Source organism: Copadichromis virginalis, linkage group LG2, assembly GCF_057382275.1.
Source record: "Copadichromis virginalis isolate Kocher_CV1m ecotype Utaka linkage group LG2, C_Virginalis_male_GT1.1, whole genome shotgun sequence".
Classification (NCBI taxonomy): Eukaryota; Metazoa; Chordata; class Actinopteri; order Cichliformes; family Cichlidae; genus Copadichromis; species Copadichromis virginalis.
Genome location: NC_140619.1, coordinates 38,140,378 through 38,262,273, shown reverse-complemented (window position 1 = coordinate 38,262,273; position 121,896 = coordinate 38,140,378). Strand labels below are relative to the sequence as shown.

The 121,896-nt window shown below is 39.0% G+C and overlaps 3 protein-coding genes across 4 annotated transcripts; 2 read left to right on the top strand and 1 right to left on the bottom strand.

Moving 5' to 3' along the window:
- The first annotated feature begins 2,297 nt into the window (after positions 1–2,297).
- Positions 2,298–61,362, top strand: gfra4b (GDNF family receptor alpha 4b). 2 transcript variants are annotated; one of them, XM_085433850.1, is made up of 9 exons: positions 2,298–2,555; positions 2,636–2,722; positions 43,571–43,846; positions 46,092–46,172; positions 49,203–49,548; positions 50,763–50,872; positions 51,672–51,806; positions 57,597–57,757; positions 59,866–61,362. In XM_085433850.1, the coding sequence occupies exons 2-9, from the start codon at positions 2,680–2,682 to the stop codon at positions 60,007–60,009; spliced, it is 1,296 nt and encodes a 431-aa protein (XP_085289976.1). In that variant the 5' UTR covers positions 2,298–2,555; positions 2,636–2,679; the 3' UTR covers positions 60,010–61,362. The 2 variants fall into 2 exon arrangements, with proteins under 2 accessions (XP_085289976.1, XP_085289967.1); XM_085433841.1 differs by having other exon boundaries at positions 2,298–2,722.
- A 12,398-nt stretch (positions 61,363–73,760) lies between these two features.
- LOC146717980 (uncharacterized) lies at positions 73,761–76,414 on the bottom strand. Its single transcript, XM_085466680.1, has 3 exons — positions 75,599–76,414; positions 75,036–75,318; positions 73,761–74,870 (listed from the first exon to the last, which is right to left on the bottom strand). Exons 1-3 carry the CDS (start codon positions 75,826–75,828, stop codon positions 74,202–74,204), a joined length of 1,182 nt encoding a protein of 393 aa, XP_085322806.1. The 5' UTR covers positions 75,829–76,414; the 3' UTR covers positions 73,761–74,201.
- Positions 76,415–89,615: 13,201 nt separating this feature from the next.
- Positions 89,616–104,750, top strand: LOC146717979 (solute carrier family 4 member 11-like). Its single transcript, XM_085466668.1, has 18 exons — positions 89,616–89,803; positions 90,162–90,205; positions 90,408–90,627; positions 90,737–90,818; positions 90,910–91,033; positions 95,649–95,858; positions 97,295–97,379; positions 97,459–97,584; positions 97,673–97,786; positions 98,415–98,547; positions 98,822–98,895; positions 99,726–99,996; positions 101,339–101,445; positions 101,750–101,915; positions 102,072–102,245; positions 102,582–102,777; positions 103,417–103,586; positions 104,068–104,750. Exons 1-18 carry the CDS (start codon positions 89,677–89,679, stop codon positions 104,132–104,134), a joined length of 2,490 nt encoding a protein of 829 aa, XP_085322794.1. The 5' UTR covers positions 89,616–89,676; the 3' UTR covers positions 104,135–104,750.
- The last annotated feature ends 17,146 nt before the right edge of the window (positions 104,751–121,896 follow it).

Here is a 121,896-nt window from a genome sequence, read left to right as displayed (position 1 = left end):
CACTGTTGTACTGTCATCAGCAATAAAACTAAACTACAAAGTATGGCACAGAAAAACAATTAACTAAACAAATAAAAGTATCCATCAAATAGGACACTCTAGACTAAAGTAAAAGACAATGAGGATAAAATGCTTTGATTTTTCAAGCAGAAATCAGCCTGCAGTGAATATGGCTGCTAAATGGTTTCAAGAAATATTTACAAAGCTTCTTTTCATCACCCAGTTTGGTGATTTTGACATTAGTGATTATGGGTACAATAACTAATCCCTCATTAATGTTGTCCTCACTGCTCTGTGTCACAAGGATAGGAAATCAATGAACCTTCGCCTGAAGCAAAAACTGAGAGCTGTCCATCTCCCACCTTTAAATGGCACCTCCTCTCCAAACTGAAAGATCGTTATAGAAGTAAGAAATTCTGGATCTACTGGCAGTAACTTAGTCTCTAAAGGGCAACATAATCATGTTTACCAGGCAGGTCCATCTACAAGAGAACTCCTAGCGGAGGGGATTAGGATGACATTTGGCCCTAATTTGAGCATAAAATAGACCTTTCTGAATCCACGATAGACTTGGAAGGAGCCGGAGAATAATGGGTTATGAGAAAACAGACATTTTCTCTCTAATTCTTCCATTTACTTGGCTTTTTCATTCTTCCAAATTTAATGTTAATTTGAATTACAAATGCAGATGCACATTGCAAATATGTATGAAGAAATCCCCATGGCACTGAGCTGCTCTTTAAAGATTCAGAAATTAGTTTCAGAGCCCATCTTCCCATGTTTAAGGACTCCCAATGGAAATGTTAATGTATCGTTCCAGAGATTCTCACTGCAAACTTGTTAGGGAACTAAAATTACAATCGTTGAGCCATAAAGACATTTTACAGTTACACTTTTTCCAATGTGAGACTTCAGCAAAAAATAATAAGTTGAAACAACTAAGGCTCTGAAAATGTTTAAATGAATGTTGCTGGCTCATGTAAGTCCATTGAAGCACAGCAGCCACAGGCAGTAAAGATAATACTAACAGGCGGAAATGGCCCTTCCGAGGTCTTCATTCTGTCTTCCATACACAGCTGGATCATCCTTTTGGACCCTTGGTTGCTTTATAGACACAAACACGTGCACAAGTATACAGTAAAGCATACACACTGAGGCTGATCCAATACTGTGACTCTTTTGTTATCTGCTCCTCACCAGCTTTGTTTGCATGGATCATCTGGAAACTCTATTTGTTGCTGCCGTTTTGGAGATGCACTAAAGTGGTCAGTCAACAAACTCTAAATGCACATCCTGGTCCACTGATGTTCTCTTCCCTCTGAACCATAAAACGAACAGATGGTGCGAAAGTTGAATTCTTAACACTAAAGAATCAATAACTGTCTGTTTCAAAACAGTGAACAGCTCTGAAAATTGAGCACTGTGGGTCAGGCTGTCAGTACTGATCGGGAACTGCATCCACCTCTCTGTAGGGGGCAAGCACTAAAGGTTTTCCGTGAAACAAAAGAGAAAACTTTATAGTTTGATATGACTGCAGTGTATTAATATTGTTTGAAACATGTGACTTTCACACTGGTATCCAGGTGTTGTCCTGTGATTAGAAAAACGATTTTTCTGTCTTCAGCCATCAGATGGTGTCTCTCGTATTTATCTTATGTGTGTGTCTATATTAGCTATCTCATCAGTATCTTCTAATAATGATGTTAGGTTAGCATATGTCAACTGTTAGAGCTCGTACAAAGACGCCTAATCAAACAGACTTCTGGTTGAGAATGCCCCGAATGTGCCTTTTTTGAGAGTCGGTATTGTTATTAACCTTTTGTTCGGCTTCTTTAATAACATTTGGGGAGCTCAAACACTTTCTTTATTAACTGGCTGCAAAATCTCATACTTTTTATTATATAAGCAATTTGAATGGCAGGTGTTAGACCTTGAAGTGATGAGACAGGACAGGGAAGTGAACAGTAGGAATTATAAAAAAGGGAGCTCTTTATCTCTTAATGTTTCATGGAATTCAGGTAGCGTTAAAAGTATAGAGTCAACTGCTTGAAATATTCTGCATTTTTTGGGTTAGAAAATCAGAAACTGTAAGGAAAACACGAGATGCTCAATAGTATCACAGAGTAAGTGAAGACACAGTTAACTACTTTCGCCACACTGTAGGTCCTCTGAGTCATAACATTATAGTGTTTCTGTGAATTAACGTCTCATTTTCACCGCTAAGCACTGACCACGTAAGCATGCGGTTTAAAATGGCCCTTCCTACACAAACAGTCCCCCTCCTCCCCGTCGTTGGCAGTGGTTCTCCCCAGCACTCTGCATCTCCCCAGCAGCGGACTCAAGGACCTGTGTGACCACCTCGACGTGCAACAGAAGGCTCTCTGACAATACCGGACCGTACAACGCACAGGACAACTTCCCCTCACAATATTACGCATGGCTCTGCCTTTGCGCAAAAGCGCGACTCTAACAGCGACTTGGAAGTAACTGATGGGATTGTAAGACAAAAAAGACAGGGGCAACTAGAAAAAGACGATTTGAGGATTTTTCAAGAGGTTATTCTCTTTGCGCAAATAATGATCTCCAAATGCATAAAGGGGCACTTCATTCTTACCGTGTAATTATCCTGCTGTAGGTGTAGCTCCGACGCATAACCAGAAATTCAAATTTGAAACGGAGATGGATCTGTGGGGAGTTTATCTCTTTCATCTTATAACTTTGGGTGAGTAAAAACTTGTCTTTTCTATTAGAGCACCAATTAACCAATGTCACCTGTCCTCGCCCGGGAAACAAAGTAAAACAATCACGGTTCGGGTTTTGATTGCAAAAAGCTGATGAAATGAAGTTGGAAGGAGTTCATCGGTCGCCCCCTCCTTGAGCCTTTAGCACGGCTGTATGATCACAACTGTATTTCAAATCTTCCCGTAAAATGGCATTTAATTAATCAATAACTCAAGAACGAGAATGATAAATTAGCGCTCTTCCTCAGTCTGTGTGGTCGGCTATGCAAAACGGATATGCCTACGTGCACGTGCTTATTTGTGAGCGTCCGTGCGTGGATGCTTTTGGTGTAGGTGCATTTTCCCACTACAGGTATCGATGTGTATAGTATCTTTGCCTTAACTTTTGCATTTATACGAAATACACCATGATACATATCCACGTGACATGTGTTCATATACTGAAAAACGTTAAATGGCTCTATCAGTCAAAATATCCTTAAATATACATTTTCAAACTTTAAATAGCAGAATTTCTTCTTTTTCTTTTCAAGTAAAGCCTCTAAAAGTGACCATCAGCAGCAGTACATCAGTCATTGCTGTGAGTGTCACTGAGGTACCTGCTCTCTGTGTAATTGAATGGAGCTGGAATATTGATTTTTTTTTTTTTTTTTTTGTGGTAACCGTCCACTGTCTTCAAAGAGAAGAGCAGCTTGTTGTTGGGTCTCAGTGTCTCTTTGTCATTATACACAAATGTGTCAATCTCAGTCCTGCTGCCACAGTGTTAACTATTATGATTATACCCACTGATGGCTGCAACACAAGGCAGCATCATGCCCATTTTAATTGGCACCAGGTTTCCTGCTTAACAAAGACAGTAAAAAGCACTGTATCCAACTCCTTTATTCATTATTAATATCCACATTGGAGGTCTTCATTAGAGAAATGAAAGAAGATGCCAGTAAGAAATGCTGAATGGGAAAACAGTTTGCTCAGCTTTTCTCTCCATATTGACCTGTGATGAAAGCACTTTATTTTGGCATGATCTGGCCGGTAATGGATAACTGGAAAAAGACAGATATGACCATATGCCTTGTAGCAACTCCCAATTTATATTTCACTTCACAAACCTGCATATTCATGTTAAGATTTGAATATTTTTCATAAAAAAGCATGTCTTTATTCAAAAGAAAGTCTGTCTAAGTCTGCTTAGCCATCTGCTTAAATTAATCAGCCAAGATCCAACTGTAAAAGGTCAGAAAATACAGCCTGGTTGGATGACTCAACTCATTTAGTCAGCCTTGTGGGCAGAAAAATAAAATCACACATTACCAAGCTCTCCTAACTATTCCAGATACCTGCAAGTCAACACAGAGTGATCTCAAAATGACCACAATTTTGCAAGAAAGTGCTCTTAAACCGAACACCAGGAGACGTAGTTCTCAGCTGGGAATTGGGCCATTAGAGGTTGGCGCTGTCAGATTATTCCTCTGGGTTTGTTGCCTCACTTTCAAATCAAGTTAGAACGGTGAAAGATTTTCGTTCCAGCAAAGAACCACACAGATTTACACCATATTAGGATGTAGTAGGGCACTTTGAGGCATATGTACTGGAGTGCGCCCTGTGTGAGTGTGTGTGTGTGTGTGTGTGTGTGTGTCATTTCACTTTTATTGTTCCCTTGATAAGAACCAGACGTGTTTCCTTAGGGGCTGAACTAATGAGTCAATTAATTGGATAGAGTTAGTTGACAGCTTTAAACTCTTAAGTCTATTTTCCCAGGAACATGCATGCTTTCAGGTTATCACAATCTAAGCGTTTTTCTCCTTTGTTTTTTCCCCCTTTTCCTTTCAAACACTTGGCAAAACAAATCTGACAAGCTGTTTGATTTTTAGTACAAATAAGTGACATATTTTTCAACGATAATAATAATAACAAATTAGTTGCAGCTTTATGCTTGTTGGCTTGGTTAAAAGAGCTCTGCAAATGACTTACAAATGGTTCCATTGGTGCTTTTTCATTAATTAGCTGCACCTGGCGAAATCTGGTTGGTTGGTCTGTGACGAGACACAAACAGTGATGATGTTCGGTCCAGACCTGCAGGTACTGAGGAAGACATTAATCTTGGAGAGGGTCAGTTCATGCATTCGGAGGACTTATGGAGTTCAGAGTGAATCAGTCTTGCCTGCGCTGTTATGGAAAGCTAAAATGAATCTGAGGCTAGTAGTTGACTGTCCGAGCTTTGATTTTATCGTGCGTGATAAATGTGCGCTGGTGTTCACTGACGGGTCCACACCGAAGCTCAAAATTATATAGAATTAAGCACAATTGTGCTGTGCAAGTCTTTTTAAAGGTTAGATAAGCTTTTCTTTTAGTATAAACTTGAAATGGAAAATTGTATGCCACAGTTACATCACAGTGATTTCATATCAAGGTGCAACTCCCAATTGCAGGACAAGGTGATTGCATTTAATATTAATAATAATAATAATAATAATTAGTAGGTCTAACTGAGTGAAAGCATCAGAAGTGATCTCTAGTGGCACTCAGACTAGTAATAGTTGCAGTGAAAACTCAATATCAGGTGACAAGAATGCAAATGTATTTCTCTTCTAACATTTTTCCTGATTAAAGCCTGTTACAGCGTTTTAGTTCATCTTAAGAAGAAAGTGCACAGAATCGATCATTTAAAAGCACCTTCTTCAATCACAGCTGCTTCAGCACCCGGTTTAAGCCTACCATCATGCTATATTCTCTGATTTAATGGTTTTGACATTGTGGGATATGACCTGTGTCTTTAATGGAGATAGATAAGTACTGCCACGCATGCTATTACCTAGCATACTGGCCGGCCTCTCGTAGGGGGATTTGTCATGAATCTCATTCGAAGCAGGTAGTCCCCATGGCGAAGAGACAGCCCATCACAAGCTTTCTTCTATCCTAGGTGATGAAAGCCCATGCTTCTTCTTAATGCCACTTTAACAAAGAAATCCCATGTAGGACACAAGATGCATGTGAACCCTAACATCAATGTCACGTAAGGGCTAAAAACCCTGTCTCCATTCCCATTCTGGCTAAAACACAGATTATATAACACCTTATGCAATTTAAAGGGATGTTGTTTCACTGCAGCTAGAAATTCAACAAATTTTATGTTATGTTTAGCAATTGTTTTATCACTCTATAAAGAATTAGCTCATTAACAGCTTAGCTTCCACAGACATTTATATGGACGTCTTTGATTGAGACAAGAATAGTTTATGTCAGAGAGCCTGAAATTTTCATAGCACTTCTCTTAGTGGCCCCTTGGTATCCAAATAACATCCAAGAGAGGAACATTTTCACTTTCTGTATTTCTTGGAACACAGAGTCTGTTTCACTGTGTAATTTAGTACTGATTGTAGGGAAAATGTAGCCTGGTTCCAGAGCTCATCACCACCCACACCTCTGATTTGTTCAGTGATTCAAATGAAGTGAAATAAAATGGGCAGGCAAGGGAAGATCAACTATTCAGATGGTAGTAAGCTAAACACACACACATTATAAAGCCAAGTATCCATTCTAAACTCTATTTAAAGGGAATCAACAAAAACGAGTATACAGACTTTTCCACATTTCCAGCTCATAACAATAAAAATAAAAATAATAATAATGGATTGGATTTATAAAGCGCTTTTCCTAACATCAATGACACGTAAAAATAGTAGTTTACATAAAAATAAACTAATACGAAAAAATGACTTGCCAGCATAATGTAATACAGCAACACTGTAAACTGCACTACGAATTTCAAGCTGACCATACATCTATAATGGTTTAGTTTTAGTTGGCGGTATTGTACTTCATGTTATGTTTTGTGTATTGTGTCTATGCCATAAAAATAATATTCAGTTTTTCCCTGTGAGTTTTGATCGTCCATCCATCCATCCATCCATACATATTCTTCCACTTTTCTTTCATGTCAGTGTCACAGTGGGGCTGGATCCCAGCTGTTATAGGGTGAAAGCCAGGTCGCAGGTACCAGTTTGTCACACAAGAGAGCCATTCACACTCAGTCAGTTTACTATTCCCAATTAACCTAGTGTGCATGTCTTTGGGCTATGGGAGGAAGCCAGAGTACCCTGGGAGAACCCACGCAAGCTTCTCCCTCCCAGCTGGCAGATTCAAGTCCAGGACACTCTTGCAGTGAGGCAACAGTGCTGACTGTACTGCCTGCAGTTTTAAAGACCATTTAGGAAACTTAGTGGCAGCTGTTAGCTTTAAAATTATGTCCTCTTTTATTTCATTTTCTTCACTGCCTGACTGTTTAACCAAAGCCACAAGACAGTTATAATTAGGGGTGGGTTTTTATAATCGATTCATCGATTAAAATCGATTCTGGCTTGGATAACGTAAAATCGATTCATTAAAATCCTGAATCGATTTTTTTAATATAAATTTATTTTGCCCGAAATGCCAGAATCTCAGGTGAAATCTCACAAAATTTCAAGAACCACCAAACAGTTAAGACAGTAAATGAGAGCAGGTACAGGGATTCTGCACATAGACTTAAACACACAGCGCGACCCGCGGATCAGAATCAGTGAGATGTCGCCTTTCTCACGGTCGGGGCTGAAAGCCAACAGCTCGCTGATTCTGATGTTTCGGCGGGTCGGCGCTTTGTGTTCACGTCCTTTATGAGCCGATTCTAAAGCTGTTAGTTTGATCTCTCTCCAAACAATATTGACCGAACCAGCAGCAAAAGAAGATCCAAACGCTTCACATAAACATCGTCATGAATTCACTCTGACTTTTGCTGTTTTGCTTCCACTGCCATGCACAGCTCTCTCTCTCTCTCTGTACTTCAAGAACAGTTTCCCTTTCTTCATTATTCGCTTGCTTGTTACACAAGTCTACTGTTGTTTACAGGCTGTCGGCCGCTGTTTTTTTCCCTTTTACATTCTTCCGAAAAGAAAACCTCATTTCTGCTGTTCAATACTGAACAAATTTAAACTTTTTAAAATTATTCAAAATGCAAAACGCTCAGCTGTGTCTCTAATAAAACCGCTGTAACTTCAGAGGTAATGTTCATGTGTTGATTAATGGTTTTCTTTCGTTTTTGATGTACTGCAGAATATTTTTATAAAATCCAGGCCAGGAAAATCTCCTTCATGTTTTTCTGTTTTATCCTCAGCTACTTTGACACAAAGGCCTCTGCTGTGATGCTCACACCTGTGATAGAGTCTTACGAGTGTCAGCTTCCTTTTTATTGATACAAAAATATGTAAATGTACTGATCTGAATTATAATATTTCTGACTGTCAAAATTTCCCAGATTTAAATCAAATTGAATCGAATCGTGGATCGAATCGATTCGGGACCTTGTGAATCGGAATTGAATCGATTCTAGAAGTCAGTGACGATACCCAGCCCTAGTTATAATTTCACTGTTACCGTTTAATTTTAAATGTTAATATTAAGCACTTACCGAAGCGATAATCATTTGGTTATCCAGTAGAAAAAGGACGTAAAGTACCATTTTGTACACAAAGCACTTTTTAATATAGAGCAGCAGGTGAGGACATAAAGGAGAATAAAATTATGGAATTCGGCACAAGTGAAAGTTGCATTAATAACTTAATGCATCTGTCCTAAATACACCTTTGCTGAGCTCTATATTATTAGACATCAAGAGTTAGTGTTGCATCTAGTGAACATCAGTCTACAGAATATAAAATTATAAAAGATGCGAGTTTTCATCTATCAATACAGTACATTTGAGCAGCGGTCACTTGCTGGCAGAGCAGGAAGCTAGACGCTTCAGAGACAGAAAGGCTGTTACACTTTTCCTGTGGGCTGCTTCTCTTCTCCTGCTATTCTAGGAGCCCTTTGAATGCCTTTGTATTTAATTATTGAGGTTTCAGAATCTGCTGTTAAGCTGGCACATTGCCATTCATCTGATGTCAGTCAGTCTGATGGCTCCGACCTTTAACGGGGACATTATTTAATTTCTCATCATCTTCCTATAATATTTAACTATGATAACTTTAAACAGTACATAAAGTTTGAGAGTAAAAGAGCCACTCACCGTTGGACTGTCTAAAAGTCTGAGACAAGCTGGGGGAGGGTTATTGCGAAAGACATGCCATTGATTAGGAGTGATGGATGTGGGTGAAAAATAAATAAGTCTGAGTTTAAAGCCCTAATCCATTATTATAGTCGGGTGCCCCGAGTTATATCACTGGTACCTCATTACCGAATGTGTTTACACTTTAAGATTTATGTGATTGAAGACATTCTATTAGAGGAAAATGACCAACAACAGGTAATTTGGAGACACAGTATACAATGCCTGTCTAACATTAGCGGTCTCATTTTCCTGTTTTCACAAATCAGTCATGTCTCATTTGGTTATGTTGTTCCCTAGTGTACTGAGATCTTATTAGGTGTTTCAAGCTGCTGCAAGCAGAATTTTTATATTAACACCAGGTCAGAAACAAATCACTTTTGTATATGAAAAGTTTTTCTTACTTTGTTTGTGATGAACACACAGATAACTCAGACAGCTCTACAGACTCTTCCTGCAGTTCTGCAGAGCATTTCAGCAAGGCATCATTAAATAGTCTAACAGTGCATTTAAATTACACATAAACAACACTCTAACCCAGCTTTAACTCTTCATGTGTTATGTAAACTTATAAAAAGCTAAAAATGTAAGAACATGAGATGCCAAATATGCCTGTAGTAGCATCATTTTACACGTAACACAATGATATTGCATTTGGGTTTCCAGCCAGCAACTAAACAACAGACAAACAACATTAAGCTACTTGCATGGTGATCACAAAGGATTGCTAGTATTACATATTTATCCTTTTATGATGCTGGAAACCAGTGCACAGGAGAAAGGAGAACGAGCATTGGAATTAATTATGTTGGGATTTGCAAATACATAAATTAATCTGAATTTTGTAGGTGTAGTAAATTTAGTGAATGAGTAAATATCCTGAAATGTAAAAAGCTTTTAACGATGCTGTAAAAATCTTTAAGAGTTCTCTCCATAATGTGATGAAAGCCTTTTATATACCTCTTGGTAAATTCAGTGGTGCCACGTTCGTTTTTCCGCATTCTATGAAATAAATCTCAGACAAAATGTATTTTTCCAAAAGAGAATAAAAGAATATTCATCCAGGTGAACTGGTTTATAAATTAGCTGTAGAGGTGAATGTGAGCATGAATAACTCTCTCTTGTTTTTGTGAGCCCTGCGACAGACTGACAGCCTGTCATGGTTGTATCCTTCACCTCACCCAGTGCTAGAATCGGCTCAAACCCTGTCCCCACGGCCCTCGGTTCAACAGAGCTATGAAAACAGCCATAATTAAAGCGTACTTGAATACAAGTCAAAGGTAAAAGAAAACTTGTCATTCATGATTTTCCTTCTTTACAGTTGTGATATGAAATGGACTTTTTCTAAATGATAAAACCTGATGAAACAGACCCCACACAGTGGTGGGTTCAGCTGACAAGTGAAAAGTCCAGTGTTCACACAGCCAGTTCTTTGTCACTCTTCTTATGTAAGATTTAACACTTATTGGGAGACTTTTATTGCACTTACAGTTGATCTAATTCATCTTCACTTTAACTGTCACTTATATGCTCCATTATATGTGTATGAAGAGAGACAACGAGAGAGGGAGAAATACATACAAGTGTGTGTTTTTCTCTTTGTGTTACTTACAAATGAATCCCAATGCTGTAAATTGTAAGTACATATACTAATTGCAGAGTGTCATGTTACCCAGTGAATGGTAAAAGTAAGAATGTAAGGATAAGAATAGAATAATCCTTTAATTGTCCCACAAGGGGAAATTTGGTTGTGACAGCAGCCAAAAAGACACATATACAAACAAACAGTACACAGAGCAGAAACATACACAATTTTTCTTACATATTTACTTTAAGGACAATGGTTACTATATACAGAGAGTACTGTACCGTTATTAAATTAAATAAAAATAACTAATAAGAAGAAGAAATAAGAAGCTTTAGGATTATAATGATATTAAAACTGTAGACATTTGCCCCAAAAGTTGATTTTGTTCATCTGGATGTAAAGTTTTCAGTTCAGTTTGCTTATTAAAAAAATAAGGCAGCATTAGCTTGTTTAGGCGAACTAGCCAGGGAGCTACTAGTCAAAACTAACCAGTGCTCTCTTCATGGCTTTGCTGTCTTACTGACTCAAGTTTAAAAAACAAACCTAAAATCTAAACGTAAAATAGATGTTAATATTTTTATAGCCTAGCCTATACCCAGTATAGGTAACTAACAATCAAGCGACACAGCACAAATGCTAACTATTTGTTTTTCTTTTTTCTGTCAGCATTGGCACCGCAGCTTTCTGTGATTACAAACTGATTGGTTGAGGTAACTGTTGCCCCTGGGTTTGATGCAAATGTTGATCACATAACAGCATCAAGTTGGGAAAATCAGGATGTGCATCTGCATCAGTATCAGGTCTGAACAGTTAGGATAGATGGATGCCTGGACACTACATATACAGAGTTTATTTTCATTTTTAAACTGTTAATCTACCACCTGAGTCAGTCTGAGCTCTGCGTGGAAACCTCATGGAACAGTTTTCACACACATTACGCAAGACTTACAATTCTTTATATATTTAAAGAAATCTGGTTGCAAAATGTTTTTAAAGTACAAATAAAATGTACAAAAACAGAGAGCTATGCTCCTAGGTGCCAGAATAAGACTGGCTTTCCCTCCATACATAATTACAAACTGAGATGCAGCGGCTGCTTTATAACTGACTTTGTTATATCAGTCCAGGATCATGCAACGGCAGCCACTAACAAAGGTCTGGGCAGGAAAATCACTGCGGTTTAAGTTGGAAGAACATTCTAGCTCATGGATAAATGCTTTTGAAGATCAGTCTTACATTTTGTTTTGTTTTACCGATATGTATTGTTGAGCAAGCAGTTTCTTTTAGTATGAAGTAAATTTGTGAAGAACCGGTGAGGATTTAGTAAAATAACACACTGTTTAAAACAGCTATAGAAGACTATCCATCCATCCACGCATCCATCTTTGGTTGTTTATCCGAGTCTGTGGATAGACCTCGCTCTCTCCAGCTCTGAAACCAGGATTTATGTCGATGGAGGCAATTTGTTCCTGGTAGGATCTCTTAAGAAAAACTGGCGCTGGGTGAAGAACTGACGTGCTTCACAAGAGCTCTGTGGCAAAAAACAACAGGCCATGTTACCTCACTCAGATTGGGATTACTAAACCAATATCCCAGTTGGTTTAGTAACTGGGATATTGGTTTGGTATAGGTGAGCATCTGTGGTCAGATCTTAGCCCACGGGGTGCGGTCGCGCACAGCCCAAATGAGCCACATGAGCCAACACTCCTGCCGAACCAACACCTGCAACGGCTGTAGGGGCCCACTCCAGTGTGGATCAGGTGGCAGCCAAAGGTGGAAGCCTCGGTGGTCTGGTTGCTGTAACCATGTGGAATTATATTTGTGGAAAAACTGGTGTGTGTTAAAACGTAATCACAAGCAAATAATTCCATTTTAGGGGTGTAAGGATTTATTGCCACTTGTTCAGTTAAATTCCTCATGTGTAACTTAAAAAACCCACAAACTCGGAGCCAAGCCCACAAACTAGCCATCATGCATGTAAGAGTATCTGCTTGGCAAGAAAACTCTTGATAGTTTGAAGGGTGGAGCAAAGAAAGAAGGGCTCTAATGTGATTGGTCAGTTTCAAAGAAGTGGCACCACAAACTCTAGGACTGGGAATGATTGACAGTGTGAGTTACGCCGTGGCAGCAGTATAAGTGCTGTTTTACACAATGTTTGTTAACAGTTTGAAAATAAAGTTCGACAAATTAACTATCAAAAGTTAGTTTTTGCTGTGTAAAAGCAGATATACTGTTAACTGTCAATGGATTACGTTATTGCTGAAGAAACTGGAGGGTTATGAAACCGCTGCACTCCTGAGATAAAGACACAATAAATTCAACCGTAGTTTGAAGGCTTTATTTTCTTTACTTTGTTCTCCTTTTAAAGCTTTAATTGCCGACTGTCATATTTAGCAGAATTAAATCAGCTTGTAAATCATGGTATGATTTTGCTTCAGTGAATCAGCAACTACTGAAGGGCAGGATTTAGGATCCTTCTTTCACAACTGTTAAAAGTTGACAATCAGTGGTCACTGGTAAATCAATGAGGTCTGATCCTTAGAGAAGAAACTCTATTACACCTCTTTTCAAAAGAGAGGCTAAGAAGCACTAAAAACACTCAGGCGAAATATTACTTTTTAAATTGAGTAACAGTGATACAGCTGCAAAATGGATTTCTTCAATCTGCTTAATATGAACGCTGAAAACTGCTGAGGATTACAAAGTTTAGAGGCACAAAGTGAAAACGATACGTAGACCTGATCTGACTAAAAGGTGCATTAGACCCGTTAGCAAATTCAGAAGATGGCTCTGAGGTTATAGACATACAGTGGCCTCTAAGGGCCAAACAGAGGCTCATTAACTCAGAGTCTGTCAGCGGTTATCGAGAGAAAAAGGACTGTTCCAGACAAGTAGGCATGGCCCCATTATGACACAGTTTCAAATGGAGGGCTTAAGCTCCATTTTTTGCTTTCCTCTTGCATTTCTGGGCCACTGCTAGATCTATTTGGGGTGAGTGAAGTTTCACGAAGATATATGGAGGTGAATACTCAGGACAAAGACCCAAGACATACTTTTTGGTCTTCGGTAGTTGTTTTGTTTTATTTAAATGTCTTTAAGCTAGCCTTAAATACCTCTGAGTCATCAAAAATACATTTTTATGAGATTCAGAGTGGTGTAATCCTCTTACAAATTATAAGATTAGCTTATGTGGCTTTCTTAATAACATTGATCTCTCTTATTTTGATTAAATAACCTTGAGTCTGCTTTGGAATTTATTTCTGAATAATATAGTGAGTTTTCTGTTTCTTCTTTGACTTCCTGGCATTAATAACGACAGAGTGTAGGCAGTAGTAATCTATCCAGTGTTTTTCCTCTCAACAGAAATGACAGCTGCTGAAATTCATTCCCTTATCCCCTTTCCAATTTTACTGTGGTAAAAGCTACTCTGTCATACACTGGTCATGTTTTTTGAAAAGACTGTATCCAGCAGTAATAGTAATTACTGCTTAAATCCGCATACTATGAAAAGGCCAAGAGAAAGTGTCTTAGGTTTGATATGTATGTTCCCCTTTCTCTAAATTAACTTCTTTTCACAACTGCTGGCCTATTATATTGGCCCAGAAGATTTAAAATATGTGGCAAAAAGTTTAGAAACCAAACTCTAATCCAGAAAAGGAGCTCAGACGACATTGCTTGCACATGATGGATGCAGCTTCCTTGTATCATTGTTGCCTAAAAACAGGTTTTGTGACAGGCAGGATGAACGAGCTCAGCAACGGGACTATTTGATATCTGTAGCCGCGCATATGTGTTGTAGGCTTATATGACTGCTATTATTCAATTAAAATAAGTGCTGCATCAGACTTTATAGTATTTAATTACCGTTTCGTTGTTTGTTTACAGGCGCAGGCAAGTGAATTACACTACAGTTCAGCCAGCAAATGGAATTGTTTCTTATCAGCGTTCCCAGACTAGACCATACAGCAGCCGAGTTACGACACCAAACAGTTTTTCACTGAAATTAATTCAGCATCTTTTATGCCTTAGGAGGATCTCTTCAGTTAATCAAATCAGCAAAATCAGTTTGTGCCCTTATTGTAACCACAATAAAAAGAAATGACTGGAAATTCTCGTTTGCACAGTATGAATTGAATTATTGTCTTGACCGAGAAACATGAAATAGAGAAAATGGCACTAAAGTGATTAAAATCAGAACCTACCAGCAATCTGCGGAGCCGGTCCTGTCCTCAGTCTGATCCATATGACTCAAGTTACAGTTGTAAAAGTACTGATCCTACCTTGGAGCTTTCCAGGAGATGAACATCTATGCAATACTAACAAAGACAATATTAAAGGTCACACAAAAAAATACTAAATTACCTAGCGATATAAATATGTATATGTGTTAGCTATTAACATTTACCTGAATTTCCAGGAGGAGGTGCACTCATACGATACGGGCAGTAAGTCTTAATTTATTAAAACAGACATGGATCAGTTTTCCAATAATTTTCATATATCTGACAAATAAAGACGTCTGTTCTTGTGTGCATGAAACACCACTGGATGAAAAATACAGTAGTATACATTTACCTTTGACACTTGGTGAGATGCTAAAAACATCTGCATGCAGGAGAAACCCCATCTATCTATTGAGGCTCCCCTGAAAGGTGCTGGTAATGATCGCACATTCATCCTTCAAAAATACACATTCACACTGACATTATAGTTCTCAACACCACCAGCTCAGGAGGACAAATAGTGGACAAAGTGTTTCTTGTTCTCATTTTGGTGTGAGCTTTTTCTATTTCCTTCCACAACCCCAAAACACCCAGGACAAGTGAACTGGAAACTACATTTCCCGTGGCTATAAATGCAAATACGCTTGCTCCAGCCCACTGTGACCCAGCACACAAGTAAGTGAACAGATGCTTTGAATGTTCCACCCATAGCGTCACATTTCTAAATAAGATTAGACAAAGACTGACATAAGAGCTAAACATCTTGAAAATATCTCAGATATAGAATCCTTGAAGCTGAAGTTTCAAAAAACATCCAAAATTTGATGCATTTACTTTAAAAGGTTTTTCAGTGTGTGTGTGCGTCCTTGTAATACTCAGGCGGCAGAACACAGTTACTATCCTCTGAGAACCCCACTGGATTAACTGGAATTTATCTGACAAAATAGGGACTCTTGAGCAAACTCAATGTATATCTCAGACGCAATGCATTTTATCCCACAGAGCATACTCTTGAGGTGATTAGTCATCTCATGCTTTATTGTACAACCTTATAATAAGTAGATGATAGAGGTTAGATTGAGTGTTGTTCAATTCCTCCAGTGTTCCCGGAAAGGAAACAAACCATTACCAAAGCAGCAGACAGGAACCGGCTGGAGGGCACCTGTCCTCGTGAGCTGCATTGGATTTACAACATCTGCTCCATGCAGCCGAGGATGCCGCCTCCGTTTACCACTACTTGATTAATTATTTCAGGCACTGGGTATGACACAGCCAACAAATTGTAAATTGCATGCATAGAAAATCACCATGTTAGCATAAGCTCAATACTTCTCAGGAAAATAAGTTATTAAATATTCTGTTAGGACTGTTTGGTTTCCTCCACATTAGTTTTAGCACAAACGTCTGATCTGAACATGAAATTATTCTACATTAATAGTGAGACTGGTTTGCTTTTCTACATGTTTATATGTAGACGGCTTCATGTCTCATTAACAGCCACGGTGAGATGGATGGTGGCCTCATTTGAAGGCCTTTGATTCTGTCACCACCCTGTAGATCCAAATCCCTTTCCACTCTATGGCTTATTAGGTCCTAATTAATTGGATCAAGTGAATGCCACTAAGCATTTGACAGCTCTCTGTGAGTGATAACTGTGAAACCAGAGCCACATTCCCACGTGAATGCCCCCGGAGAAGAATCCCTCCACATTAGGTCCACTGACTCTCTGCCACGCTCTTCCTGAGGGATCCAACCCTGCTGCTGTGATGATAACACATAAGAACCACGCTTTGAAAGCTGCAGTGTGTTTTGAAGTTATGTAGTAGTGTCATGATAAATATAGCTTCATAATAGTTGGTGAAGTCGATCAGCTTATAAACAAAAATAGTTTGATCAAACATAATGTTACATAATCATTGATTGATAGACATGTATGAAGTTAATATAAACTTACTTAAACAATCAAATTGTCATTTAAAATTGAGCCATAAATTCCATGTATTCATTATATTTTTATTTAATCAAAAAAAAAAAAAAAAAAATCGAAACGCACTTTGCACTGTCTGTCAATGTGAGCGCTATAAATGAATCATTAATCCTCTTTTTGGCACAGCACAGCACACTGAAAATTCAAATACCAATCTTAGTTTAATTTCCCATACTGGTAGCCTCATTAAAAATACGCCTCTGCCTCAGACACCTTACATAAAATAATAATAAAATAAAAATATATTTTATGTATGTGGATTTTATGCATGCTGCTCGTCTTCCTCGTGTGGTCAGCAGAAGCAGAGTGCTGTGGCATCCTCTCTCCATTAGGTGTTCGTGGTAGCCTTGGGGTGACTTGTTTAAAGCGCTCAGATCTTTAGTCCGATCTTTACCGTTATAATTTTAATCCGAGTGGAAGGTATCCAATCCTCCGGTGCGTGCAGCTCAGTTAGCAAGATGGCAAAGAATTACCAAGGAATTCATATTATTAAAAAGCCCATGGCTGAAAGGGATAAGCACAACATTACATTAAAATGCAGAATTTTGCAGGTGGAGAGGCCCAGTGAGCAGGAGGTGCTACGGCTTTGAAACACTAACATGTGTTAGTGCCATCCAAAGCTGTCAAAGGGGAAATTAATGTATGTCTTTGCTGTTTACACTGTGAATAAGCAGGAGATGCTACTATCAACTTGATATGTAATGTAATGACGTACAGTGTTCTCACACTATTTTATCTGCACTACAGATAAACCCCAGAAGCTGATTTCATTTGACAGGAGTGATTGCTGTGTGTTGTGGCCCGGGACACTTGAAGAGACGAGGCTAAGCGTCATTCAAGTGGATTCGGGCACAGTAATCATGTTGCATGATCTCCAAGCGTGGAATTCCAGTGTTTCATCAGCTGTTAGGTAATTACCAGATTTAAAAGGCGTGCAAGAGGGGAGGATTTCACTCTTTCCAGAAACTGCCCCAAATAAGTCATGAACCTCATGGTTCTCTCCAAGAGAGCTTCTCAAAAACAAGGAGAATAGTCGAGATGCTGGAGCAAACTGAAGCATACTTGGGCTCGGATCATTAAGTGCAGTGGGATTGCAGGCCAATTTTGGCGTGAGGAGGGTGGGCAAATGCACACTCTTAGAGTCAGATTGTTCAGAGGCAGATGCACGCTCTCTGGGCAGTGTAAGCTCTGTGCACAAGGAATTGCAACGGAAAAGAAGACATTTTTAATGTTGGTAATATTTTTGATGAGACAGTAAAAAAGTAAGTTACAGGATACATACAGAGTGAGTTACAAAGTGCATACAGGCATCTGTACTGTAATTAATTCAAGGTGTCGACCCCACTCATAGCCACAGCTGTGTATCGTGGTCACGAGTAAAAACCGCTGCTCTGCTGCAGCAGGAGAGCCGTGAGATGTGACACAATCAGTCATCTTTCTTCCTTGTTGTTTTTGTAGTGAGCGGTTGGGCAGGTATTACTGCAGTTATTTAAAGTTACATTTAAGGGTATTTTATAGTAATTTATGGCTAACTTTGAGAATAGCAATAAGACCATATATTTAAGCCCCTTTACACAGTAACTGACATTTGGAGCATTTTCATTTGCAGGTTTCTTTATAAAGTGCAGCTTTAAATATATCAGCTTTATATTCTTTAACCTCCTAAGACCCAAACTCTTCCATGACATGCATTTTTAATTTATCTTTGCTATTTGGGCTGATTGGGACCTGAAGAATGTAAAAACCGATTTATTTATTTATTTTACCTGATTTTTGTTTCTGAGAAAAATTAGATCCACATATGAGAACATTCGTTTTAAATTTCAATAGAAATTTAAAGTGGGTATATAATGATATATATAATGTCCTCGTAAGTAGATATCAGGTTCTTGTAGAAAAAAAAAATGTAGTATTTTGGTCTAGACAAGCGTCTACAGTCTACAGTGCAATGTCACTTCAGCACAATCTCTTCTAACTATTTGGGCTTAAAAACACATAATATAATGTAAAAGGTTATGTTGCTCTCTTAAAATCCTGAAGACACAAAGCTGCCTTGTGAAAAAATAGGTAGTTTCAGGATTAATATCGAATCTAAATATTGTTAAGCCCAAGAATCATAGACACTAAACTTCTTTGACTAATTACAATCATAAGTAAGTACACGTGGAAGTCTCTTGTTAAAACTAATTTGGGCATGTTACTTTATGGCATTTCATATATTGAAATTATAACAGAGCAACCTTTTGGAAAATGACACTAAAGTCAGCTTGACATTTACAAGGAACATTTTGAACAAAGTTAAAAAAGGAAAAGAAAGGGAAAAATAAGTAATTCCAAAACTTATGGCGTGATGCGCTTTATCTCTTCTGTGAATATTTTCAGGTCACGTTGTTTCCATTTTCATTTCAGTCTTTACAAATATTTATCTATCAGTGGGGATATTTTTTTTATTAAGGTGGAAAATCTCTTTAATGTGACTATACATACATTTTTGAACAAATTAACACTAGGAGACCTTGAACAAGCTGCTGGGAAGTGGCACACACTGCATTCACTATGAGCTAGCCTTGACAGTCTTGGTATTCAGGGACAAAGGAAAGGCAGAGAAGCAATCTATGTGATTATCATACAAATGGTAATGGAGCACACACACTATAACTGAACCATATAACCTAATGTTGGTGAATAGTTTTATATTCACAGAGAAGTCTTCATTTCTCTTTGTTCCCAACTGCTAATTCAGTTTCTTTTGTCTTCTCTTCCATCAGTGTTCCACTGAAACTCCTTTCATATTGGAAATGCATGTATGATGTGGGTCCTTTCAACGTGCACTCGACCTATTCAGAAAAGACAGCTGTCATAACTTAATCTCTGGTTGTCACTGTTGGCTGAGACGTCTGTTACATAGTTCCATAGACTTCACGACTAAACTATAAATTAGACTGAAATACGCTGAAACCACAAAGCAGCGTCTCAGTTCTATTTAATCTTGGACAGGTGGGAGGTTGATTCTGGAAAGATTTTTCCCACATTTTCTAATTTTTTTTGTCTTCATAGAAACATGGGAGTCTAATGAATAATGCAACCTTCATGTATGATTACTGCCACCAGCTGATTTAGTGCTTTGATTCAGTTTGGCATAAAAAATAACTCCAATACTCATGAGCTGCGACTGTGATTAAGTGAAAGCAGACTCACATAGAGTCATGTGGTACAGGGCAGATTTTGCAAAAGAAAGTAAAGCAGCTCGATGCTGAATTAATACAATCTGAGAGATTTTATTTATGTTGTCAGTTTTCTAGCAATGAATCCTGCATAAAGCAGAATATGTTGACATATTCTGCTTTTTGTGTTACATTGTGTGTAAGAAGGCTTTGTTAGGAGAACCAGATATTTCCTACGATGACTACTCAATCTATGTTATTTAATGTTGTATCTTATTTTCAGGACCAGGGACATCTGAAAGGCTTTAAAAACAAGTATCTAAATAAACTGATGAGCCAGGTGCCAGTCTAAATGGGGCATGACACAGAAGGAGTGCAAGTCAAATGAACACGGCTCCAAAATGTGTCATTCAAGGATGATGTGGTATAGCACTTATATGGAGATTTTTTTCTAAATGAAAGCTTACACTCTATCCACTTCTTAGAGAAGACACTATTCAGCGTAAGCCTGATTTTCAATGTGATTGCCATGAAACTTTTGACAGCTGCACTTGGTGTTAGATGCAGTTTGCTGGTTAATCTTACCACCAAATGCACTTTTCAACACCTTTGTAAATAGGTAGTATTCAATGTTGTCTTTTTAAAACAGTTTTTGCTGAGATGCTGGAGCTTTTTCGTGAAGTCAGAGTAGAATTTTGATTATAGTGTATTTCACCGAAATATGCCATATTTTTGGTCTGTATACGCCTTGCTATATTCCACAGCCTGTTAGTCTGTTTCTTAACATTTCTTAGATTCTTTTTTGTTGCCTTTGCAGAAATACAGCAAACACAGTTAATGAAGCCACTTTTTCAATTATACTTCAGCCTCAGTCATGTTTGGCCCTGCAAGCTATAATCCCGACAGTCTGTTTGACTAACTATGAATTTCAGAGCTGAAATTAATTAGGACATTGTTATGGTTTATTGCCACTGGAAGTTAAATTGAAGTGACTGGAAAAGAAAATTGTAATCATCTCATACAAAGTGCTTTTGTTCTATAAACTGTGACAGAAATGCCTAATGGGTTTTTTGTTAGAATAAGAGATAGCTGCTTCAGTCACTCAGTGTTCCTGTTTGCAGGAAAAATACGAGGATAAATCTGTAGAAAAAACACAAAACAGTGTTGAGGATCTGAAGAAAAATTTACTTAAATATAATTTCATATTACATATTACACACTCCTCCTTGAATCGCTACCTTATCGTGGTGGAGGGGTTTGTGTGTCCCAGGGATCCCAGGGGCTATGTTGTCTGGGGGCTTTTGCCCCCTGGTAGGGTCTCCCATGGCAAACTGGTCCTGGGTGAGGGACCAGACAAAGAGCGATTCAGAAGACCCCCATGAAAAGAATATCGAGGGAACAGTTTACCCTGCCCGGGATAGGGTTACCGGGGCCCCGCCCTGGAGCCAGGCCCGGGGAGGGTGCCCGAGGGCGAGCGTCTGGTGGCCGGGCCTTAGTCCATGGGGCCCGGCCGGGCACAGCCCGAAGAGGAGACATGGGCCCATCCTCCCGCAGGCCCACCACCCGCAGGAGGCGCCATAGGGGTCGGGTGCATTGTGAGCCGGGTGGCGGCCAGGAGCGGAGGCCCTGGCGGACCGACCCCCGGCTGCCAAGACTGGCAATAGGGACATGGAATGTCACCTCTCTGGTGGGGAAGGAGCCTGAGTTGGTGCGTGAGGTTGAGAGGTACCGGCTAGATATAGTTGGGCTCACCTCTACGCATTGTCTGGGCTCTGGAACCAGTCTCCTGGAGAGGGGCTGGACTCTGTCTCAGTCTGGAGTTGCCCCTGGTGAGAGGCGGCGGGCTGGGGTGGGTATTCTTATATCCCCTCGGCTTGCTGCCGGTACGTTGGGGTTTTTCCCGGTGGACGAGAGGGTTTGTTCCCTGCGCCTTAGGGTCGGGGAACGGGTCCTGACTGTCATCTGCGCTTATGCGCCGAGTGGCAGTTCGGAGTACCCAGCCTTCTTAGAGTCCCTGGGGGGGGTGCTGGAAGGTGCTCCACCTGGAGACTCTGTTGTCCTGCTGGGAGACTTCAATGCTCACGTGGGTAACGACAGCGAGACCTGGAGGGGCGTGATTGGGAGGAACGGCCTCCCTGATCTGAACCCGAGCGGTGCTTTGTTATTGGACTTCTGTGCTAATCACAGTTTGGCCATAACGAACACCCTGTTCGAACATAAGAGTGTCCATAAGTGCACGTGGCACCAGGATGCTCTAGGCCGTAGGTCGATGATCGATTTTGTAATCGTATCACCAGACCTGCGACCATATGTTCTGGACACTCGGGTAAAGAGAGGGGCTGAGCTGTCAACTGATCACCACCTGGTGGTGAGTTGGATCAGGTGGCGGGGGAGGACGCTGGACAGACCTGGTGCACCTAAACGCGTAGTGAGGGTGTGCTGGGAACGTCTAGCAGAGGCCCCAGTCCGCGAGATCTTCAACGCACACCTCCGGCAGAGCTTCAACAGCATTCCGAGGGAGACTGGGGACATTGAGTCCGAATGGACCATGTTCAGCGTCTCCATTGCCGAAGCTGCTGCATTGAGCTGCGGCCGCAAGGTGGTTGGTGCCTGCCGTGGTGGTAATCCCCGAACCAAATGGTGGACACCAGAGGTGAAGGGAGCCACCAGGCTGAAGAAGGAGGCCTATCGGGCTTGGTTAGCCTGTGGGACTCCGGAGGCAGCCGACAGGTATCGACAGGCCAAGCGGAATGCGGCTCGGGCAGTGGCTGAAGCAAAAACTCGGGTGTGGGAGGAGTTCGGAGAGGCCATGGAAAAAGACTTTCGGACTGCCTCGAAGAGATTCTGGCAAACCGTCAGGCGTCTCAGGAGGGGAAAGCGGTGCTCTACCTGCACTGTGTATAGTGCTGGCGGAGCGCTGTTGACGTCGACTGAGAAAATTGTCGGGCGGTGGAAGGAATACTTCGAGGACCTCCTTAATCCCACTGACACGTCTTCCGGGGAGGAAGCAGAGTCTGGGGATGAGGGGTGTGACCCACCGATTTCCGGGGGCGAGGTCACTGAGGCAGTTAAACAACTCCTTGGTGGCAGAGCCCCTGGTGTCGATGAGGTCCGCCCCGAGTTCCTGAAGGCTCTGGACGTTGTAGGGCTGTCTTGGTTGACACGTCTCTGCAATGTTGCGTGGAGATCAGGGGCAGTACCTGTGGACTGGCAGACCGGGGTGGTGGTCCCCATCTTCAAGAAGGGGGACCGGAGGGTGTGTTCCAACTACAGGGGGATCACACTCCTCAGCCTCCCCGGGAAAGTCTATGCCAGGGTGCTGGAGAGGAGGGTTCGTCCGCTAGTCGAACCTCGGATACAGGAGGAACAATGCGGTTTTCGTCCTGGTCGCGGAACACTGGACCAGCTCTTTGTCCTCTCGAGGATACTTGAGGGTGCATGGGAGTTTGCCCAACCAGTCTACATGTGTTTTGTGGACCTGGAGAAGGCATTCGACCGTGTCCCTCGGGGCGTCCTGTGGGAGGTGTTGCGCGAGTATGGGGTGTCTGGCCCATTGCTACGGGCCATTCAATCCCTATACAACCGTTGCAAGAGCTTGGTTCGCATTGCCGGCAATAAGTCGGACTCGTTCCCGGTGGGTGATGGGCTCCGCCAGGGCTGCCCTTTGTCTCCGGTTCTGTTCATAATTTTTATGGACAGGATTTCTAGGCGCAGCCAAGTGGCGGAGGGCTTTCGCTTTGGTGGCCTCAGAATCTCATCTCTGATTTTTGCGGATGATGTGGTTCTGTTGGCTTCATCGGGTGAGGGCCTCCAGCTCACACTGGAACGGTTCGCAGCCGAGTGTGAAGCAGCGGGAATGAGGATCAGCACCTCCAAATCTGAGGCCATGGTTCTCAGCCGGAAAAGGGTGGAGTGCCCACTCCGGGTCGGGGATGAGTTCCTGCCCCAAGTGGAGGAGTTCAAGTATCTCGGGGTCTTGTTCGCGAGTGATGGGAGAAGGGAGCTGGAGATCGACAGACGGATTGGGGCTGCGGCTGCAGTAATGCGGACGCTGCACCGGTCAGTCGTGGTGAAGAGGGAGCTGAGTGTAAAAGCGAAGCTCTCAATTTACCGGTCGATCTACGTCCCTACCCTCACCTATGGCCACGAGCTGTGGGTAGTGACCGAAAGAACGAGATCGCGGATACAAGCGGCGGAAATGAGCTTCCTCCGAAGGGTGGCTGGCCTCTCCCTTAGAGATAGGGTGAGAAGTTCGGCCATCCGGGAGGGGCTTAGAGTAGAGCAGCTGCTGCTCCACATCGAAAGGAGCCAGCTGAGGTGGTTCGGGCATCTGGCAAGGATGCCCCCTGGGCGCCTCCTGGGCGAGGTGTTCCAGGCATGTCCCACCGGGAGGAGGCCCCGGGGCAGACCCAGGACACGCTGGAGAGATTATATCTCTCGGCTGGCCTGGGAACGCCTTGGTATTCCCCCGGACAAGCTGGAGGAGGTGGCTGGGGAGAGGGAGGTCTGGACCTCTTTGCTTAGGCTGCTACCCCCGCGACCCGACCTCGGATAAGCGGATGAAGATGGATGGATGGATGGATGGATGGATGGATACACACAGTCAGAGTCGATCAAATCAAAAGCATGAAATGATACTGAAATCCCAAAGCACGCCCAATTAAAATGCACAGTAATGTTTAAATAACTACCTGGTTGATTAGCAGTCAAAGCTTTTAGAACCATGCAAGGCTGCATGGTATGTTATGAATCACTCCTGTGACATGCTAATGAGGAGAGGAAAATGCTGAGGCTTTGCTGTCATCCTATCTTGACTGTACTCCTAGTATTTTGAAAGACTTCAGCATCTGACTGTAAATCACAAGTATCACTAACAGTGTTGTTAAGCATGATTGACAGCTCTGAAGATGACAAATAGCTGCCAGGTTTTAGATACTTGAGGAATGACTTTCACACGTCCTTTACAATTCAACTCTGTCCATAGTCTAGCTGTGTAAACAGCTCTAAAGAAGAAGTTTGTTGTTTAGCAGTGGACATTTCCAGCCTTGTTGCATCTTTATGCTTAAGTCTGTGCTGACTAAAGGCCTTTTGGTTTGTCTGATCCCTTTGTGACCTGTCATTTGAAGCTTTAAACAGTGAATCACAAAGGAACTCAAAAACTCATGTAACTGAGATACTGCAGATGAATGGTTTCCACCTATGGGTCCTGCATGATTGACAGAGTCCTTTGCTCCAGACTCTACTCTAATAGCTTAACATCTGGTCACACTGACCCACATTTCACTTTTTGTCATCATAATGTTGTCTCTAGGTGAATGATAATTTCCCAGTGCAGACTTCTCAAAGAGGTTGGAGCATCTGTGAAGATACCGATTACTCAGTTACTGAGGAGATGCAAATCAAATGGGGATAAAATGGCATTTTGTAACGATACACATTTAAATGATGCACAGCTGAAAGAGACTAGATTATTGTTTTATATCACCAGTAGAGTGTGTCAAGACCCATGTAATTAAAAAGTAGAATAAACCTGCAGGATTTCTATACATCTTGAATCACATCATGCCACTGAAAATGTTCCACCCGTTTATGACAAGGCAGGTGAAGGCGATCGGCTGAACAGCCCTATCTTAAGATTCATGTATGACGTCCTGTCAGTGTGGCTGCTTCTGCTGCACTACACAGTGCCAGACAGGTCTCAAGGACTGGAGGCATGCTGAGAGTCTGAGGAACACAGACGACACAGAGCTATTAAGGAGAGGAACTACCAGACCCCCGTCATCAACGAGTGCCCAGTGGAGAGAGTGGACAGCTTCAAATACCTCGGAGTTCACATCACGCAGGACCTGTCATGGTCCTGTCACATCAACACCGTGGTGAAAAAGGCCCGACAGCGTCTCTACCACCTCAGACGCTTGAGAGACTTCCAACTGCCCTCCAAGGTGCTCAGGAACTTTTACTCGTGCACCATAGAGAGCATCCTGGCGGGAAACATCTTAACCTGGTTCGGGAACAGCACCATGCAGGACAGACGAGCTCTACAGAGGGTTGTGCGGTCAGCTGAGTGCACCATCCGCTCCGAGCTCCCTGACCTGCACTCAATCTACAGCAGGCGGTGCTGGACCAAGGCCAGGAAGATGGTGAAGGACCTCAGCCATCCCAACAACAGACTGTTCTCTCTGCTGAGGTCAGGAAAGCGATTCCGCTCCCTGAAGACCAACACAGAGAGACTGAGGAGGAGCTTCTTCCCGCAGGCGATACGGTCTCTCAATCACACCACCACACAGTACTGACCCACACATATGGTTCTTACACACACACTGGACTTTCTGGACATTGTTTTCACTTCATTACTTAAATCACGCTGCTGTTATTGTGCATATATTTATTTATATTTCTTCATACATTCTTATATAGTTCTATATTGTGTATTTTGTTGTACAGTTATTTTATTTTCAACTTTAATTTATATATTTTATCTTATTCTTCCCAGTTAAATTTACCCTTCATTCTAATTTGTGTTGTACAGTTATTTCATTTTTAACCTTAATTTATATTTTATTCCTTCCTAGTTAAATTTACCCTTTTTAATTTTTCATATTTATTTCCTATCTTATTCATAGCCTTTTCCTTTTTTGTTTTCTTTAGGTCACGAGCAGTTGTCCAAGCATTTCACTACATATCGTACTGTGTATGACTGTGTACGTGACAAATAAAATTTGAATAAAATTTGAATTTGAATTTGCGTCTCATCAGTAAAAGTGCCCATCAATCATTGTACTGGAATTCATGGCCCCTCGCATATCCTGTTATGACTCTTGAGTGACAACCACAGCTGCCAGGTGTTATGGTCTTGCCACAACATCAGACCTGACAGTGTTAACACTTAATAACAGCATGAAGTCATCCAGCTAGTATTCTATAAATATTTTCTTATGACTTCCAGAGAAGATGCTCTTACTCGGCCCTGTCCTCTCATTTCAGGATATCGCACAGCCCATTTCTCAAACAGTGGTGGTCCACTCATCAGCAGTAGCTTGGCATTCTGTGATTGCCTTAGGCTTATGTTAGTACTGGTTGTTGGGCCTGCTTTTTTGGGTCCTCCTTTTTAGGTCCTAATAAAGGAAATTACTTCACCTTCCTGGAAGCCTTCAGAAGGCTGTCATTCAGACAACCAACAGATTACATTTGCTTTGGTTGCATTATATTGTAGTTATCTCTAGTATATCCAGATGTAGCTCATAGGTTAGCACCATTTTTTTTTGTTCAGCTTTCTTTGAATTATTGACTTTGTGAAAATTATTACTGTGTGGCTCTAACTTCTTAGTTACATCCTGAATTAGCTAACCATAGGAGGTAAGGGCACCTCCACTGATAAAATCTAGAAAAGCCTTAAACGTTTATACCTGCAAAATAAGGTTTGGGAGACCCAGAGTGAAGATTTTTCTTTCTTTCTTTCTTTTTTGGGGGGAGTGAGATGTGTTTGGGTGGTTGTAACTGGGTATCTTTATTTACTTATTGCTGTCTGACTAGAGCATTTTTGTATCCCCCAACAGTTATTTTGTTGTTTTCAGGCCTCTTTGTTATTTTTTGAGTTGTCCATGGGGTTGAAGAATTGGGAGCAGCTTGGAGTATTGGCTGAAACATTCTGTCTTCCCTAATACAGGAAATTTAGACATGCATCAATACCAGCTGCCAGTGTGCACATGACGACAAGGGGGGGTTTAAACCAAAACGCTTCAGGTTATGGAGAATAATTGTGTGTTTGGTTCCTCACATTGCCTTGTGTTCTTCTCCTGGATTGATCCTCCTTCATTCTTTCTAGCCACATAGTCTACGGTAACTGCCAAATATGGATACTAACCATAGTAATGCTTTGATCTTTGTGTATCTGAAAAGATTGTCTCTCAAAACGTTGGCTTAGGTTACAAATGCTGGTTTGGTTAATTCAGCAGTAGACTTGAACTGGTTAAAAAACTGAAAAAATTTCCCCAAAAAGGCCGACTTAAGGAGTATTTTTGAGGTGTGTAAGTATCAACATAACTAAACAAAAAGCTAGCAATCCTGGCTCCAGTGACATTGTTTTAAAAATTATTTAATGGGTCTTTGTTATTTGAGAAGGAGAAAGGGAAGGATAAAATAAGAGTTAAGAAGTGTTACAGTTTGAATAAGACCACGAATGGCTGATGGATGAGGCAGCATTGGGAAAGTTGAGTGCAATAGTGGAACAGTTAAAACTGGAATTGAGAAATGAGGGAAAAACAGATGAGCCCCCGACTGTTGGGAGAAGAACACAATCTAGTTGTTTCTGTGGTTTAATGTCAGGGGAGGCTTGAGCCATGAAATTTGATAAAAAAAGACCCACATTCATTTGTCACTCTTTCAGTATGACGCTGGTTTATTCATGAAACCTTGATTTTCCAATGTGTGCAGTTTTCTGGTCCTAGCATTTAGCTCTGTCCTTAGTGTTGATCCAGTTTTTTCTTTTTTGCATGTATGCATCAATTTATACAGTGGTGCACGTCTTCTGAAACAGAAATATGATGGTTTATGTGACCTTACTGCCTTTGAAGAGTTTACTAGCACTCTGCCTTCTCACCTTGCTACTTAGATTAATGAGCAGAAGGTTAAGACGCCTTATTCTTATTAATATCAGTAGCATTATAAGCCTGTTGCTCTTATGGTCGATGAGTATGTTTTGAAAATTCTAGATTTAGGCCAGGTGTGTCTCATGAGGCTTCTCATAGTGCTGTGAGAGATGTTCCAGGTCCAAACAAAGTCTGCTACTCTTGTCAAAACGAGGGACACTAGAAAGAACTGTCCAATAAGCAGGCCTCCCTCCAAATGTACAGACTCCCCCTGTGTGTGGTCAGCTGGGCTTATGCCAACAGTAAAAAGCTGAGACTTATCTGATAAAACTAACCTTCTTTCTTTAAAGAGCACACTATTCAATTCTGTTCATGTAACTCATGCGCTTTTTAGATGGTTTTGTATCTTTAGATGGAAGGGAAAAAGTACCACTTAGTGCTTTATTGTGGAGTGTTTTACCTTTCTCAGCCTGCACTTCAACTTAAATCTTCTGTGCTTGGCATAGGTTTGGTTCCTCTGTGGATGTCCTTTGATACTTTCAATCTCTATTCCAATCTGATTTGAAGAGAGGCGGTACCTGTCCCCAACACCTGTCCTTCTGGGTAATGATTTAGCTTTGGAAGGTTTGGAAACAGAGTTCATAAATCTTTTATTTTGGTCAACCCTCACAAGAACCTTAGGAATCAAATGAATGTCTTGGCCAGCATCCTCAACTGCTATGACACATGCAAAGTGTAGGACTGAGAAATTTCAATCCATCATGCTTTCACTCCATTTGAATGTCTAATCTTGTATTGTGTGGGTCCATTACCAAACATCAATGCTAGGAATTACTATATGATGACTGTAATATGTAAAAGTTCTCATTATTCTGGAGCATTTCACTTGCACTCCTTCATGTCAACTTTTTGTGGTCCAAACTGACCAAGAGGGCAATTTCACAGCTCTCAATTTCACACGAATGATAAAACAGCTTGAGGCTTAAACACCAGGTGTCAAGTAGCCTCAAGGAGCCCTACAACATTTGGACGAGACTTTAAAGTCTATGTTATACTTGCAATGAGGGAACAAGAAAGCACAAACATCAGTGCTAATGAAGCAGTATTTGGGCACACAGTATGGGGATAGCTAACTGAGTTAGGTGATGAATTAAAGAATGTTGTGCCATCTTATATTGCCTGTTGCCTGCTCCACTGCTAAGATGCAAACTGTCAGTTTACCAAGAAACACACAGCCTGTTGATAGGAAAGCTGAAGCACACATTTTGAATCAGAAGATCAAGTTTTGTTGCTTTTGACAAACTCACTTTTTCAGACTGGGTTTAGCAGACTTTAAAAGCCGTATCTCATTTGATACTCTAGAAAGGAGGAAGAAAGTTCAGTCGTATGAAGTAAACTATTAAAGTCCTATCATGCTGCCACCTCACTCTGAAGTAAACAGTGATTGGTGGGCTAGGAAACTCCTAAGTTGGAAACTTTAGGAACATTTGTCACAGTGGGAGCTTTGTCTGCTGATTACTTAAAATTTCCATCTGGACCCATTCTAACAGGCAAATTAAAAAAATTCTGAGTATCTAACACATTTAAACAACCAGTTGGGTTTTCTGTCAGATGTTCAGCAGTCAGACCTTGTGAAGCTGTTTCAATAACACTCATCTCTCTTAACACACTACACACACCACACTAATTGAGCATGACATAAATGTGGGGGCTGCTCAAGCCATTAAGCCAGCATTTTTATGGGATGCCTATGGAAAAGTGCAAAGGGATGGGAAAAGAAGCTAAATACATTTGGAAAATGGGAAAGCTGAACAAGCAAGCTCTATTTGTGCTTCTCCGTGTCTGCTGGCAGATAAGGCTGATGGTTCTGACAGATTCTGTACTGACTTTAGAAAGGTTAATGCTGTCACTGAACCTGATTGTGCAGTGCTACACATGAAATACTTCATTGATTGGGTTGGAAGTGAAAAATTTGTCATGAGACTAGACCTTTAAAGGGATATTGGCAGATGTCAGTAACGGCCAGGACTGAAGAAATCTCAGCTTTTATTACTGATTTCCTGCAACATTTCAAAGCCTTATGAAGCCTTCGGCTAGTTTGACAGGCTGTGTATCCCATTTAGACGATGCTTTGGTTTATGGTGACATGTGGGAAAATCATACTTAGTGTGAAAATTTATGTGGCACAGCTACATGAAAATTTAACAAGGAACTGAACAGATGTGAGTTTGTTAAAGCAATAGTGACCTGTCTTGTCAGAGTTATTTAACAGCGTGATGTCACGCTCCAGGATACACTGGAGACTACTTTAAAGAAACAGGTTGATGTGCAGGTTGATTTCCAGAAAGGGAGGAGGATTTGAAGTTGTTCATTACATTCTTTTTAAAAACAAAAAAATAAAATAAAATTTGAAAACACAAAAGAGCATGCAAGTTATGTAAGATAAATTAAAAGAAGGGAATTGTTAAGAGGATTATTTTTACTTTTTTCTTAAAACCACTACAAAAAAGACGGCCAAGTTGAAATCACTAATTAATCTAATATTCATATCTTTGGACTCTGGAAACACGACCAGGAGAAAATACACACATGCACCTCCACACAGAAAAACCTCTTATAAAAAAGAAAATGAATGAAATGCGCCGGCTCCAAAGGACAACTTTTTTGCATCGTGTAACTTGCTCAGGCTGCTCTGTATCTTGTTAGGATTGTGAGGCGCTGAGGACGAGGACCAGACTAGAAATCTTGATAGACGAATGGCAACCCATCCAAGAAGTTCTGGTTAGCCTTGTGCAATGTGTAGCTGTTATTTTTCTGTTCAATTGTAGGAGAGAAAACAGTGAAGTGAGCAGTGAAGTTAACGGGGGTTCAGATTCAAAATTCTCCAGCCCTGATCTCATAGTTTCTGATTCTACTGTGTGACAAGGACTCCTTTTAAACCTTCATCAACAGTTACTTTGTGCCTTGTCGATTTGATACCCACCTCTCCATGCTTTTGGTGTCTCACATGTCCTCCTCATAAAAAGAAAGCAATCAGCAAATGCTGATCAAAACTAACCAAACTTCTCATTTGGTTTGATGCCATCAAAATAAAGCTTTAGAACATTTTTATTTGTTTTTACATAATAAAATAATGCAACATGAAACAGGGAGTTAATTGCTGTTTAAAATTTAGAGTGAGTTGTACCGCTCTTTTCTCCACCACATGCATTAAACATATTGTAAATGTTGCTCTATGAACACTTCTAGACCAGGTGTTTAATCTGCAAAAAAATAATCAAGTTGCCCTGACAGTGAGAAGATGATTCATAATGAAGCTTTCAAGGCTGGTGTTTGTTTATGTAACAGAGAAAAAAACTGCCAGCCATCTTGTAGTATGCCCTCTGTATTTGAGAAGCCTCATCATTTGTATGCCTTGGTTTCTTCTTCAGTGCTGCAGACAGCCAACACTTTCACACTGGGAGAAAAACCTGATGCGTCACGCTCTCGTCCTCTGCAAGCAAAGGACGATGTTCTGATAAGTTAATTGCAGCCATTACATACCAATAGTCGACACACTCATAATGTCACCATTTCCAAGTGGAGATAAAGCAGTCTTTGTTGTGTGACATTGAGACTGAACCCTGACAAGGCTTCACAGTGACACACAAATTGGCACACACCCACCTTCGCTCCTCAAGTCTTGCCACTAAATAATCGCAGATGAGAGAAAAATAAACTATTATTTTTCTCACATCTGGGAAAATGTATTAAATGTAAATGTTTCCAACTCAGTCTGATGGAAACTGCTCTGCATATCAAAAGAAAGCATTTCATAATTTCCTCTCTCATTAAAAGTAACAAGTTGCATCTCCTCCTTCCATGTAAATGCTCGAAGCTGCCTCTTGGGTTATGACTGGAATATATAGGCTCTGCAGCAAAGGAAGTATGAATAAGTACTCTAAGCATTTATTGTAAAAACCCCAATAATATCTTTCACTATCACACAATTTAAAACAATTCAATATCTGCTTGCATGTTTACTTTTTCTCCAACAAACAGAAAAAATGCTATATTGACAAAGTACACGATGGCTCCTCAGACCATCTCGGCATTAAAGCAGATACAAGGTGTTAATGGATTTCTACTTCGGCCTTCACAAAAACTTTTTCACACACCCAAGTGAAAGTTTTAGAGCAGTTGTGACTTCAGAGAGACTTTTTAAAATCAAATAATCACGTCACATGGTAAAACTATTGTCTCTATTACAGTATGTGTATAACTTTAAAAAACTGAGAACAATGAAAGTAAAGAAGGAGAACATTTGTCTGCATTATTCATTTGTCATGGAGTGACCTCAGTCATCCAGGAGCTGTGTTGTTTCCTTCATTAAGACCTGATCCTTGTTGGGCTCACCAAAATGACTGGCATTATTTCCAGGTAACTTAATTAGGTACCAGGACAACGAGCCAATCCCAGCCAAGTGTTTTGTAGTCCTTCTTATGGTTTAATAAGAACATACCATGCTGTGGATTAGTAGTTGTGGTTGTGTGTATGTTTCAGCAGATGGGAGGTGTTGCACTGGTTTGCATGTTGGCACCTGGCCCAGGGCTTCTAGACCACTTCAGTCTGCTGTTGATACAAGCCTGATGATTCAGATACACTGTAGAAACTAAATGAGGAATAGCAGGTGAGGATTTTTGTGGACTAGGTTCCTTCTGTGTCACTTCAGTAACAATAACAACTGTTTGTATTGCGTGTGGGTTTTTTTTTTTTTGTGTGTCCCGTTTGGATCTTTAGCATCAGAATTGTTGTCTTAAGGCCAAGAAAGATGCCAAGCGGATTTATTTTACCAAGTGGATCATCATGGCCTTGCCATATTGGTCCATTTGATTGACCTTTATTATAATTATGAATTTATTTTATTTTCGGTTGCTACAAACGGGACAGACATGACTGGGGGATAGGACAGGGAGAAAGAATGAAAGAAAGAGAGGGAGAGAAAGAAAACCAAAGGGGAGAAGAGACGGTGAGAAGAGGGGGAAGAGAGGAAAAAACAAAAAAAACAAAAACAAACAAAACACCTGGATCACCTGTATGGAGAAAAAAAACAGAAGAGAAAGCAAACAGCAAAGAGCAACATAATAAAAAAAACAGCACCATCACAATAAACTAGCTAGCAGTAGATATCAGTAGATACTAAATATTAAACGATATTGTGCACGCAAGATAGACAGCGCACATTGTGCTTTGAGGCAGCAGCCAAGAAAGCTGTAGTCCGCCTCTGTGAACACCCGTGTGTACACCTGTGTGCATACCTGTGTGGATCAGCATGCTTGCATTCCAAAGGTTTCTCCATGTAACGATCTGCTAGGGAGTGTGGGGGGCCACAGCCCCGTCCTCCAGGGTATGAAGCAGGTATGGAGGAGATCCAGGCCCCAGATATCCAGAGGCCTCAGAGTACAAGGACCCGAGGAGGACCACCAAAGGGGGGGGGAACCGTGCCACCCTCCTGGGAAGAGCTGAGTAGAGCCCCAAAGGAGAGGTCACCCCGCAGCTACGGAGCAGAGGCCAGAGGGGGTTGCAGTGGCGTGCCCGTGGGCTCTGCCGGCAGCCAGCTGTGCCAGAGAGGACCGAGCTTCAGGCTCAGAGGCCAGAGGCCTGAGGGCATCCCACCCCCCGGAAGGAGCCCAGCCGGGCCACAGGCTTTTGTTTTTTAAGATCAAATTTGAAGACAACTCTATTTGCTGGAAGACTGGATTTGGCAAAAATCTTTCTTGTGTCAGTAGTAGCCAAGCAGACTGCGTGTATGCTGGTCTCCTCCTGCCATCTTTAAACCATTAAATAAGAAGACTGCTAAAGTAGGACTACAGTATCACACTGATGAAATCCTCCATAAAAGACCAGAGCAAACTCTAGATTCTCGATTGTGGCTGTAGAGTTACAGCACCTGTTAACCATCGAGCAGTGATCATCAAGATTTAGAAAGGTAATGATGATGATTCGATGATGATGATCGTGTAGTTTACAACTCTTGTCTCAAAAGAAGGATAGAAAGTACTTCACAGCAAACAAGGGAGGAAAAAAATGGAAGAATATAACCAAGCACAGTTAGAAATCTGCATTCCTGGAGGAACAGCATTTTAAAGATGAGACAATCTAAATGAGTAATGGATTTAGATTCCACCTCTCATTTCATTTTTCACTTCTACTTCTTAGTCATGTGGTATTCACATTTATTCATTACATATAAAATCTGTTTAAATGTATCTACTGGATCTACTAACAGCAATGCTTATTGTTCAGTTGATCAACTACTTTATCAAGTCGCTCTGTTTTTCATGGGGGGACAATAACTGGCCTGTTCATGCAGTCGGTCTCGACAAGGGATAGCCCGTCTTTAACAGTAAAGGTGAAATGTGAACATACAGGCTGGAGAGCAGGAATTGCTTCTCAGCCTCAACACCCCAATGCATCTTTGTCTTTTTTTTAAAACCTTTATGTAACTGCAAAGTAAAACTCTTGATATTTAAAATCTTCCTTTATTTGTACTTGGCTGACATAATGACTCTATGAGGTTGACATTTGTAGCTTTTTGCAAAACTTCAAAAGACTCGCAAGTAATATTTTCATGTGTTTAGTGTTAAATATTCAGTAAATACATTCACAGAATTTTAGCGTGCTGACAGATACATTTAAAATCTCTGATCTTGGTATTTAAGCAACAGACAGTGTGCAATGTGAGCGAGATAACTCTTAGAACTGACTCTTTGGACATAAAATACTTCCAAAATGTCTCCACACTTAGCCTATGGCGATTGGCACACTTTATCCAGACAGCTCTCATGTGACTTGGGCTATATAATTCTTTTAGTGTCATAAGTTACTTAAGGTATCTTTAAACCCCAAACGCCTTAATCTCACATTTCACTTGATAACACATTTTCATCCAAGACCAAAGTTACGGCTTCTCAAAAGGATAGCAGTTCACATTGACACAGAGCTAAACAAACATCAGTGCTAGGATACTTTTGTAGCTGTGCCAGTCATTTTTGTTGCATCTAGCCCTTAGATCAAACTGACACGGATGCTCAACTGAATCAGGAATTCAAGCCATGAATAACAAAAAGCCTCTTTCATGCATTCAAATATAATCTTTTGTTTAGGATTTGTTCCCTTCACACAGCAGCCCTTGCATTATAGGATCAATTTGTTTGTTTGTTTTTTTCTCTAACTGCATAGCAGGGACGAAGAATTCTAAAGTATTCAACTGGCAAAATGGAAAAAAAGACTTAAGTACACACAGTTGAAAAGAAAACTTGTCTGGCAAGCATATGAATGCTACTGCTTCCAGTAACAGTAATTTATAATAAGAATATTGAAAATAAGAGCTTTGGCAAAGATGTGAGTACATGCAGCATCACAAAGAAGGATTAGGGTTTATTGATAATTATAGTTGATCCAGAGTAGCAGACACGTGTAATTTTGATATTTTTAAGGATGAGTGTGGTATATATTTGTTATTCACACAAGTGTTTCAGTGCAGTGTTTTTGTGAATCTTTGGATAAGTGAAAGGAAGAAGAGTCACTCCTTTTGGGCTGAAGCTCCTCTGAGGGAAAGCATTGATTAAAGACGGGGTCGTTCATGTTGCTGGAGGAGAGAGATTGTTATCAGGGAACTAAATGGTTTCTATCCAAGACCTGATGCAATCTCAGGGACCTGAGACGTCATTTAGAGGAATACAGGTTTTTAGTGCTTGCTGTAACAGACTTCTGTCACTCTGTCTCAAATAAGATACTGCAATTGCAGCTGCAATCTGATTTCGCTCTGCACACTGCGTGAAAAGTTTAGCACATGGCCGTGAGGCACACTAAGGAGTTTGTTACCATGGTGAGGATTTGGAAGTGTGCAGCTCCTTCATGTTTCTCTAAAATGATCCATATGGAAAATTTAAAGAGAACAATTTTGTTTGATAATAACACATGGTGGATCTTAATATTCCATTTATATCACAGTGTGATTTCTGTCACTATCAAAATAAGAGCCAACTCAGTCTTCCTGTTGACTGCTTTTAATGTGATGCAGCTGCAGCAGGAAATATTTTGTTAGAATTACTGTTATCTTAGTAGAGCTCTGACACAGCTGGGAAAGTGAACAGTAAACAGTGAGGCTGATAGCCACAAGTTAAATTACAAACTAAAATGCTGATTACATGCATGCGTTGTTTCAAATGAATCCCCTGTGAGTGTGAAGGTGATTTGAACCCAGTGGGGGAATAGCAAGCTATTCAGCTACCAAGGAAAATAAACATACAGAATGTAAATACTTTAAATGGCTGTTACAGAGAAAATCCACCCATCCATTAATTTTCTTAACTGCTTATCCAGTTTAAGGTTGTTGAGGGGTGGGGGCCATTTAAAGCCTATAGCTCATAGGGCTAGAGGCAGGGTGCACCCTGGGCAGGTCATAAGTCTATCACAGAGCTAACCAAGAGAGAAATCGACAGCTATTTAAGTTCACATTCACACCTGTGGCCAGTTTAGAATCACCGGTTCTCATTACTATCTGCAGTAATTTCTATTTGGCAGTACTGGTTTATTCTAGGACCACTGTGGCCTTAAATCAATGGTGTGTGATACTGCATATTTTTGTATTGATCCTATACCAAGTAAATACAGGCCAGTATCGCCTATAACGATATCAATATTTTCAATAAATAAGGTGGATGCGTCATTTAATGACCTTGAGTTTTTTTTTGTTTTTGTGATGTTTCCTTTTTTATTATTAAATAGTTCAAACCCAGGAGATAATTAGGACAAAATTTATAATTAAATCGAAAACGCTTTATTATTGTGGCGGGCCATGGTCTGCGATGCCGTGCAGGTGAGATGGACTCACCTGCACAGCATCTACAATCATGCCTGGCCGGCTTAAAACCTGTGCTCTGCTTGTGCTGTTGTAGTTTTTGGTGGTGATGTGTACAGCTGGCAGTGGGAGAGCTGCAGCCGTTGATGTAGTTTTACAGCAACCGAGTGATTATTGTAAGAGTAAATGATGCTGGGAAGCATGAAAATTATCAAGTGTTTTTTTTGTTTTGTTTTAAAGTGCACGCAAACCAGTAAACAAATTCAAACAAACAGGTACTGTTGAGAAACTATAATACAAAAATTACAATTAAAATTCTCAACAAAAACAACTGGTGAAAATATGATTAATATGTAAACAACTTAACAACCCCCAAAGCGTGTAAGTCACGTGACAGCACAACACCTAAACACAAGGGGGGCAAAATGTGCCTGGTCTTCGCTGACACAGGAGCGGCGAGTCTGGCGACCTGGCTGTTTCGTCTTTGCTGAAAGTACACCATTGCAAACAAGAGCAGAACTTAAAGTAAAGAATCGATCTCACCAGGCTAGTATTGATCAGATACCGATGCCGACTTGGTATCGATACAATCGATATTTGGATCGATCCGCCCACCACTACCTTACATGTACATGCGTGGAAATTTGTAGACAGACCACAAGCAAGATCTCACCACAGACGAGAAGTGGGTTTCAAAGTAGCTTGCAGAAGTGAAGCAACTGGGGACAGTAAAGCAGCTTAAACAAAACATCTGCAACATTTGCTCTGATTCTGTGGTCTGCCTGAACTCCTGCTACACTAAAAAAATCTAATCTCCTAATATTTATATATTTATATCCTAATAATATAATATAAAAGAATGAGAGTAGGTTATTGGCTGACTGATTTAAACTAGTGAGACAGTCTTTGTATTATAATGAACTCTTTCACTGTAGCCCTTCATGCTACTCCTGCTGTCAGGCATTTATTTCATCTTTCATTGGTTGTCCTTTCATCACTAGAGCGTCCTATAATCCTGGTTCTTAAGGCCCAGTTTTGGTGGTGCTTTTTAACTGTGCTTTAAGTGCTATGAATCTTATGTTTGGGCAAATGAGCTCACCTCAAAAATAGCTCCTTCATGTGTGTCTTGGACTTGCTATTGTACCTGTTCCTGGTAATGTGGTCGCATATTTGCACCGAAGCTCTCAGTAAACAATTTATATGATGCTAAACATTTTCCTTAGTAAAAGTGGGAAATATCTCTTGTTGGAATGGGATCAACTGAATGGATAATATTTCTAAACTGAAAAGAAATGTGTGTGTAGCTCATAACGTGATGTATTCTGCTGAAAGTCAGACTGCTTTCAAAACTTTGAAGCTAAATTACAGGCCTATTTAGGTCTTCATGTGCTATTTGTTTGATGTCTAACATGAAGTATAAGTGCGGCTGACTTTGCTTTATTCTAGTTACTAATTTTGTGCTATGAGTGGAAATAATGTTGCCTTATGCAGAGCATCAGACGGCAATAAGTTATAATAGAAAGGCACAGGCTACATCTCTGCTAAGAAGATTGATACACTGGAAGAACAATTTACGCTCACTAACAATTCATTTAAATCATAACCTCGTAGATGTCATCACTGAAAAGGCGGCCAAATTTCACAGAACATTAAGACTTAGATCACATTCACAGGAAGTTGAGGTTCACTTTTCTCTCAGAGGTAAAATGCCAAACTTAAGAAGTTCATTGTGACCATTTGTAGATCAAGAAGGAGTAAGAGCAAATTTCATTTGAATGTTATTAAATTATGTCATGTGGAACACTTTATATGTTAAGGACTTCTGATGTGTGAATTAAAGTGTTAAACGCATTTGTAATAGTGTCTTTCTGGTTTCTCTCTGAATTGTCTCAGTGGTTGTCTGTACTCGTCGTCTAGATAAAATGATTGTAGCCCTGGCCCCTGTATTGTTTCCTTCCCCATGTTCTTCTCTGTGTTTTGTCCTTTTATCTCTCCGGTCCCAGTGTCATGTGTCTTAATCAGGGTCTTTTTGTGTGTTTCTTCTTGTTTTTGGTTTTTTTTGGTCTAATGTGCTAGAAGCTACTTTCAGTTCCTTCCTTATTCACACGATGCTATCACAGCAGGAAGCTCCACATCATGTTTGGAGGTGGATTTCTTTTTTTCTTTCTTCTTTTTGTGTTTTTATGCCAGATGGCCTCCTTGATGCAATCCCAGACACTGTTTAACTATTATCAATTACCCAGATGTAGACCTCTGTGTTGAATCTTTGTAGAGTTTACTATGTAACCTACGTAAGTGGCCGATGCCGTTGCCAACATTCATGCTTGTGTGGTGCATTATATGTTAATTACTTTGCTGTTGGGTTTTATATGTGGTGATAATTGAGATCCTAGGACTTTTTTCCTTTCTGTGCCCCCACTGTTTGCACATTACCTGATACCCATCCCAATAGTTTCACATATTCTCTGATATCTCTGATTTCTTATATTTAGGCCATTAGGTTATTCTTCCTTTTATGGACTTGATGGATCCGAATGATTGAAAAACTTTGGTTAAAAAGTAGCCAGACATGCTTTGGAAGATTTGTCAATACTAAACTGAGCAGTCTCAATAGTTTTGCGCTGTGGCAACATAAAATATATCTATATTACCAGGGAGGCACTAGTGAGGTATGATAAGCTTTAAATTATGTCATAGGTTACTAGGGATGGGAATTGATAAGAATTTAGAGATTCTGGTTCTGTTATCATTGATTCAATTCCTTATCAATTCTCATTCGGTTCTCACTGGCTCTGCTTTGAGAGTCACCACCATCTCTAAGCAACGTATTAAAGACAAAACCTTGAAATATTTCTGCTTTTTGCTATTTAAAAATATCTTGAAATTTTTAGTTAATACTTAAAATTTAATATGTTATAAATACATGATAATCATGTTGACTTTATTTTGACACTATGTGAAAGAGCTTAAAATAGCACTGTCATTGTACACTGTACATATACTTATAAGTACATAAACTACAATACATTATAGATTATCTTATTAATTTATTGTCATTTTTCCTTCCATGGTATTGAAAATGGCAATGGTTATTGGTTTTTTCTTAGTTATCATATCAAGATTAAATTCTAGTTAGAATCTTAATTTATAGGATGGATCATTTTGTGGTGCTACAGGTACACCAGATTATTTATCATTATTTATCTTTAAATCCTGAACAATGGTAACACAGAGCCTTGTGATTCAATGAAATTGCTGCGTTGCCACCCATGTGAATTAGTAGAGCCCCTCTCGCAAATCATATAATCTCTGCTGGTCTGTAATGACTACAGGTGTTTAATTAACTGCATAGACAGACTGCTCACTTATCAAACACAACGTCAGTATTGACATTTCTTTGTAACTGGATCACACTTTAGTGGATTGGATTATAGGCAAGAATCTTCATCAGTTGCAGAAATAAACTGTATTTCAGTGCACACGCCACTCTGCAGTAGATGGAAAAAAAATGGTAAAATAAATTATTAATTACAAATTACAATATTTGCCCGTGTATTGCGGGAGCTCTGCAAGTGCCTTGGCTTAACCACAATTGTTTGGTGGCAGAAAATGACTCAAGAGCTCCCAAACTCCCTTTGTCTCAGTACAGGTTTAGCGCTGCAAAATAGAGCAAAAATAGAGCCACAATTGTGTTAAATGAGCAGTTACACTACAATGGCTTGTATCACGTTGGCTAACACCCTTGGCTAAGCAGTCATATAATCACTTTAATGTGAGGCTGCTAGTTTTAATCCAGCTATCCAAGATAATTTACAAATTCTAAAAGCACTGGAAAAAAGACACTCATTACATGCACCAGTGTGTTGCCATTTTAGCCCACAGCTTCACAGCTTTATAGAGACATAGGAGTGACGGTAACATTCCAGCTGACTTCATTAAGTTTCATCTTCCATTTTATCTCTCTTGAAGTGGACGATTAAGCTGGCGCACGAGGGTAACTGATCAGCTAATCTGCCTGTGATTTATGTGGCAGGGAAACTGAGGACTTAACTGAGCCTTGGAACGCATTGATTACTGACATGGTTAATTGGCTAACCCTACTGGTACATTGAGACAGGCTTATTGGAAATGTCAAATCAAGTGGCTAATTTGCATTCATGATGTATGGTGTCTATTCCAGCTTCTGCCCAGGCAGCACAAACTGACAGACATAGCTGTAAAGAAAGGCTTGGGATAAATTTGCAACTGACCATCTGGCCTTCCAGGACACTGGCATTGGCTGCAACTTTTCCCCAACCCAGCATCCACATGTCTGCGCTTAGCTGGTATGTGATGAATAGAATATGAGCGTATGCATAACTCCTGATGTGAGTGAGACGCAGGACACCTGTGGGGTTTGAGTAAAGCTCCAGCTTTGGAAGGAGATGTAATTGATAGCATAGTGCTGACTGAATGGAAAATTTGTTTTTTAATACATTGTTCCTGAGTATGCATATATGTTTTAGAGATCAAAACGGTAGCTGAGACAATGTTGCCCCAGAAATACCCGCTGTGTAAGCAGATGAAAACAGCATGAAATGGAAAAATGTGGTTTTAGCTGATGGGGTAAAAGATTTCATGTGAAATGAAGGTGGTATGATTTTTCACTGTTTGAATAAAAAGATACAATTGGTTTCCTGCAGGCCATGCTAAGGAATATGTTTACAGAATTTCCCTAAGATACAAATGTACACAAGGAGCATCCTTAGAAATGGCAGCACTTAAATAGACAAAAACATATTCTGAGAAATCTGACAAAAGTGGACAGAATGTTAACACAAACAACAGAGCCCAGTTGGCTGTAGAAGAAAGAAAAAAGCCTTTTGCTTGGAGGTTATTTCACTTTATTCTAAACCTTAATTAAAAGCCTTTCTTCACCAAAGCAACAGATGAATGTGTGTGTGTTCCTCTTAATCAATAATGTTCTTAACATGTTCTGTAAATGACACTCATTGGAGGTTCAAGAACCTCAGCATATTGAATAGAATGAGCTTGAGTCATGCAGTACAACTGTAGGAGTCCAAGCTACTCGGGACAAGGTCTGGCAATGAATTGTTAAGGACATGAATTAGCATCTGTATAGGTCTGCCATTCAAGAGGTTTCCCACAGTAACTGAATAAAATACATGCACATTTAATATGCAGAGACATTATTTTCATATCTTCATCCTTGAAGCTGTTCTCTTCTCAATAAAGCAGCAAATGCTGTAGCCTGCAGGGCCATTTGCAAGGTACTGAATAGTCCAAATACATGTCATCCAGTTATCCACTGAATTTGAACAAACCTATAAAGTAATAGGTTTGTTTTCAGAGTAGGTGTGCTCAGTTCTTCAGTTCGTACTTTTCTGACGTAAAGAGAAACTCTGTGTGAAAGAAATACTGAACCTCAACAAAAAGATCTGATATACTTTATGCAAAACTCTATTTTCCATTTCTGGACACAAAGACGTATTAATTCATGCTTTTAACTATCAAGACTCCTTTTCTCCTCTTTGATGTGTCGACATATCATGTCCATTTCTAGGTTTATATTAAATTATTATAACTCAAAGCTTAAAGTCTTCATCTGTTATATTTAGTCAGGTCTGAAACATGCTGATTCATTAGGTGATTTTAAGTTCAATATCAACCGACTGCTGTCTGGAAATAATCTCTCATCAAACTTCAGCTGGTTTTTTACTATTGTGTCTTCTCTTTTATCATGTGGCCAACTGCATATTGTCCAAAAATGTTCCGCTGCCCTATTTGGCTCATAGACCCAACCATGAGAAGCAAAGCTCATTTTTCTAGGTTTTGGGGAAGTTTTACAAACAAGAAACCACAATGGAATAAAAATTCATAATGGCAAGAGCAAAGAGTGACCTTGTTTGCAGGTGGGGGTTTTCCATCAACAGTTGCAGGGGATTTGTTCACTGTAATTTTGCAGTGGTCATTTTAGGCATTTCTGTTAAAATATTAATGGAAACAAACAGAGTAATAGTTATATTTCACTTGGTTTTAGAATGAAATGGTCAATATGTTACCACACAAGCATGAAATATACAAAAGAGAGTAAACTCGTTCATTGTCCTGCTCACCTCAACCATTACATTGGCAGGATTTCACAATAAAATCTCCGGCTGTTTTAAAATTCTGTACTTTTCAGAACACTTTACAATTTATTCAAAGTGTCAATTCTTTCCTTCCCCTTTCTTCTTATGCACTATTGGTCTGCATTAGCATGGGTCTTTTTTTCATCTCATGATGTTACACATTAACTGCTTTTTCCAATCCCCTCATGTTTCTACATTTCTCTCATTTTTTCCTGAAACAGCTCTGTTAGAGGTTGTACATGCCAGTAGAGACTGCTTGGTGGCCGGAGACTCGTGCTCGAGTGATGAGACTTGTAGTCCACGTCTTCGTACTTTGCGCCAGTGTGTGGCAGGCAATGGCAGCATGAAACTGGGCCCGGGCGCCAGGAGCCAGTGTGCCAGTGCAGTGTCTGCTCTGCTGTCCAGTCCTTTACATGGCTGCCAATGTAAACGAGGAATGAAGAAGGAGAAGAACTGTCTAAGCATCTACTGGAGTCTGCACCAGTCTATCATACATGGTATCTAACACTAACACACACACACACACACACACACACACACACACACACACACACACACTCTCAATCTATCTGAACCAAAATGTGTTTCTCGTTATATGTATACATTTTACAGCGTGTAAACTGGTGGCTTTGCCATTTTGATGGAATAAAATGAAGGTTGGGCGTAACAACCATTTGCCCGTTTGTCAGGTAACATGTTTTTAGCATACATTACCTATGTGGAGCAATGAAATACATTTATGTTTGGAAGCCACCCAGGCTGTGTACATGCCCTTGTTTATAGACCTACGTATGGCCAGAATTTAGTTTCTGTGGCATGAAAGCATATTCTTACCACCTGCAGAAACAATTGGTTCTTGGCTTTTTAAAAACACAACATTATGATGAAGCAAAGAAATAATTAAGAAAATTGTCAAGCATTCAAAGTCATACGTAATTTATAGATAAATTAGCATCCAGACCGGTTAGCTTAGCTTATAGAATATCACTTAAGCACTTCAGCCATTTCATTTTTTTTCTATATTTTTTAAATGTTCTTTTTTTGCTGTTGTTTTTTCGGTTGTCTACCATTCTCAGGCAGAGACAGTGTCTCCCAGGAGGTGGTGATCAGAAGTCACGACTAATGATAATAAACACTGTCAGCATTGATGTATATATGTACATGAGAGTCCATTGATAAATACAAAAGAATGATCAGAATAAAAGAACAGGCTTTGAACAGATTATCTTTGGCTAAAATGGATAGCAGGAATGTATATGTGGCCAGTATGGACTATGTCAGATTAGAGCCTGACCAATACTGTTTGTATGGGTGCATATGCAGATCCAGAGCGTTAAAAAAATAAAATAAAATTAGTAATCATACACCAGCCAATACTCTGCTACCCTCTTGACACCCTATGCCCTCATATGGACCTTACATTTGGTTTTTCTGCACCTTATAATTCATTCTACTCAGTGTTTTATCATTTGTTACATTGTTACTTAAAAAACAACAACAACAATTTACGTTAATGCTTAGTTTCAATACTTAACATATTTGGAATAGCTAGGTGAAATTTAAAATGTGTTGTGAAGCAGAGCTCGGGTCACAGGCTGTTATACCGGATAAACACAGATCATGTTAAAGTTACATTGAAGTAAAGGGAAAATAATGAGATATTTATTAACTTTAAAGCAATGTTTTTGCAACCTAATTGGCAACTTACTACAAAGACACTGCATGACTTTTCACCACCGTCCGCTTTGCTGTGATAGTATCGTATGTGGTGTGGGCAGTGCTGAAAGGTACAGCCAGCAATAAAGTCGAAGGCACTCTGCTGGGTAACCTATGAGAGAGAAATTTTAAATGAAATGCAATTTATCAACATTAGATTCAGTAAAAAGAAAAAACAGACATATTGGATAACATACACACCGATGCTTATTTATCTGTGAAAGGCCAATAGAGGCTCATATATCAGTTGCGCTGTTCATCAAACAACATGGCACAGCAGAAAATCAAAGCAAGAAGCAACAGGCTGAGGAGGATAACAGACAGAGGAGCACTCTCCTACTGAAAGGCTGGTTCCAGTCTTCTCATGGCTCCCCAAGGAATACTTTGTCACTGATAATAGATAGATTCCAGACATTTGTAAATAAAGTGAACTGTTCTCAGTGTCAACCTAAACAATTAATCAAGAATCAGTTATTTTGAGGCACCGTTAAGAATGCAACTAGTGTTCATATTTCATGAAAAGGTCTACAGGAAGTGTGTGGCGGAAAATTAAATTGTGGCCAGAGGCTGTAAGCAAGCCTGTATAAGAGGACTGGATTACTGGGGGATTCCACATGTGGTGTACAATAAAGTATATCATTTGTTATTTATGTTCATAGATGTTATTATACTTACCCCCATTCTATTTTCTGAAAACAAAGAGCACCATGAGTGTTTAAAAATACCGCAATGTCGATATAAATATAGATATGAAACCCTTTTTAGGTTGAGAAATGTTTGGATTATACATGTGGCTACAGAAACGTAAATGCCAGCATTGGCGAGTGGGTTGAAAATAACACAATAACCCTGACAAATGAATAATAAGCTGAGGGAATGTGTGTGTAATTTATGACTGAGTGAACTGGAGTCTCAGTGACTAAATAAAAATGACTACATGCCATTATTTGTGTTTCTTGAGATTTAGATAAACTGTAGTGCCTACTGAAGCCTTTATTCCTAACTGTGTGTTGTTTTTTTCCCCAGGACTCAAGCTGGTGGAGAGTTACCCTTATGAGACAGTGGAGAGGGATTACAACTATGTCCGCTTGGCCTCTATTTCTGCTGGCAAGTTCACCAACCTTCATTAACTTTCACCATATTGTAAACCCCTTTACCCTTTGAAGATGTTTGTGTTCTATTAAGTATACAACATTACGCCAAAGCCTTTTCACTGTAAACATGCCCAATATAAACATTCACATCTCAGACTCAGCTGAAATAACATAATCCATGAACGTCAAAGCATACTAATGGAGGCATTTTTTGATACTACTGTCTTAAAATAAGTGACTATTCCAAATCTGGCCTATGAAAAGAACATACTAGCTTAATATAACACCGAATGACAACAGACTGAACTAAATATCCCTTATCAAATGAGGCAAAGTTTTATTTAAGAACAGCTGAAATCAGGTTTTGATACTGATGTGGTCATTGTTATCAAGAGCCAAAGCCATGTTTTGGCTCTACATTATATGAATCTGCTGGGAATGGGACTGGAACCAACACAACAAAACCAAATTCATAAATAATGAACACAAGTAGCAAATGTTTATGTTAAAAACTGGGACCAAATATTTGGCATTTAGCCCAAAAAAAGAACTAAAAATAAATCAGTTATTAAAATATTGCTGACTTTTCTCCGTTGACATTTCATAAACTGCACCGCTGTCTTCATCTAGTTTGACCAGAGGACCTGCCAGCTTTAAAAATATATATATGTAAACAAGCTTATCACTCATCTCTGAAGTACACAACTCACAGAGGTCAGCTCACTTCCACATTTCCCAACATAAATCCCAAAGGCTCATTCACAAATTGTCACAAAGTAGCAAAAGCTGCAATCACTGTGCTGCTCATTTCAGTGGCAGATCTACACAGAAATATTTGATATTTGATATATATTTATTAGTTCAGTCGTCATATATTACGAGCAAAAAATAATAATAACACTCTTCAATAATAATAATAATAATAATAATAATAATAATAATACTAATAAATCACTGAACAGGCTCAGTAGTCCCTATATTTATGCCCCGCCTATATTCTTATCATTAACAAACATCAACAAACAGAATGAATTGCACATTTTTATGCACATATTAACATCATTCCACAATTTAATCCCAACAACAGAAATAAATCTTTGTTGAATCTCTTTCTTTGCTTTATTATAATAAAATAGAAAAAAAATCTCTCAAGTCAAACTTAATCTCCCACACTGAGAAAAACCTTCACACGCAGTTTGAGAGTACCTTAGATTTAGCTTGAACTTAATTAGCATTGTTTAAAAAAAACAAAACAAAAAAACCACCACCACCACCACCACAACAACAACACATTTCATTTGTTTGCATTTAATTTAAACCAGTTTCATCATATCGAACCTGAGAAACAATGGCTCAGTGTGATCATAATATCCAGACTTGTTAATGACCCCTATTACTCTTTTTTTGTAACATAACTATTGGATTTATTGTTTTGAGGGTCATGCCCCACAGTTCCACACAGTAAGAAAAAACAGGAAGTATAAGTGAACAGTAACTTATATGCAGGGCATTATAATCCAACACATCCTTAGTTAAAAAAACAAACAAACAAAAAACTCCTAATGATTTTGATATATTTTACCTATAATATAATGAAACATGTTATGTTTCATGTTAATTTATAATTAGTCATGACATCTAAAATTTTACCTCAGACTCTTAATTTTAGATGTCAAAACCTTTAATTCAATATTACATTAGTATAACAATAGTGTTCTGATGCAAAAGATAACTTGTTACAATAAGTTTGTGTACCTGTGCTATTGGATGTTACATACGACTGAAGATTTACAGTCACCATGAAATAAGAAATGGAAGATGAGATCTTGTAAAGTAAAAGATAAAAAGTAAGTAGTTAAAAGTCTGATAGTGAAGTATTTTAGCTGTTGACAAGCATTTCAGTCTTGTCTAAAGCAAAGGACATGGCAACTCAGAAATCACTTTGCATTTAATTCAGGTTTTTTTTAAGCACCAAATCAGTAAAACAAATACTCCAAGGCGCTTTATGTCGTAAGTTAAGGACTCTATAATAATACATTAAAATTCTTTACTGTTCTCTGGTAATACCTTATTTAACCTACTTTGTGGAGGTGTGGGTAAATACATGTAAACGTTCTGGTGTACATTCTGCAGAAAAGTAACAAGAATTGCACGTCTTACTGGGTTTTGTGAAAGCACAATTTTTCTTTTCTTACTGTCATGTTTAAATTCTGCGACCCTGTGGAATTCAAATTAGAAAAAAAGGAACAATTGAGTGTTCATAATTTTTCTGTTGGGCTGGGGGACGGGGTACAATTTAAAAGGCAAATTAAATTCAAAGATTCACAATATTCAGATTAAAGGAGCGCATCTCAGTTATGATAGGGCCAGAGGCAGGGTAGACCCTGGACAGTTCTCCAGTCTGTCACAGGGCTAACAGAGTGACAGACAACCATTCACACACTCATTCATATCTATGAGCAATTTAGACAGACCAGTTAACCTAACCCTACTAGCTGCATGTCTTTGGACTGCAAAGGGGAGAATCCAGACAAACACAGAGAAACATTCAAACCTCACACAGAAAGGCCCTGGCTCGATTCGCACCTTCAGGACCTTCTGATGTGAGGCAATAGTGCTAACCACTGCGCTCTACCAAATATGAAACACTTTAAAAAAAAAAAAAAAAAATTTTCTCCAGTATAAGGTCATAGAGGGGTGTTAAATATGTTAAGAGTTGAAATAAAGCAATCAACCAATCATTCAAAATTATGACATTGTGCTATGTTCAAAGCACTGAAGGCCAGACTCTTCGTCTGATGCTCCTTTTGTTTTTCTGATAGTCAAAAACAAGTCCCCCATTTTTTGTTTACACACACACTTCCTCCTTAAACCTGATGTTCAATTCCAAACTCCTTATCTGATGTTTTAACAACAGGAGATTACATCTCATCAGGATGAATTGGTAAACTAGTACATGCTTATGTTCTCATTCACATACACACAAAACCTCTCGATTAGTTTTCTGTTGAAACCTTGTCACTAACCTTACTTCCGTCCACAGACTCTGATGTTGGCATGACAACTGTGAATCGCTGCCTGGATGCAGCCAAGGCTTGCAATGTGGACGACTTGTGCCAGAAGCTCCGCACAGAATATGTCTCGGCTTGTATCAAACCCACTGCCAAGTCAGGCCTGTGCAACCGGCCCAAATGCAATAAGGCCCTGCGCAGGTTCTTTGACCGTGTTCCTGCTGATTATACACATGAGCTGCTCTTCTGCCCATGTACGGACACAGCCTGTGCAGAGCGTCGAAGGCAGACCATTGTGCCCAGCTGCTCGTATGAAACGGTGGATAAACCCAACTGCATTGCACAGATGAGGATCTGCAAAGCTGACTATGTGTGCAGGTAGGAACAGAAGTAAATACGTAATAATAGACTAATAACAGACTCCACTTGGCAAATGTATGCATCAAAACATAGAGGTTTGCTTGCATCCATAAATTATTTATATAATATCAACATGTTATTGGTTTCTCCTTACAAATATAATTTTTCAACAGTTTTTTCAGTTTTTGGGAAATAAATAACCAGCAGATATAATCAGACACCTCCCCAGTGAGGTCACGGTTGTACTTCTTGTTCTGCTTTGGAGCCAAAACCAGTTTTTCACCTGCTACAGGTTCTGGCTAGAGGGTAATTCAAGCCTGAAGTAAATTTTCCAGGGCAGAACAAGACTAACATCACCAGCTACTGAAGTTAGAGTTTCTCTCTGGAGAAGGTAGCTGGTGAGAAAGCAGGAAACGGAAAGGACTGAACAGCAAAAACGACTCTTTCAAAGTAAGAGCGAGGGTATTACCAACTAGTTAATCAATTGCAGATGGCATTTTCTCCCAGAAGAAGAAAAAAATTTCTAAATGCAGCCTTCTTCAGCAACCTGCATGAGTAAAAGTTTTTTGTTGGAAAGCATTTATCACTATGCATCTTATTTTGATACAGCAACACACGGCACTAAGATAATTGTTTACTCCAGCTTTGATATTGCTAAATACTCTAGTTTCTCTTGTTTTTCTTGGATATAGATTTTACTTGTATTCTCCATACATATTTAGGCCAGTGCTGTTCAATCGTATGGCTCTTTGAAACTAAATAAACAGCCACTCAATCAACAAAATGGCCTGCTGTTTTACCCTAAAGCTTTGTACCACCAGTGGTTAGAACACCCCAGAGAGCCTGTTGGAATAACACATTAAATATTTAGCACAGATAAAGAGCCAGATGGATCAGAGTTATCACTCATTGCTATCTCTGGTCATGGCCATTATTTTTCCACAGCCCCATTAGACTCAGAGGGCTTTACTAATGATCCCAGGTCTGGGGAATGAAATATATTACTCTTTCTATCACTTTCACATTACAGCTCAGTGCTTTCACTCTTCACCATGGCCTGCAATATTTCTTTAATGTTGGAGCAGCAAACTCTTAATTAAATGACTGAGTTATAACTTAAGTTACTTAGAGTAAGAAATGATATGTAAAAATGAAATCAGCAAACCTTTTAGATAAAAATGTAGAGTTCTGTTGTGTTCTTCCTAACTAGTATGCATTTTGTGTTTTTATAGGTCTCGTCTGGCACAGTTTCAGTATGACTGTGAACCGTCCAAAACATCTGCCAGTGGCTGCAAGCAAGAGAACTATGGAGCCTGCCTCCTTGCCTACACAGGGCTTATAGGTATGTGAACATCTGGAATGTAACACGGAGAGCGAAAACACACAGTCGAAAACATAAAATCACCACCTGTAGGAGGAAAAAGACAGTATGTAAGTGACGCTGTGTGGCATATGTTGGGAGAGAGAAGGAAAGAGAAAACTGTGCAGCCTTAAATGCACCGGAATGAGCAAAAGCTAGCTAGAAGCTAAATTAATAAATACAGAACAGGTTAAGATTGAGTGGGAGAACGAAAAGACAAAGTTCAGCTTGGTATAAGATGGTATAAGTATAAATATCTCTCATTGCAGAAAAAACTGAAGCTCTTTATGCAGAGTGAGGTTTAATCTGTTTTATAACAGGTGGCAAAAGAAAAGGAGCAGGTAGAGCAGACATTTCTTTTCCATGCACTGGAAAGAGGAGCTAACCTAATGCATTTCAAGAATCTCAAATGGTGCCCCTCAGCACAAACACACACTTGGCGTTTTCATTCTTGTCTTGTATTTATTAAAGTACTTGAAATCCCACCAACACTATGTTGGGGGGCGCGGGGGGAACAGAAAACAATCTCAATGCCAGAGACTTCTGTGACCTAAAAAAGAGAAAATTGGAGCATTTTTCAGCATCACTCTATTATATAATATGACTGCAGCTAATCTAACCTGTGGTGTTATAATATTACCATGCTTTTACATCAGGTCAGTGTATAGGGAATGCAGAGTCCATTAAGGCTTCAGAAAATAATGCATCATGATTACAGTGTAACAACTCAAAAGCAATGCGCATTTAATATTGATTGACGGCTGGCGCTGTCTCTCTGCAGGAAGTACAATAACTCCCAACTATGTTGACAACTCCACGTCCAGCGTAGCCCCATGGTGCTCATGCTCAGCCAGTGGGAGCCAGAGAGAAGAGTGTGAGAATTTCCTGGGATATTTCACAGACAACATCTGTCTCAGTGAGTGCTACCTTTTTACTCTAATGTCAACAAAGTAGTGCACAGACTCAGGTTTTTGTTGTAGGATTGTGTTCATTTAGAGATATTTGGGAATAAATCATTAGACTATGCTGTTGGCAGCCTGTTTAACTGGTGATATGTGGTTCAAAAGAAAGGGTTAATGCGCCTTTTTTGTAAGTTTTGGTTTATAGATTAACCCTTGCCTGTGTAATGTCAATATTTTTGTTACTCTGCCAACATTTATTGTGTTATTAAATCAATACAACCACAACCATCCATCCATTCTCTTCCGCTTATCCATGTCAGGGACTTGCTGGCGCTGAAGCATTTCCCAGCCGCCACGTGGCGAGACGCGGGGTACAACCATAGCAGTTTATGGATGTTTACTTTTTCTCAATGGCAAGCATTGGAGACCACATGTATGGTTAATATTTAGAATTTACCGCTGTTAAAACACACGTATGTACAGAAGTGATACTCCTGACAAAATGTAATGAAAAAAGAAAAATCAATCATAATCAAGATATACTGTAGGCAGAAAGAAATATGTTTATCTTGAACAAATATAAATGAAGGAAGGTTTTCTGGTAACTAACTGTTTACTTCTGTGAAACGGACTAGATTATTGCCACTCTGGAAAACAAATAGCCCGTGTCTGCTGATCTATATGACACATGAGGGACTATTTTGCTGTGTCTTGCATATGTATTTCCTACACTTGATGAAAGTATACTGTGACTGCCTGCCCATTTTGTTTTGTCACACATTGCAGCTCTTATATATTTGTTGTCACTGGATCTAGAACAGAATTTAGAACAGGGAACATTTCTTGATGAATTTTAGTGGCATCTGGGATGAAAAGTTCTTAATCAGATTTGAGGTCCTGGTCATGGTTGCACCATGCTGGCAGTTCTGCGGGGTCGCTCATTCCTTGGGGAAGAAGGCCAATCAATTTCAACAGTTTTCTCTCCTTGCTGGTGTTGGGCTTGTTCTCGGCATAAATTATGGTCAAGCTCATCCTTGTCATATGCATTGCTATACCTTAAACCAGGGGTGCCCAATCCCGGTCCTCGAGAGCTACCGTCCTGCAGCTTTTAGATGCATCCTTGTTCCCACACACCCGAATCAAATGAATGGCTTGTTATCAGGCCTTTGCCAAACATGATGGCATGCTGGAGAGGTAATCAAACCATTTGATTCAGCTGTGTTGGAGTAGGGATGCATCTAAAAGCTGCAGGATAGTAGCTCTCGAGGACTGGGATTGGGCAGCCCTGCCTTAAACGGTTGAGCACAGGGGTGTAATTTCCAGGGGGGTTAGGGGGGTTATGACCCCTCCAATATAACTCCCTCAATAAAATTATGAATTATTTTGCATAAATAGGCTGTTGATTTTCTTTCCTAATTTCAGGTATTACCAGCAAAATAGTTGCATGTTTAATCATCTGGCAATTTACCCAGATTGTTACACCCCGGCCTAGGCAACCGGCGTGCAACACAGGGAAAATAAAAATAAAGGAAAAAAACAAAACAAAAAAAACTACTACGGGTCTCCACAAAAAAATCCCAAAACGAAAGTATCGACAACTATTTACATCAAAGCAAACTAAGACATTTATTTACATCAAAACACCAAACTATTTACAACCAGGGGGGAAGATCGCCAACCTGACAAACTGAAACACAGGGCTTAAATACATCGAGGGAGCAATCAGGGAATGGACAACAGGAGGGAAACACAGCTGGGGCAAATCAGAACTGACGAGACAAGGAAGCGTAACCTGAACACACTGAGATAAGACAGACTTTCAAAGTAAAGCAGGAAACGCATAACAGTCATGCCTAAAACAAAACACTGACAACACCGAATCGTAACAAGATTTATTTATTTATTTAGACAGAGAGTTTGACTCTGCCCCAGACCATTTCCTATGGGTTACCCCCCACACACATACACTCCTTCCCCACCCTTCTAACTAGAGTTTACACTGTCCTATCCAATAAAAGCAAAAGGCCTTGCATTCATTATCTTCCAAATTCGCCTCTCTTCTACAATTTCTGAGTTCAAAATCTTTTCACTGTCTTGATGGATACACAGTAACACAGGCGAAGTGCTGCGTTCCACCACTGACTTGCAGTCGATTTGAGTAGTTCCCAAAAAAGAGGGTAAAGTGTGCAGGATGTACAGGATGACAGCTGTAAGTGCATGAAATGTAACACTGTTGGGAACTTGTGCAGGAAAATCAGGAGCAAAGATGAAAATGGACATGCATGCAGGTACACATACACAAACAAATACACCCTGCTCCATCCACCCACTCAGTGTTTACAGAATGAAGTTAGGGGTTAAACTTCAGGGAGACTTACTGGGGATATTAACAATTTTGCTCATTTATATTTCATATTATATTCACTATATAGTACATTACTTTATGTGAAATTGAACTGCATCTGGCACAGGTAAAAAGACAGAGCCTGCAACTGTAGAGATGAAACAAATCCTGTTTTCCCAAATTGCTGGCTCGCTCTGATTTCTGTGGTTTCACATCCTTCCACTTAACTCCTGGTTGAGCAGTGTAATTTCATTTGTAAGATAAAACAGAAAAAATGAATTTTGTAATCAGTATAATTTTCACTGATAACCTGTAATACAGGACATTCAAGGGGCTTGATATGAAAACCAAATTAAGCTCCATGGCAGGCATAATGATAGGATGGAGCTGTTGGGATTCAGTGAGAAAAATGTTTTCCAGCATACTTCATCACTGGCACAGAGAGAGATGTGTTTAAATCAAGGGTCTCTTTGTAAAATTCAGAGTGTGCTCTTTCTCACTCCCTCTGGTTCATTCTTTCATTTATGAATGAAACAAAACACTTTTTTAAATGTTGCACGATCATTTGCACTTTATGTGGTTTCTTGGTAATTCCACCTGCTCTTTCAGACAGTCACTTCTAACTGAATTATATGTAAGCAACCCTGTAATTATTAGCCTATTTAAAACTTATCATATCTTATTTAAAGAACTGATGGAAAATAAATGCTGTTGAAGATTTTGGAAATTTTTTAATTCCCCAGGTGTGTTAAAGTGATCAAAAAAGAGATAAATGTGCAAAAGCACTGTCTACTGACCAATCAGTGCTCAGGAAAACAATCACACCATTCTTGGAAGATCCCTCAGACCTTGGTGGGTAGGTAGAAAGACGCTTTTCTTTGCAAGCTCCTTTGACTACAATGACCTGGATGACTGAGAACCTTCACAGACATAAGATATCAAGGTCTAAAGAACAATAACATTACTTTAAAATTTCTAGTAGCCCAAGAGAAACAAACAAACAAAAAAAGGGATAAAAATTGTGTCTAAGAATTTGTTTCTTGCTCACCTCTGAAAGAAAAAAAGAGTTTAGAAAAGGAGTGGGCAATTAATTTTCTCAAGGGGCCACATGAGAAATTGGGACTGCCCCGTGTGTCTTATGGAAGCTCTGGAAAACTAATAGTCCTTTCCTGCTTTAGATACTTGTAAAAACCTCTTTCTTAAAGAGAATCTTAAAGATTCTTTAAAGATCTGATTGATATCTGATCTTTAAAACAGAGCACCTATTTGTACTATACTATCTATACTATCAAATTAGCAAGTATAGGCTGCATTTGAACTTTGGTTTTATGTTTATTCTTTTAACTTATTCTTCATTGTTAATTTAAAGGTATTTTACACACATCTGTACATGCATTTAATCTGCCAGGTTCTCCTGTTATTTAAGAGGGAAACAATGCTGATACGTTTGTTGACTTACGTAGTGAGCATTTTGTTGTTTACCTTTATAAGATAACATAGGCCAAACTTTATTTTTATAGTGTTGCTAACCAAAGTGCTTGAAGCTGTTAAACTAAAGTACACTGACACACTCTTTGATTATCTGTAGCCATGTAACAAGGATGCTACAGCTTTCCTTGCAGAACTTGCTGATATTTGTTGAAATGTCTATATACAGGGAGTGCAGAATTATTAGGCAAATGAGTATTTTGTCCACATCATCCTCTTCATGCATGTTGTCTTACTCCAAGCTGTATAGGCTCGAAAGCCTACTACCAATTAAGCATATTAGGTGATGTGAATCTCTGTAATGAGAAGGGGTGTGGTCTAATGACATCAACACCCTATATCAGGTGTGCATAATTATTAGGCAACTTCCTTTCCTTTGGCAAAATGGGTCAAAAGAAGGACTTGACAGGCTCAGAAAAGTCAAAAATAGTGAGATATCTTGCAGAGGGATGCAGCAGTCTCAAAATTGCAAAGCTTCTGAAGCGTGATCATCGAACAATCAAGCGTTTCATTCAAAATAGTCAACAGGGTCGCAAGAAGCGTGTGGAAAAACCAAGGCGCAAAATAACTGCCCATGAACTGAGAAAAGTCAAGCGTGCAGCTGCCAAGATGCCACTTGCCACCAGTTTGGCCATATTTCAGAGCTGCAACATCACTGGAGTGCCCAAAAGCACAAGGTGTGCAATACTCAGAGACATGGCCAAGGTAAGAAAGGCTGAAAGACGACCACCACTGAACAAGACACACAAGCTGAAACGTCAAGACTGGGCCAAGAAACAGGAAGAAGTCTGCATCCTTCAAGAAAAACATGATTTTCATGCAGGACAATGCTCCATCACACGCGTCCAAGTACTCCACAGCGTGGCTGGCAAGAAAGGGTATAAAAGAAGAAAAACTAATGACATGGCCTCCTTGTTCACCTGATCTGAACCCCATTGAGAACCTGTGGTCCATCATCAAATGTGAGATTTAAAGGAGGGAAAACAGTACACCTCTCTGAACAGTGTCTGGGAGGCTGTGGTTGCTGCTGCACGCAATGTTGATGGTGAACAGATCAAAACTCTGACAGAATCCATGGATGGCAGGCTTTTGAGTGTCCTTGCAAAGAAAGGTGGCTATATTGGTCGCTGATTTGTTTTTGAATGTCAGAAATGTATATTTCTGACATAGCTAAAACTAAAATAGCTCAAACTAAAAACAAACTAAAAACTACTTCCAAAAACATTCAGCTTTGATATTAATGAGTTTTTTGGGTTCATTGAGAACATGGTTGTTGTTCAATAATAAAATTATTCCTCAGAAATACAACTTGCCTAATAATTCTGCACTCCCTGTATATAATGTATATAATGCTTTTTTAAACTGTAACTCTCAGACACTCTCAGCTGACACAACATAAATTAGTCACCATTGCCATACATGTATTTGCATTATGTCTTTCTCTAGTCTCTTTGTTTTCCATGCAAATTTTTAAACTTCCTCTCTTTCCTTCATATTTTTATGACCTCTGCTCTGGAGTGTGAATAATGAATGTCCTTATTACTGACCCTGGCAAGCATATATCTATCACAGAACCTGTACACATTGAGAAAATCTTTGGTATGTGTAGCGAGGTGAATCTTTGGCCAGTCTTTCCTCGGGCCCCCTGCCTAGAAAAGATACAGAGACGTCTCACAGTTATTTGGCCAGTGCAAACGGTCTAAGTGTTAATGAGGTCGATGTGGAGAGGCAGGTGCAGTTTGGATGCTTGAAGAGAATACTGAGTATTTTCGCCTTTCTTTTTTCCTTTTCTCCTATGCTGTCCAAATCCAAACTGGCCTTGGCCTAGGAGAACCTCTTATGCAAGATTTACAACGCAGAACAGGAGGCATCTGTCATGACTGAATAAGACATGAATGTAACTCAATGAAAACACCAAGGTGCTGCTGCTGAGGAATAGTAACGTTTTTTACTGCTATATCTAATGTTTCAGGTAATGCGTTCATGATGTTTGGAAGGGAATCAGACCAACAGCCGACTCACAGCCAGTACAGCACAACCAGCCAAGGCAGAAGAGAAAACAGCAGCACCACCTCTCCACCTGGAACCATAGAAACTATGAGGAACATTCTGGATACAATAATACCAACACAGGTGTGCAGTTTTCTCGTCATTCTTTTCTTGCATCTCTACAAAATCCCACGTTTAGAAGTGAACCATTTCTGGCAAAACAACTTTCTCAGATGTGCAACATTGTAGGCTTCTGAAATTATTTTGTACAGGACCGAGACAACGACAGTGAGATTTGTTGCTGTCTGTGTTATTGTTTCAGCTGCTCATTTTCCGTATTCCAAATGGAATTTGTCTGATGAAAATGACATAAATCGTGTTAATATGACCATTTTTTTTAAGGTATAAACATTTGAATTCACCTCCAAAAGTTGATTCTGTTCATCAGTATTCGTCACTCATCAGTCTGAAGCCGTCACTTGGATGAGTGACGAAACGTTTCTCCCACTGAAAACGCTTCGTCCAGATGAACAGGATCAACTTTTGGAGTTTTACTTACCTGGATGATTGAACATGTATCAAGACATTTGAATTCACCCTTATATAGGACCATCATGGGACACTTTTATAACTAATACTGCTGCTAATACTTGCATTAGGCAACACAATACTAGCCAGATAATACCCTAACCAAGCTGACACGGGGTGCTGATTAGGAAGTCTCGAAATAAGGTTTACCTTTTTGTTAATTCATTTCAGTGCAAATAAATATGTAGTGCATTTTAACTTCTGCATACACATACAGCACAATAGCAAGTTCACTCTCTTTATTCAGAATGAGAAGTATAAAAAATACTGTTTTCATTGCCAAGTGATGATCTGTGGCGCCTAGGTTAAATTTTATTCATAAAAATGTAAGTTGCACACATAAATATTCAATGGACCACTGCAGCTAGTCTTTGGCACATCCATGTGCAGCAGGCTATGCATGTTCAAGGTCCAATGTAGCACTGCAGCCAGCCATTTTTCTTGGGGAGGACATTAAGTATAATACATTACAATATAATATATTACATTTTTGACTATGATCACCTAATCTGACACAGAAACCATTTCAAAACGCGATTGTGTGTGTGAGGGTCTTCTCACTGCATTTCAGCAGTGGAAGCAGCTCTTGCTTCCACTTTAGCTTTACTTCAGTCCTCACGGTCAACCACAAGCAAAGCTAAATTGTCCTTTTTATTACTTTTGTGAATATAGTCACATTACAAATCCCTAAACAGGTACAATAATAGATAGATTCTAGTTATAGAAAGATTTTTGTACTTATGTACCATTAAGCTCTACATTTTTGCTCACTTGTCTTTAGGCTGAATCCTTTTCTCCCTTTCTCTATGTAAAAGCAAAGTTTAAAAGTATCATTAAGTTTGTCCTGTGATTATTGGTAGCAGCAGGAGAGAATGGCCTGGTACTTACAGCGTGTCTGTTTGAGCACTCAGACTGCTTTCTTACTACAAGTCTCATTTAGCCACACAGTTATGCAGCACTTTTATCTACGCCTTGCACACACACACACACACACACACACACACACACACACACCACTGTCTGTAGGAGAGTCCCAGCTGATAGGGTTTTTCACGGTGCAGCTTTAAACACATTTTTCACCCAAGTTGCTGCCTGTATTTGCATTGGGAAGTGCAAATTTGGGCTACATTGCTTCACTGCATAGCTTTTGTATACAATGATGATAACTAAAAACTTTACTTTGAGTGTCTTGTTGTGAAATAAGAAAATATGTAAAAATTCAATGGGAGTGGAACAAGATGGATTTAAGTTAAAGTGGTTACTGAATAGTTTATATTGAGATGTACTTTAGGTAGAGATGTAGTACAGAAGCTGCAGAAGACTGCTGAATAGCAGGTTCCAATACAGACTAGACCAGGAGGTGGGGGGAAACAATCAAATGAGCACATCAGGTATGAACCACATTCTTTGAAATGTTTGTGTAGCTCCCACAAAGTCCAAGTATTTTAATTTTACTGAAAATGAAAAGAGAAATTTCAAAGGTGAAAGAGATAAATTTGTATTTGACAAGAGATGACACAAGGACATTAATTCATATCTGTGTTTGGCACCTAATCACTAATCTGCTTTTATATGAGCAGTAATGACACATGAAACTCAAAGTGTTTACAACAATTAAAGAGATTGGAAGTCATGAAAAGACTAACTTCCCTGTCTCTTTCCAGGTCTTGGGAAATGAATTACTGGTGGGCCACTCCACCATGTCATCTAACAGTCTCCTAAACGCTGCCTCACCTCACAGTCTAATGCTTCAAGCTGCCTTCAGCCTTCTGTTGCTACTCCTTCAAATCCTTATCAATGAACGCTAAAGAGCACAGGGGGCATGCCAAGGATTCTCCTAGTACCAAGCAAATGGGAGCACCTGTGCAGTTCAGAGGAAGTGGACCGTGTGGCGCTATTCCTCCCTCTAAATTTGTACAGCGATTCTGTTCTTCTATTTTTCTCTCTAAATAGTCCGGTTCCACCTGTCAGAGTTCTCATTCTGAGTGTGGGAGCCTTTGACAGACAGATGCCTGTCTGTGCATTTGTATATTATTGCGATCAAGCTGAGATGAAGTCAAGGTGCTGCTTCTGTGGACTAGCTAAGTTTTCAGCTCTCTGTGTATCTCTATTCAGTTATATTATAACAAATGTGTATGATATTTAGACATGAAGTATGTACTGTGAAGATTTGTATTACAAACAGAGGCTCTTGTTTAAATATGGTTCTGAAAAATGACTGGAGCAAACTTTGTATGTGCTCTGTGGATAAAGTGTTCAGAAAGCTGCTGTCTCTTTAACTGAGTGAAAGAGGACCATTATACCTGACCAATACTGGAACTGTCGAGCGACCAAGAGACAACAGCGCTGCATTTCACTCAGACATCCTGGACTAATGCACTGATTCCAAAAATGTCTAGCACAACTATCAAGAAGAGATGTGGCGAGAACATAAGAAAAACCTTGACATCATCATCATCTTTTCCATTGAAACTGTCCCTTTCTCAAACTCCCCAGCAACATTTCACTTTTTATCGCTAAAACCTCAGAAGCTGTTGATAGAAAATAGAAGTCCTTGGTCTTTATCAGCGAAGGTGACTTCTGGGACTTGAAAGGAAATAACCAGAGAAGCTGAGACTCTTTACCTGTAGCTGCTGTGCTTTGTGTTTGTGAGTGCAATGGCCCTTTGTTTCTCATTGTGTAAGTGACCATTTCTATACAGCGCTCTGAATTTTTGTGCCGGAGAACAAAGGGAATGGTTTTACTTATTGAGGTGTCACCTACACCAGTAGGGAGCCTGTTAGAGATTTGACAGTAATGAATGATTCAGTATTTCCTGTCTGGGAACATGCCAACCAGAGGAGTAGCAAATAAAAGTTCTCTGATCATTATGAATACATTTTGCTATTATTCAACCTTTTCTAATTAAATTAGCAATGTTTAGTGCTGTTGAAGTTAACACTATTAGGTTACAATTTCACTCCATATTTTTTACACTCACCAGAGTTTGAGAACCACTGACAGCTAAACTAACAGTCATAAAACCTATGAGGTACTATCAAGTGATTATTTGAAGTAAGAATATAACAGGATTTACATAATAATTCAGCCCTTTTGACAAAGTCTGATCTGTCTTAAGCCGATAAATTGCTTCATATTGGAGATGCGCTTATATCTTGCTTCGAATTCCTTAACGGCTATTTGAAACTAATTTTAAAGGCATTCAATATACACTCAACAAAAATATAAACGCAACACCTTTGTTACTGCTCCCATTCCCCATGGGATGGATGTAGAGACCTAAAATTCATTCCAGATACACAATATAACCATCCCTCCCAAACAGTGGTCACAAATCAGTCCAAATGTGTGGTAGTGGGCACATCTGCTATATTGAGATAATCCATCCCACCTCACAGGTGTGCCACATCAGGATGCTGATCTGACATCATGAGTAGTGCACAGGTGTACCTCAGACTGCCCACAACAAAAGGCCACCCTGGAATGTGCAGTTTTTTGCGCTATTGGGGGTCTGGGGACCCAGAACCGGTCAGTATCTGGTGTGACCACCATTTGCCTCATGCAGTGCAACACATCGTCGCATGGAGTCTATCAGATTGTCAATTGTGGCCTGTGGAATGTTGGTCCACTCCACTTCAATGGCTGTGCGAGGTTGTTGGATATTCGTGGGAACTGGTACACGTTGTCGTATACGCCGGTCAAGCACATCCCGAACATGCTCAATGGGTGACATGTCCGGTGAGTATGCTGGCCATGCAAGAACTGGGACATTCTCAGCTGCCATCTGCCCTGAACAATGTGAACCATGATTCATCCGTGAAGCGCACACCTCTCCAACGTGCCAGACGCCATCGAATGTGAGCATTTGCCCACACAAGTCTGTTACGGCGACGAGCTGGAGTCAGGTCAAGACCCCGATGAGGACGACGGGCATGCAGTTGAGCGTCCCTGAGACGGTTTCTGACAGTTTGTGCAGAAATTGTTTGGTTGTGCAAACCAATTGTTCCAGCAGCTGTCTGGGTGGCTGGTCTCAGACGATCTTGGAGGTGAACCTGCTGGATGTGGAGGTCCTGGGCTGGTGTGGTTACACGAGGTCTGCGGTTGTGAGGCCGGTTGGATGTGCTGCCATATTCTCTGAAACGCCTGTGGAGACGGCTTATGGTTGAGAAATGAACATTCAATGCACGGGCGACAGATCTGGTTGACATTCCTGCTGTCAGCATGCCAATTGCACGCTCCCTCATTGCTTGTGGCATCTGTGGCATTTTGCTGTGAGACAAAACTGCACATTCCAGGGTGGCCTTTTGTTGTGGGCAGTCTGAGGTACACCTGTGCACTACTCATGATGTCAGATCAGCATCCTGATGTGGCACACCTGTGAGGTGGGATGGATTATCTCAATATAGCAGATGTGCCCACTACCACACATTTGGACTGATTTGTGACCACTGTTTGGGAGGGATGGTTATATTGTGTATCTGGAATGAATTTTAGGTCTCTACGTCCATCCCATGGGGAATGGGAGCAGTAACAAAGGTGTTGCGTTTATATTTTTGTTGAGTGTATTAATTATACATACTTAAATAAGTTAATTATCTGAAAACTGTATTGATTTTTGCTGCACTTACTAGCTATTACCAACAGTAGATACAACTAGTGCTACATGTTACTGCCAAAGACCAAATAAGAAAATACAAAATTCACTAATTTACTATACCATCATAGCTGAACATGTTGCAAAACATATTTTTTTAAAAGGAAAGCCCCTATTCATAAGAGGCTCAACAGAGTAAACACACACACACACACACACACACACGAATTGCCGTGAAATGAGTATCATGAGTGATCCTTTTTTTTTCTGAGAATCCTGTATAGCTTTGAAAACTGGAACTGCTGTAATGCTCAGCAGTAAAAGTAAAATCTGGCTGATTTGCTGATTTCTGCAGATAGTCACTATAAACATTCGTCCTTTACCAGTATTTACATTTTGCATTTGGTTTAAACAGAAAATTATCGGTATTCAATAAGCTGTGACATAAAAGGCTGAATTATCTTGTTGTTAGCATTGTAAAAATTGCAAAATGAATGAAATTTGCATACATTTATGAATATAACAAATGCCAACATGTTTTGGGGTTTTGTTGATTCACTGCATACAGCCGGCTAAATGAATGCCTGTTTGCTCATAATTGTGTGCAAAATGAAACATTTCCAAACACTGCCATGATAAAATTCAGTGTGCTTTTTACTAACACTCATGAGTTTAATCTTTGAATGGAAGTAAAGATCATTTACATCTAAATTAGAGACAAACTGATTTTTAAGACAGAAAGCAATGCCAATATTTCATGATGTTCTGATATAAATGAGTCAATTTTTTTCAGACACATATAAATGCTGATAGATATTGGTTAAGCAAATTGCTAATATCAACCAATAAACTGTTGTAGGCCTAATCCAGCTATTTATGTAAAAAAGAAAGAAAGAAAGAAATTAGCAAGATTAGAAATATTCATTGTGCCTGTTGCCAAACCTCTTCAACAAACAAGACAACTTCAAATATATAAATAGCTATAAATTGAGTTAATTGTAAAGTTGAAATAAAGGTCATTCGACTGAACTTGCTATGGTGGAACTCTGCTTGCAGACAAAAATGGAGCTTGATAATCAGTAGCTCAAGCTGATGATTATCAAGCGTCATGCACCATCTAACAAATTCAAAGTGTAGGTGTTGGAAATGCAAATATTATTGTTGCAGTTATATGTGGTAGTAAGTCCAAGACAGAATCAAAGTTCATAGTCATCCCCTGACTAGCTACTAAAAATAGCAATGGACTAAATTACCTTTGCAAACATTGCAAGCAAGACTGGGTACACACACACACACACACACACACACACACACACACACACACACACACACACACACACACACACACACACACACACACGTAGGTAGTATGGTAGCTTTTATTAACCTGTATATGCCTCACATATGTCTACTTATTATTTTGAGGATTTGTTACACTATGACTAGGATAGTTCTGCTAATCAGAAGCTTGGTGGTTGGACCTCTGGCTCCCTTAGTCTCGTTGTATCTTTGGGTGAGACAGATGATTGAGGAAAATGATTCAAGTGCTCAAAAGAAGTAGAAAAGTAATAGTTATATATAATATTAAAATTCCAGTCTATTGGCCATTTTGGCTCAAAAATATCCCTTTTTGTCTGATAATTTGAAAACGTCTTAATGGCAACACATATTGTATTAAACAAGTCTTTGGGAAAATTGTCAACACACAAAAATGAGACTAACTACTTATTATTTGACTATTAAACTTTCTTTGTGTTGTTTTGAATAATAAATGATTATTACTCTTAAAATGATACAAAGTTACAAGTTTAGTTATCCCTAATGCGCTACTTTTTTCTAATTAATAACATAAAAATTCCCAAAGATATTAAAGATTAACATTATGGTTTGCAAAACCTATATGTCAATATTGACCCAGAACACCATTTCAACAGAGATTCCTAATCTGAAGAATTTTACTCTCTGATTAAATACAATTTAAAAAAACAGTCACACATAGTAGAACTGCTGTACAATGTCATGTTTGCCTTTTTTCTACAGCACTTTTGTCCTTTTCTATGTCTTCTATGTCCGTGTTATTTTAAATAATTAAAAATAAACATAGCAGTTTTCCCTTAACGCAGAGATAAAAGAACGATAGGCTGGAAAGTTAACAAGGAGAAAAAAAATAATCAGGTAAATCCAATTTGTACAAGACTCAGAGTTATGACTGCAGATGAAAGTCCCCACTTATGATAAAAAAATGTGGAGCCTACAAAGCTCTTTATCAGAACTAAGTGAAGAATACAACACTTGTTTGCATCATCGTGCAGTTACACCGTAGGAATGTATAATGAAGTCAGTGGAGTGACCTCCAACATAATGCATGGCAGTGAGGAACAATGCTCATTTTAAAATTAATGTGGATGATAAACAGATTGCTGTGATTATATCAGAACTGCTCAGCTGATTTATACCAGACTCATTACCTCATGAGTGATGCATTTTCATTTTCACTGTGCAGCGTCGTGGAAAAAACAAACCCAGTTTAGAATCATCTCTTATCCCTGATGACCCATAATGCAATTTGTCAAACTGGAACTTTACTTCTTGTAATATTGGTCCTTTAATATCCACGAGAAAATTAAAAAAAATCCTAAAGAAAGTTTAATGGAGCTCTGGAAATGTCAAATGCACACCTCCACATGCATAGAGCTTGCATGTTTACTCTTGCTGAGTTTGTCACAGAAAGGTTTTGCTAATAACATTGTTCCATATAGCATAGCTTGTTTTGCAGTCAAAAAGATGGTGGTTTCCATAAATATAAAGCAGTCCTACATTGACTTAAACACAATCTAGGATCCCACCGACAAGACCTTTCTGTGTAGGCAGTGAATAACTGAAAACTTATTATTGGACACTTTTATTTTTTTATTCGTTTATTTTTACATATAAAGATGGATTTAAAAAAAACAACTAATAAAAGATATTCAATGTATTTTGACAAATGCAGCCCACTTTTACTTTACACATAGTGTTTTCTATGTCCATGCAACCAAGGCTTGCTGGAAAGTGGCTGAACGTCAATCCCACAAACACTAGAAGTTGGCTAACTGAAACCAGAACGTTATAGTAGAGTGCTGCAGTGTGCAGTATAATAGAGATTAACTATAATTTAAATCATTTAGCATAAAAGTATAACATTGCTTTGGATGTTTAGCGTTCAAAGCAGTGTTTTATATTAAAGCATTCAAATCTACAAGTGGCCAGCTGTATCCTCGGGTGGGACGCTGGGAACTATGGGAACAATGGCCTGTCTGCAGCTTGTCAATAACAACAAGTGTTTAAGTGTACTTGGCACTAGGAGACCTTAGGTAACAGGCTGATGGCTGTTTGTCTTAATTGTAACATTAGACCTGAATTGGAATCAGATAGCAGAGAAAAAGACTGAGAGGTCTGCTTGGCAGACTGGGATGTCCTCTCACCTCTGACAGAAGTCGTACGCCATTCCAAGGGAGGCGGGAGACACTGAGTCTGGCTGAGCAAACGGAGGTGGTTTGGGCATCATTCTCGGATGCCTTCCATGTGAGCCATGTCCATGGGATGAGATGCCAGGATACACTGGGTAGATTGTGTCCTTCAACGGGACTCTATTCAGTTACATGAAAACCTATGTCCACCCTTCCTGCTTGCATAGGAATTAAGAGGGTAAACAGCAGACAGGGCTGCTAATAAAATGGATTTGATCAACTGATTAATCAGCAAGTGTGACCATAGTCCTCCCAGGACTGGGCACTCCAGCAAATGCTCAGAGAAACTGCAGATAAAACCCAAGAGCAAAGAGCTACAGCTCAAACTATACAGGCCTGTATAGCATGTTAAATGTTAAAGTTCATGAAAAGCTTAGAAAAAGCAGGTGGCCACATGGTCAGAGTGTCAGAGTCCAGCCCGTGACCCTTTGCTGTGTGTCTTTCCCCTCAATAATGTTTTTTTTTTTTTTAAAGATGAAACTAAATATAATATTTCAGCTGTAGAGTGGCACAAGGCAGAGCTTAAAGATCTTTTGTCTACACTTGTCTTCACTGGTATTATCAGTGGACAATCATGACAATGAGATGGATTATCTGATATCTGGACAGACAACTTATTGAAAAACACAATGACTTTATCTTAAATAAACTCCACTCTAGAACCTCTGTAGTTTACTTAAGTATTTAAATTAATGTCCATACTTTTAATTTAGGACATAAAAGTGATAATGAATTACTTGCAAATTAATTGTTACCTTTTTACACCAAGGAATTCATATCATATTCATTATTACCAATTACAGCAACTTGATACATTTGTAGTATGTGCTAAAATCCATTTGCTGCTCACTTAACACATTTCCAGGACCCCACTTGTGCCACACAGTGCCTATTGGAAACTAACATATCACTCTCACTCAGTGTTGGGGAGTAACGGAATACATGTACCGCCGTTACGTATTTAAAATACAAAATATGAGTAACTGTATTCCGTTACAGTTACCGTTTAAAAAGGTGGTATTCAGAATACAGTTACTTTGTTGAAATAAATGGATTACACGGCGGTACTTCCTGTTTCATATTGTGGCGGGTCAGGACTGTTTGGGTTTTGTTTGACAGCTACGTTCTGTTGTTCCAGGCGGCAGTGTTACGGTTGCCATGGTTACAGGGTGACATGCTCTCCCTGTAACCATGGCAACCGTAAGCATGTAAATATAATAATAACCACTGCAGCCAAGAAGAGTGCCTGACGAGCCCAGTTGTGAGTACGCTATTAAGACTCGACTGTGTTCGTGTTTTCCTCCGAAACAATAAGTTCCGTTGGAGCCTTTCAACGCCTCTCTCTGTCTCAAAGTTGACCCACACAACAAAGTAAAGCTATTTTTCAGCTACAAGCCGACACGGAACCCAACATATTGGCCAGAAGTCCCTTTACGGTTCGGAGCCGCGGACCTTCAGTAATAATAATAAATCACAGCAATAGTACATTCATGTAGTTGCAAAAAGCACGATAATATATTAAGTAATCCAAAGTATTCAGAATACGTTACTCTCATTGAGTAACTTAACAGAATACATTACAGAATACATTTTGGGGCATGTAATCTGTAGTGGAATACATTTAAAAAGTAACCTTCCCAACACTGCTCTCACTGCCTGTGAAGACAACATATTTTGTTCACTATCCTGGTTTGAAGATTTTTTTTTCAGATTAAATATAAATTTAGCATTTGGGTCAGTAACCCATTTGTGGTATTCAGGTTAGCTTCGCTAGATCGGAAATCTGCCTTATAAATTGGGCAGGTAAAATGATCCTGAAGCACAAAACAAAAGAAGAAATATGATGTTTTTCCCTCTACATCTAACCTCATTCCTTTCTAATATATCTGTATTTTTCTGTAACTTTCATGTGTTTGGGACTATCACTTGGATTCATTCACCCCTTTTGCCCTTCCCCCTCCGTACACTGCAGTTTCCACCCAGTGGTGGCTCTGAATCGAACAGCAATCAATAACAACAATCAAATTCTGCCCTAGGGTGTTAAAACCTCTTGCCATTTACCAGTGGATCATTTTACCTGCATCAAATCAACACAAAGTTTCACTTGTAGTATTTTCAAACTCCATGAGGTTACCATGTTATTTTCTGGTGTGTTTGTCTTCTGTTTCCAAGGTAAAGCGAGACTGCTACCTGCAACTAACTGCTGTAAACACAGAAGAAAAATACGTTAATAGCTCACGACATTATCATGACAATTTTTAGCCTTTCAAGGGTATAATGACTTGTTAGTTTCTGTAATTTTACTTCCACAGATAAATGTAACAAAATCACAACACTCACAAAATATACTCATTGTTCTTTCACAGAAGTATAAATGTAGCTGTGTATCCACACCTACTGCTAATTTCTAACCAACATGCTTGTCTTTCATGCATGTTGGAAGACAACATGCTTAAAAACACCAGACAAAAAAGCCTCAAGCAAGTCCCAGAATCTCCTGCACCCCCTATGCCCCCTGTACATTGTGTTCAGATTTTTAATGAGTCGGACTCAGTATTACTAATCGGTCTGAAAAGCATCACTGCAAGAGTCACAGCAAGAAAATCTAATGCAGGTTATTATTATACTGGACTGTGACATTTGCCAGCCAGACTGTATGACAATGAACAGACACTTTTATATTTTATTACCATGATATGAAAAATACACAGATTTTCTTCCACCAGTCCAATTCAGGGTTAGGTTTGTGCTGGAGCATCTGCCAGATGTCATTCTATTGATACAGATTTAGTTATTCTGATTGAGATGATTTTATGAGGGACTGGGTGTTCATAAAAAATAAGTAAAACTTAAAAAGTAAAAAAAATAGTTTATCTATTCTTTTTGAGGGTGTTTCTTTTTTGGAAATGTCCTTAGGCTGACTTTGGCAAGTCTGGGCAAAGAGTGCACAGATGAGGAAAAGTAGCTGCAGCATGAACTGCTTTGGCAGCAAGCAAGCATTCACGTTCCAAACCACAATGATAGGTCTTAAATCTCTCCAGACCATGGACACGTAACTACGGATAAGTTTATTATACTGCATCATACAAACAGTACACAAAGTAGCATGTAGTCAAATGCCAATAGATGACAAGGCGAAGAACAACAAAATGGCAAATTCAGGTTTTGTCTACAGACCAATCAGTATCAAGTAAAAGGAGCCCAGAGCATAATTTGTGATGAGAAGGCGTGGGCAGGGATCTTATATAATTGTGACATGAAACCAAAACGAACTGAATTACATTTATAATGTAAAATGTGAAAAACGTGTCTTCATAGGTTAATAAACAGTGTTGCACAGCTCCTCCAATTCCATGTGTATATTCACTTTCATCCACTGCGCTTCAATACAAGCCTGCTTATTCATGGCTATGTGTGTAAAGCCTGTAGGTGTATGTCTGCAGACATCTGTTTTTTTGTGTAATTAAATGTGTCCATGTGAGAATGCATGGACAACTACAAAGAAGTCTAGTAAATGTAATTTTTGCTTCGATTTCTACCATGTTTTCTGATAGAAGGGAATTCAGTGTACCTTTAGCTGCATATCTTATGGGGTTATAGATGCATGTAAGCGTTTACACTTAAAGGTTCACTATGTTGTAATGTGTTACAGTTGCCAGCAGCTGCACTGTATTAGCTGCATTCAGGTCCTGGAGCAGAACAGCATCAGAGGGAGAGCAGCTGGACAGTAATGACTGCCCACTATTCACCAATCCTTCAATGGCCTTTAATCCTATGGGTCCAACTGAGTTCTCATGGGAGCTCACTAGATTCCTACATACTTAAAATTCTCCCTGTGGAGGCCATTTTCTGAACAAACGCTCCTTCTCCTGAGGCAATTTCACAGTTACTGTCTCAGTATTTCAGGTGAAGCTGGTTACATTTTTCTTAACCTCTTGTTTTTATTAGTGAGTCTCGGCTAAATAACAGAAACAGATCTTTTCATTTACTTCTTTTTACTTCAAAATGATCATAAAATGAAACTAACATATTTACAACACTTTTAAAAAGTGTTTTAGGTCGAATCTTTGTCCAGATGAGCTAAAAATGGAAACGATTGACTTTAACAATGATTACTTTTTTATGAAAAAAAAAAAAATCTATGGCCCATGTGATAGGCAAATGTACACGGCTTCATTTGATCTTAGTTTCATCCACCCCCACCTCACCAAAACTCTCCAACTTTTAGCCTCTTAGTTTTAATCTCTGGGGTCCAGCAACCCTCGAAAATATTTGCTCCTCCCTGTCCTCTCTGTGCTACTGTGGTTTTAGAAATGGTTGAACTAGCAGTGAACCATGCCTTTCCTTTCCTGACTTGCCTCTCATGTGTAGTTGTGATCTTTAGATGGCAAATGTCTAGGGCTTATGGGAAATAATGATTGTTAAAAGCGAACGACTGAATAAAAACACGAGGTTGTTTTTCTTTTGAAAACACAGTCAACACATGTTTGCAAAAGGTTCCCGTTCAGTTCCAGTTTCAGTGCAGCTCTTCATGTAAATGTAATAGGTACATTGAGAAAGGCCCTATAAATAGATAGCCCAAGTCAAGTTGAAGTGCAATAATTAAATGAAACTCTTCACCCATGGTTATTTCTATTCCCATGGGATTTAATTGGAGGAAAGTGTGTTTTCGGTTTGAAAAGAGCAGAAGCAACAGAAGCATAGCCTCCAGTGCAATTAATTGGATGACCCAGTGGTTAAAAAAAAAACCTCACTACATTTTCAACAAATGACTCTTGAATGGCAAAGCAAGAACTTCCAGAAAAAAGGGTTTGAAATTAGATAAATGATCCCAAACATGAGATTTTCCAGAGCAAACATAAAGGTGTCATTACACACGATACTCACAAATGATTATGCATATTATTTGTTAGTAAAAGTTGCAGATAGACACACATTCAAATTAGGCCAAAAAACATATTTTGGCTGATTCAAAATCTTGGCGCTGAACCAGCGCACTGACATTAATCTTTCTGAGCATTTCTATCTGTATTTCTGCTCTACTGCTAAATGAGACATTCTGAAGGCAACAGTCTGGTGGGCTGAGTGTATGAGGATGTCAGTTCACATCCACTTCTGATACCAGCCATGCCCTCACTCAGTCACTATCATTGTTGTGAAGCCAGTCAGATTAATCCGAGCAGCTATTTGGCCTGAAGAAAAGTCTCTGCATGGGCAACGATATGGGCTAGAGGCTGGCATGTTGTCTGCCTCTTCTTTTTCTGCAGATTTACACATATTGCTGGGTAACCTTTCAACATCTTTAGCTCCAGATGTAAGCCAAGTCAGCACCTGTCCATTGGTGATCTAGTCAGCCTTTATAAAACCCACGCGTGCATTCTCCATCTTTCCCTTAACAAGGAGTGAATGTTACAACAAGCCTTTTCTACACACAAAATCCAGAAGTTCAATCTCCAAGAGCCTTGTTAATATAAAAAACTGTTATCAGTTATCAAAATAGTATTTTTTATGAATCTACTCGATAGTTGAGCCAGTAATTGTTGCAATCATTCTAATTGTGACCCTTATTTGTCTTTTAAAAACACTCTATAATGAATACTGACCATAGCACAACTACAGTGTAAGTGTGGGTACGTAAAGAATAGAAATCACTAGGAAAGATGCAATTAACAATCAAAACACAAAAGCAATCAGTCCTGGAGCTGACATGATCAACAACACTAAAAAGATTATGCTTTGTAAACCTCACAGGAATATTTAATCTCATCGCTGTTATTTTCTGTATAACATTAATTAATTCCTTATATCAAAACTGAAAAACAAGAAAATATTATCTGTGGTTTTTCATTTTTGAGAGACTCAGCTGGGTTTATACTGCCCTCTAATGGGTTTAAAGAGTAGTACAACTCCCGCTTCTCCAGACTTTGAAACACAAAGACTCCATCACTCTTAGTGATAAGAACACAGTCTCATCAGTGCTGGAGTCAATGAAATGAAGCTTGTTGTATATACTATCTAAGAGTGATATTCTCACACTGCTGCCTCTTTGTAGCTCTGATATTGCAGAGCATCTTAAAGCAATCTGCAATAATTAAGGCTCTGCAGTCATGGCAACCCCCAGAGAAACAGCCTGAGAGTCTACACAGGTGCTCAAACATACTTATATAGAAAAGTCAAGTTTCACACAGACCAGCGAGGAATGCCATTTGAAAATGGCAAATGCAAATGCCATTTATTGAGCTTTCCTAACACATAGTTTAACATTTGTCATACTGAAAATAGAAGGAAACAGACACAGTAAAGGATTATGACAAAATATATCAAGTAGAATAACAAAACAAAGTTACTTGATAATGGAAATACTTTTAAGCTGCAGTCTATTTAAATATGTATGCTTTCACACAATTATGCGAGTTGTGCTTTTCCTGACAGAGACTTATTAACCGAGACCTTGATGCAAAGGTGTTATTGAAAAGCCGACAGGGAAATTATATATTTTCTCCTGTGTGTTATGTGCAAAAACAGTCTTACGTTGCAAAGCTGGCAGAACTTCTTCATGTGCTACCTTGATGCAACCTATCCCTGTCACCTTATTAGCACTGCCTCGATGCCAAAGGTCTGTTGAGGCATTGAAGCAGAAAAATATGTTACCTATCTGTATTATTATGTCTGCCCTTTTTGTAAAGCTTGCAGTTCACTTCTCACCATGGTTATTATAGATAGCTAACACCTCTGTCAGGGTCAAAAGAAAACAAGGTCACTAATTACCTAATTGTTTGCTCACTAACTCCAAAGCCCTTATGACCTCTTCATACCAGTCTTCCTTATCACATTTCAGGCATGAACCAAGCAACAATGAAAACAGATTTCGGGCAGCTATGTGAGCTTTCGCTTTGCATTTTAAAGCACTGCTAACTGATGTTCATAGTGCATGCACTCTTTGTGGCCTCCAAAATAACGGACTAATTTATGCTAGATCCAGGTTTTAGCTTTGTCACTGACGTTAATTGATCTGAGAGCCATGAAAGCGTATTGTTTTATCAACCAACCAGCAGGATTATCCACGCAAAATATTCACCAAAATGTAAACACAAATAAGACTTTAGGTCCTATCTATCTATCTATCTATCTATCTATCTATCTGATTTGTGGCTACCTTATGTCCCACTTGCACATTGACCTGATCTCTACATGTGCAGTAAGCCAATAAAGACATCCTATGAAAAGAATGTTCGAATGTTTTACATGGTATATACCCATGCTTTATTTTTAGTTGTTTGGTCTGTGATTTTCGTCTGTTGTTACAGTTTTTCTCAGTCGCTTTGGTGCATTTCTCACAACAGAATTGATCTCTGCACCACTACTAAGGCACTTCTCAAAACAATTAGTGCAAACTGCAAAACATGGTGGATAACTTGCAAAAGTGAGTCACTCCATCAAAAAGAAAAGTCAGGTGTCCAAAATAAGTTGTCAATGCATCAACAACAAATCCCTTGAGCAAAACAGACAATACATTCATCAAAAGCAAGTACTGATACCAAACAAAGTGTCAGGGCTGTCACAATTACAAGTCATTAGACCAGCACCTTTGGTCACAAAATCACATGGTCTGAACATGTTCCCATTGTGACGGATGTCTTTGTAGGTGCTTCCCAATGACATGTCAAGTCCGGACCGCATGCATGGCATGTTGAAAACCATAAATTGTAAAGGACAATCAAGACACTCCATATGCACTCTTGATAATATTTAATTGAAACTGTTCACAGCATTGTGCAAACTGGGGAAATACAGTAAATCAAACATTTTACAGCAAACAAACTCACCTAGACAGTAAACCTCACTGCAGTAGTTACGACTCAAAAAAAACAAACTGAAAAACAGACACTGCTGCATATCAATCATTGATATCTAGACGCTCCCGTCTGTCTGCCCACATATTTGCATCAACATCACAGCGTATGTCAGCTCTATCGATGCATCGGGGAAAGTATCTTCTGGAGTGTCGAATCCACCCTCTGCAGGACTCTGCTGTGATGTCATCACAAGCTGCATCCATAGCTGCTAGCAGGGTCATTTGGGTATGTGGATGCCTGTCATATACCTTCCACCTCCAGGAAGAGAAAAACTCCTCAATTGGATTCAGGAATGGACTGTAAGGAGGAAGAAACTCCATAAGCATCCTGTCGTGTGCTGCAAACCACTGCCTGACTACAGCAGAGTGATGGAAGCTTACATTATCCCAAACCACTACATACATTGTCCGATTGTCACCAGGATCATCCCTTCCATTTTGTGGGATCAGGTCCCTATGAAGAGCATCCAGAAAAGCCAACAGGTGTTGTGAATTGTATGCACCAATACGAGGAATATGGGTGTGAACACCATTCTCTGAGATTGCGGCACACATTGTAATATTCCCTCCTCGTTGGCCTGGGACATCAATGGTGGCTCTTTCTCCAATGTGATTCCGTCCACGCCGTCTGCCTTTTGCGAGATTGAATCCCGCTTCGTCAAGATATACAAACATGTGCAGGGGTTCCCTGGCCTCCAACTCCAGGATATGCTTTACAAAGGATGAGAATCAGACAGGTCTGTAATGGTGCATTTGGCAGAACAGATTGTACAGTTGGAATTGTACATAGGATTACAGTAACATGCATAAATGTAGGTTGAGTACATGGCCTAAACTGTTACAGTGAACAGAGGTACATATGCGAACATGTGTTACCTGTACATACTGGTGACGGAGCTCCTTCACTCGATCACTGTTCCGTTCAAATGGCACTCTGTACAATTGCTTCATGGACATTTCATTCCGTCTGAGGACTCTGTCTATGGTGGAAATTGATATTGACTGAATATTTCCGAAGATGGTGTCATCGTTTACGACAGTTCTTTGTATTTCTCTCAGTCTCAAAGCGTTGTTTGCAGCCACCATTGCACAAATTCTTTCCTCTTGCTGCGGAGTCATAAGTCGACCTCTTCCACCTCCTCTAGGTTGTCTGGCAGTCCTTTTTGAGATGCAGATGGGAAAACACACACATGTAAGCGCAAACATGCTTACAGTGATTGTCACAGGACTATCATTCAAAACTCCTTTCTTTACAGCATTACTGTATTGTACCACAGCACACTATGCCACACCTGGGCCAAGTCTGCGCTTCAGTTACAGTACGTCTATGTGTAAGGATCTGTAAGGTCATGTCCTAATGCAAGTCTCCTGTATGACTATGAAAGTGCAGAGCAAATTAGTTTGTGCTGCATACTGTAACTAGATTACGGTGTGCTCACCTGTTTTCCCGACGAAATGTCTGGATGATAGAACTTACAGTAGTTCTCCCAACATTTGGCTGCACCCTTCGACCAGCCTCGGCCATTGTGAGGCCATGGTTTATCACATGATCCACAAGTGTTGCCCTGATTTCGTCAGGAACGTGTCTATGTGGTTGGCCTCTTCTCACCCGGTTTTGTCCTCGTCCTCCACCGATCCTCACTCCTCTTCCACGAGGCTGACGTTCCATGTTCTGCTGTTTTGTAGATTCAGTATGCACCTCATGCCAATCCTGTCTGTTGGTTTACATTGCAGTATATATGTACTTGTGGAGTGGGGGATGCTGTGCCGCGGTTCACCTGTGACTGGGTAGGAGAGGCTTTTCATTGGTTGCAAGTAGGAGTGACACACACCAATTTTCATTAGTGTGAGATAAGGTTCACCTGAGACATGTAGTTTATGGAGATTTTCATGGGAACTCCTCCAAAATAGGGTTTTCAAAATGGGTGTATGAATCGTTTGACAAGCTGTTCAGCAATTTTGAGTGCACTGACACAAGCAATGCAATGAAGACTATTAGTTGTAAGGACAATGACTATTCAGCCGGTACAAGTATGAATAATTGTGACATTCATGATGAAAGAAAGGAGATAGTGATGAATAGGAAGTCAAACGTGACCATTCTTTAGATATTTGTACTCACTCAACTGCTTCATGTCCAAAGGCATTTGCCTTTGGACGCAGTGAACGTGAAACCGCCACAGGGTTGTGCCAAAACGACTACATGTTGTGGTGGTTGAACTAACTGTTGTGCAATGTTTAATTCTGTTGTGAGAAATGCACCAAAGCGACTGAGAAAAACTGTAAATGGTTGTTAGGCAACATGATGACACCATAGTATATAACTGAAAATTCAAATGTTGTGCTTTTCTTAGGTGTTATACATCGGTGCACATCCATAGGTGTTATATGGACTAAGTGCTCCAAATGGTTAAATTTAGCCTGATAGAAGGTGGGTGCTAGACAACATGAAAATATGTGACCTAGATGAGAACCTTCAGGCGCTTAACATGTATGGGTGTTGCATGTTTGGTTGCTGAATTCCTGATGTGTAGGGGCAGTTCATGTATGCTGGTGATGTATTATATGCACGAGGTTCTGGAAGAGGCAAGTATAACGAGTAGAACGACAGGACTTAGAAGAAAGTATGAATGCCTGGAAAGGCTTCTGTGTTAAAACTGTTATTATAGAATGTTATTATGTGAATGTCCAGGTCACGCAAGGCTGCTTAGTTATAATAAACTTATAATAACAATTGTTTTAGATTGATTAACAGAATTACTCATTGACTTTATTAAAACATAGAATTTATTGCCTTGAATTTTATTTGCAGTTCAAATGCAAAAATTAATAACAAAGAAAGGGATTAAATAAACGTGCCAGAGGCTGGTGGGCTGTTTATTTGGGATTCCAGCAAATGGCAAAGGTAAAGGAAAGTGGAGGGACTGAAAGGCAAAGATGTATTGCAAAATTTGAAGTGATAATTGTGTCTCTGTGATGAAGTTATTTGCATAGCTCTACTGTCATGACATGTCAGCTTATTTGTTATCAGCTGTGAGGCCATATTAAAATGCTCCACATACATTTCTTTTTTGTATTTCATTTCTTTAAAAATGTACATAAGGTGATGGATTGCCCAGATTTTAGACACATATTGTAACATAGTGTAAACGTATAAGCAAAAGTGGCACAGTTCTGTTCTGGGTCATTTTGACCGAGCATTTTTAGTTTCTTGTATTTTGGTATTATTCTGTGATATGATTTATATTCTGATTCTCTAGTTGTGCTGTTTTGATTATTATTATTGTCCTATGTTTCAGTTTAATTCTGGTTAAGAGTTTAGTTTTAGGTTTTGTTCTTGTGCCCTCGTGTTTAGCGTAGGTTTAGTTCGGTGTCAAATCTGTGCCTGTCGTGTTTCCTGTTTTACTTTGAAAGTCCATGTCTCATGTCAGCGTTTCCAGTTTTGCTTCCCTTGTCTTGTTAGGTCTGATTACTCCCAGCTGTGCTCTCTTCCTGTGTCCCATTCCATCCTTATCTCTCAGCGTATTTAAGCCCTGTGTTTTCCTTGCTCTGTGTCGTGTTGTACCTGCTTCGTGCTGTGTTTTTCCTCAGTGTTTCTGATAATGTTCAAGCTCACTGTTTCCTGGTTTTGTTTTCTAGTTTCCCAGTTTTCTAGTTTAAGCTTCATGTTTTGAGTTTCTAGTTTACTTCCCTGTATTTCATGTTAAGGTTTTTCTCCAGCAATAAAGCTGCTGCCTTTAGTTTATCATTCAGTCTCCAAGTCCTGCATGTGGGTCCTACATCCTCCTGCCACACAGCACGTCCTGACAAAAAGTCTTGAGCCACTTCTCATTTCTTAATATTTTGCTTCCAAGGATCCAGACTTTAATTTTTTTAAAGTGCTCTTGAGCAATAGTTTTCCAGTTTGTCTTTGAACATTGAACATGAATTTCTGCCCAGTCCTTTTACTTGATCATTTAAGGAGCTTTTTTTGTTTGTTTGTTGAGTCCTAACTCAAGAAATGAACCAGTTGTGTCTAAATATAACATACAACTCAACATAACACAGTTTTAAGTTGCATCTTAAGGCACTGTCACAAAGCAGAAGTCTTTTTCCCCATTTCTTTAGGCTCAGAAAAATGCCAACGACACCACAGTTCGACCAACATAAAATGCTGTTTTTGCATCAACATAGTGATGCCCAAAGGGAAAAACCTGAAATTTGGCATATGCCACCATGGTGTGCAGTGTGTCCTTAAAAATGGATAAGGGGATGAAAAAAGCTATGAGCTATGAACACACAAAAGTCGTTTTTTTTAATCCACCGTACAATACCATCTGGAAGCATCTAATTGGCAACAATTCAACCTTTTCAGCATGAAAATGATCCCAAATATGTTGTCAATGCAGTAAAAGCACATTTGGATAGAAAAACATACAATACAACACTATAAGTCATGGATCGGCCTTCCCACAAGATTACTGAAGCAGTATAGGGTTGTCTTGATAAATAGACTGGTACTTATTTAGCAGCTTTCCACTCTGACTCTTGAACGCACTTTTCACTGCAACCCTCATTTAACAAACCACACATGATCATTCAAGCATGTTTTTTCTATACCTTGTATTCCTTAACATTCATTGACATGTTCACACTACAATGGAGCAGCGCAGAGTTCAGTATCTTGCCTAAGGATACTTTGACATGAAGCTGGAGAACCAATCCAGTGACCTTCCACTCTTTTGGTCCAAAGAACAAAATGAAAGGCACCCAACACCCAAAGATGAGCTTTGGACTGTCCTTCAAAAAGCTAATTACAAAAAGTGTTGGAAAACTAAGATGATCATACCAATTATAGGCTTTCAGGCTTGTTGGAATAGTAGTCTAAGGAGCTTGGAAAGAAAACGACTGCACTTCTTGGGCTGCTTGGAGAAAATTCTCCTGTGTTTCTTGGATAAACCTGCTACATAAGGGATAAAAATGTTGTTTCGTTTGTCATTCTGTTTCTCCCAAGTTGGTGTCTCACCTTCTTTCCTGTCTAGCTTTGCTGATTCAATGAAGACCCAGTTGGGATAACCACATATTTTAAGAGCTATCTGATGATGTATGTATTCCTTTTCTTTCTCTTCTGGCTTTAGAGGGAACGTTTTCTGTCCGGTGACAGCTGATAATACATAAGATGACATGTCATGACAGTAGAGCTGTGCAAGTAACTTCATAACAGAAACAAATGTATTACTTCATCAAAATATATTTTGAAATACTCTGTCTTTGCCTTTTAGCCCAAGGACAAAACTCCAAAACACAACCTAAACAACATAGTGTATGCTGTGCAGTGAGGATGCTCAGACCTGTACATTGGAGAAACCAAACAGCCACTCCGTAAAGCATGTCACAACATAGCAGAGCCACCTCGGCAGGACAAGACTCAGCTGTACATCTGCATCTAAAGGACAAAGGTCACTCTTTCGAAGATGCCAGTGTTCACATTTTGGACAGAGAAGACAGATGGTTAAAACAATGAGTGAAAGAGGCCATTTATGCCCACCGTGACTGTCTTTGAACAGAGGCCATGGCTTAAGACACCAAATGTCAGCCACGCAGAAAGCAGTTTTGAGGCCCCTTCCCAGGTGCCCTTAACCCCTACTCACATCTTGCATCAGGTGACCTCAACAGGTCACATGACAGGTTTAGACAAGGTCTCACAATGGTTCGACTTGAAACCTCAGCTGATAATGACCCCCGCCCTTTTTGGTTCATGTGATGAGGCACATGATCAATGGTTGGTCATTGACCCTCTTAAGGGACAGCTCCCTTTTTTTTTAACTGAAGAAACTTCTCGAATGAGAGTTAAAACATCTTCAAGAATTTTAAAGAAGTCCAGTCGCTTTCTTTCGAAGCTCCTTAGACTACCATGACCTGGATGATTGAGAACCTACACATACCTGTTGGAATAGTACAGTCTCAGTTTTAGCCCTATACTTATACTTCATTTCTTGTATTTCCATGTATCATTGGACCTATTTCAAATTAATGAGTGATAGCTCAAAACACTCTGCTCTGTTAGTAAAGCAGGTGGATGATTTGAACCCTGGTTCATCCAGCCTACATATCTGAGTGTCCTTGAGCAAGATAGTGATGAATAAAGGATGATGAAGACATTGTGTTTTCCTGACAGTTAGAAAATGCTTAAAAGCATAGAAAATAGTGCTTTATGAATGTGTGTGCTCAGTTAAAGACCAACAGTGCTATAAGTACCAGTCAGACTCAGACTAAGTTGTGACACTGTCACGATCCTGGGTCTTATGACCCAGTGTTTTGAGTTTTAGTTCATTTTGATGTTTTAGTTTATGTAAGCCCTTCAGGTTCCTAAGTTCATTTGTTATCATGCTTAAGTGTTTCTAGTTCTTATTATTTCCCCCTCGTGTTTCCAACTATGGTAAATCTCCCCTGCTTTTCATGTGTTTCATGTCTGTGTCTTACATTGTGAAGTTTGGGTTGTCATGTCTACGTCTCATTATGTTTCCTGTTTTATTGTGAAGAGGTCTGGTGTTTCTGTGTTCATCGTGTTCAGTTTTACTCTTCCCCTGTGGCGTTATGTTCATGTTGATCAACTGTGCCTTTCTGTTCCATGTTTCAGATCCCTATGTTCTGTCTCCCCCAGTCTGTTAAGTCCACGTCTTGAGTTCCGTCAGTGTGTTTCCTGTTTTACTTTCACAGTCTGTTCTATGTTAATGTTTCTAGTTTTGCTTCCCTTGCCTCGTCCTGCTTAATTACTCTCAGCTGTGCTCTCCTCCTGTGGCTCATTCCCCCTCGTTATCCCTCAGTGTATTTAAGCCCCATGTTTCTCTTTGTCAGTGTTGCGTCCTCCATCATAGCTGTGTGATTTTTCCCTGTGGCTCCTTGTGCTTTAGTTTTCCCCAGTTTAGTTTATTTTGTATTGTTTTTCGTGTCCCACTCCACGCCAGCAATAAAGCTGTGTTTTTTGAGTTTAACTTTTGACTCTGTGAGTTTGCGTTTGGGTCCTTCTCCTGCCTGCCACACAGCCGAACTGTGACAGACACCTGGCTTTATTGCTACTACAATTGTATTTCTAAAATATTTCTACATAAGAAAAGGTCATTTTTTTCATTTTACAGTTTGTACATGTATGTATGCATGTTGGCAGACATGCACTTTAGACTTCCTTGAACTTTTTTGTTGTTTTTTTTTTTATTCAGGCAGTTTTGATGTAAATAGCACTATTCTGCTGCAATCAAATCATTCTGGATAATTTGTAATGTAGACTCAGCCATGAACAGCAGGCGAGTAATTGGATAACTTGCTGTGAAAATGCTTTCCTGAAGCAATTTGAATAGTGTTAGCAAGTTCAAGCAACTTTGGAAGAGATTTTTTTAAGTGTCCTCTTCATTTGCTTAAACGTTTGTCCCCCACACAGAGGAGGTAAGAAAAAGACTTGAAAAATTAAGATAATGTGGAAAAAATTTAGTTAGTACTCTGTTTTATGGATCTGAGGTTTGTTTGAAGAAGCTCACACAATAAGTTACAAATTACACATGACGGTAGATGATTGCACTAAATTTAGCTCCATTGGTTTAGGAGAAGAGCTTGTAAGAGGTGAAGTCAAGGATATTTGCTCATTTGGTCCTTTTGTTTGCAACTTTGGATTATTGTGCCTTGTCCGTCTCCACTGCTTGCTTAAACAGCTCCCAAAGTGTGGCCACGAAGAGCTGCTGAAAACTTGGACTAGACTAGACATACACTACTCTGAATTTGGATAATATGGGCTACGGAAACTATTTCCCTAGTAACTGCTTTAATTAGTTCACAACAGTGAGTAGCATTTGGCACAAAATAATTTATACGGAATTTATATGTATACTTAACATATGCAATAACTTTTTTCTTGGATTACAAAGATTATGAATATAAAAACATGAACTAACACATGCCAATATCTACAATAATAGCAACCTTTAAATAGTGCTAATGAATGCAGAAGTAGAAATCCTTGGTTTGAATGCCTGTGATGTTGTAGTGAATCATACATATAAACACTTCACTGGGGAAAAATAGTTTGAAGTCACTGTTTAACAGCAGTAAAACTTTTACAAAGCAGTCATGTTAAGATGGCAAAGAGTCCCAGTTTGCGTTAAAAGTAGTTTCATTAAATATTCCACCTTCCACATGATTTTATGCACTTAGAACCAACTCGTCTCTGATTGGCAGAGAGGGCATTAAGGTGCTATGTGTAGTGACCCAACTCTCTTCTACCTGTGGACCTGCTTGCAAGACCATTCAAGCTGCAGCTCTTAAAAAAACAGCAACATCTTCCAGTTCTCCTTAAGTTTTCTTTGCAATATCATTACCTTTTCCTGCATCACAAGAACTAAATGAAGAGCAAAAAGGAAGAACGGGAGACGTCAGGAGTCATCGTGAATCAGTTTGCAGATGGTAATGATCATCAGACTGTATGTGGATCAGAGTTTTATGTGTGTTTAGTACTACTACTAGTACTCTTTGCTTCTGGAGCACCAGATGATGGGACATACTTGGTAAACTTTTTTATTTTCACGCATAATAATTTAACCTTAGCAGATACTATATTCTGGCTGCCATTATAATTTGATCAGTGAGAAATCTTGAATTTAGCATACCCAACATTTTAAACAGAATCCACTTATTTAGAAATATTATTTCTACCTAACATTTAGCAGAAAATAAAATCAGAGTATGTGATGAAACACCACTTATTCATTTTGCCTGTTTGGAACGATGACGGTTTTTTGGTTCCAGACTCTCATTATTGTAAATATGTAAATGTTTGTATGACTTTGTTATGTCAATGGTGACAATAAGCATGTGATAATAACACATTTTTATCTTTAAAACCACAAGTATTGATTAAAGGTCAACAGGAACAATACAACAAGAGACTGCAAATAGTACTTCATACGTGTGGTAGGTGTTACAGAATCAGCACGAAGGAAGTTTTCCAACACAGTTTAATATGCATAAACACACTCCACATGTGTGTCCACATGTGAGTCTATATTTAATGTTTGACTATTGCTGCTACTTTCATGCCTTCAGTTATACATTTATAGCTTTAAGTCAGCAAAATATTGTCTCTCATAGGCCATCCAGTACTGAATTATGAACCTGCTGGAACTGCTGTTCACAACAGGCATTTCTGTTCAAAGGTTTATCATGATGAAGCATTGTGCTTATTTCTGTTATAAACACTGTGTTTTTCGTTGAACAATGCTTATGTGTTTGTATTTGTATGTTTCCCCACAGTTATTTCCCTCAGGGTGCTTGTGGGGTTTGATTAATGGTTCACACTAGAGTAAGCCAAGCTCGTTTACTTGCGGTGAACCCCTTGACCACAGAACATTAGTTTATTAATGCAGTATTTCATTGCTTTCCTGGGTGCTGTGTTAGTGACTGTTAATGTGGTGATGAAAGGTCCACTATGCAGATCTTTCTTCCTTGAGCAGAAGTGTAAAGTGTTGAGGATCAGTTATTTAGGAAAGATGCAAAGAGTCTTCTGAGTAGACCTTATGAACTGGAAATAAGGATTTTTTTTTCTCTGTGTTCTGATGTGATGCTTATTTGAATTGGTAAAATCTCAATAATATCACTTTATTTTGCAGATTTTATTTTGCAAATATGGCATGCGTGAAAAGTTTATTCAGTGCATAACTGATATAGATAATTGACAACTGATTGTTAAAGGCAAGGCAATTTTATTTAGAACCCTTGTTTCATACTCACACTACAGAGGCAGATTCATGGTGCTGCAAATGAACAACATAGTGCAGCACAGTTCAAAGTTCAAACAGCGCAGAACACAATAAAAGATTAAACATCTACTTATGATCAAGGTTTCAGGCCTTTGAGCTTAATAAAAAAACAACAACAAGCAAACAATCATTTATTTCCACATAGAAATTCAAATTAATTAAAGGTAGTTTGTAAGTAGTTGCAAAATAGCTTGTAAAAAGCAACAGTATGACTTTAGTGGTCAGGTTAGACATTAACACTTGAGAATGAATGAGGAGTACCCTCTTTTAGCCACTTCTGAGAGTCTCAGTCCTTTACAACATGCAGAATTCAGTTTGCTATGAAATCCCCTACAGAATCCCAGCCTTGTTGCTGCCATGCTGCTTTAACACCAGACTCTGCTGCCATCTCAAGGCAAATGAGGGAATCACTTCTTCTTCCTAAACTGAACATTAGTCTGAAGCCAAATTCAACCAAGAACACAACAAACAAGTGATAGATATTAGATATTCTCAGAAAACATCGAATCTTATATACAGCTCATTACAAAATATACATCTCAATATAAACGTTATTTATGATTTTGGAAACGTTCATTGCAAATACATACTATAAGTGCAACTTATAAATATTAACTAAATATTCACTCTTATTATTCCAAATTCTGCATCTGTACAATGTCAGACAAAGGTATTCTATTCTATTTTATATTTTCAAATATTAAGTTAATTACAGAATTATATCTTTTGGTGTCAAGACACTACTTTTGCATCATTCGATTTTATTTCTAAACTGTCATTGAGTATCTTCATTTCATAACCAGCATGCAAGACACGCTTTTAAATAACTGCCACATCTATCTGTGAGAATAAACATCATAAGTTGAGTTATTTTATACTGTAATAATATATAATATACTGTACTGTTATTTTATATCGTAAGTTTATAATATGGTTACTTAAACCTTAAAACGGTTCTTTTTCACAGCTTTTGCCAGGTCTGCTTGTAGCAGTTAAGAGGATTTCCCAGCAGTATGTGCATATAGATAATTAAAATAAAGATGTAGATCCAGAATAAAGGGTAAACAAGTAAACTTTCCCCTCAGAATCTACATTAAAATAATGAAAGTGATTCTTATAGTGTAACTAAAGAATCTTGAGCATATTTTTAATGTTATGGATCAATAGTTTTAACACGGGTTATTTTTTTTAGTGTCTTCATGTTCTTGGATGTGCATCAGATTATAAGGAATAATTTGAGCAGGTGTTGTGGAAAGAAATACGGTATGCCAGTGAGGAATAAAACAGTGTCCTGTTGTTAAACAATGGGAATTTGCATTTCTACTGAGTCTATGACATTCAATAACAGATGTACAGGACATGTATTTCATTACCTCGGCTGCAAATGCGATATTTATATTTTACTGGTCTCTTTAAATGTTTCAGCCTGTTATAACGAACATTTGTTCACTTTTTCCTTGACTGATCTGTCAGAACCGGTTTGTGTACAATCTAAATATTCCCATTGTTTTTTTGTATTTATATGACATTTACAAAAAGAGACATGCTATTTGATGACTTTTGAATTGTTTATTGGTTTGAATGATTTAACCTTTTAAAGCTTACATCACGATGCTGAAAGAGTTACCTATGAAAATAACATACCAAAACCCTAAAATTGCCTTTTTAAAAGTTACTTGGAATATAGTCCATTTCATAGGCACAAGGACCCAGCAGAAACAAGCACCTCTCTCCCCCTCATGCTTTCCCTTTCTGCCCTCTCTCTCCCTCTTCCAAACTCGTGTGCTCCCAGAGGAGGTGCAGGGAGGTAACGTTACATCAGTATGTATGTATGGGCGTGTGTATAAAAGACGTGGAGGATGATTAGTAAATGCTGACGAGCAGAGCAAAGATAAAAGATTATGGGTTGAGCTTTGGAAAACAAATGACCTAAAATTTAAAAAACCCCTGGAGAAACATGGAAGACAAAAAGGTCCTTACTTTTGTGCCCTCTGGTAAGTTTTACAGGAGTGGAGTGAGGTGAGGAAGTGAAATGTGTCAAACATGTGGAGGAAGCCGTTTTAGAGTGTATGTGTGAATGTTTCTTTCCTGATTCTTTTCACTTGTGGTTACATTTTTAATGTCTTCTTGTTGTTAACAGTAAAACTACAGAATAGGAGAAAGATGCTTTCATTGCCCAGAAAGTGAAAAGCAAAGCACATGGGTCAATATTTACAGTATGGCAATAAATGATACACTCATCTGCCATGCAGTGCTTTAATAACAGACCTGCAAAAATATTTCCAGCACCAGTTTTAACTCTGTTGTGGCACCAGGAACAGTTCAAGAAAATTATCCAAGTTCTATATTTTTTCTTAGTGAAATTTGGCTTTTCTTTACAAAATAGTTTTCCTCTCTAATCTTGCAGAGTCTGTACATCATCCAGTGCCCTAAGATGACTATTATTGAAAACAGGTGCTATATAAAACATTTGAAAAGAAATCTACTGAAGTGTATGGGCTCATGTTAATGGTAACACAGTTCCACTGGCTGATCTGATTATTATTAATTAGTAAGTGTTTATTACAAGCCAAAATATGTCTAACATTAAAGGTACCAATATCTAAAATGGGACAATTCTCTTTGTGACCTGGAACTTACTTTCATCATTGCCATTAATATGTTAATTCCTACTTGAATTTTCTCAGGTCAAGGATTAAGAAGATTATCTGGTAGAAAAATGTCTAATGTTCTAATCTGGCAAATCTCAAGGTTTTCCATTCTCAGCTCTTCGTTCTGTGGTTGTTGTTGGTGATAATTTCAATGTCAGAAAATCTACCAACCTCAATAACACCCCTGATGCTCGACTTTAGATTATTACCTAAAGGCTTCCAGGTTTTCTATAATTCAGCAGAACCTTCTTGTAATGAATCAATTTGCTCTTTTAAGATTAGTACCACATGGCAAATAAATTCTTTTGAAGTGAGCAAAACCTCCTTTCAGTCAGATACTCAGGTTGGTATAAATTATGTAACTGTAACTGTACTGTTGGTTTCTAATGTTTGTATATCCAGCACATTCACTGTGCTGGATATACAAACCGATAAAGATAACCTAATATCTTTATCGCTACCCTTTGAGGTGTTGATGTGGAATGAGCGCTAGTTCCTCCTTCCTGTTATTTATATTATAACAAAGCATATGTCTGCATTGTGAACCACAGTGTACACACTGTTCATGGTACAGGAGCGTGCACCCACCATGGTCAAATTAAGTCTCGATAAGATTTTGCTTTAGCAGCAGGTGTAGTAATTCAGTGTATTTTATTGAGTGGTGCATAGGAGGATATCATTAGCTGACCTTCTTATTTGATAGACAAGCTATTATAAGTCCTTACATGTGAACACCATGGTCCTTCTGCTTTCATAGTTTGACCTTGTGCAGTTCAGCACAGAGTTCTCAGATTTGCAGCTCAGCATACTTGTTTCCAGAGACCCAACAAGGATTCTCCTGTTTCCTTTTTCACAAGGACGTAGCCTGCTTGAAGTCTACAGATGGCAGTGTGGCTGTCTGTAAGAATAAATCATATGTTATGCTTTAAGACTTACAGATTTGGTTCATGAGATAGACCAATAACAGATAGCAAACGATGTGCAACAACAGAGGGGTGATTTGGCACGTCAGACTTCAAAAACTGTAAAATACAATTTTAGATTCAAACATAGCGAGAAAAAAATACTGAAAAAATTCAGATAAACCAGCGATTGATACAAGGATACCAAACAAGCTGCATTAGCACTCTTAATTGTACTTAAACACAATTTTATTTTGAGCCACCTCAGCTTTCAGTAGGGACTAATCGGAAAGTGATGCCATTACTCCTTTTGTTCACAATATTGATAAGGAATAGTTTAGCATATTTACAATAAACCTGACATTCATGTTTTCATGAGGCAGTTTCAGAGGTCACATCCACACACTGTCCTGGCACAGACGGCTGTGTAGTCTGTGTGGACTCCTGTGAAGAGGAGGAGGCCTGGGAATGTTCTATCTAATCTGCCTTGAGATATAGCCTTGCTCGCAAGCCCCTAGAGCCAAACAGTGCTTCAGGCAATGAAAACTCATCTGTACAGCTGCAGCCGTGTCTCACAGATACATGACCGCCAACACAAACATCAGACACAGCTGGCACTAGATTTGTTCTGTAACCGAGACTTCACAGATCTCTTTTAAGATTCCCAGGTTCTTGTCTTTTTTCCCCTCTCTCTCCACAGCATTACCATAACTTGACATAAGCTCCTTAATTTTCATAACAGCATCACATTATTTTGGTAAATCTGGAAGTAATTGTGCTTAGACGTGTGTGCTCGCTTTGTTATAGGAATTTGTAAAATGTGTATACAGAATGCACAAGCATGTGCACAGAAAAGAAAAGATGAAATCTTGAGATGCATCCTGAAATGAAAGTGAAACTGATTGTTGCTCTGGTGAAAAGCCACTGTTTTTGCATGTTTGAGTCCAGTTTCGCACAGTTACCATGTTAGCTGTGTCAAACATGTCACTCAAAACAATTATAAAGACTTTCCTTTATTATCATTGAAGATGTTGTGGTTTCAGACATGGTTGTAGTTTTGACTGAAGAAAGTTGATATCCTTAGAGGTTCTATTAACAACAATTTATGTTAGCCAGTAGCAGCTTCTGAAAAATGTGCTTGATGTGTAAAAAAGAAACATATTAACACTAACACGATATATTAACACTGCAGTTATTGTGCACTTACATAAACTTCATTATCTGAAAAAATATTAGTGATTCAAAATAGTTTATTCTGTGCTTATAGCGATGTGATTCTAACTTTTCCATACTGCACCTAAAGAACTGAATGGCAGACAGTACAAACAGTGATGAAAATCTTTAATATAAAAGACTGCGCTTGAAGCTGAGCAGGACATTTTGTAAACATCATATTTGTTCCTTCCATCCACAGCGGCTCCACCCACAGAGAGGCCTAACAATGGCTACTTTTTCCAAGAGATGGGTGCGTATTGCTTTTTACAGCAGACTTTTGCTCTTTTATGAAGTTCAAGTGATCTGCACAGTAACAAAGATGATTTTTCCCTCAGGACGGTGGGGATCGTACGTGTCTAAATTTATTGTATCACTATTATTTATGCAGATGTCTGTTCTTCTCTCTGCTCACTGATGACCCATTTCACATGCTGGTGGGCACAGCCAGTCTGTTCGCTGTGTGTTAATTAATGAATAACAAGACAGATGATCTCTGAGTCAATGATGGGAAGAGTGAATAATCATAGCTCAAAGCTTTGCCCGTGAAGGGTTAATTGTCTAATTCTGAGGCCATTTTTTCTTCCCCCATAAAACTAGCAACTGAGAAGCCATATTTATCTTCTATACAATGAAGGACTTTACGAGAGGCTGCTGTTGTTATATTGCTGCATGTCTGGTTTAAGGGTTTTTTTTATTATTGGCAGTCTCTCTCTCCCTCTCGTCAACAGATGGTAGACTGGTGGGAGGGCAAGATAAATTCTCCCTTACTGGAGGCATTGTTAATGTGGCTAGCATAGCATCTTAACCTTGATGCAAAGAAGAGGTTTTATCTTAGTGTGATTTATCTTAATAAACACGGTTGTATGATGACCTTTACAAGTCAAACAATTTTACAGTGAAAATTTATTTACTGGATATTATTGGATTATGCTGTTTATGAGATATAACTCCTCAGTTATATGTAATGTATGTACTCTGGGACTTTGTTGCACTCATTTATGTTTTGTTCACAGAACTGAGGGATGGGGAGGATTCACCTACTACCAACAAGGACCACATTTATGACAATGAGATCCAGATTAGTCCTTCAGGTCTGCCTTTTTGAAATTTGCCTTCATTCTGTTCAATTCGATTTTATTTACATAGCGCCAAATCACAGCACTTTGCATTGTAATGTAAAGATACTACAGTAACACAGCAGATGGAATTATTTAGTCTTGTCTTGTTTACTTGTCTAGGATTTGAAATCACATTTGACTCCAGCCTCTACCATTATCAAATCATGTGTGGCAGCTTTGATTCAAATAAAAAAACATTGTTGAAAAATCCGGAGTGAAGGAAGGAAACCTTTAGAAATATGAAAGAAAAGACTGTATTAGAGCAACAGTTTGGTGATACTAAGACAGTCTTTGCATATAAACGTAATGTTTTGTGTTTCTTTTGCTGAAGATCCTGAAGGACCTGGACTTGGGCTTTTAAACACAACAAGAAAAGTAAGATTTACTTTTTTGTATGAATTTTTTTATACCATTACTTACTTTTTTCTTATCTAAACCACACTGCAGCAGCAAAAGCAAATTAAAATATTTTCTTTAATGTAACTGAGACAGCATCAGCAACTTACAGCAGGCAGAAAACGATACCCTCATTTCATTCATTTGCATCCATGATTTAAATGTTCTTGCTTCCCACCAGTATGTTAAGCCCATGAACTTTGAGGAGGAAGTCCGCGCCCACAGAGACCTGGACGGCTTTCTGGCCCAGGCAAGCATCCTTCTGGATGAAAAAGCTGCCACTCTGGATGAGGTGCTAAGGCGAATGTTAACTCATGTTGTGGTCGAAGGCCGTGAGAGTTGGGATGTGGATGAGATCATGAACTCACTGTTCACAGACGCAGGAAGGAAAGAGATCAATGGTGAACGAGCATGTTACCAAAGAAGTCTAAATCACTTGATTACATTAAAGGCAACTAGAAAATGAGCATTTAGTCTGATTTTGCTGTTTATTGGATTATGCTTCCACAGTTCATCTTCTGTCAGAAACCATTCAGGGTGTGACGGCAACTTCTACTGGCATTCATTACCAGCAGTCCTGGCTTTGTATTCTGTGAGTTCATCTCCTGTTAAAGCTGTCTGAGGTTTAGTTCATGTCTCTTCTTGGTTAACTGATTTCAAATAATAAATTTCTTTGAATTCAGCTCGAATGTGAGGAATCTGCAGAGACGTCATGTCTGCATCACCCGCCTGGAGAGGCCACAAAACTGGGGTGTCAACTGTTGTGAAGCTCGCTACGTCGTCCTTATCCTCGCTCCACCTAGAACAGTAAGGTCAAATTCTCCACTCATCTTCTGAATATCATCTTAATTTTTTCTTAATTTGTCGATAGCTTACTTGTTGCAAGCAATTACTGTTTGCTGATGACTGGCCATAATATTCAGTTGCATAGACTGCATGTAAAAGCCTGATGTAGCCACTGTTACGTCACATATTGGCTTACGGGCTGCTGTTTGGAAGCCTTGAGTTTGTCGTTTTGGCCTCTGTCCATCCTCTTATCTTATCCTATCAGGGTTGCAGTGGAGCTGGAGCCTATCCCAGCTACCATAAGGCGAGAGGCAGGGTACACCCTGGATAGGTTGGCAGTGTGACGCAGGGTTAACACAGAGACAGAGAGACAATATACCATATTTGGATGAGTTATATGTCTCAATTCTAAGATGAAACTGAAAAGAGAATTTGTAACATAGTATAATTTCAGGAGGGATTTTGGTAAATGGTATTTATTAGATTTGACTTGTGATCCTATACATGAAGTTTTTAGGTAATATAGTAGATAATGCTTCAAAATTCAAAAACTTCCTAAACACGTGGCTAGAGATTTTGCCCGGCAAGCTTGATTGCTAAAGTTCATCCATACTTTCACTCCATCAGTGCAGCACACAGACACAGACACGTGCTAGTTATGCCCAATAAACAGCTCAGGAGGCCCAATTTGAGAGGTCCAGTTCATCAACATGAATCAGTTGATGTTATGCCTAGAACATCTGGGAAGTGACAGCTACAGTTGTGGACATTTGCCTGTCACTCAAAGAGGCCACACCCCTAATAAAACAAATATAAAATTTACTCTTGTATCATTTTCATTCTTAACTTAAGAATTAACTTTAATTTTTTTTGCCAACCTCAAAAGGCCATTTGAGGAACTTTGTGTTTGGTATTAACTAAATATTCAGGCTTTGACATAAATCAGCTAAGTCCACATTTATAATAATAATCGATTATTTATTTTGACAGTCTGTTTATTGATTACTTTTTTGGTCAGTATTCACTGGCTTTCCATGACGTTTAACTTAACTCTTCACTTTTCCTGACTTATTACAGACCAAAAAAGAGTCAAGTGAATAAACAACACAATTCAATTCAATTTTAAAGGACTTTTAATGTAAAAATAAAAACGACATGCTTCTAATGGAGAGATGTCAAACTGTGTTTCATTGTTCTTGTAACAGTGACAATAAAAATCTATTTTATTTATATAGCGCCAAATCACAACAATAGTCACCCAAGGTGCTTTATACTATAAGGTAGACCCTACAATAGAGAAAACCCCAACAATCACATGACCCTGTATGAGCAAGCGATTTGGCAACAGTTGGAAGGAAAAGCTCCCTTTTAACACATAGTGGTCACTACAGTGGACAGCCATTCAAAGCATTTGTATTTCTTGTACTTGTGTCAGTGTATATTGGCACTTCATACCAAAGTCATAAGTCAAACTGTATGTTGTCCACCGAAGTGGACATGTAACAAACTGTGTACATGTTTTTAAAAAATGAACTTTTTTCATGCTAAAGATGAATAAAAATCCTGATTGAGGTTGTCATAATTTATCCAAAGAGTTATTAACTGTAAGAAACCTCCAGCAGAACCAAGCTCAGGGAGGGCCCTAATAACCACAATCATTTGTCCCCTAATCCCACTGTTTCTGAAACACTAAACAAAAATGACACTGAATATTTAAAACATGTGTAATACATTATCCTCACAAGTCAAATTTAAAAGAAGCCCTACTAAGTATTTCAGTGTTTTTGCTATATTATTAAATGCAAAAATCACATGTGATAATTAACATAATAACATCACCTAAATTATCATTTAAATTGACAGAAACTAACAAAGCCAAACTTTGTTGTTTTTGTTTTGTTTTGTTTTAACATTTATTTATTGGTTTTAACTGGTTTTACATGATACACCGTGGACATAAAAAATAAAAACAAAATAAGTAAATAAAAAAAAAAACCCCACAACAACAACAAAAACAACATAGTAATAGAAACAAAAACAAAGCAAACCATAACAGAAGGGAAGAGCAGATATACAAATCAAGTTAGTGCTTCAGGCCGTTAAGTCCACAGTGTGCACGCTGCAGTTCTCCAAAAAAGTTGTAGAATTTAGACCATATCGCCCAAAACCTGTCCAGTTTATTTCTTAATGCATAAGTTATTTTCTCCATAGATAGTATAGATGTCAGTCCATTAAGCCACTGAGATAGTCCACATATTTTTAGATTTTTCCAACACATAGCAACAGCGCTTGGATTCCAAAAGTCCAGTCGTTAACAGAGCTCTGTAGTTTGGGTATATATTTAAAATACATATTTTAGGATGAAGTGGAATCACGTCACCAGTGATTTGACTCAACAGATTTATTACCTTTTCCCAAAAGATTTTCACATGTGGATGCTCCCATATACAGTGAAATAAAGTGCCTGTCCACTCCACACTTAATACAGGAGTCTGGGATGTTTCAGTTAAAATGATGCATTTTTGACGGAGTAAGATATTGTCTTGTTAACCATTTATATTGAAGTAGTTTAGATTGCACATTAATTGTTTGACTCTGGGCCAAGGAGCATGATTTATACCACTCATCATCAGATATATCCATTTGCCTCTAAAATAGACTGTGTTGATGGAATTTTCCATAAATAATTTGTACAATGCAGAAACTCGGCCTCTCCCATTTAGATGCTTTATAACTGTGCTCTCTAGAGAGGAGGAGGTGGGGATTTCTAAGCTGTTACCTTGTGTGGTTAAGATAAAATTTCTTAATTGAAGAAATGTAAAAAAATGTTTGACAGGAATAGAAAAAGTACTTCTAAGTTGTTCAAAAGACATAAGAGTATTATTCCTAAATATATCAGACACTTTTCTTATACGTTGATCGAACCAAAATTTAAAGCCTGCATCCGCGCTACCAGGAGGAAAGCTGTTATTGTCACGGCTCTGGGTCAGTATTGACCCAGCATTCTGAGTTCTGGTCTATTTTTGAATGAACCTTTTGTTTCTCTTGTGTATTGTTGATGATGATGATGTTTGAGTTCTATGTGTTATATTCGGTAGGCCTGCTTACGAGTCTGCGTCTGTGTCTCTGTCTGTCGTGTGCTTCCTGTTTTATTTTGTAGGTCTGTGCCTTATGTCAGTGCGTTCAGCTTTGTGCTCTCCCTGTCTCGTCAGTGTAATCAGCGTCAGCCGTGTCTCCCAGCTGTTTCCTCTTCGCTCTGTTCACCTCTTGTATTTAGTGTCTGTGTCTTCCCCTACTCGGTGTCGCGTCGTTAACGTCTTCTGCCCTCACTCCCTCTGTGTGTTCTTTTTGCCAGCCTGCCAACCTGTCTAGTTATTCGGTACTCCTAGTTTAGTTAGTGTTTTTCTGTTCTGCTTCATCCCAGCAATAAAGCTGTGTATTTTGAGTTTCTTCTTCCTCCTTGAGTCCTGCATTTTGGGTCCTCTCTTCCTGCCTGCCTACACACAGCCATGATAGTTATTTCCAAATATGGGAGTAAACCTAGACAGTTGTAACATTTCTCCCAAGTAGTTATGTGTTTCAAACCAGATCGTTATAGTGTTTTTTAAAAAGGGGTTCTTAGTTTGCTTATTTAGTGTCTTCCTGTCGGCTGAGTAAAGATATAAGTTCGGGGGACTTTGGATTTCTGTAGACTCCATAGAAACCCACACTGGAATTTGCTCATTAACAAAATAAAACATTGCCGCTCTGATTTGAGCAGAAGTACCACTTTAAATTTGGAAGTTGTAAACCCCTCTTTCATAAGGGAGGTTTAGTAATGAGATTCTGAGTCTTGGTCTTCTGTTCTTCCAAATAAAGTTTCGGAATAGTTTTTGCAAATCTAAAAAGAGTTTGGTGGAGAGAGAGGTACTGATTGAAAAAAGGTAAAGATATTTTGGCAAAATTGACATTTTTAGTATATTAATACGACCAATTAAAGATATAGGTACTTTCATCCATCTATTTAGAAGTGTAGTAACTGACGTTGTTAAGGAATTATAATTGGATACCAGAATATTTTCAATTGAGGGAGTTAATTTCACACACAGATAGTAAACCCATGTTCAGATAGCAGAAAGGGAGTGTTGATTGGAGGATTTTGTCGTTCATTTTAATTCAAAAATAATATTTCGGATTTAGCAAAGTTTATTTTATAACCCGAAAATGTACTAAATGTATTAATGAGACTTAATATGGATGGTATTGATTTGTTTAAATTAGTGCAGAACAGGATCACATCATCTGCATATGGGGCAATACGGTGGTCAGCATTACTTTAATTCCTGATATGTTTTTATGATTCTGAATTGCCATCGCAAGAGGCTCAATTGCCAAGGTGAACAAGAGAGGTGACAAGGGGCACCCTTGTCTAGTTCCACGATATAATCTGAATGGTGCGGATAAAAAGACCATTAGTTAAAATCTCTGCTTGAGGGTTGGAGTATATCAACTGAATCCATTTGATATCTGTTTCCAATGCCAAACCTTTTCAAAACTTCAAATAAGAATGGCCATTGGATCCTGTCGAAGGCTTTTTGCTGTGAATCAGAGAATGCAGAGAATGACATAACATCAACTTTGTTGTTCTGTTTTTTAGAAAAGCACCAAGACAGCCATTGAGGTGGGTAGAACATTTGCAACAATGTTCTCTGGCATTTCCTTCAGACAGAAGCTTCTGGAGACAAAGACCGAAGAGGAGTTCAAACAGGAGCTTGTCAACCACCGACAACAGCTCTCTGTAATCAGTGATAAACCGGTCACAGAGGAAGTGGAGGACTCAGACCCACGCAGGGGCAAACCACTCCAGGTAAAAATAAGTAACCAAGAGAAACATATGTGTAAATCTAGCTAACTAGTCACATAAACAAATTTCTCTACTGAGTGTTAGGTTGTTTTCAGATGTGGAGACCACCCCCGCGTTTCCCTGTTATTCAGGCATATGTGCTGCAGTAATATAAAGTAGTTGAGCCAGAATGCACAATAAAGGCTGAAAAAGCAGCCAAGTCTTTGATGGAAATGTCAGCTGAACGTGTGCACGTCCATGTATGTCATTAAGTCCAGTTTCTAAATTAAGATGAAATGTGTTTGTTCAGCACGAGGTGGGAGAAAGGAAACACCGAAGTACAGTTAAGCGAAAAAACATGTAATAGGTTGTAAAAGACTTAAGTTTACATCAGGTTGTGGTTACACCTGATGTTCTGACTGCTTTCAAAACAGCATTTAAGTATAGGCTTGCTGCTGCCAAGCCTATCCTACAATCCTAGAATAGTAAAATGTGAAAATAAACATTATGGATGCCAGCACCTCAGTTTTATATCGTATATCAGCTAAATTCCTTCTGAAATGTCTCCACTTGGATCATTTTTAAATACAAAAGTCACAAAGATAAATTCAAAGCACAAATGTGAATGTAATTTTTTTTAAATACATTTTTGTGTTCGGTGACAGAAGTTGGTAATGGAAGTCTATGTTTGTGATCGCTTTCACGTCATTGTTTTTTTTAAAGGAGAAAAAGGGTCTTTTCTAAAACACCAAGAATATAAGAAGAGAAGAAATCCAGTTTTACTTCCAAAATGTCTGTGTCTATTTAAGAATCTGGTTTCATGGAAGCAAATGCTATCAACAGCTAGTTTAATACACTTTTTCTCTTGTTGTTGTTTGTTTTTTAAGTGTGTGTTTTGGATTTGAGACACCACACTTGTATCCTCAGATTATTTTTAATAATCCGTGAATGTTGAAACAACTGCACCACACGGTAAAGGATCCAGGGTCATTTTACATGAAGGCCAAACCCTCTTCTAGCCAAATAAACATTTCACACATAAGTGCAAACTCCTGGTAGTTTTTGGTGTATTTATAATATTTATTGTAATGATAAAGTCACATTATTATGTCCACTGGGTAGTTTTTTCCCTTCTAAGAAGTCTTCAAACTGACAGATACATTACTCAGAATAGCTTTCCAGTGTTCATCTTCTCACTGATACCTAAAGCAACATGCGTGAACAAAGTCTATGGCATTTATGCTGCCTGTACTTTTAATGATGTATAAATCATGGCCACAGTGTACCAGCATAGTTCAGACTTCTGTACAGTAAATGACTGCATGTTTCTGGTTTAGTTCAAAAGCATATCACATTCACATTTCTGATACATTATGCATTCAGTTGTAATAGCATTATATTATGTCACATTATATTGTCACAGCTTCAGTGGGCCTGACTATGTCCTACCTTCTTCGCAGTGCACAGATTTCTTCAGATTTGGTAAGGGTGTTTATGAGGACTTCCGCCGCAGGCTGCCTTTGTACCCCTCAGACTTCACAGATGGTAATAACAATTTCCTTCACATTTGTTTTGTGGATTTGTTACTGTGTAGCTTTAGTAACATTTTGTATAATTCAAACAGGTATAATTGGAAGTGACCGCTCTCTCTTGAAGTACACCACCACTGCGATTTTCCTCTACATTGCAATTCTACTGCCTGCCATTGCCTTTGGTTCACTGAATGATGAAAGCACAAGAGGAGAAATAGGTATGGGATTTTTCTTTACTCTTAATTTGGCACACAGTATGTTCAACAGCTTTAATGAAAAATACGTATCTGTTTCATTCATTGAAAGATGTTCAGAAGACCATTGTTGGCCAGAGCATTGGAGGAGTGATCTATGCTTTGTTTGCTGGCTCGCCGCTTGTCATTCCGCTGACTACTGCACCACTGGCCATCTTCATAAGCGGTACATTCACATTGCTTGCTACGATTTGGATGTCAGACTATAGAAGTTAGATTTTTGAATAAGTAACACTTATTTAATGACAAATAAGTCATACAATTAGTTTGCTTTGAAGTTTACATGGTGGGATTAGGTGCAGCAAATGAGGTCAGAGTCAAGCCTGATGGCTAACATTAGGCAGCATAAGCAATCAAATGAAGTCATTACTGGGCCACAGCAATAAAGAAATGAATGCAGTCTGAAATGACTCGATGTAACTCATTATCACATCCTTTGGCTTAAATGTTGGTTTGCAAGGATCCACTCAGAGAGACTTATGACTAACCTCTACAGACCTTTGCAATCTCGTTTGACTAAAATTTATTTCAGGATTTGTTTTTTTTAAACACCATCTCCAGTCACCACAGACAGCTGTTGTTATATAAAAAAAGACTCCTGATAATCTACTTCATACAACACCTGCCTTGCATATAATTTATACAAACAGTAGTCAGATCTGAGAATTGACCATTAAAAATGAAGGTATTAATTTCAACAACTCGCTAAGCAATATGTTGTCACTTAAATAGTGGAATGCTCTTGAAATTAATAAGCTTTTATGAGTTTGTGTGTGTTATTGTATAATTTGCAGTCATCAGGGGTATTTGTGATGACTACGACCTCGACTTTGATGCTTTCTACGCCTGCATCGGTTTATGGAACAGCTTGTTCCTCATCCTCGGAGGCTTATTCAATGTCAGCCTGCTGATGAAACTCTTCAAACGGTAAATACACGCTCGCAAACAATATTTGTTACTATTAAATATCACAGACAGAAGGCCACTACTTTTGTCTAAACACTGAAGTGAACTGATAAAGGCTAATCTGTTATTACTTGTTGTTTTCAGCTTTAATCAGTAATTTTCTTTCATTCTCTCGTGCCATTGTAGCCATAATTTTCCACTGAAGTTAATGTTTTGTCTGTGCTTTGGAAAAAACCCACACTTTTGATACAACATGAATGATCGCACCATGCTGCTTGCTTCTCTTTTCTTCCAGCTCAACAGAAGAAGTGATTGCATTGTTCATCTCAATTGCATTTGTTGGAGATGCGGTGAAAGGCACAATCAAAAGTGAGTCCAACTAATGTCAGACTGCCACAATAAAATCTTTTTAGGAAAAACAAGCAAATAGTAGAAACAGAGCAGTATTCTATGAGGACATACAGTATATAATATTAAGGAAAACATTTTTTGTGAACTATTATTTTTGTGTTAAGTTTCTGTAACAAGTCAGGAAAAAATGGCTAAACATATCTAGGATTCTTAAGAATTGTTCTTCTGAGCCTCAGGCTCTTGTAATTTTCTGCCAATCGACTCCAAATTGAGCAATGCTTGAATAACTGTAAATATGTAGAGAATGACTTAAAGGTGATTACGTTAATCATCTGTTACATTTGTTAAATACTAACTGTGTGGATGCTCTATATCAGCGGTCCCCAACCCCCGGGCCTCGGACCGGTCCGTGAGTCGTTTGGTACCGGGCCGCGAGAGTTGAGGCTCAGGTCTGAAATGTCTGGTTTTCAGGGTTTTTATCGGTTTCCAGCGTTATTTTGTTATCGTTTTTATCGTTTACTCGGTTTTCCTGGGTCTTTTACATGTGTTACGAATAAATCTTCTTTTTTTCGGTACCGGCACTGGTTTTATTTTGTTGTATTTATCCGCGACACCTTAAAGGCCGGTCCGTGAAAATATTGTCGGGTATAAACCGGTCCGTGGCGCAAAAAAGGTTGGAGACTGCTGGTCTATATTACATTTCCTGCTACAGACTTTAATAAGTTCCTGCAACTGTGGGATGTGTTCCACTAAGATCACATACAGCTATATCTTGTCTTCTAGTTTGTCTTTAGTGACATATCTTTTTTCTTCTTCTTCTTCTTCCATCTTTCTACTCCACTTTCTAGTTTTTCACCATTATTACCACGGGCCCATTCTCACGACCACAAACAAAACACTGGTGCTTCAGCAGATTAATGAGATTCTAGACAGTGCAAAAAACAAGACAGACACCCCACTGGAGCATCAAAATGAGACCAGGGTGATGTCAGGACATGCAGAGTCAATCTTCCTGCCTGAGTCTTTGGTGTTATGCACAAGAGAAAGACCCATCCTCTGTCTCCTGCTCATGCTGGGGACTTTGTGGCTGGGTTATACACTCTACCTCATCAAGAGGAGGTAATGTTTGTTCACTTGTTGTTTCACATTATGGATATCTGAACCATTTTATAGCTTATTTTATCGTATCAAAATATATGTAGTAAGCAGAGGTGCAACTCTAGTTTTTTTTTCTCCTGGGAACGCATCTTTATAAAAGAACAATAAAGTGTCACCAGGTGGAAATACCACATTAAAAGTACAAGTGAAATTTGAGCCTATTAAAAGCAAACTGTGCTTCAGTACACTTTCCACGCAAGAGAAAACAATATTTCAAAACATACCAAATACATCAGGGGAAATACTCTGTTTCAAATGCTGCCCAAAGCAGACTCTTTTCCATCTGGAGTAGCGAAGCCATAAAAATGTCATGTCGTGAATATTTTAGTCAGCTGAACTGCAATAATAGAAAGATGGAACAATCAAATGTGAAAGATATATGATGTGATACAACCAGAGACGCTGTATGAGATATAAAATGGACTGCCACATGTTTAACACTTAGTATTTAAAGCAGTAGGATGTACTGCAGTATAACAATGTTACTCTTTAACTAATAACATGAAAGCTGTGTTTTAACTGTCGTCCATTTTATATTCAGAATTTTAAAAGTCTGCAGGACAAATTTAAACTCTGTTGTAAGCAATGACAGAAAATGCATTTACTCATGTGCAGCACTTATGTGTGCAATACTGAGAGGAAATATTAAAGTTATCAGGAGCTTTACTCCACTATGTGTAACTAGACTGTTTGCTGCTTTTACCTAGTAGTGATTTTAAGCCTGGGTTTAAATTAACAAAGGGAACTGCAGTTGTATAATGTAGTAGATACTTAGCTAGTTACCTTTATCCAATTCAAAAGAAGCCATGTAATTTATGAGACATCCAGCCAGGATGTCCCTAGAAGAGCTTGAGGAGGTTGCTGGGGAGTGGTTTGGGCATCTCTGCTTAGACTGCTGCCCCCATGACCTTCACCCAAATAAGCTGAAGCAAATGAGAAGATTTGTGATAGTTACTTCCACTTCCCCTCATGCTTGCTGCAAATAGGTTCACATAACGTACAAAACAAGGACAAAACGTGCATCCCAAGACTGGATTGCAAGGTTACAAATCATGTGCAATGAATTTCACCCTGCAGTAATATTACTGGAATACGTGAGTTAGATATATGTGACTCTGTTATCATGCATTTCTATATCTGACTCCTGGGACTTCATTGTTCTTTTTCCCTCAGTGGCAGCTTTCAGCACTTGACATGAATTATTTCCCAAACACAAAGAGTAACTGCAGTAAATGTGCTGTAAAACTACTTGTAGAAGTCGAGTTGCAAAACGCTGAAATATTTCTTGCTATTTTCCCAACAGCCCGTACCTGAATGACAAAATCAGAGAGGTGGTGTCTGACTGTGCTTTGCCTGTGTCTGTGCTGATACTCTCCTTCACTGGCTCCTACCTTTTCATTGACATACAGCGTGAGTATGGATCTTTCAAATGAAAGAAATGATAGAAGAGTACTCTTGAGGCTTAAAGTCACAACCCTGGCACATAACGTTTTTCACTGTTCATAAATCCTCTGTTGAAAGGGGAAAACATTTGCTTCAAGTGAACTTTAAACCCAGTCTGGGGATTTTGTGTGTGTGAGAGATAGACACAGATTTTAAGCTTTGCTTTTAAAACAGAGGCTACTAGCAGAAAGGTTAGTTCAAGCAATTATTTATTTTTTGTTTTCATTGTATGTTTGTAACAAGCTTTCTGTAAATGTTTTGCTTCTATTAGTTCCCGTGTTCAGTGTACACGATGGTCCGATCTTCAAGTTCCCTCCATTTGAAAAGCTGTCAGGAATGAATGCACTGAGTGCAGTTGGTCTGGGGTTTCTACTTGCTTTGCTCATCTTTATTGACCAGAACATCGTCATTTCACTGACACATGTGCCGGAACACAAGTACGAATCCCACTTTATGTTTGAGTTCTAAGCTATGAGAAGAACGACACACAGCAGACCCTGTGATTTAAATGTTACCTTTACAGTATTTGGTATTGATGCTGTGCCTTTACTGACAAACCACTTTAAGCTTACGTGTGTGAACATCTATACCAGGTTGCTAAAAGGCACAGCATTCCACTGGGACTTAATGCTGACAGGCTTCATTAACATCCTCATGTCCTGTCTGGGGTTGCCATGGATGCACGCTGCTTTCCCACATTCCTCTCTGCATGCCCGTCAGCTTGCCAAAGTAGAACAGCAAGTAGAGAACGGACACCTCTACACGACGTGAGTAAAGTTAAAACGAGGTGTGCTCTGACCGCACGGAAAGCACCAGCTTTTATGAATGCTTTTAACACTCAGTTTGAGACCTTTGTGACAGAGTGTCAGTTCAAAACTAAGCAGAATAACAAAATGGTTACTGTATGTAGTTTAAAGAAACTCTGGCTTATCTCTGCAGCAGACGTAGTGTGCATAGTTGCCCATAAATTGTTTAATACGTCAGTGATCCATTTAATTTCTATCCTTTCATGTTGGATTCAAAAGCTGATCTTATGCATTAAAAGATATAAAGATTGTTCTGGGTTGCTCAAACAACTCATTCCTCTCTTTTTGTCCTAATAGCATCGTTAGTGTGAAGGAAACACGTCTGACCTCACTGGTGGCCAACATCTTGATCGGCCTGTCCGTGTTCATGCTGCCCATTCCTCTGCAGTGGATTCCCAAGCCTGTGCTCTATGGGCTCTTCCTTTACATCGCAGCCACTTCACTTGACGGAAATCAAATGGTGGACCGCATGACCCTCCTGCTAAAGGAACAGGTGGATATGAAGCAGATAAGAAGAGTGTGGTTTACTGATCCTGTTCCTCATTCTAGTTTATTGTCTCTTTGTTTCCTTCGTATTGATTGAACTTTACAAATGATAACCAGTAGCAGTGTAAAAAACAAAACAAATAACTAACTAACAAATAAAAAGCAGAAGAGTGAAGAAACTAAAATCCAGCAGAAAAAAAAATCACTCTTCTGGGGAAAGAAAAGGAAACAAAGATCTCTTGTTATCACATGACTGGTCCCACTCTTGTTATATCACAGAACTTTCATATGATAAGTTGGTGCACACCATAACAAAAACAACTTGTTTTTAATGGAAAACAAAGTTATTTTTGTCATAAGAGTTTATCATGGTCTGGTTTAAATAGACAAAATATAGTACAATAACATGGCACATTTTTGCATAGCAATGAGTAAAATATAAAGCAACGCACTTCTGAAAAAAATGCAAATGTTGCATTACAATTCCAGAGCTTACAGGAGTATTTAGCATACCTTTTCTTCTCAAATGGTAATTTATACTGCAGCAACAGGTGTGCTGTTATATACAAATCTTGGCTTGAGAGGGGTATTATAGTTAATCTCACTTAAAACATAGTTAATCATATCTTATTCTGTCTCTGTCTAGACCTCCTATCCTCCCACTCACTACATTCGGCGTGTGCCTCAGAGGAAGGTCCACTACTTCACGGGGCTGCAGATGATCCAGCTGATCATTCTGTGTGCATTCGGGATGTATCCTCTGCCCTACATGAAGATGGTTTTCCCCTTGCTGATGATCCTGCTGGTCCCTGTCAGGTGAGATAACCCAGGCCAACAGGGGGCAGAGTGGGAACATGAAAATCTGCATGGATCCTTATCTGCAGCTCATTGGCACCTCAGGAAACACAATTTTATGGTCCCATTTTTGCAATTAGTACCAGTTTGTGTTAGAACAAATGCAGTACAACACGACCTTCTTAAAAACAAAACAAAATTAAATGTTTTACATGGAAAAAGTAGCATTAAACCTTTACTTTCTCACATTAAAAAAAAGGAAGAAAAAGGGGACTGCTGCGTCTGCAGTTATTTTTATCATATTCTACGTGTAGAAAGACACTCTTCCCACTGAACCCCCCACCACACACACACACACACACACACACACACACACACAAACACACACACACACACACACACACACACACACACACAAGAAGTGATGTTCTTACCCTAAGTACTTGAAGATTTGTTGTTTCCTTGTAAATAATACACGCATTTTTAATGTGTTTTCTCTCAGGACGAGCTTGCTTCCAAGAATGATTGAGGCCAAGTATCTGGACATCCTGGATTCACAATACATGTAAAACTTTAAAGCAATTTCATGACAAGATTCAGTTTCTCCAGGAATTAATTATCTGATGAAATAAAATTATTTGGACTGCAAGATTTCGCTATCATTTATAACCATCCTTTTATTTTTTATTGTTCATTGCAAATGTAACTTAAATGTAGCTGACTTTACTATGGAAAATCACTGCATATTTGTTGTATGTAACCCTTTAACTTTAACACGGGTTTTCATGCACAGATACGTGTTTCGAGTAGCCCTTGACAATGAGTGTAATCCCTTTAGAATTAAGTGGAATTTCAATTTTTAGCTTAAATCACAGTGGTATTATAGAATTAAATCATATAGAATAGTTTTAAGGGGGTAATTTTTCACAATTATAGAGACAAGAAGGAATCATTATACAATGAGGACTAGAGAAGCTTCCACCTCCTCCTCAAATGAAAAATCATCAGAAGAAAGTGAAAAAAGAAAAGAAAGAACAAAGAAGAAAAGCCAAAGACAAGAAGAACAAAAAGAAAGCAAAGAACTGAACTACAAATAAAAACATATAAATTAAATTATTCACAGGTAATATGAATAGTTTATTGTTACTTCTGTTGTGTTCAGTTTTGGGTTTGCATATAAATAATAAAAACCACATAATTCTATTGGACTCTGGTCATTCACATTGATCATTTTTTGTACTTTACTTATAGTCCTTTTAAATGTTTGTGTAAGGAAAAAAAAAGTTTGACTTGGCTCCATGATTGTGGACCTTTGGTGGACCTTTGCCCTGCAGTGTTTGCTGCTGTGTTTTTTCTCTTGTAAGTAGAAAAGAAAGAGTAGTCCTTATCACATTTTTATGCCTAACATAAAAGAACAATTGAAACTTACTGGTTCGCATCGCAGATGTTGTATAGTGCACAATAAATGTGTAAAAAAAACAAGGTTAGCTACATAATGTGGCCCATGCTACTAAGGCTAACGCATATTTACTTTATAAAATGAGGAAATTTTAACTGTTATTTCCACAAAAATACCTGGAAATTGCAGACTAATTCAAATTAATTACATTATAATTCATGCCTCTTTTCTGTAAACTATCTGGCAGTTATGCACTACTTACAATAATTACATACTACTAAAGATAATTTTTGAACTGCTACTACTTAAACACAACTTATAATTATTATTTTCCCCCTGTAATATACCTAGTTACACGCTGCTAAAAATGACTTATGCACTACTTAAAATTACTTACACTGCAGATTTTTTCTTCTTTCCAGTAGTTTAGTGTATCACTTGTATGTACATGTTTGTTTTATTACATGGTATAACCAGGTAAAATACATGGAAATTCTAGTTAAGTCTAGGGAAAATCACTCTTAGTTGCAGGCTGTATCATAAAGTGCTAGGGGAACCTAAAATTGCCATGTCAGAGGCTTTCAGCTCTTGTGCCCACAGACCAAAACAACACTTTATATAGTTACTTGGAGGGAACCAGTATTGCCAAAGAATATTGGCAGGATTTTCTTTGCAGCCAGTGTCTTGAGTTCTCATTTGCAGACATTACAGACACACGTGACACTGCACAGGTTTGGAACACAAACCCCATCAGGTCATTGAAATGTGTTTTTCAAAGCCAGTTGTATATAGACTGTACAATATTCTTATGGATGAGTCCATCAACAGACCAACATATCATATTGTGAACTTTTTTTGTTGTGGACAGCTAGGATGTTTTCCCAAATTACAATGGCAGTTTGGGGCTTTTAATTATTTTTTTGAATAGTCCCTTTTCTATACGCCCAATAATATTTGGTTAATGTCCGTAAAAAAGAGGCACTATTTAACCTTGGTTGGTGAATTTACCTGAAACCTTTTTAGCAGTTGAATATTCAGTTTTCTTTGCGCCTACTGAACCGTAGTTTGATTCGAATGTTAGTTTGACAGCACTCACCACTCTTGGAACGACATCACAGTCTACATATTTGAAGCAGAACAAATAAACTATTTGTGTGAAATACAAGCAAACTTTTAGTGCTTCTCGAATGACCATGTATGTACACAAAAATGCAAATGACAGTAACAGTATCAGTACATGGGCTACCTGTGTTCCTAAGCGTGTAAGAGGGGTGTCGCCAGCACAAATAGTAACATATTTTCAACAACTACATATATTTTAAAATCCAGTGTAAAATCCAGTATCTCTCAAAGAGACAAACACACTTTCCTTTCTGACAGTTTTAGCTATAGACATCCCATGGGTATGGGGAGTAATCCACTATATACTTTGGGTCTTGGAGAGCGGCCCTATGAGCTGTTGTTTCAATGGCAGGTAACATGTTACTCTTAGGATGTACAGAGTAGGTCCTTGTAAGAAGGTCAGACAAACTGCTTTTCATTATTTTCATCCATTGTGGTCTTCTCAAGAGCTCATCCCTCAACAGGAAGGAGGTAGTTGAGAAACAATGTCATCAGGATGTTTAGATGCAGTTCAGAATGAAAGCCTTTGATAGTCTCAGACTGGCATCGTGGTCTAGTAATCCTTTCATCCGAATCAGTCCAACTGTTTACCATTAAGCCTCAAAAATCCAGCATCAGTTTTGAAACTTGGGTTCAGAAGGTCAAGTGAACAAGTTAACATAGTCTTTCATTAAAATATTTCATATTTTGTTAATCCTTTCATTTGAATTTTTGCATAGAGTTGTGCAAAAAAGACATGCTTCAGTTTAAAATGTGATGCTGATGCTATGATAAGGGATGTGATAACTTCTGTGTAAGCTGAAAAAGCCTGTGTGAAAAAGAAATTCTAACTGTGAAGGTGTGAGTTCACACTGGTGAGTTTCTGTTCAAAAACACTGAAGCCAGATTTCACAAGAACCACTCCAGCGTTCATGTGAAAAAGAGCTTTTTATTAAATTCCATAAAGATCTGTAATATGTATTGCATGATATTTTACAGGCATTCGGTGTTTAGTGTTGGTGTTAACATTTTTATTATATCACACATGTTTAATACTCCTAAAGCAAAACTAGGCGTGCAAGAACAGCCATAGAAAAACGGCCAAAGTCTCAAATTATATTTCACATAGTGCAGTGCCTTCCTGACAGTTATAAAGCTAAGAATAATAAATTTCCCCAACAGATGGCGGTAGAGGTTTGCCTTTTGGGAAGGTTTAAGCTCAGGTCTTGTAGATAGTAGATGTATACTCATCTGTATGTTACAGAAAATAAATTTATCAACCAGTAAAATAAATGTGGATGGTAAACTTAAGAATGGGCAGATATAAAGAATAAGCAGAAGAATCACCACCTTTAGATGTTTTGTCAGGTTTTAGCTACATTTGCTTCCCATGAAGCCACCTTTGGCTGCAAACAGACTATTTTACTAATTCTAGACCCATTTTGCAGCTTATGCTGTTTATTGCACCGTTAAGACATTGACTGCTTAATCATGCCTGTTTTCTGTATTAGCCCTGTGTACTGAATGGTATGAATGGACATGTGCTTGCAGGGAAAAAGCAAAATAAACCAAAAGGCTCTTTTAAAATGGTGCAGCAAACAGCAAGCTATGGAAACAGTTATTGAATTTGGGCTGAGAATATGAATATGGATGCAACAGAAAAGATAAGGGTTGTAGTTATGTTCTAAGTTATCTTCCATCCATCCATTCTCTTCGGTTTACCCTTATCAGAGTTGCAGGGGGCTGGAGCCTATCTCAGCTAGGGCGAGAGGTAGGGTACAACCTGGACAGGTCGCCAGTCTGTTGCGGGGCTAAAACATAGAGACAGGCAACCATTTGCACTCACTTGTTTCCACAGCAAAATATGAAGGATTTGACAATGTGTGAATTTTCAAATAATAAGTATTCCTTGTTTCAACAATAAGAAAATTCATAGTTTGATCCTATTCAAACTGACAGTTGACTCTTCAATATGATTCTTCTTTGCAATTTGTCCATTTGGGAAGTGACACTGCAGGAAAGAAATTCAAGAGAGTCAAAAATAACACAAATTGGCATTCATCTTATGTTCCCTTTTAAAAGCTCACAAAAACTAGAAGGAAATGTTAGAATTTTATTTTTATGAATGTACAAAATGAAGACAATGGAAACCAGAGAATACAGAGGTTGAAAGGGGAACCTGACCTTCTTGTATAGTCCTTCAGTCCAGGTCGATCAATACAGTAAGCAAAAAAAGTAAAGTAAGTAAAAAAAAAATCCAATTATGCTGCTCGACTAAGATTGGCTCTTTGAAGACATTTGATTCTCATGAGTAAATAAAAGGGAGGGAAATGTCCACCGCTTGGTCGTCATAAAGAAGCTGCCAGTAACTTTCCCCATTACAGAAACCTGTAGATTTGTCAGTGTGCCACTGGCAGGACAGATCTCCCTTATTTGAGAGATGTACTAAATAATTTGGTGCCCTTGTCGAGGGTAAGTCTGACTTTCCTTCATATTTCAAGTATTCTCCAAGTGTCTGTGCTGCATTGCCTCCCTGTTGTCTCCTGTTCTTGATGCGGCAAAACCTTCAGAAATTCCAGTGTTTCACCAGACTGACTCAGACACCAAACAGCTTCTCGCTGAAAGGGCGAGAAAGAAGAGCCTCTTCCTCCCTGGGGTTAATCTGTACACACATGCACACAACCAGTGTCATCTTGCTATTAATTACCGAGACGCAGGGTGTCTTTGAAACATCGAAATGCTGCTATAGGCACAAAAAGGGTGCTAGTAACACAATGATCATTATTCTTATGAAGCTTACCCACAGATTGAGAAAATCACACTGGAAACATTATAAGAGAGAGACAAGAGTGAAAGAAGTAGACGCAACTTCCAGACTTGCTTCTTTCAAAACAGATGCCATAAAACGTAATAATATTATCTTAATCTGATTGTCAAGTAACACTTATCTGCTTCAGAGTTAAAACCAAAGTTGGGGCAAAATGTAAAGTAAAAGAAGTCTGTGCATCTGTTTGTCAGTTAGTTATGAAGCCATCTGTTACTATTCATATCTGCACAATTCTTCAATCCTATCTGCAAGAAGAAGGGTTTTTACAAAAAAAAGACAAAAGAAGAACATATTAACTTTGCATTGGTGGTGATGTAAATCAAATTTCAAGCTCCGTCTATAATGTTAAATATAATGGTTATAGACGCCAAGCGACTTCCAGCACCTTTGAGCAGACTCCAAGCAGACTAGAGATGTGCATAATAGGATCCTAATAGGATTTTCTGTTGAACTTAGATAAAGGTAGTGGCTAATATTGTTTTAATGGATAGGTGTGTCCTAAGAGTCTGTTGAGAAAAAAAAAAGCAGACAGAAGGAAGGTGAATAAACTGCAAACTCAAAGTAGTGCAATATATTCCAGTGATACTTCTAGTTTAATCCTTTCACACTTGTCTAAAACAAAATGTTTGAAATGTTTGTTCCTCTAAGAATAGACAGGCTTCCTTCTGTTAGGTCTACTTCTAAACAATCATTCACTCAACTCATTAAACTGGATCAAGAGGAAGCTAGGGCATCCCAGTTTATGTGAGACTGTAAAACTTTGTTATGCATCGTCTCTGAGTTGAATATTGAGACAATGGCACATTTGGTTGGCTCGAACATAAACATATCACACGTAAAATATGCGTCTCCATTTGAGATGTTCAAAATTGATGATTACAGGGCAGGAAAGTAGCTGAAATAACAGTGATCGTGACATGAAAGGTTACTCCACAAGCATCCAAAGATTATTCTTGTCCCATATGATCACCCTGAAGAAATGCTTCTCAAACTGTAAGGCGAGCTCCAGTGTTGGAGATCCTCTACAGGTGGGGTGTGGATTATCCCAGCGAAAATAGAGGATGAAAATAGGTTTTAATAATTTATTTAGCCTGTTGACTCTGAGTTAAGCTTTGAGGGTGGGTGCGCGCCATATTTGTGCACCTTATTGATTGGCTGCTACTGAAAAATAAAACCAATAGTAAGATGCCACAAAAACTACTTTCACACACAAATTAGCAGCCGTTCTAACACATACTCACACCTCCATTTTTCACACGTCTGCTCTTCATTTTCATTACGCTCACACTCGTTTCTCACACCTTCACTTAAATGTTGTGAACACAGCAAGCATCAAGACAACATGAGCTGCATGACAGGATTTACACTCTGTAGGTCAGGGAGGATCAGAGCAGATGAGGTGACAGAAGACACAGAAATCCACTGCATGGACTGCTGTAGACAACCTTATAGTGTCTTGCATTAATAACTAGGTTGTTCAAGCCTGGTGCAGATGTCAGGATGCTTTAAGGTCCATCATGGAGTTAGAGCTGGAGTATCTTTACAGGCAGGAGAACTCTGTGTGTGGAGCTAGTAGATTGGTAGAGCGCACTGGACGTGTTGTTAAGGAGTCCAGGCAGTCGGCAGCTTGATGCACTGAGTCATCGCTGTAGCAACATATACATGGGCAAACAGTCATCAGCAAACACAAACAAAACCCACATGTCACTCATAATTAAAACAATACTTTACTACTTTAAAACAACACATTAGAGAGGTGACAAAAATCAATATCACTCTCTTGTCTGAATTTAAAATATGAAGCTTGAGAGCTAGACTTTCATCTTTCCTGGTAGGACGATTATATAAAAAAAAAAACAACCTGTCATTTTGGTTATAAACCAGAAATCAACTCAAACATGTCACACTATTCAGAGAAATCAGGCTGACTAACAGCTTTAACTGGAAGCAGCAGGCAGCAGCAGACAGACGCTGAGCATGAATATATTCATCAATAAACTGTGCGAGAGTTGGATATGTGATAAAATCAGAAGGTGGTAACTGAAAACGACACAGAGAGGCAATACTGAAGGAAAGAAATATATAAATTAATACATTTGGAGTCATACTCGATGCAAAAAAACCCTAGAAAGTTGAGAAGCAGGATGCTGACCGTTGCTTTAGGTTGCATCAGCATTAAAAAAAAAGTAGATAAATAAAAAACATGTATGAAGCTTGTGGATTAACTTAACTAAACATAGTAAAGTAGTGGCTTATGAGGAATTGACAAAAACGCCAGTTTTCTCAGATAAATGAAGGCTGTAAAAATCTTAGAGTAAATGATGGCTTTTATCAGTGCTGGAGGCTTGTTTGTGTGCCAGGAGTCTAAAATGGCACAGCAGGACCCTGGCATGCAGCAAGCCCATATGTCAGCCCTGCAGGGAAATTTAATCTATGTCACTATGTCTAGGACATGTGCCTGTGTTACCTTGGTGTCCAAACATCGCAGGTAGGAACAGATGTATTCTATGCTGGACCCAAAATAGGTGGAGGTGCATGAAGGTTGAAATGATCCCTAAAGATAAACATATTAGTCATGCAAACATGTTAATTAAACTGTCAAATGCAAAAGCATACCTAGTGGAAAACCGGTAGTCTTATGAGACGATTTGGAAATATTCAGGAAATCCGTTTGCATTATTCTTCCTCCTCTTCTCTGAGTGAAAAACATTGTCAATGGAAAATTGTATTTAGTAGTCAGTATAATCTTTTAGTGATATAAGTTTGCTTATGGTAGGATGCTGTTTGTAGTTATTTGGTAGTGACAGGATGTGTGATTTTTAGCAGGCTTGGTTCACCCCCCACATCCTGGGAGCATGGGAGAGGTCGTACTTTGTTTTATTGTAGATACATCCTAACTTGAAGATCTGTTTGATGTTTGGTAGAGCTTCCTACCCTTTGTATGGTTTCACTGTGTTATCTTTGGTAAACCATACATTGGGTGTGGGGGAAGACTACCCTCTTTATGACCAAGGATGTTGTTCCTGCTTTTAGGTTATATGACCCTTTGTTCAACACACACACACACACACACACACACACACACACACACGCTCAATGGAGTATAAAATAAAGACCGGGGCAGTTCTCTCACTGGAGTCTCTTAGAGTGGAGGCTGCCCTTGCTAGCAAGAAGTTCTGTGTGTTTCTCTTCTCTGAGTCTTTACTGAAGAAGTGTTTTAGAACATTTTCCCTAACAAACATGCAAAGATGCATCAAGTGACTTTTTCTCTGACTCCCGGCACTGTTAAGAGCCTCTTGTGTATTGAGACTCCAGATTAGAGGCGGTTTTCAATGACGGCATTGATGCTGTTGTCACTCATCAAAGCTGCGTGCTACAGAAACTCTCCAAAAGCTCAACCAAACCATCTGTTCTTGGCAGTCTGATGGGACCTGGAGAGAGATAATCCTCCACCACTGCTAGAAGTTAAAGCACCGAAAATGCCGACTGAAGAAACACGAAACTCACGAACACCCAGCTGAGATATTGATGTTAACGCTTATGATGATCGGACCTCAATGTGTTCACTAACTTGTACTCCTGAAACAAAACAGCTGAGAAGCTAAAGGTTATGTAAGAGAAACTCTTTTAATTCAAGTAACTCTTTTTGCATAACACAGCAGGGGCTGACCCTGTGCAGTCAATGTAGTTAAAGTGGAAAAGAAGAATACATTTAAGGAATAGATGCATTAATAGGGTAATATAGCCAAAAGTACACGTCAAGGAAAACAGCATCAAAGTCCATTTTAAATGAGCTCTGGCCATAGAAGATGGCTGGATGCTGTTCACATATGGCCTGTTCTCAAGGCTTTAACCTGCATTTGTGAACTGTGTTCACAGGCAGTGACTTCTGGAGGTGTTTCTGGGTCCATGGTGTGATTTCACTCCCAGAACCATACCAGAGGGCCCCTACAATCATGGGCATCCAATATTTGTTTTTAGCCTTGTCCTTTGGGCGCAGAGATGAAAAATCATAGCGATGATAAAACATTATAAAAAACAACATACACGCACATTGAAGTCTAGGCACAGGGAAATTATTAAAAGTGGACCAATACCAGTCACTCACCAGTCCTCAGCTGAGATTGTGGGATGACCAAAAAACCCTTGGCTGAGGACCTAATGTTACAACCGGTGTCAGAGGATCTGAGATATATTTTGATCTAAACCCAGAACGGGCTTTAAAAGTCCTCAGAAAAATCTAAATGAATTCTGAAATTAATGGCTGGCAAATGAGAAGAAGCTACAAGACGAAAAGTGTTGCATAATCAGCACAGTAGTAATATTACATGTTACTGTATATTTCTCAAAAACTAAGTTGGGGGAAGCATGTATAATGAAAACAGAAGACGTCCTGAAGTGGAGCCTCAGAGGATGTCACATTTAATGGGAACTGGGGGAAAATGAGCAATTTCATACTTTGAGCGAAAAGCTTCTTTCTCTTAAATAAGAGTTAAAGCGCTTCATCGCTGGGCTCTTAAGATCAGTTTCATCCACTTGGTTTCTTATGAGCGTGTCATATTCAGTTGTGTTGAAAATCACACTGAGCTCTAGTAGGACTAAACTGCATATGAACTGAGTTGAGAAGGATATCATTACACACCCTTACAAGAGCCGATTCTGTGCTCTCTGTAAAGGCATTCAAGAGTAGAGCAGAAAAAGCTTCCTTCAAACATTGCACTGGAAAGATGTCAATAAGAAGAGTTCATTAGTGAGATCACCTCTGATAGTTGTGAGGATGTTATAGGCTGGAACTGCTTATGGTAATGTTGAAGGATGAAGCTCTACAAACCCAGAACCAGGGAGAGAGATGCTAGCTCTTATATTTTCTATTTTGTCGGTGAAGAAGCTCAGGAAATGCTCTCGTGATTCAGTAGAGATGTACAGAGCAGGACCACCACTGAATAAATCCACTTCAAGCAGATTTATAGCAAAGAAAACTATTTTAGGTCTGTTGGCATCCACATTAATTAATTATTTCATTATTCAATAATCTTCCTTGGCTTTCGTCACACCTCTTCACAGTCACCTCTCTTGACACCTGGACTTTGTCTTACTTCCATTTCCACTTAGCCCGTCTGTATGCTTGTCTTAGGGAGCAGGTGGAGTCATTTAACCAGGTGCTTTTCTTAAGTCTTTTTAATTTTAAGGGGGCGACATAGTCCCCAGTGCCATAGTAAGAGGCATTAAAGAGTGTCAGTACAGGAAGACAGCGCAGCTGAGGTGTGAGTGAGTGTGAATGTGTTTGAGAAAAGTCTTCCTGGGTTTATGCACTGAGCTAAGGAGTGAGGCTGGGATGGGGAGGAAGCAGGGCAGGGCAACAAGGATTTAAACATAATCATGAGATGATCGGAGACACGAGATAAACCAAGGTCTAGTTTTGCATTTGAATTTATAAGTATCTTTTGCCACAGAGAGTACCTTACATTATTTTGTGAATTGTGGTTGCTTTTGTGCCAACAAGGTTATTGGTGGTCTGGTCTGCAGGGCATTGCATTGTTGGGGGTTCGGATAGAGACTGTTGAGAAAAAAAAACAACTTAAGAATGCAGCAAGTTCATTATAAGATGGATTATAAGATATTATCTGCCATAAGTCTTATTTAGTCTTTTATACAGGGTCATTCTGGTTCTAGTATCCATGTTTGAAACACATGAACTTGAAGTAAAAACCACTCCTGAGCACAATCAAAGCATTATATCTAGCAACCTTCCAGTTTGTTTAATCACTACATGTATCTCAACAATCATATCTGCAGACATGTTAAGCTTCTTTTCAGTAATAATCTTATTCCTGAAAATGTGTGGGATTTGATGACACGATGAAGCATTAACATCACACAGTTACACATCTGCTCAACACTTCGCCGCTCTTAAAAGCTGATTTTAATTTAGCTCAGTTTTGCCCTGAAAAGGCCTTTGCAGCTCAACAACTCAAACAAAGCCCTTTCATCTTGTATATTGTTGCTTCTCATTTCCTTGAAGGCATCAGTTCAAAGATTATGAAACTGTGTTCATCTACAGTCACTGCGTGAAGGGTGTGAAAAGGAAAAGAGAGTCAACGCTCTGTTTTCTGATGAAACATTTTCCCTCAGAGCTGAGCATCCTGGTTTCCTCCAGTGTTCACTTTACCAAACAAGACGTAAAGAAGAGTGAATCTGACATAGAAAAGTGCCAGGATCTTTAACTGTGGCTCATCTGTGCCTCAGCAAACAGCCAGAGTGGGCTTGAACAGAGGACAAGCACCATTGGCTACCTAACTACCTGTAAGCCAATCACACAGTCACTTTACTATGACACAGTGGATGCACATAAGAGCAGGAAATCTGGCTCCAAATAGATAGATACGACACTCAGTGAAATCCAGCATAATTTGCATTTCCTTTTTCTTCCCCAACAAGACACAGCAAGCTTTATGTTTCATGCTCTGGGCCAGCGGATGTACTTGACAATTAACATGTGAAAAAGGCTTTGTTTACTTCTATAAATAATTTGGTTTATTATTCACTCGGGAGACAAATGGGCATATTCCCCATTATCATAAAGTCACATTGTGCTATGTAATCTAATGAGTAAATGGTCCTCTTTCTCTCTTCATATCTTTCTCCTATATTGGTGTAATACTGTTGTAATTATGCATAGCCATTAGCTCAAAGTGACCTAACACTGGGATTTCCAGGCTTCTACCGTTCTACCTTTAAAAGCCGGAGAGCAGTCAGTCAAATGCTGGAGTCATTCATATGTATATTAGGTCGTTACCTAGGAATTCTGGAGGGAGGGGAGTAGGGGTGAGTGATTGAGGGGGTGGGGGAGTGGAGTGTTTCAGTTTGCCATCTTAGGGAGAAATCAACACATGTCCTTTGTAGGTCCTTTGTTGCTGACATTTATTGATGAAAACAGTACAAAAAACCAACCATTTGTACACATATTTACAAATAATGATAAAAAGTGAGTGAGTACATTTCAACATTTTCAGCAATCACTCACAATCCTGGCACTGCCACGGTATCTGTCGTCTGCATTTACCACATGTGTATCTGTAGCAGTGAACACATCGCACAGTGGCCTGATTGTTCTTGCATCTGTGTTTGACCTGACACGTGGCCCTTTTTCCAGGGCTCGGTGTGGAGGGTTGTGTCCGAAGCAACTGATCTTTTCTTGCCTTCTTCGCAGCTACATGAGAGCGAGCCAACTCTGTTGCAAGCTCCACCAGGAAGTCCACCCGTCTTTCCTTCGTCCCGGTGCATGCTTGATACAGCACATGTGCATTCAGTGCTGCCATGTCAATCATGTTATAAAACACGGCGACTGGCCAGCGCCGTGTTCCTTTGCGGACAGTGTACTCCCGAACCATCTGGTCCATCACATCCACGCCACACTTTGTTTTGTTGTAAAGGGTGACAGTGTTTGGCTTCCTTTTGGTGGTGTTATCAGTCTGAACCACGCTGTGCATGCTGCTAAGAATATAGACTGTCTTCTTCCGTTTGGCCGCATACGCCGTCAGCGTGGCAGTAGAGGTTGAAAACACCTAAGAAATAAGATAAATTATTATTTCCATAGCCCTTTTACACACAATGAAACACATAAACATAGAACCACAAAAGACCTGCAACATACCTGAGTGGTGAATTCATTGCGATCTGTCTGTCTAGTGGATTGAGGAATTTCCCTGCGAATCTTGTTGACTGTGCCGAGGATGGTGGTTTTCCGTCCAAGAAGTTTTTGTGCAAGTGAAAGCGATGTGAAGAAATTGTCCGTGGTAACATTTCTGCCCTTGTCTAGGAATGGTTCCATCAGCCTCATTACTACATTTTCAGAAAGTCTCTCCTCACTGGGACGATTGGGGTCCTTGTCAGTGATTTTTTCTTATTATGATCATCTCAGGCATAGAGCAAGATTTAATCTTCTGTTTTTGCTGGTTGCTGGGTTCAGAAGACAGTTGTCTCAAAGGAAAGTGGCCTTTAAAGACTGAAAGATGTCATTTCAGACAATGAACTACAGGGTTGCACAATCACTTAATATAAGAGAAATGTAGATTATGATTTTAGTGTCCCCAAACAGCTTCAGGTTCAAAACCCTAAGTTCATAAGTAAAGAACACATTTAGACATTCACGTGTATAAACTGTAGAAAATATATGGAGTAAACCGTAAAAAATGAGCCCCTTAACTCCAACTTTAGTCTTATGCACAAAATGAAACTGAAAACAGAAACAGCTCGTTTTGGACCAGTAATACATTTAAACAGAAATTAGGATTAAACAAGTAAAGCACAGGACCTACATTTGATTCAAATCTGTCTATACTATGTAATAGGGAATCGTAATTATAAGATCTTTGAGGTCCTGCTACCGTCTAATTTGTCTGTAATTAATGAACCAACAGATAAAGAGGTTTGTAGAATTTGGTTTCAGTTGTGTGAGATGTAAACATTGTATGAATATCGGTAGGAAAACAATTAATTTAAATATAAATCATCAGTGTTTTAAAAGGTAAAAAATCAACTTGCATTGTTGTCAAAGATATGGAGGTATAAAAATAGTTGATCACAAATTCAGAGCAATAAAGAACAGATCAAAATGTAATTTACTGAATAAAATGGTGAAGATGGTTATAGAAACTAAGGTGGTGGAAATGAACAGCAGTCTTAAGCTAGTAGGTGGATTGTGAAGATCTTTAGATGCTTTCTTTTCTCGGTGGCAGGCAGCAAAAACATGGATGTTGCAGGGGAGATGGAGAACAAGTCAAGTAGTAGATTTATTCATAAGCTGAACAACAAGACAACAAAAAGTTGTTCAAGGAGCAGTTTTAAAAAATGATGTTAATGTATAAAGAGCTGTAGTCCTAAAAGTGATTCACAAGGAGTTTCCATCTCTGAGATTTTATATTTTCTGCCTTTGAAAGTTTACTTACTGTGCCCAGGTCGAAAGGAGTTAAATGGTGCTGATCCATTGGTTTTAGTGAACATATTCCACATACTACTGTTAATTCTTGCAGCCATATCCTACTAAGGACTAAATGCAACATTCAGAGAAATACCTCCTTGAGTTTATCTTTCATTATTCCATGTTTTTTTCCAAATATTCATTACCATGTAGACTATGGACACTGTGAGAACTGGAAAAAGTGGTGAAATTTTGACTTGATGGTGAGGCTGGAGGTAAAGTGATTCGGGTGCAGTGTCTGGGAGATATGATGTATTCAACAATTCATGAATTCATTTTTCAGTAGTGACATTCACTGACTGACTCACTGATGCTCGCATGAAGCTGTTAAAATTTCAGCACTTCAATTAAATACTCATGCTACTGAAAAATACAGCCTAGACAAAGCACCAGGTACTAGCAGTCTCTCAACTAAGGCTGAAGTTCAGCTGCATCACAATGAAAACGTGTTTTTTTTCCACGGAGAAAACAAACAAATTCTTCCTGAAATAGACATGAGGCAGTAGAAGAATTAAGCCGGCATCAAAGAGGCAAAGCAAAACAACACAAAGTGCTAACGCTGCTACAGATCAAACCTTGATCAGCCTTTGACACCCTTGCATAAAGAACCGAGGATCGGAAAGAAAATCAAGGTGTTTGCTTGCATCATTCACAATGACATATATTTTGATTGAACTGTCTAAAATGATTGCAAGTTCTGCTCTAATCAGGTCACAGTGGTCTTGACTCGTCTACCATGACAGTTTCTGCATGCATGTATTCGAGTATGCACATTTACTGTACATGCATCTTTTCATGCTGGGGCACAGGCCTCCTTTTCTAACCCAGTTGTGTCTGGATGATTTATTCAGTGACAAGTACAGTCCCTGTGAAGATTGGCCTGTAATGACATGTCATTTCCGTGGAGGAGTTAAGGGAGGAGAGGAGAAGAAAGGAGAGGAGAAATAAGTAGAAAAAAGGGGCAAAACAAACATTTTGTCAGGGTAGGTTTTTTATTTTTTTTCACCCCGTCTTATCCTGACTTGATTAGCACTCTGTTCACTCTTTCTGTCATTCCACTTTAGCGTCTCCAGCTAGGGTAAATTAGAAAAATAAGAGGAAACGTCAATGAAAAACAAGCCACACACTAATGCAATCAGACACACCAAAACTTGCTCTCCATCCCTCTCTGAGTCACACTGGCATACACACAAGTGGTTTCAGCAGCAGCAAGAACAGCAAGTACAAGGTCCAGTTTTAAATGGACTTTTACTTTCACTCCCCATACTTTTAAACAAAGATCGGTAGTTTCTACTCTTTACATTTTCAGAACAGCCTCGTTACTTTTGCTTTAACGGATTTAGAGGGAGTCATTATTTCGTCATTGCGAGCCTCCAAACATCAAGCCTAACTATGCCTAAACAGGAACACATGAAGGGCAGTCCTGTTCAAATTCAAATTCAAATTTTATTTGTCACACACACACAACCATACACAGTATGACATGGGGGTGAAATGCTTGTAGCTGTACAATGCCCGACCATTAAATGACAGAAGAAAAGTTTTACAATATTTACAATTCGTTCATTTATTAATCACTTAAGGTTAAAAGTGGGAAGGAGTGTTTTAGTTGTTGTTGTTGTTTTGTTTGCCACAACACCGGAACGACTGCAGATGTTCATAAGTGACGGTTGTGGTACTTCAGCATCCAGCCCTAAAGAGCATAAAGGCAGCGACTATTTTATTCTAGTATTATTCATGCTAGTATTTTATTTTAGTATGTAGCAGAATGAATGTTTTATTTCAATAATCACATTAGTGATTAGTGAGCCAATCACATTAGTTTTTGTTTTTTTAATAGTAGCTGCCATCTGAGTATCCCTGACTCGCTCACCTGTTGCCAAACACATCCGGGCTTCGGTCACTTGACTTTCCTCGTGGTCCAGGTGGGAGTTGCGTTCATGTCGCTGCTGCCTGGCTACACTTTTGTTGGTTGGTGTTCTGTGGAGATCACCTGCCGATTATTTCCCAGAAGCCTCACCTCAATTGCTGGTATGCGTTTATTCTGTGCCAAGCCTGCACACCAAGAAAATCTACTGAAGCTCTCAGTAGAAATTATTGTGACTTGTAATTCCTTACCCCACACTGAGTCATTACAACCAAAGACCTGCCGTTTACTTTCTCACTTTGAATACATTTCAAAGCAGGTTTTTTTTTTAAACTTTGAGCAAAGAAGTTGAATCAGTACTTCAACTTTTACTGGAGTATTTTTTAACTGTAGTATTTGTACTTCTACTTAAGTACAGAATGCGTATATTTTGGCAACTCTGATAAAGGGAGCTGATTTGATGGACACTGCTGGCATGAACCTTAATGTATTTTATGCATCCAATATTTCACAAGAATAAAATTAAAAAGAAATAATTGAATAAAGTTCAGTTGTCAAACCTTATGATTAAAAGGTTCATAAAGGGGACATTTCATTCAGAAACTCATCTTTACCATTTCAGGAGCACATGCTCAATTTCAGACATTGGCTACGTTCTCATACATTTGTTTTTGCAATGTATGAGAACATAAATGTTTTTTCTAAATAGAAACGGAGCATTATAATAATGAATATCCTGCTAAGTTATATATTAAGTGTGATCAAGTTAAGCTGCGTAAGCCACTGTGATCCAGTGCCATGATCAGGAACTTTGAAGTAATAGTTTAACAAGTTAATGGTTGGAAATTTATCCAGTGCAAAAGTGGTGATCTCTAAACCCTGAGGCAAACTCAAGAAACCCTTACTTGTGATGTTAAAAAGCGGGTAAAAAAACGTCAATGTTCAACTATATATGTATGTAACATTAATATCCAGCATTCAGCCGGAGGAATATGTAGACTTTTAATAAAAAAATACTGTATTTCATTCTTGGCAGAGTTCTGATGAAGAGGCAGGTCCATTGTCTTGCTGACATGTAATTTTCTGTACAACAAATTTCCATCACTTACTGGCTAGCAACTGTATATGTAGTACATTTATGATATGAAGTAATATTGGCCTGGACAATTTCTCACTCAGCCTGTGATTACAAGTACTCGAACACAATGTAAATGTAACCATTTTAACTAATGATTATGGAAACTCAGCTTGAGGGGTATTTGCAATTCTATTTTTAAAAAAATGCCGTTCACTGGCCGTTGGAGATGCTTAATTGCCTGAAATATGTTAAGTAGGGACAGCTCTTCAAAGTCATCATCCCTGTTCGAGCAGCTGTAACATTTCCAATGGCTGAGACAGATCAGGAGGATGACAAGCACTTTAACCTTTTTAGAGGTGGTGGCTGAAACATATTTAAGGGGACAGTAAGGGAAAATGATTGATTGTTTGCTGTGAGAAAAATTGCTGGTGGAGGCTGATTGGAGTGTGATGCTTGTGTTGAACGCTCAGGTACTGCTGCAACACAGTTTCTCAAGGGCAGTGTTCCCAATGACCAAAGAGGGCTGGGGGAGTGTGATGAAGCTGTGGCTTGACAAGTGCCATGTGAAACACAACATATCTGGTGACACTGTTCATGTTGATACTTGTCAGTCACTGGAAAAATAGTCATGAAAAAGCAAGAGGGTCCATTTTTTCCCTTTTCTTGACAGCATCTCCTAGACATATATATCTTGCAGGTTTTGTCAATAGTGGGGGAAAAAAAAAAAAACATGGGAAAAATAGGTCGCAGCAACATGTCACTGGATTATTTAAAAATTAAAACAGGGCAGTGAGTGCAAGTTATTCATAGCTTAAATTAACATTGTGCTTGCACTAGCTCAGTGAATGCAATTTTTATACCCTGCCATCACGATTACCAGGTGAATGTACTTCTTTTCATGTTTCTTTTGCATCTACTGGAGAGGCTCACAAAGGTCAGTCAGTCAAGGAAGAGCACTGACCTGGAGAAGCATGATAAAAGAAGAAGAAACACTGCACTGATATTTGCTCCAGTGACATTAAAAACTTGCAGCTGCTTCATGAAAGAGTCGGGAATAGCTGGCATTAAAGCCTGTTACC

Excerpts from the sequence above, each read along its gene's own strand:
- gfra4b (XM_085433850.1), top strand. The coding sequence starts at position 2,680 with ATGGATCTGTGGGGAGTTTATCTCTTTCATCTTATAACTTTGG. Across the intron at positions 43,847-46,091 it reads GCACCAGTCTATCATACATG|GACTCAAGCTGGTGGAGAGT; the intron begins GTATCTAACACT and ends TTTTTTCCCCAG. Across the intron at positions 57,758-59,865 it reads ATACAATAATACCAACACAG|GTCTTGGGAAATGAATTACT; the intron begins GTGTGCAGTTTT and ends GTCTCTTTCCAG.
- LOC146717980 (XM_085466680.1), bottom strand. The coding sequence starts at position 75,828 with ATGGAACGTCAGCCTCGTGGAAGAGGAGTGAGGATCGGTGGAGGACGA. Across the intron at positions 75,319-75,598 it reads ACATTTCGTCGGGAAAACAG|GACTGCCAGACAACCTAGAG; the intron begins GTGAGCACACCG and ends CATCTCAAAAAG. Across the intron at positions 74,871-75,035 it reads TCCGTCACCAGTATGTACAG|CATATCCTGGAGTTGGAGGC; the intron begins GTAACACATGTT and ends TCCTTTGTAAAG.
- LOC146717979 (XM_085466668.1), top strand. The coding sequence starts at position 89,677 with ATGTATGTACTCTGGGACTTTGTTGCACTCATTTATGTTTTGTTCACA. Across the intron at positions 90,206-90,407 it reads TTTTAAACACAACAAGAAAA|TATGTTAAGCCCATGAACTT; the intron begins GTAAGATTTACT and ends GCTTCCCACCAG. Across the intron at positions 91,034-95,648 it reads TCCTCGCTCCACCTAGAACA|AAAAGCACCAAGACAGCCAT; the intron begins GTAAGGTCAAAT and ends TCTGTTTTTTAG.